The following is a 144,179-nucleotide window of genomic DNA, read 5'->3' as shown; positions in this document are numbered from 1 at the left end:
GTTATGCTGACACGTCGTGATATATCAGGAATACTGTTCAATGCAGCGTTAAAGCCAACGCACTCACTCACTCACTCTTCATTTTCTAACAGACATTTCAAGACGCAGTACAAAGCAGTGGCGTTCAAATACCGAGAATAATAAACATATTCGGTGACCACAGCAGACATTAACCATCACATAAAAAATTTTTTCGTCATTTTTAGACAGACTTGAACAAATACGTTATTCTATTGTTCTAGGCCACGATGACGCACATTGGCGTTACATGAAACCCCGCTCTATGTCTTCGGCTTCGTGACTTAATGGGAATACTGGAAAAATCGGTCAAGAGTATTTCAGTGCCACCTGTGGGGAAAGATACGCTCGCGTTTTCGCGAACCTCTACTATCATTACGGTTTGGTAGTGAATCATAAACACATGCTCATGATATTGTCCGAGTCGTACAGTCGACTCTCCTTTTCGCAGAGATGTCTTATGAATATGGAAAGTGTTTTGATGCTTTTATTTGGATGGACTGCGGAGCTCCTATAATACCATGGACATTCCTGCTTGCATCTGACCTACGTTGAATACAAACGTGGAACAAAGTTACATGTTAAGACTTTGCCTGGCAATATAATTATGGTATTGTCTAAAGAAAAACTTCACAGATAATAAGAAAACTACAGTATGTTGCTAAACGTTTCTGAAAATTTGTCAAATGTAAGAAAAAAATATTCTTTTAAACATCATAAAGTTGACGTCTAAACGAAAGTACACCAATTTGTTTTGTCTCTGTTTCTTAATAAAGTAAAAGTAGAAAATAAAAATGAAATCATGGTGAAATATGTCGCATAAATGCAACCAAATATATTCCATGAAATACAACTTCAGAAAGTGTACATTTTACTGAAAACGTGCATTTTGCAAAAACGTCTTCACTCGAAAAACGAAATGCACGTGCATAACTGGTGTAAAAAGCTGATGACATTACACATTCATTCGTAAACAAAATCGCACAGAAGAGATATCTCATTTAACAGCAATCCAGAGAGTGGGAGCCGTTGATATGGCCAAGGATGGAGTCACGCCTGCCCACATGGCGAGAACACCCGGGTGTGCATTACCTAGGTAGAAGCGACGTTTACAGCAGACAGGTCCGACAACAGACAGGACTGGAAGACCCCTTACATCCGAGGACTTTACTTCAGACACCGCTTCAATTCACGCAACATCAACGGCATCGACGGCACACGGACATGTGTCTGTCGATATACAATGTCCCGGAGAGGCAACATGAGGGATCATGGTGTCCGAGCACGTCGACCCTGTCGTGGAATGACGTTGACGCCACAACATCGACGGGTTGATATGGGACAGGGGGTTTGGCGTGAGCAGGTTCGAGACTGGGGTCTTGTCCAGTTTCGAGCTAATGGTCGACAGCGTGTGTACTGACGTCAAGGTGTAGGCCTTGTGTCGAACTGTGACCAGGATCCGTTGTTTGGAGGCGGTGGGGTCATGGTCTGGGAAGGTATCTGTGGAGGCTTGGTGACGAGGCTACTTATCCTTTAAAGCTTTGTTACACGTGTGTGTTTTCTTCTAATGTGAACGCTCTCATTTTGACTCCCTGCAACTATGTGTCATTGTTACTCGTGAATTTTCTGCTTTTGATTGTTTGTTCACATGATGCTAGAACACCACACTAATTAAATGTCTATATTTCCACCTCCAACATGCTTTCGTTTTGCCTTATTCGCCTCAATGTGTTGGTTTACTTTGTTTGGGGACAACATTTTACCTGAGGGGGGAGTAAAAAGTAGCTCTGAAACGTCATGACAAAGAATAAAAAGAAGTTGCTATCCATAAAAGGTGGAATGTATCCATGTTCTTCCAACTTCTAAATGCCTGTCAAACACTTTTGGACGTCAGTTCAGATGCGAAAAGAATATATCACTTGCGTCAACATTCTGACAGGTGCGCGCGGTGTCATATTTTAAAGAGCTGCAAAGCACATACTTTTGTAAGTTAAGCCTTCAATGTAATAGACACGCAGCTAATATTACAACGTGAATGCATATAGACTGTCTGGTGTGTATTACTTCAACGTCTTCCTTTTAATCGACAGGGGATCGCATGACCAATTTCATATGTATCGAGGTCTGTCTGGCGGCTCTCAATATAATATCAATATACACCAAAGCAGCTCACACGGGCCCTTTTCTTCTGGTAAGGAAAATCGGTGAAGGTTTTGGCACGGGTAGATAAAGTTAATCTCTTTAAGCTGCTAGGCAAGTGGGAATGAATCGTTTGATGACTTTGTAATTGAATAGATGTCAAAAAAGTCAAAAATAGAATTGCGGTACATCTCCAAACCGAAATGAAAACCATCAGACATTTCACGGGACTTGACTTGTGTAAAGAGCACACCAATTACTGGAAACAATGTTTTGTAATTAATTTGACTCGACTGAAATTACAATATAGTATCCAAACGGAAGAGTTTACTTACAATAGATCTCAGCATCTTCATTCATGTATATTGAATTTCGTATTCAACTCGAGTTCAACTGCCCCAAGTTGGGGATTATTTCCACTAATGTCATGAAATATGAAATGGAGGTATCTGTTTTAAAGAACGATTTACGCTGATCGATATTTAATATTTAATAAAAGATATTTTGAGCGAAGCAGACAAATTCACGACGTAATTCAAAGTGAACATATCGCTTTTAGTTTCAACAAAATCAGTAAACGCTCTATCACGTCATTGTATTGTGTGTGATCCAATTTCGCTATCACTGGATTGTCTGGTGCGGCCTTGGTCGTTTGCGGGCCGACGGCGTGTGGCGGGAATCTTGCTGTTTTGTCTGTTTGTTTGTGTATATGTTGGGGTAATAACAGTTAAAGATACATTGTAGAACATTTAGAATTTATAGATTTATAGTTTCCAGTCTCCAGGAAACTTCCAGAACCGTACAGGACTAAACTGTGCAAATTGGGGTTCCAAACAAATTGAGACGATAATAATACCCATGTCATGCCTCTGTCTTGGAATATCTCCCCACAAAATCCACCATGATCATTACTGGTCACCCCAAACGCATTACCTTCGTCTGGATATACTCTCAAGTAATCCACACAATTCCTTTCTTGTTATTTTAACCTCACTTCTTAAGTTGTGTAACATCATTTGCTATTTTATAAACACAGACTTGTTGTATCAATAGTTTGTGTTTGTTATTGACCCATAGTTTTAATATATACTCACCGCAAAAAGAAACGCGAACCATAGAAACATATAGAGAAGTATGTTCGTTTAGAAGAGATGTTTCCAAGGTGTACCACTTAATGACAAAACTAACAATAAGTCAAGTGTTACCACGGTGTCTTTATTCTTATCACGATATGCTGCACGTGAATTCCAAACTTTACACGCTAATCCTGCACGAGACAAATGGTGCATCTCGACTCATGGATCTATGACGTGAGCTTCGGTTCACGCAACAAAACAGTATGTTCGTTTGTGCATGGAACCAGTCTAATATCTCTTGAATATGAGTAAGTCTTCATATATTAACCAAAATATATGGTATTCGTGTCTCTCTTGGCGGTGAGTATATAACCAAACAAATAATTTGTGTGTTGGTTGTTTGGTTTTGCTTTGCTTTCCTACTGTGGAGTTAACCTTCCGGTGTCAACTTTGCGATATATCCCAATACATTCATTGTCTGCGACACAACGGACTCATGTAGCCATAGATTATCGTTGTAGGCAGGATGCGTGTCTTCAAACAAGAAATCGATACCAAATGTGGTGACACTATGCATATATTGGCAATGAGATCTCGCATGTCCAAAACATTTTTGTTTCAGTTTCTTTGTCGTCTCAGAGGAAATCAGAGGAAACAAACGCTCCGTTTCCTGACACCTGCTTCTCTGTCTGAGTCTGGAACACACTGACCCAGTTAACCTCCCGCCCTGGCCTTGACTCCTGATATATAGTTATCACAGTCACTTTCCCCTCAGGCCGCCTCCGTGGTCTGGTGGTAGAGCGTCCGCCCGGAGAGCAGAAGGTTCTGAGTTCGATCCCCGGCCGCGTCATACCAAGAGACGTTAAACGATGGAACTTGTTACCATTCCTGGCGCTCGTCATTAAGTAGATATAACAAGGACTGTTCGGCTCGGAGTCAGTATACTGTGTCTGAGTGGGGTATTCATATTAAAACAGCGGCATGCCATCTCATTGTGCTAGCACAATAAATCGGCATCAGACCGGACTAGTACAAACAGCCACACACGTGCATGCACGTCGCTATAAAAGTGCCCATTTCACCTTACCTCACCTCACCTAACTTTCCCCTCAGCATAACAAAGGCTATATAAACACGAGCCGTGCATAAGACACAGCAGCTGACCCCATTTCAATCAAGACGTGACTCTCTCGATCAATAATGTTTACTAGAAACTACTTGAATTTGTCAATCTAGAAATAAAAAAAACCCCTAACATATTGACCGTGAAACATAATAATTGTTTGTTGATTAACGCCGCACTCAGCAATATTCCAGCTGCTTGTAAATATTCAAGTCTGGGCCAGGAAACCAGTGATTGATATTATGAGCAAAGTCCCGTGCCGTCAGGGTACAGTGGCATGCAATCCACGTGTGTAGCCACCCGATCCACTTTGTCGCCTGGTACATCAAGCCTAGGTTACTGGGAATTAATCCTCATACGGAATCCCCACGGGGCGAAAGATACCAACAGAAGGTGTTCGTTTATCAGTTCTATTTCCTGCGTTCAATTCGAATGCAAATATACATTGAATTTCGTAATTGAATATCCACGCCAAATTACCTGTAAATGATCACCTGCATAATGATTGTGAATGACGGCTGTTTTTTCATGCTTTTCTACTTTTCTCAGAAGCCTCTAACTGAATTCAGAAACGCCAGTAATCTGATCAAATCAGGAATTACATGCCTGTCTAATGAATTAATTCACAGCCGCATCGCAGTACCAGCACACAATACCAGCCTCAGCTAAGGGGTGAAAACGTGTGGGCTTTCTTTTTCAAATTGGCAGTCTACTTGACGGTTATGTCAGACTTGAAGCCATATAGAATTGCAGACATCACAGTTTTAGGGGCATCTGGGAAACGTTTTCGTATTCTATTTATATTTCTTCTATAATGAGTTACATGAATAGGAAAAGGTATAGCCTACAGATGACGTCGGATAAGCATGAATGATACACAGAGTATTTACTTAATCAAAATTATGAAAAATGTATTTTGTGACCTGTTCTTGTCTGTTTATATCTGTTGAGCCTGGTCATGAGGTGAGGTGAAATGGGGGTTTAACGCCGCGTTCAAGATTATTGCACTTATATAGCGACGTACATGCACGTGTGTGTGTGTATGTGTGGCTGCTTGGACTAGTCCGGACTGATTCCGATATTATAGTGCTAGTCCACGGAGATACCACGCTGCAGTTTGAACATGAATACCCCACTCAGACACAGTACAGGTATGCTGACTCCGAGCCGACCAGTCCTTCTTTTAACCCCTCAATGTAAAGCGCCAGACAGGGTAACAACAAATGCCATCATTTAACGTCTTTTGGTATGACGCGGCCGGGATCGAACCCCGAACCTTCCGCTCTCCTGGGATACGCTCTACCCCCAGACCACGGAGGCTGTCTCGCGCCTGGATATGTATAAATATATAAACTAGTTCTATATATACATAATGTCTGCATACTCAGACAGTTATTGTCTTTAAATAGAATTAGGAAAAACAATTAGCATATTGGCGATTGTATATTTGGTGATGAACGGTCTTTTCTTTCCAGTTATCCTACAGCAGGCAACTATGCGGTTTACATGCTCGTACCATCATTGGAACGATAAATCTTTTATTTCCACAGAATGTTCTATTAATATATACTACGTCATACTATGTTTAAAACTGTCGGGCAAAAAAGGTATACACCCTTGGTTGATGGTGACTAAAACTTAAAGAAACAAGAAATGGTTATTCGATGGTGATGTGTTTAATACGGGTATCATAATTACGTTTTGATCCTAAGTTTGCAGTGTTTCGGTGACTATTTTGTCTAGTAACGTTTTGATAACGTTTGTAATTTTTGGGTCAGATCCAATTTTCTAGTGTATTCTTTCTTTTGCACGGCAGTGTAGTTGTTTAACAATCAACAGGCACTACATGCACATGCAGTGTTGTAAGTGGGTGCACATGTAGTAGTTTCTTTTACAGGTGAGTATAATGCACTACCTCACGCCGGTGCCGTTCTTTGAGTGACGTCATCTAATTCAAGTTACCACTTAAAGAACGAGCAGAGGAAATGAGCTTGTTGAGTCGGGAAATAGGACGTGTCCCATGAAATTGACAAATTAGTCTCCGGATAAATCAACCGATGAACGCCACACACTGGATCCCATTTCACCATTTTAACGAAGTAAAATTACCGGTGGCAGTATTATTTCGAGTTGAAAAAGCCTCAACTGAATAATTGATTATCAGAAAGGATTTACTAGCCTACCGACAATAGAAAGTTAAATTTTCTGCAAATCAACGGAAGAACGAGAAAGAATCAACGGAAGGACAACCACAGAAAAAAGGAAGAACAAATAAATGAGTAATTATCCAAACATACGAAATAGACATGGCATAGGTGCAGGTCTGGTAATATAAAACTCTGAACTCCTGTGCAGTGCCGCCAAGGGAGGATTGTGGCGCTTCCTTATCAGAGACGCGAAGATCCGGGTTAGAATAGGTCTTCAGCAACCCATGTTTGTCGTTAGAGGCGACTAACGGGATCGGGTGGTCAGGCTCGCTGATTTGGTTGATGTATGTCATCGTATTTCAAATGCGCGGATCGAGGTTCATGATGTCAATCACCGGATTGACTGGTCCAGATTATTTACAGATCGCCGTCACATAGCTGGAACATGGCTGAGTATGGAGTTAAACCAAAAAACAAACCCAAAACTACCCAAAAGTATAATGATAACTCCCCCGCTTCCCTATTCATACATCAAATAAATAGTGCAATGTGGAGGAAGTTTTTTGTATTCTCAACCTTAAAGCGTCCTGTCTCAGTAGAGCGCTACTATGAAAGGAGGACACGTGGCTCCTGTCTCAGTGCAGCGTTACTATCAAAGGTGGACACGTGGCTCCTGTCTCAGTGCAGCGTTACTATCAAAGGCGGGCACATGGCTTCTGTCCCAATGCAGCGTTACTATCAAAAGTGGACACAGTGGCTCCTGTCTCAGTGCAGCGTTACTATCAAAGGCGAGCACATGGCTTCTGTCCCAATGCAGCGTTACTATCAAAGGCGGGCACGTGGCTCCTGTCTCAATGCAGCGTTACTATCAAAGGTGGACACGTGGGTCCTGTCTCAGTGCAGCGTTACTATCAAAGGTGGACACGTGGGTCCTGTCTCAGTGCAGCGTTACTATCAAAGGTGGACTCGTGGGTCCTGTCCCAGTGCAGCGTTACTGCCAAAGGCGGGCACATGGCTTCTGTCCCAGTGCAGCGTTACAGTCAAAGGCGGATACGTGGCTCCCGTCCCAGTGCAGCGTTACTATCAAAGGTGAACACGTGGCTCCTGTCTCAGTGCAGCGTTACTATCAAAGGCGGACACGTGGCTCCTGTCTCAGTGCAGCGTTACTATCAAAGGTGGACACGTGGCTTCTGTCTCAGTGCAACGTTACTATCAAAAGTGGTCACGTGGCTTCCGACCATGTTGTTGGTACTTCTACTCTATAAAAAATAAAGGTTTCGTGATTACAGGAACACGGTGTATTCCATATATTATTATATTGTTGGTGTTGTGAATACTGAAGCACAGTTGAAGTCGATATGAAATACTCTGGCGACACAGCATTTCTTTACTCGTACAGCTGCCAAACAATTAGAAACATGGCAGTTCCAATGTAAGGACCCACTTGTCCCCATCACCTTGAGTGCAGTATCACTCGGGTTTCAGAGACAGATTACTTACTGGCTCACGGTGGCATCAAGATAACAATAACTCATTATGGCAGCACAGGGTCTGCCTCAGCTTTATTGGGATAGATTGTAGTGCATGTCTCACATGACCTCATACAATAAAACAAATCAGTGTAGAATTAAATTACAATTGTTAACGACATTCGCCAGATGCAATCGAATCAAACTGTCCAACGGAAATTTCCTCGTGCCACAGAGGATTGATTACGTTGATGTAGCTTTCTCCTTGTCGAGTGAGTGACAGAGTGAGTGAGCAAGCGAGTGAGTGAGTGGGTGAGTGAGTGAGTGAGCAAGCGAGTGAGTTTGATTTAAAGCAGATTTCAACAGTTTTCGATAACGCAAGATCGCTTCATTTTCTATGGAGATAGAAAACCGTAAAGCAACGTCGACTAACGCTGCGTCTCGTGTTTGTTGGGTGGACATTTCGTACATTTTCTACCCATACTCTTATTGTCTTAAATGTTAACGTCGCTTTAATCGTAATGGTAACGTCTGAGACCTGTATCACCTGTATCAAGCTGACACGTCGTGATATAACTGAATTACTGTTCAAAGCAGCGTGAACCAAATTACCCGATACGTAGACTACCTTCCTTGTGTTACTTATATGTGTCCTATGAGAATGCATACTGTAATTCGGGGCAAAATAGGTCTTCAGCAACCCATGCTTGCCTTAAAAGGCGACTATGCTTGTCGGAAGAGGCGACTAACGGGATCGGGTGGTCAGGCTCGCTGACTTGGTTGATGCATGCCATCGATCCCAATTGCGTGGGTAGAGGTTCATGATATTAATCACTGGATTATCTGGTCCAGACTGGATTATTTACAGACTGTCGTCATACAGCTGGAATATTGCTGTGTGCGGCGTTAAACAAAAAACAAACAAAGCATACTGTTCCGTTGGGCAGCGTAACTTAAATGTAAATATGTCTTATAGTTAGTCTAACTTCCAGAGCTATGCTGTGTTGCATAGCCGAGGCTGCAGTAGGTGTGTCCCTGGGTAACTGTCGCTATCACAAACAGCTGGTCTTGTAGTACAGCCGTAGATAGAACAGGGCCACAGTGGACGGAGAATCAATAAGCCGTGTTTCCATATAGAACGAATAACGTCACTGTATGTCCTTTGAATCGGAGGATAAAGTATCACATGTAATGTTGACTAAATGGTTATTTAAACACAAATGGTGTAGAGGGTCGGGGCTTTACTTGTCTTAAACCCAACGAGTCGTGCTTTCTTTAATTTGTAAAAAAATAAAATACACCTGCGAATTTCTTAAACCTAAAACTTTAAATTTCAGAATGCAGAAGTGACCCGGATGATCGAAACTAAGGGGCAAGTATGCCATGCTTGTTTTTTATGTAATTGAAAGGTGAAAGAGTGAGTGAGTATGGTTTTACGCCGCTTTTAGCAATATTCCAGCAACATCACGGCGGGGGACACCAGAAATGGGCTTCACACATTGAACCCATGTCGGGAATCGAACCCGAGTCTTCAGCATGACGAGCGAACACTTTAACCACGAGGCTACCCGACCGCCCCTGAAAAGTGAAAGAACTGGTGTTAGATTTGATTATGTCTATTTAACAATCACTCATTCCTGCAACGGTTTGTAAAAAGTAATCTGTGGCTGGGTAGCTTTGTGTAAAACTAAATTGTTTCAACGAAGACTGGGGTATGAAAAGAAATTGCAACCACATGACTCCCTACCATGTTTGACATGTTGTAAATTTGTGCCGAAAAAAGCCAATTATGTTATTGTCAAAGATACGATGTCAAAGCTCCCCATCAGCAGTTATGCGAAAAGATGTTTTTAAAGTTTTAAATCAAGTTATATTTATAAAAATAAAACCATGCAGAAGCATCGTTTGTGTGCTAACTAAGCGCCGGTACAGTTCATATTTGGGATATAATATCAGCACCTTAAGATATTTTCAACTGTGAATCAAATAAATGTTAAAATCAACTGAGCATTTCTTTTGCCCATAAGTTTGTATAACATCGTCAGTGTAATCACCTCTCTCGAATTCAGGGGAACTCAGAGGCGCCAAGGCATCTAATTGTAACTAAGTTATCACTTTGAAAAAGTTTGATTACCTTTTCGGACAATGTATTCTCTGGCATGTACTCATCGCCTGCTATACAATGTCACGTAAAATGTTTGTCAAACAATGCTGTGGTTCCAGAGATGAAATACTGCCGTAGGATAACCTACAAGGCTTTAATCGTCAAGCTTTACAAAGTCCCTGTAAGAGGCGACCTGATGACTGAAGCTGCAGCTTCGACAGAATATCCAATTTATGTTTAAAACCATCAAATTGAATGGAACATGGCAAAAATGTTTTGACGCCTTTATAAGTTTTTAAAGTATCGTTCAGATGTACCCAAGTGTCACATTCACAGCTATAAACGACGGAAATAGGCAAAACTATCTCGTGGTCATTGTGCTATACAATCTATCCATGTGACGAGCGGAATACCCATTCTGGAATATGTAAGAAATGTGCCAATTGTTCAGGGGTCGCTGGAGGCTAGAGTAAGAAAGGAAACTGATAAAAAGTGCGCTTGACACGAAACAGTGCTTCACCGACTTCTCAAGCAAAGTGTTATTTTAGATTTTCGCCTTGACCGGCTTCACATAGGCAGACTTATGTGTCTCAAGAAGATAGATGTGAAACTCATCCATTAGCTCTATTGGGTCTCAGCTATACACGAAAGTACGAAGTAATCTTAAAGTTGGTTCTCTTTGACCAATGATTGATGATGAATATTTGACAGCAGGCCTCGATTATCCACACAAATAAGGAAACAAGTTTGTCACTTTAAAACAAATAGTTTTCCTGTAAATATATACGTTTGCCACGCTTTGCAGGCCACAATCTGATTTTGAATTTTATAAAGTAAGGAATGTATAAGTATAATGTATAGGCGTATTGACTACATACAAAGTTGGGAAATATTATTATTCATACATAAAATTGTTATAGGTTTAGTTGCAGATATATGTTATAAAGGGTGAGTGGGTGAGTGAGTTGGGTTTAACGCAGCTTTTAATACTATTAGTATTCCAGTTATATCGCAGCGTGTGGAAGGAAAGCCCGAAGTGATGCAGGTCTCAGACGTTTACCACTTCGGTGAAACCCATGAGCACGGGTATGGTGTTGACAAACCTAGAAACATAATCGGGGCGAATCGGGATACGAACCCACAACCATGGGTATATATTTACAGGAAAACCAAAAATACTGAGCTGGAGTGACACAGATTCAGGGTGATGATGTTGATTGATTGTGTCAAGGACCGTGGATGTAATTGATTGAAAAGGGAATTAACGCTGATTATTGCATGCATAGAAATACTAGAAATACATGGGTAGAAATACATTGGTTGAATACATGTATGTTTAATGCCAATTCCTTTCAATACCCCACTATCGTCCTAGAGACGTGACCGCGTGCGGCGTTAAACAACAAGCAAACAAGAGAAGCCCAAGGTAGGGCATTCTGAAACTTTTACAACTTTAATGAAGCCAACAAGCGCGAATGGTGCGGACATGGTCGCTAGGATTCGAACCCATGAACAGCGGATCCTGGCACGACACGTTGCACGGATAATTGCGGCGGCTTAGGCCCTCCGTTCCCCCTGCTGTGTAAATGATAGTGATTGGCCTCATAGGATGATGATAATAATGTGTAATAAACCGTTTCACACCGTAACCGTGTTTTGTCAGTAATCCCAAACATTATTTTAGGGGGAAATCCAGGTGAGTTTCAGGGGCGGTCGGGTAGCCTAAGGGTTAAAGCGTTCGCTCGTCACGCCGAAAACCCAGGTTCGATTCCCGATATGGGTACAATGACTGAAGCCCATTTCTGGTGTCCCCCGCCGTGATATTGCTGGAATATTGCTAAAAGCGGCGTAAAACCATACTCACTCACTCAGGTGAGTTTCAGCTCGGGAAGCCCCTTTGTGACCATAAGTGTCGTAACCTTATGTTGGGTTACGAAAAGACACGAGTGATGGCGACGACTGAAGGCAAAAAGCGAGGCCGCGGGACAGATAATGACGTCACGTGTATTATGACGCCATACCATTGTGATGCCTGACTTTGTGACGTCATAGAATTACCACGGACAACTAGCACAGCGCAGAAGGGGGAGTCTTGCATTGCTAGCATGATAAAAAACAAAAAGACACCAAAACCACACAAAACGGGCAAAAGTAAACCCAAAAAGACCAAGAAAGGGAAACGGAAACAGAAACCTGGAATACAAGCCACAGGCGCCTTCAGGTTTGTCAGTACCGCCAGGAGATCGCCCTTCCAGTGTGAGAGGTGGCCAGAGGACTCCCCTACTCCCCACCCCCGGCGTCAGGTGCAACTCATTAGGGAGGCGAAGAAACTCGAGAAAATTGTGCAGGTATAGAAATACAACCTGGTTTGACCGAGTATAAAAACCGTTATGCCTTGACCGTGCTTGCTTGCAGTTGGGCGATACCACATGTACGCCAGCGATTTTACGCCGCTTTTAGAACATTGCATTTATATGGCAACGAGGGTGGTTAAGTTTAGTATACTGTTTTTAACTGCCTGTGATTATTACACTGGTTTACTATGCTTTAGAATGTGGCCCATGTTTACCAGGTCAGCTACATCACGATGACATGTAAGTGAAGGTGACTGAACCAGATCAACCATGGGTGAATAACACTATCATTCAGTCTGCAAGACAACACATTCCAATCACTCCATGCTCATGCATTACCAGGCACGCTTTATTGACGCGGCTCTGCAATCTATAATTGTGTATTCTACAATCTACAATACTGTAATATGTACATGTATGTTTAAACTGTTTCGGTTTGGTGAGATACTAAGCTAGTTAGATTGCTACAATTGAGTCAACTTATATTACCGCGTTTGGCAACCAGGGTTGATTACATCCAGCCTGACTTAACCAGTGTTTATCAAGGGTAACCTTGGGCGGTTCCCGAAATAAAAATGTAACCTTATACTTAATACAACATGGCTGCGAGAAGGAAAAACACAACCACATTTAAGGCTATCACACACAAAGAGATTACAAGCGTTTCATTGCTAAAGAAAGCTGCCGTTGTACCTGTTCTGTTGAATGCATGTTAATCGACAAGAATGTTCAAAATAACGCACAGAACATCAAACAGAGTAGCAAAAGCATCATTATTGATTCTAAAATATTATTATCAACAATTGAAAGTTAAATGTCCGTGAGACGCGTATCAGAATCCTGGTTTCCATTAAAATGCTTTTATACAAGATTAAATAATTAACTTAATAAGCTTTATCGATGGCTTCCCTTTGATGTTTCAAACCAGAGTACCCCATACATTCCAGGGGTCCTGTGGAGATGGTGAACCGACGTATGACGTAAATGAGTTAATATGTGCATAGGTCAATTAAAGGTTAATTGGGTATATCTTGGTCAACGCAGGTTCTCAGAGGTTCGGGGTTGGAAATCGAACGCACTGTATTTTCATGTATACCATATTCCTTACGAATATTTGTTGTTTAACGCCGAATATTCCAGGTGTATGGTGGCGGTCTATAAAAAAATCGAATCTGGACCAGACAATCCAGTAATTGAAATCATGAGCACCAATTTGGAAACGATTATATGCATTATCCAATTCAGCGAGCCGGAACACCCCATCCCGCCCGATGAGTCGCTTCTTACAATCATGGGTTGCTGCAGACCAATTCTAACCTTGATCTGCACGGGTCAAGTTCTGTATAACAAGCGTAACAATATCGACTGACGCCACTAAGACATGTGACAAAGGGGAGAGCCGGCGTATATTTTCAATCGCACATGTTATTCTATATTTTTTTGTCACAGGATTTAAAAAGAAGAATTGAAGCTCTCCCCATGAAGAACCGCAAAGTTCCCGAGTCGGTTGACCCCAAGGTGTTGGGGGTGGAGCTTAAACTGAGACTGGCAGCCAAGTCACCAGTCATCGTAGAGAAAACAGGCAGTGATGGAAAGGTTCAGATAGAGAGAAGGCGATCTGACCAGCGATTCGTTCCACTGTACAATATCAACGACCAATCAGATTGTCGCATTTCCTGTGTCATGAAACTGAATAGAAAAGGTGGTACTTATAGACGAGTTCCTAAACCGATTTGAATATTTCTTTAAATCTAAGGTCCATGTTATAATTACGTAATCATTTAACAGCTAATATTAGCAACAGCTGTACTAGTACATGATAAACTAGTATTATCCGGTTAGTATTCATTGTTAGAAGTTATGTTTTGTAGCCCATATTTTCATTTCGTTAAGTTTGTTATTATTTCGTTTTTAGATGAATCAAGATGGTTAATGAAGGGAGGAAGTACGGCTTGATGTCATGTTATTTTGACATCAATTTCAAACGTATCTTTTATTTTGTTCAATTTTGTTTTTATCAACTGAAAGTTCACTTTTGTGCTATATTTTTCGTTATGTGTTATCATAAACGAACACATGTACCTCCAGAAACTAACTGAACGAGTTATTGTTTTAACATCCAGTGTATGAAACGAACTGAACATGTTGCAAGACATGGATTGTGCAACAATGCCTCCATTGTGAAACCACTTTTCTTTCATGTAGTTTATATTCATTTGAGATTTGAAGATTTTCTATTTTAGTTAAGTCGTTAACCTCTTTATCAGACAAATGTAAGATGTGTCAATAATGACAGAAGCGTGTGTAATACTAATCGATTTTGCACACGGCACTATTGCCAGTCTATTCATGTCCGATGAAACCGATGAAAGTCGCCGTTTGGCCCGAGTGCTTGTTGGTTTCTTAACGGAAACAGTAGTTGGAGCGCGCCAACTCCATATACATTGCTGCTATCCTTTGGCTACATCTTAGAGTTATTGTTGTTGCTTGATAGGCCTGTTCATAGGTATCTGAACAGGAGGTTATCAGGTCATTAAATTATTAAACGTTCGTGTTATTTTGAAAGTATGTTTATCAACAGTTTCAATAAATTTATCGGTTTTAATGCCATTTTTTGTTTGTTTGTGAGACTACTACAACAAACCACCTTTGGTTTTAAAAGATGTGTGTGGGGGCGTGGGTGTGTGGGTGTCATTCAGAAAGCCTCTCCTTGAAAAACTGAAGCTGGGTCGATTTGATATAGCACTTCGCTTGGTTGACACTCATTTCTGTACCGTCCAGCAGTACAGAACCATCAACAAAATCAACACTGACATTGAGATTGTGTCCCACATCCTTGGCTCGTTTAAGAAAACTGTGGAATGCCTTGTTTTCATCATGAGCCTTGACATGCTTCACAAGAGGATCATCAGACAAATTAATTCTATCATGAAGAGCTTCCACGTTAATCAAACCACGCCCCCCCCCCCCCCCCCCATTATGATTGGTTGGTAAATAATATAAGCGATTGAGGGGAGAGCGAGGGTGGTGGGATCTATTGTCTAACATGATTCTTCGTGTGAGGGTGTCAATACCCTGAATTTCTTGTTTCGTCCAATCAACAACACCAAAAGAATATGAAAAAAACGGGTACAGCATAAGTATTTGTGGCTTTAACTTTATTGCGAGCATTAAGCTCTGAACTCCATATATTTCAGCCTACACTCTGCCCGAAGTTTTTCCTTGATATGGGCATTCTGGAGTTTGTCCCTGGAGTTCTGGAGTTCATATTTGGCCCACACGGCTAGGTAAAGCACTGATAGGCAAAGTAGGACATTATGTAACTAAATATAGAAAGTAGCAAATGTGGACTTGAACAAGGTCTTCTCTGATCATCATTGATATTTCGATGAACGCAGCTAAAGAATATATAGGAGTTGGGATTAACACCGCTTTGAAGAGTATTCCCGTTTTATCACAGCGTGTCAGCTTAATGTGGGGGGAAAGCCCGCGGTGATGCATATCTCACATACGAAAATAAGTTTAACGTCTCATAAAAAATTTGGTAAATCATGAAGTGACTTAATTAAAGTGACTGACTAAGTTTGACATGTCTGTATATGGTCACTAAAGCCATCGTGTTCATATCACAGTTCGTTTTTGGAAATATCACTGAAATCTGTCTCCTCCCAAATCTCAAGGAGTTACGTTATTTAAAGTCTTATCATATTTTTCGCTGACACCAGATCAGACAGCATGGTATAGTTAGCCCCAACGCATTATGATCAGTCAGTATGCTAAACATAAATGATTCGCTTCCTGTCACGTGTGACAGGCCTTAGGTACTGCAGAGTTGTGTCCCTTTGCTGACAAGAGCCATTGTCTGTTCCTTGGGCAGTGCGTGGTGTTTGATTTCCCCTGCATTATTTGGACGTTGTGGGGACACGACATGATTATCTCTGATTATCTCGGTCACATAAAAGGATTAATATCATATTTTGTATCATCATTCAAATTTTGTTAATAACCAGGCTAATTCTGGTACTATCATGAAAGGAAAAACCTTTGTAGACAATATACATCCCTTCTTTTAGATCAAAGGATTGAAGATTGTGTATGAAGAGCTAAACACAGAAACCACATCAGTCCTGTAAATGAATTTATTTCATTTCAAGTGGCTTACATATCACCAATCTTCCTCTGATGAAAACAACACAGAGTGAGATAGAATGTAATTCAGGCCACACTTCCTGAATAGTTTGTTTCATGGACTTGCAGACCTGAACTCAAAGATTCACCAAAAACATGGAGTGAGTGAGTGAGTGAATGAGTGAGTTGGGTTTAACACCCATTCTTAATATAATTCTAGTCATATCACACATGTCAGCTTAATGTGGAAGAAAAGCCTGAAGTGATTCAGGTCCCAGACTTTTACCACTTTTGACGAACCCACGAGCACGGGTATGGTGCTGACAAACCTAGAAACATTATTGGGGGCAGTCCGGGATTTGAACCCATGATCATAGGTTCCTGATGTGCCCAAGAGACACAACTGAAAAATGAACATTCTGCTTTCACAAAAAGTACTGGGGTGGTGGGGTAGCCTAGTGGTTAAAGCGTTCGCTCGTCACGCCTCGAAGACCCGGGTTCGATTCCCATTGTGGGTACAATGTGTGAAGCACATTTCTGGTGTACCCTGCTGTCATAAGGCTGCAATACTGCTAAAAGCCTCGTAAAACAATACTCACAAAAAGTACCCACTTTGACACTATACCCACTAAAATTAAGTAAAATGAAGACACATACTCAAGATTATCTCTAAACATACTCTTAAAATACAATCCATACAATTATACATGAGTGGCCTTAGCATGAGTGAGTGTAGTCTTGACAACTGTCCTGATACTGCTACAGTGGGGCCTGTAGTTTTGAGGCTGGGGTCTCTTCAACGTCCTACAGAGGTAATTCTTTTCATGAGTGAGTGAGTGAGCGAGTTGGGTTTAACGCCGCTTTTAACATTATTTCAGTTATATCATGGCATGTCAGCTTAATGTGGGAGGAAAGCCCGAAGTGATGCAGGTCTCAGACGTTTACCACTTCAATGAAACCCACTAGCATGGGTATGGTCCCACAAACCTAGAAATCGGGGCGAACCGGGATTCGAACCCACAATCATCGGTTTGCGGCGTGCCCAAGGGACGCAACTCTGCACAGCAAATCACGGCGCCTTAGACGACGGGGCCCCCCCTGCCCCCTCTTTTCATGAGAGAAACATCTTCATGTCAGGCCATGATTTCCCCTCATTTTACTCAAACCTAACAAACATTTAAAGACTGCCTCCTGCATATCTCAAGGAATTGGTCTAAACAAGGCATATCAGAGAACACATGGACAAGACAGGTTGTACAACAGTGTATCACATGTATGTTTGACAAATCAAATGCTCATCAATGTACTTGGCAGTAGGTAGCAAAGCATAACAATTCAAAAACTTTCAAAATATTTTGGCAGTCATAAAGTGATATAATAACAGGAAGTATGGAATGTGTCAAGACAATATATAAATGAACTGTACACATGATACTGATATGTACAGGATTATCAATAATCAATAAAATTCATGAATCCAGTGAAAAGATAATACTTCCTCTCTGAATAAAACAAAGACATTAACTGTTCCCCTGAATTATTATCTCGAACTAGAAATCTACTGACAGGCTGCGATCTCATAGATTCTGGAGACAAAGTGAGACAAGGGGTGAGATCAGATAAATATGATTCTTGACAGAAATCTGTTGATATGATGAGATCTGACAGATCCTGACTAGACACAGATTTCAAGGTGAGACATGGTTGATTATGGCTGTAAAGTGAGAGACAGGATGAGATGTGACAGATTCTGGCTCGACACTGATTTCAAGATGAGATATGGTTGATTATGGCTGTAAAGTGAGAGACAGGATGAGATGTGACAGATTCTGGCTCGACACTGATTTCAAGGTGAGACATGGTTGATTATGGCTGTAAAGTGAGAGACAGGATGAGATGTGACAGATTCTGGCCAGAAAGTGAGCGATGGATATTGAGTTTCATATCATATATATATATGCATTGGGGTAGAACCTCCTCAGTTCCAACATGCGTTGATGTACATTTCACATCACTTTCAAGCAGCACTTATGTGAATAAATTATAAAATGGAATTTTGTGATGTATTTACAAATTTACATTATGCATAAACAGCATAAAAAGCAACATTCAGAAACCTCTGACAACAGCACACTCCATGAGCTTGTTAAAATCGCTAGTCCCCAGTTCACCCCAAAGTCTTGGTTGACCTTCCTGTTTGTTCTAGCCAAGAGACACACGGAGATGAGGGAAACAAAAACAGGATTTTCATCCATTTGAGAATATTGCACATATTATGTCCTAGCAGGAATAATATACAATTCCCAACCTTGACCTCCAAACTAGGCAGACTAGGAACAAATTATTGTTTGGGTCCAAAATTGGGATATTCTAAAAGTTCATATTTTCCGAAATTGAGGTATTAGTCTGTCATACAGACCCTGATACAAATATATCCAATACAGCCCATGCAAGTCTATAATGTTTGGCAAATCTAGATTACTGCAGTATCAGTGGAAATCAAAAGAATCTCTGGGCTCCTTTTTATGATATTTTTAGTAAGATAATTTAAACAACTGTATTTTGCTTCTGCAAGATATGTTCCATTTCAGAGACTAAATGTTAGTCTACTGAGGTATACAAACACTGCATTAAGAGCAATAATGTACACTAAGCATGACGGCATCTTCCCCAATATTGGTCCTGTGATCAGTGGAAACAGTGAAGTCTCGTTAATCGGACATGGTTTGTTGCATATGATTTTGTCGGATTAACGAGTATGTCGTATAAACAAATTTAAGTTGTATCAGCGTTCATGATCGAAAATCGGACAACTTCACAATAGATAATGATACAAACATGTAACCAAAAAAATCAAAGATGAAATATTCACATTGTTATGTTACATTGTTAGCGGAATATGTTTTCTAATCATGCAAATTCTAAAGCTTAATACAAAACTACGGTTAGGGCTGTATGGCTGATTCAAATATATCAGAAAGCATAGTTTGGAATGGAAGTCACCTGTTCAAAACCATAGCAATAGTTAAAACTATGTTAACATGAAAAGGAAAATTCTTAATTCCTATTGGGGAAAGTTGACTGACATTTCCTGCATATTTGGGGTCGAATATCATCTACTGAGCAGGTTTCGATAAACCCCTGACAAGAGATGTATATGACTACTAATGTACAAGAGGTGAAGAGAGGCAAAATGGCATTTAATGTAAAGATTATTGCACTTACATAGAGACGTGTGTGTGTATGTGTGTGGCTGCTTGTACTAGTTAGGACTAATCCCCATTATATAGTGCTAGCCCACTGAGATACCATGCCACAGTTTAACATGAATACCCCACTCAGATTATGTGCCAACCGGTCTTTGATTTAGCCCCTTAATGCCGAGCAGGCAAGGCAATATCAAGTACCATATTTTAATGTCTTTGGGTATGACACAGCCAGGGATCGAACTACTGACCTACTGGAGATGCTCTATCCACAAGAACACGGAGGCGGTCATGCCACTAGTAATATCACTGTAGCATCAACACCCATGATGATGAGTTGAATTTTATTTCGTAAACTGAAATAAGGTCTAAATATGATTATCCCTGGCTTCCGGCAGAAGTCACAAGCCTTTCAAAGTCACGTGAGAAAAACGAGATCTCGTCCTTGATTCTCTGGCTTCCAAACACGCAAGACGTTGAATTTTTCTTGCTCGTCTTCTGTTTTTCATCGTGAGCAATCTTCACTGGTGTTTCGTCAGTCTAGCTCTTTTTGTGACTTTTCTTCTTGGCGTAACTCTTTTCTTCGTTTTTTTAACCGTCATGAGACCGGATCATTCATCGGGTTCCGATGGCGAGGATGGAATTCCAGTTAGCCAAAAGCCTGGACGGCCAGTGCCTGTCAGCCATGAGGCAACTACGGTGACTGGAACCAGCCATGAGGCAACTACGGTGACTGGAACCAGCCATGATGCAACTACGGTCACTGGAACCAGCCATGAGGCAACCACAGTCACTGGAGCCAGCCATGAGGCAACCACGGCCACTGGAACCAGCCATGAGGCAACACTACGGCCACTGGAACCAGCCATGAGGCAACTACGGTCACTGGAACCAGCCATGAGGCAACACTACGGTCACTGGAACCAGCCATGAGGCAACACTACGGCCACTGGAACCAGCCATGAGGCAACCACAGCCACTGGAACCAGCCATGAGGCAACAACGGCCACTGGAACCAACCATGAGGCAACTACGGTCACTGGAACCAGCCATGAGGCAACTACGGTCACTTGAACCAGCCATGAGGCAACTACGGCCACTGGAACCAGCCATGAGGCAACACTACGGCCACTGGAACCAGCCATGAGGCAAATAATAACCAGAGCCATGAGGCAGTTGGTGACAATGGCAGACCTAATGATGTTGATTTGGAGAATCAAAGCAGGAAACAAAACAGGAAGGACTGGAAAGGCTTCACAATTCCAAAACGGGACCAAGCCAAATTGCGCCATCGTCATCGCAAAAGAAGTGACAGTAGCACTAGTAGTTCTCCTACCGATAGCTCCTCATCCAGCTCAAGTAGTGACAGTAGTTTGTCAGAATTGTCACATTCGAAGATTGTGAAACCAACAATCGTACTATTAGTACTGACAATCACCTGTATAAGAGGTTTAAGCCCACAGATGATAGGGCTGAACAGAAACTGTCTAACGAACTGTTAGATTATGCACATGAGCATTTCAACCTGTACATTAAAGATGAAGTTATCACCAAGAACATACTAGAGGGCTGTCCGACCCCAAAAGGATTTGTGCCACAGGATCTTGATGAAGAATGGTCAGATATGTTGGAAGAAAAAAGATTCACTGCGGCTAAACCTGTCGAATCAGGGTTGGGAAAAATCCAGTCAAGACTACTCAATGTGATGGGACCACTCGGTCAAGTGTGGCAGACCGTGGATAAAATCAGAGATAAAGGTGGTGAAGACATTGATGTGAATGACTTTTTTAATTTAGTTGAAAAGACTGTTTGTTGGGACAAGCTAACGTTGCCACTACTCTTTATAGAAGACTGAACATTCTAACAAAGCTGATGAAAAGTCAGAAGAAAGCCCAGAAATTTCCCTCAAAGAATGAGAAAAAGTTCAGTGACAAGAAGGCCTTGTTTGGCAAAGGTTTTTACAAGAAATTGTTGAAGCTGTCCAAGGACAGAAAGAAGAGATTAGACATTGAGAGACAGTTTTCAGACTACAAAAACAAGAGCCACTATGGCTTCAAGAGCTCTACTAGAGGGTTTAACAGAGGAAACAGCCGACCCTTTCACAGAGGGCCCTCATCAAGTTACCAGGGTTACAGAGGTGGGGGCCGTACAGTACCAACTCATTCCAGAAGGTGCGATTCACAAACTCGACTAGAAAGCGAGACGGTGGTGGCAGAGGCAGAGAGTTTTCCAGAGGAAGGTATGTATGTTTCACTATATCAAACGGGGAACAGACTGCACAGTCAGTTAAGGGACCTAGACTTTCAGGTCATTCAGGCAGATCCCAAACTAGGGGGGAGATTAAAACACTTCATAAAAATTGGCAAAAGTTGACAAAGGATCATTACATTCTAAACATCGTTCGGGGCACAGAATAGAATTCAATCAAATTCCTCAGCAAATATCAGAACCAACAGAACTTAAGATGCAAAAATCAGAAATGGACATAATGTCTGCAGAAGTAACAAAAATGTTAGAGAAAGGGGCAGTACAGTGGGTTTCTCCAGTAAGAAACAAGTTTGTGAGCACAGTGTTTGTGACCCCAAAGAAAACAGGGGGTCACAGACCGGTATTCAATGCAAAGAAACAAACTTTTGTGTTGCTTACCAACATTTCCAAATAGAGGAAAAAGACATTGACAGAACAAGTAAACAAACAGATAAAAATAGATCTCAAAGATGCATATTTTTGTGTCCCAGTGTGCAACGAGCACAAGAAATACCTAAAATTCCGCTGGCAAAACAAACTTTGCGAGTTTCAATGCCTACCCTTCGGACTTGCTTCAGCACAGAGGGTATTCAAGAAGCTGTTGAAATCAGTGATATCTTTCTTATGCAGAATAGGAATCCGAGCCCAAATTTATCTAAACGACTTGATTTTGGCCAATCCCCAGCAAGATGCATTTATGATAGACAGGGATTCCACTCTAGAAATTCTAGAGAAACTAGGTTTTGTAGTGATTTGGAAGAAGTCAGTCCTAGAGCCATGTCAGATAATAGAGTACTTGGGTTTTCTCTGTCAACTCGACAGACGTGATGTTGTCACTTCCATAGGACAAAGTGACTGGCATTCAAAAGTGACATTGACAGTAGAATGCAAACAGGAACTGAGATGGTGGAAACATCATCTCGCCGATTGGAACGGCAAATCTTTTCTCTCGACAGGGTCAGATGTAGTCATAACTTCAGATGCCTCAAAATTGGGGTGGGGAGCAGTGTATGGGAACGTACAGACAGGTGGAGTGTGGAGTCTCTCTGAGAGAAAACACCACATCAATGTTCTGGAGCTTATAGCTGCTTGGTTATCCATTCAGACATTTGCCAAGAGCAGAACAGAGGTGCACATCCATCTAAGGATGGACAACCGATCAGCAGCGGCATACCTCAACAAGAAAGAGGGAACAAAGTCCATGGACTTGTTGACGGTAGCCCAAATGATCTGGGATTACTGCCTCGAGAGAAAGAACATAATATCAGCCAAATATCTTCCCGGGAAGGACAATGTGGAGGCAGATTGGGAGTCGAGACACCACTCAGACTCCAGCAACTGGAAACTGAAAACAGTTTATTTCAATCAAATAAACAAAATTTGGGGACCAATAAATGTGGATCTGTTTGCCAACAGACTGAACAGACAGCTGGACAGGTATGTCAGCTGGCGGCCAGATAAAAAAGGAGAAATCAGAACTCATACTAATAGCTCCCACATGGCAAAGCCAACCGTGGTTCCCTATTCTGATGAGCTTGTAAACAGAGGAGCCAATCCTCCTTCCTCCAGACCCACAGATGTTGTCGTCTCCAGCAGGGGAGACCCACCCCCTGATGGAAAAAGGGTCTCTTACCCTTGCAGCCTGGAGAATCTCAGGAGTTGTAACCAGCCAGAAGGCATTTCTGAATCTATTTCAAAGTTCCTCTCTAAATCCAGGCGCCCAGGCACCAGGAACTCTTACAACAGCTCCTGGCAGAAATGGCGTAGTTGGCGCATGGGGTGGGAAATTGATCCATTTCAAGCCTCTGTGGCAAATGTGATGAACTTTCTCACTCATCTGCATGAATCAGGCTATTCTTACAGCACAATCAATGCAATAAGATCTGCTATTTCAGCTGTTCATCCCCATGTGCAGGGAGAACCGGTAGGTCAAACGAGTGAGTGAGTGAGTGAGTTGGATTTAACGCCGCGTTTAATATTATTCCAGTTATTCCGTGTCAGCTTAATGCTTAATGTGGGAGGAAAGCCCAAAGTGATGCAGGTCTCAGATGTTTACCACTTTGGTGAAACCCACGAGCACGGGTATGGTGCTGACAAACCTAGAAACATAATCGGGGCGAACAGGGATTCGAACCCACAATCATAGGTTTCTGGCGTGTCCAGGGGATCAAACGAAAGAAATTAAGAACACAATGAGAGCAATATTCAATGAAAGGCCTAACCAGCCTAAGTACACCGAGACTTGGGACGTTGACACAGTGACAGAGTACATTAAAAGTTTAGGCCCAAACAGTGACTTACCTGATAAGATCCTTACACAAAAGACAGCTATGTTGTTAGCACTGGCGAATGCGAGTAGGGCTTCTGAGTTGCACAAATTAGATCCTAACAATGTTTCAGATTTTGGAGACCACATTGAATTTGTTATTACTAGATTGACAAAAACACGGAAGGTGGGGGTCTTGTCCAAGCAAAGTGACCGTTTATTCATGTGACATACCCGAACTTGACCCCACATCAGCACTTAGAGCTTACCTACACAGAACTAAGTTCTGGAGAGCATCTTCAGAGCAGGAACATCAATTGTTCTTGGGATGTTCCAAGCCACATAGACCAGTTGTCACATCAACTGTTTCTAATTGGTTGAAACAGCTGATGAAACAGGCAGGGATTGATACCAAGAAATTCCAGGCTCATTCAACTAGATCAGCGGCTACTTCCAAAGCCAGAAAATTGGGGATGTCAGTTGCTGAAATTTTCAAATGTGCAGACTGGTCAAAAGCTAAAACCTTTCATAGATATTATGAAAAAGGCATTAAAAAAACCACCAATGAGAAATTTGTAAACATTGTTCTAAACCCTAATGAATCAGATGATATTACAATGCAAACTGTTCGGATACAGAATTATCAGGGATCAGAACTTTTAAACAATCACATTTAGACCTTATTTCAGTTTACGAAATAAAATTGGGAATTTTTTAAGCGTGCGCAATGAAATTGTAATTTTATGAGTAAACTGAAATAGGGTCTAAATCCCTCCCTCTCCACCCTGGTGGTTACACATAATGTGCTTGAATGGATTCAACTTATATCTTAAGTGAAAGATCTTTTGTTCTAGATCATATTATTAAATGATTAATGGTGGAGTTCTCATTTTATATGTGAAAGAGTTTATTTAGTGAAACCATAAACTGATGAGTGTTTTTTGTTTGCAGTTAGAAGAGTTTGCAGACTGTAGAGGAAGGAGGCTCCACTTCGTGTGTTTGTTGCTGTTCTAGTTGGCTTAGGTTCTATGAAGTGGGATCATGGTACCTGTGAGTATGGGTGGACTGGAAAACAGATGTGTTCAAGACTAGTTTACCATGGTTTACAAGTTGACTTTGTTGTCTTCGAACTCTGGTGCAGGATCTGATACTTGGGCCGGTGTCACAGATATTCAAAGACGTTCGGTTTTGTTGCTGTCACGACATGTACTGTACCAGTATTTGTTATTTTGTTGAGTAAACTGTTATCACACTTAATATACTTGTCTATTCTTCTTCGCTCAGAATATCAAGGACGAGATCTCGTTTTTCTCACGTGACTTTGAAAGGCTTGTGACTTCCGCCGGAAGCCAGGGATAATCATATTTAGACCTTATTTCAGTTTACTCATAAAAGTACAATTTCATTGCGGGTGCTCCGCACGCTTATAAAATTCCCAATTAAGCAGTCATAAGTTATATAATGTTTTTTTCTGAATTCCCATTGTCAATAGAGATGCCACGGTCCTGTCGTCCTTGCCAAACTGCCAATAGTTAAGGTGTCATAGGGATTAGTAGAAATTTGCCATTTTTAGGGTTGTGCTTTATTTTTTTATAAGAACTAGTGGACTAAAAATGTTAGTTTCTCCTGCTGTTAAATTATCGATTAATATTCTAATTCTGTATCAATCTTGGAACTAAAATGCATAAAGTCTGGCAAAAATGACTGTCAATAAACAAAACTGTATCTATAAAACTAGTCTAGCTTTATGTTTACCTTACTACCTAATACAAATTATCATGCTAGATCTATGTATAATGCTACTGGAATATGCGAGCTACCACAAGCTTGTTTCAAGCATCTTCCTACAGCAAGGAACTTTACTGACTAGACTGGAATTTCAGGACTCAATCGTAGTGCCACCAGTGGCTATTATGAGTTATGTCCCTTCTATGTCCCTCCTACTGACCAATCAGATTCTGCCTCTTATATCAGTTGACAAACAGATGTCGATTTCATTACGCAATTTTGATTGGACTATGCATTGACTTGTTAGTCCAGCCAAAATCTTTTGCCTCGGGAAGATGGTTTTAGGCAATAAATGTCCCAGTCATGGCAGAAAGGAACATGGAGAATTTCATGGACAATGATGCAATGGTAGTGTCACACATAATTTCATAAAGTTTGCATATTGTGACTCCCCTACTCAAGAATGTGAACCAGTGAAGGGGGTCGATGTCGTTCCACCCGTCGTAGCCCCAGCTCATCCCTAGGGGCCGTGTTTGCCTCGGCCGACCTCTGCAAGACCAGCGCCCTCTGCCACTCGGACACCAGGGCAAGGATGTCTCCATCTTCACTGTCCTTCCCAGATTTGTCTGTCAAACCCTGGCACAGAAATAACAGTATGTATCAACAGCCCATGTGACATACTCATTTACATATCTGTATCTTGTCATCTTAAAGTTTTGCTTTAAATCGAATTCAGTATTAGGAATCATGACATATTATGATGGCCTCTTAAAAATGGCATCTCGACCAGGCAAACAAGCCAACATATTTGTGGATTTGTTGAAACGAGATTTGACTAGATCAGATTTAAAATTATGAATTCTTAATCAGAACAGTTGCTATGACAACTCACCCTGACTCCGCCCTTTTCCGCCTCCAGGAAGGCCTCATGAACTGCCTTCAGCAGGTTGCTGGCGTTCCTTAGCACGATCTTATCACTCTGATAGGGAGAAGAAAACACTCTTAATCTCACACGGAGTAGATGCTAATTCATAGTGAGTCAGTGCCGCTTTTGAACAGTATTACAGTTGTATCATGACATGCATTAATTCATAACCAATAATATAAAAACTCACAGGAGGTATTGAGTAGGGGTGACTATTGGTCCGGAAATCACTATTGGGATAACTATGGATATTGCAGGCAACTATTGTGATAAATATCGATAGTTTCAGTGTATCATTTTAGATGGATTTTAGAGTTGAATTAAACCTTGGAACTGAAGTGTCCTTTGAATGTGATAACCATAACAACAAATAAAAAGTAAAGTTTGAGATATGACTGATTTGTTTTTTCTGTACCCTAATAATTTAAGAAAAAGAAACTTCCACATTACCATGTGTAAGTTACTACCACTCATGATCAAAAGAAACAAATTTGAACAGCATTGCATGTATTTTATTGATATGGTAAATACAATTGATACTATCAATATTCTTAACTGAAATCGATACTATTGATCGGAAACTGATTTAACAATCGATTTATTGACTTTAAGTGCTTACCAATAGCAATATATCGATATTACGATTTATCGTGACAACCCTAGTATTTGTGTCATTAAGTGAGCATTATTGTGCAACATCAGGGGGCACTTACTCTGGGCCTCACACATTGCACTCTTGTTGGGAGTCAAACCCAGATCTATGGTGACAAGCAAACACCCTGACCACTAGGCTCCCCTACCTGTCCATAATGTCCTTAAACATATTCAATTTATAATGAAATTTAGAACAATTTTACCCTCATTCCAAAACAATGTAAGAAATGGCATTTATGAAAGATCTTGTTCCATGTAGATTCTATTAAAAGAATAAATGTTTTCAGAACCGATATAAATCTCTGAGAATGGTTGAACTGTGAGATCTTATGGGTTCTTCTGAAGATAAAGGTTTATTCAAACTTTCCAAACTGTACAAATGAGATGAAAAGAAAATTGGGATACGATGACATGCATCAACCAAGTCTGACCACCCGATCCCATTCATCGCCTGTTATGACAAGCATAGTCTCCTTTTAAGACAAGCATGGGTTGTTGAAGACCTTTTCTACCTAGGATCTTCATGTGTCATATTCCAATATTCCAGCAATATCATGGTGGGGGACACAAGCAATGAGCTTCACACATCGTACCCATGAATTACAAGGGACCTAAAGTCCCCACGAGGTTTAACTTATCCAGGACATATCATTGGTTCGAAATCGTATAAATCTGTCTTTAGTAATATTCCACAATTACCATGACAGGGGGCACAAGAAGAATATCATCTGTGTTTCTTGCAAATAGAATTTATAAATCAAACATTTCAAAACTGTGCTAATGAGAAACAAGTGAGTGAATGAGCTTTTAGCAATATCACAGCAATATCATGATGGGGAACACCAGAAATCAGCTTCACACATTGAACCCATGTGGGGAATCAAACCCGGGTCTTCATCGAGACAGGGAACGCTTTAACCAATAGGCTACCCCACCATGAGAAAAAGGAGACTGATCTGAAGCAAGGCATGCACGTCTCTCACCTCGGCTGTGGTCGGGGAGTTGTGCAGGACGTTGCAGATGATGTTCAGCTGGGTGGTGAAGGAGCTGATCTTGTCCACACACACTCTCAGGTCTCGAGCATCACTGCAAGCACAGGGCTTTGTGTAGAAATTGAGTGAGTGAGTGAGTGAGTGAGTGGGTGGGTGAGTGAGTGGGTTGGTGGTTGAGTGAGTGAGTGAGTGAGTGAGAGTGCGTGCGTGAGTGAGCGAGTGAGTGAGTGCGTGGGTGGGTGGGTGGGTGGGTGAGTGAGTGAGTGAGTGAGTGAGTGAGTGAGTGAGTGAAAGTATCTCGAGTAACACGTTTCCATCAGGCTAACAACAGGTGTTTGTGTCACAAATGTCTCGACAAATACAGACTACTTTTCTTTTATGGGGTGAATGTGCGAGTTTGGTTGTATGCTTGAACTGTATTTCAGTTATATAAGGCTAAAAAAAGTAATAGTCTCGGTTCTCAGGCACTGCCCACATCATCATAAAGTTCAATTGACATTTCGTTTTTGTTTCCATTTTCATTTTCTTGTGTGCATTGTGTTAAAGTTTTAGAATTTTTATATGTTTTTGAAAATGGAAATATAAACAAAACATTCCGCAGACTTTATGATGATGTGGGTGGTGCCTGAGAACCAAGACTATTAATTTTTTTTAGCCTTAGTGTGTCAGTTTAGAGGAGTTGCAGTCTTTGAAATCCACAACTATGGCAATACCTCTCCTCCACACAGCTGTCGGCCAGTGCCCGGATGTACCGCTGCATCTTCTGTCCATTCTCCACCACACTGGAGGCAGCACGCACCAACCCAGCAGTGTCCTACAACACACGGAGAGAGCTGCATCACTGATGCTTCAACAAAGGCCTTGAAATAACCACTGTTACTGTACCTAGAGGTTCACCAGTAACATTTATCTAATTGGTTGTTGTATAACGCCACTCAGCAATATATGACGGCAAATAACTGAATCTGGACCAGCCAACCAGTGCTTGACATTATGAGCAACAGCCTATGTCATGGGGTAACGATGGCATGCAATCAACCAAGTTGCCAAGTCTCTCCACCTGATCCAATTAGTCACCTCTTATGACCAGTGTATTAAGTGTAGATATCAAAACTGCATGGTATTACTAGTAGACTGCAATTCGCTTCTCAAACAATAAGTATAGCAATATTTTTCCTTTGTTTTCCTTTGTATTGTCTAACAAAATAAATACCAAATATATTCGTATCGTTTAAGCTAAAATCTACACAGAAATTCATTCATAAATCATGTTTTCCTTTCAAAATTGACAAAACGGCCGAAACATAGATATGATTTTTTTCTCACATTGTTATCTCCCCTGTATCTATGACAACAAAATGGCAGCGACTGACCTCCTCAGTAATATTTACCTTAGTTTGTAGAAAATAAGATCTGCATGTACAAAGTGTGTCAATAACTGTCAAACATTTAAGCTCTCAATATATCACATTATGTATTGCAATACAGACGCCTGTATCACAATATATTGCTAACTAGTTGTTGGCCAACACAGCCCCAGTCAATATATGACAAGCCTGTATGAGCAGCTGCAGTTTAACACAGCGCTGATGTTGTTAGTCACAAAGCTTCACTTGATGCTGTTTCAGTTCCTCACTTACCTCCAACTCTCCTCTCCCAAAACAATATTCTGCAATGTTCTTTGTGTGTTTGACGATCTCCATGGCAACCAGAATAACCTGGTTTTCTCCTGTGCTCCATTGGTTTGTAACCTCCTCCAGATACACAGCTGATGACTGCAGCAGACAAGATGGGGATTTTGCTTGAGGTAGTTTAAGGCATACAATTATTTTCGCAAAAAGGAAGAGACCAAACAATTATGTTTCAGGACAGCATATGGATTTTTTGGTCCAGACAAATCCCAGAGATAAAAGTAAAAACAGAAATATTCTAGACTCTTCACTGCATATGAATCTTTTACTTGCCAAGGCTTCAGACATTGAGTGAGCAACTGGTACCAAATGCAAAACGACATACCATTATAGATCGAAGTGGTTTATGGTTGGGTGTGCCAAGCAATGGCGTGTCATGTCTAGACATTCCCAGCATGGGTGTTCCTATAAGAGAGTTATGTCCCCTGTTTCCTGGTGTCCTGAGAGGTGTCTGTGGTCCTCCTTCAGCACCTACTTCGTCCTCAATGTCCTGTTGTTTCAGCTTACCCTCTTCTTTCGAAATATTCTTGGGTAAACCATTTCTGCTAGGCTCCATTGTTAATAGTTTCACAATCTCTGAAAATGTAAATACAACCAATATATATATTAATCATATATTAATTGTATCACCTGGCTGGTCAATAAAAAAGTTACTTACAACCTGTTGAGTAAGTGTGTTGTGGTCATTTATAATGTAAAGTTAAATTTTGACCATATTTTCAAGTGTTCTTTATGTTAACCCATGACAGAGTTATTTCCCTTTGTATTCCACACTGGTGGCAGCGATGTTACTGAGAGTGTCATGCGCTGGGAAGGAGCTTGTCCACACAATGTCACTTCTGGGTGTTTTTTTAGGCTTGAGGTTTTTTTGTATCCTAACTGCCCCTCTAGGCACACAATTACACCACAATTTCATAGAATTTATACACATATACCAGAGACCATATAATAGAGGGACGGCCCTCTAGCCTATGCGCAAAACCATCAGTGCTACGGCTTGTACTGCGCAGCCTGTCCGGAAGCGAGCAGAAACGCGTTCACTGCAGTCATCGTTGTCGCCTTTTTTTCCCATACGAAAGATATATTTTACAATACAAAATTACACTCATGTATTTCTTAACATTGTTAACATTACAACTGAGATTTGTTGATGCCCTAAAGCATGTCGTTGTCACTGTATTTGATGACTGTGATCACGCTTCGTCTTTGTCCGAGAGAACAAAATGGCGCACATGTAAAATCGGCAAAAGTGCAGATTTTGATTTTCAATAACGGCCTCTAATTCGCGATGAAAGTCCTTGGTTACCGAGGTGTATAAAAAGGAAATGTGTTAAAAATTGGCTTAGTGCCATTTACAAATTTAGGGCGGATGCGATATTTCAGATTTTGACTCCAGAAATGGGACTAAATCTGACTTTTCCCGAAATAATTACACCACAACTCTTAATTTTCGCATGCTTTCAGACGAATGTGTTCCTATCATCGGTCCTGAATTAAATAGTTTTACATTCATCACGATTTCCCCTTTGGCTTGGTACCAAAGTTATTTAGGTACGATCGGTAGGTTTTTTTGTATGATGTTTGGCGAAAGGCCATATTTTACGTCACATATTTTAAATTAAGTTACCATATAGCAGACGAAATAACATGCATTTTGTCTGTGATTATCATTCGCATATATCTTTTGCAACATTATACAAAGTGACTTATATTGTATTATATTAGAATTGTTTTTGTAAGACGCGTATTTTTTTTACCATTGCTTTCGCCATTTTTTCGTAAGTTTAACTTTGTTTCAGTTAGGCTTCTATCACATATCGCGCATATACTACATACTACAATACTACATATTTGTTATCTTCTGAAGATTTTGTCTGTATTAATCATGACTACATTTAATCAGTTATTTATTTTATGCCGTGTAAATATTGATTATGAGCAAAATGATCTTGGCCTAAACCCAATCATAATAATGTAAATATGATGAAGGTACTACTTACTTTGTGTATTTACACAACAATGAAAACATCATACAAAAATAAAAATCCGTTACATGAAATATTTGTATTATAAAATTATCATTTGCTTTGTAAATGCCAAGAAAAAAGAAGGATTATATCGGCAGTCGTCGGGATAGAAGTTCCAGACAACAAGGTCGAAGGTGTCAAACTTATCTCGCTCCAGCAAACCCTATTATCACTGCTAGACCCAAACTGGCAGTAACCAATAACATTTGATTCTTTCGAAGACCATTGTCAGACACATCGAAAATTCATTTAACAACGCTCGTAGTTTAATGTGTATTTTTAATTCATTGGAACTATTAGCATTATAAAATAGTAGCGAATTTACATGAAATAAAAACATTAATATGGCGCCATTTTTTTTCTGGCTAATAGTAAAGCATTTACACCAGTCGGTGATCATGCATTTTTGCAAGTAAATCTAGTCTGAACTTATTATAAGATATGAAGTTAATCTGGAGATATATTTTGTGAACATCGGGAATATGGTGATATGTTACAAGTGTCTTCCCTGCTTCTGAATGAGTTTTATTTACACTTCCTGAGTTCCTGTGCAATGTACCGGATCGTAGTTTTCTGTGGCGTTCGTAGTAAATTTGGTATATTTGTTTATTTATAATAGTTAACAATTGCAGCATAAAATGAGATATGTAAATTGAAATAAATGTCCCGGAAGACACACGTGTTCAGCAAATAATTTGCAGCCAACTGACGTGTGCTAATGAGAGATATCATACAAAAATCTGTGTAATCCGCTAAGAGACGTCCTTTTATTGGATTGTCGCTGGTCGTAGTCGGAGAAATCTCGGATAAGGGAATTAACTCTTACTCCGGATATTATGTAATATTGTTTACGTGGTTACCAGAATGGTCAGTTGTGAATGTCTGCGAATCTATTGTGCATCTGCAGCGGTACAGGGAGGTTAACAGCAGGGTGTCGGGGTGTATCAGTTACATGCAAGACCGTAGCGCTGATGGTTAGTGATAAACTGTTGGTGAGGGCCATCCCTCTATTATATGGTCTCTGCATATACAACATAGAATGTTACGAATGCAAGGACACAAACAAAACTCGAGCGTCAAAGTTATATTGTGAGGAAAGATTCCATCACAGGGAGATAACTCCATCATGGGATGACATAAAGACCACTAGAAAATATGCTCAGAATATAACTTTACAATATCCTACTTTGAGATATCTTCACTGGTTAAACTGGTTCCACTGTTTGTACACAAACTGACAGCTTTTAGCCAACAGGTGGCCAACACAGTGGTACAAATCAGTAACAGGTGTGATTGCAAAACATACTTATCCCCAATGCTGAGTTATTCTTTAGTAAACATTCTATTTATTATACAAAATCATTTGTTACAGTAATGACCAGTGTCTTCAGTGTAAATGGTACAGCTAACCAGCCTTCAGTGGCAGAGATGTTACTGATGTCATTTGATTGTGATGTCATGGTAATTGATGTGTCAAAATGGTCTTTAAACAATTGTGATACAATTTATTATTAGCGATATCTCCTTGGAGATATCTGTACTGCCTGATTTCACCCAGACACACATACCGGTGTTGAGTGTGGGTCTAAGGTCAGGCATCTGCTGGAGAGTCAGTGTCAGTTTCTTCATGCGAGCTGCCCACTGGACCTTGAGAGTCTCCTGCTCCGTGTCATCCGTATTACTGTCTGAAACACATAGAGTCATCCGTATTACTGTCTGAAACACATAGAGTCATCCGTATTACTGTCTGAAACACATAGAGTCATCCGTATTACTGTCTTAAACACATAGAGTCATCCGTATTACTGTCTTAAACACATAGAGTCATCCGTATCACTGTCTGAAACACATAGAGTCATCCGTATTATTGTCTGAAACACATAAAGTCATCCGTATTACTGTCTGAAACACATAGAGTCATCCGTATTACTGTCTGAAACACTCCAGTGGTACCTACCCACAACAAAGGGTTGAGATCTTGCACCAAAATGACTTCAGTGTTACCTACCCACAACAAGGGTTGAGATCTTGCACCAAGATGACTTTAGTGTTACGTACCCACAACAAATGGTTGAGATCTTGCACCAAGATGACTTCAGTGTTACCTACCCACAACAAGGGTTGAGATCTTGCACCAAGATGACTTCAGTGTTACCTACCCACAACAAAAGGTTGAGATCTTGCACCAAGATGACTTCAGTGTTACCTACCCACAACAAAGGGTTGAGATCTTGCACCAAGATGACTTCAGTGTTACCTACCCACAACAAAGGGTTGAGATCTTGCACCAAGATGACTTCAGTGTTACCTACCCACAACAAAGAGTTGAGATCTCGCACCAAGATGACTCCAGTGATAACTACCCACAACAAAGGGTTGAGATCTTGCACCAAGATGACTTCAGTGTTATCTACCCACAACAAAGGGTTGAGATAGATGACACCAGTGCTACCTACCCACAACAAAGGGTACAGATCTTGCACCAAGATGACTCCAGCGCTACCTACCCACAACAAAGGGTACAGATCTTGCACCAAGATGACTCCAGCGCTACCTACCCTCAACAAAGGGTTGAGATAGATGACACCAGTGCTACCTACCTACAACAAAGGGTTGAGACCTTGCACCAAGATGGCTCCAGTGATACCTACCCACAACAAAGGGTACAGATCTTGCACCAAGATGACTCCAGCGCTACCTACCCTCAACAAAGGACTTCAGCTTGTCCAGCAGCTGGGGTGTGAGGGCAGCGATATCGTCTAGGCACCGCCTGACAACGCCCCTTTTGGCCAGGTCCGGGGACAGCTGGATGGCGTTGAGTGCCTTCTGTTGCACCATGCTGATGTTGGCCGCCATCTTGCTCACCTCGCACAGGTAGTTGGATCTATGTTCCGCCGAGGATGCTGGATCTGGTGACAGAAGGGGAAACATTGATGAAACAGCGTTGTTGTTTGTTGCAGTCATCAATATTACACCTATGGCACAGATGTCTGTAAACTAATCAGGACCAGATGATTCAGTGATTGATTTCATGAACAAGGTATGTGCTGTCCTGGTACACTGTCCACATCATCCACTGAGTGACATGCAAAGGTCACTGGGACCACGGCCCACTTGTACAAAGCGATCTTAGCACTACGACTATTGTAAACCTATGTTAAAGTAGGGGAGTTACGATCATCTTAGCGCTAAGATCACTTTGTTCAAGTGGGTGCTGGTGTGACCTGGATTCCACAGGGAAGGGAACAGACAGGTGATGCCTGTCTCAGTGACATCTTATAAAGTTGACGAATTTCCAAATGTAAAATGAGAAACAGGTATTACAACATAATCTCACCTGTGAGAGACAGTCATTATGAAATGATTTCACCTGTGAGAAGCAGTCGTTATAAGATGATTTCACCCAGGGCTCCGGAAAATTTAAAATCCCAATCGGACATTTGCATTTAGGCCACGCCCCCTTCAAATAGCGTATTTTAGTACGACTTTTCACACAGTACAAGTTTACATATTCATAATATGATGAATTATGAATTGTTTCAAGTGTACGCGTTGTAACATTTGGATCGAGACTATTATCCCATATTTGGTTATCACTTGTTTTTTTTTATTTTCACCTGTGAGAGAGATACTACACGATGATCTCACTTGTGAGAGAGTCACTGCACAGTGATATCACTTGTCAGAGAGACACTACACAATGATCTCACCTGTGAGAGAGACACTACACAATGATCTCACCTGTGAGACAGACACTACACAATGATCTCACCTGTGAGAGACAGTCTGTGTATGTCCAGTGCCTGTGTATGGAAGGACTCCAGAGGGTGACAGAAGTCTGAGGTCATGTGGTCCACCAGCTGTTGAGCTTCTAATACCTAAAACAGTGACATTCCATTGTGTTGTCTCTGTTCTCTGTGATAGGCTGTACATCATACTACTGTGCCCAGTGACTGTGTCGAGCTTCACGGCACACTTAGAGAATAAGAAAACATACAACTTTATGGATATCAACTTCTGGTTTCCATGTAGATTCTTGCACCACTATCAAGCTGGTGTGAAGCTGTTATCCATGAAGTTGTACGTTTTCTTACTTATCACCAACTTTGAGAATGCCAATCAAACAGTTATTTAGAGAATAACCTCAGCGCTACATGAAATTACGGATTATTTGTCCTGAGTGAATTTATTAGATCTGAGCCATGGTGGGGGACAGACAATCTGTAATTCTGAATTGTGAGGATGTAATTTTTTAAATAACCCATTGTCCTTTTTTTTCAGAGAAAAAGTAGAAAATGATAGTATCCATATTTCAAGTGGAGATACTGGTTCTGTTGTCCTATTATGGGAATGATGTCACACAAAATGGTTAATGACATCATACACAATGGGTGATATACCTTCAATTACACGCGACAATACATGAAGTCATGATGTTATGAGCTTCTTCACAAACAACAAAAACAATTGAACAATTGGAATGAACTAGCCAATCAGTGAGAATAACCCTTATAATGCTCGTTAACAATTACTGAAAAGTTATCGCACCCTTGGATAATATTTAGCAATAGCAGCATCCTATCAGGAGAACTAAAGATAGTCGGTACACTTTGTATCAATGTGAGGAATCGAACCTGGTTTGGGGCAAGATGAGCCAACACCTTCACCACTGTGCTACCCACCACTCGGCAGTATGGGTGTGGTTGTACCTACTGCTAGCAGCATTCCATCAACATCATGGCATTGACACATCGGATTCACACATTGTACCTATTTTGGAAATGACTCCTTCAAAGGTGGAGAGTTTGGTTTCACGCCACTTTGAACAGTATTTCAGTAATACACAGCATTTCAACTTAATTTAGAAGGAAAGCCTGAAGTGATGCAGGTCGTAAAAGGTTACCAATTTTGCAAAATTGGGAGTCTGAACAACACATAAATAAAACTAAATAATATATATATATATGAAATCAGCCAAAGTCATCTATATGTAAGTTCAAAAGGAAACAAAATAATTCCATGGTATTTCAGTTCTTGAAACAACATAATATTCCATCAATATCATGGCAGGTGACACCAGTATTTCCGCGAAAATGTTTTTGCAACAGTATGTCACAAGGACTAAAGGTGCATCAGCATGACAAGGAAAAGTCAGCTTCATCACAAATTGTTTTCGGTGGCCTTCCATCCCACAATATGTGACCAGTGTCACCTTGGCAACTCACTGGGTCGGTACAAGTCATAAGAACTAGAGATACAACAGCATGACGAGGAAAAGTCACAAATTATTGTCCTTCCATAACTCAACATGTGACCAGTGTTACCTTGGCAACCCACTGGGCCAGTACGAGTCTATGGTGTTGACTGATGTAAATGTTGGCCTCCTGTACGCCCCGGAACTCCACCACACTGCCCCCTGGTGTCTGAAGTTTCTCCAAGGAAGAATCCAGAAATTGGCTGATTTCAAATGATTGAGATTTCAAATCTTCATTACTGAAAAGAACATGATTATCACAAAATTTGACATCACAATAACTTGCTGCACATTAAAAATTCCGTTACATCAGGAAAGATGTATGTCTGGTCTCTCCCCTCCTCTAAACGCTTCCTTCATGTTATATGGCTCATTGTCAACTTTTAAGTGATAGAGGTGCTTATTATGGTGAATAAGATAGAGATATTCATCAAATTCGTTTAATCTTTAAAGATTGTGTCTAAATCTTTGCTGAAGTTATCTACAGTTCAACATGTATGCAGTATTTATTTTCAACACAAACTAAATCTCCACACATCATACCCAACAGAAACACTGTCGAGGAGTTCCTTCACGCTTTCGCCCACAGCTCTCATGGTGTCCTTGTCCGCGTTGTCTGGCGTCACCTCACCTAGTCCAGCAATCCTGTCACAGCCCCGAGTCATCACCTGGGAGGTGAGTGTCCGGAGACTGGACAGCACGCATGTGACCAGAACTGCCCACTCACGACACAGCTGACTGAGCTGGCTCCGATAGACGCAGATATCATTTGCATTTCCTGTAAGAAAAGTGGACAAAGATGACTTTATATCAACGTCAATATTATCCACAATATCAACCACTGGCTTGACTGTCTAGACTCACTTATTTACAGGCCATCAACTAAACTGGACTATTGCTGAGTGTGGCATTTTACAACAAACAAATAAACTTATCACACATGATATGCAGATCTTCTTCTGAGCATTGGTGACAGTGTTAGAAACTGTATGCTAGAATGGCCTGCTACTTCATCACAATATCTACTGGGGGCAAGGGTGGCCCAGCTGTTTAAGGTGCTGTAATTCTCTGTGCACCCTTTGATTCTGAGTTCCAAACCACGGTTCGCCCCGATTATGTTTATAGGTTTGTCAGCACCATACCCATGGAATTTCACCAAAGTGGAAAACGTCTGAGACCTGCATTACTTTGGGATTTCCTCCCACATTAAGCTGAACTGGAGTACTGTCCAAAATGGCATTAAACCAAACTCACTCACGCTCTCAGTGGCTACAGATCCAAATGTCATTATGTCTTTTTTGAGTTTCCTACACATTACCCGGGTATGTCGACATGCACTCACTCTTTTCACATGAACAGCTGTTTAACCAAACCAGAAGCTATTTCTAATAAGTGAGAGTTTACATTTCTGAAATCCATTCAGGCTACTGACACACTAGCTTGACCACACTGACAAAGATCACATGGATGAAAGAAGTGTCACATTTTACACATCAACAATTTTACATAAATTGTATTAAAATAAGATATGTAGAGAATGTCCACATATGTACTCATAAATATATAACATAAGAGTGGATGAACAAGCATAAACCTGAGGAGGCATTGATTCAAAGTACAGTGTTTAACTCTCTTGTACCAGAGTGAGTGAGTGAGTGAGTGAGTGAGTATGGTTTTACGCCACTTTTAGCAATATCCCAGCAATGTCACGGCGGGAGACACCAGAAATGGGCTGCACACATTGTACCCATTTGTGGAATCTTATACAGGTCTTCGGTGTGATAAGTGAACGCTTTAACCACTAGGCTACCCCACCGCCCCTCCCTTGTACCAGAAGGGTAAGAGTTAATCTGTTGTGGCAATGATCCTTCATGTTACCACAGCAGGAAAATGTTTGGCTTTACATTTATTCAAATTCCACAGTCTATGACACATATGACATCGGTAATCATAACTCATTTTGCGACAAAAATACATTCAACATTTGAGAGGATCCTGATTACAAGAGCAGCGTTTTGAAAGATACGACCATCATTGTTCTATGATCATCAGGCACTGAACTACAGTACATGAGTTGATGAATGTGAAAATGCAGATGTACAACTAAAAATACACATAGACTTCTGGGGTATTGACCAATGAGAAGAGCAAAAAGGAAAAAAATATGTTTCAAGATGTTATTTTCTCACCTGTCTGCAAAGTGAGGTCAGCTGTGGTCTTCATGGTGATGGTCAAATTTTCAAGGTCATCTCTTTGGTCTTTGAGGAAGGTCAAGGTTGCGTCAGATTCAGGCGTTAAGTCGGCAGTGAATGAGTCGACAGAGGACAGGAGGATTCCCAGGGCTTCCTGGTGACTCTCTAGGGTGGTCATCTGAAAGTGAGTGAGTGAGTGAGTGAGTGAGGTTTTAGGCCGCTTTTAGCAATATTCCAGCAATATCACAGCGGGGGACACCAGAAATGGGCTTCACACATGTCTGGAATCGAACCTTGGTCTATGGCGTGACGATCGAGCGCTTTAACCACTAGGCCATCCGACTTCCCAAGTGACTGAGTGGGTGGGTGGGCGGCTGAGTGAGTGAATGAGGGGCGACTGAGTGTGTGGGTGTTTGAGTGAGTATGAGTGAGTGATTGAGTGAGGTTTAATGCTGGTTTGAATATGATTCCAGAAATATCCCCGCCTGTCACATACTATTCCATGAATACAAGCTGGCTGTTGACATTTACCACAAAGGTGAAACATCCAATAATTAGTCCTATAGTTCTTCCCTTTCACACCTTAACACAAATCTAGTTAAATGTCACTTTGAGGAAACAGTATTTCAGCAACACCACAGCATTTGACATTGATGCGGAGCAAAGCTCGAAGTGATGCAGGTCTTAGATGTTTACCACTTTATTGAAACCCATTAAAAACATAGCCGACAAAGCTAGAAACATCATCAGGGTGTACCAGGAATTCGAACCATGATCATAGGTTACTGGCATCCCCAAGGGAAGCAACTCTGCACAGCAAATTGCAGCAACTTAGACAACTGGGCCACCCACCTTAGAATGACAATAGTCAAGTACTGATTTCTGTATGTCCTACTGCGACTTGCTCTCAATACACATATCTCAACTAAGAGTCCACAACCCACCTCAACCTTGAGCTTGTCCATGCTGCCCTTCTGGATGGCTACCAGGATGCCGTCTGCTACAGTCTTCCATGTATCCACGGCAACGTCCAGGTGGATTCGGACTTTATCCAGCTAGAAACAGGAGTGAGTGAGTGAGTGAGTGTTTTGTTTAATGCCACTATTACTAACTTTCCAACAATATCTAAACAGGGAAACAAGAATGGGCTTCAGGGAACGAACAGGAAACAATATAATCTAAATAATGGATGCCAGAACTTGATGTCCTGAACCAGGTGAGCTAACATAGGTTAGAATCAGTCCAATATTCCTGATGGATCAAAGAGATCAAAATTGTTTTGTACAGAGATGCACAGAGCACCTTCTTCCCCAGGGGAAATAATCCTCTTTTCTATATTTGTCTAATTACTTTCTCATTAATTACCTCTGACTAAAGGTAAGCCGAAAGACGGAAATTAACTACATCACCTGAGGACTCTTGGGGAAGTTTAACTCTAACGTCATAATACGAACAAGTAATTTGCCATTGGTGCTGATGGAATGGCAGTGACTGATAAAGTCATCAGACTTTCAGACCAACTTATCTGCTTCAGCAGCCAAGGGCTGAATCCAGGGGCTGAATCCAGGTGAGTTGACTGGCTCCCCTGGTCGTCTTGATGCAGCTCAAGGTTGTAGCTCACCTTATCATGTAATACACGTGTTGAAGGCAGTTGTTTTAGTGTATGTTAGTCATCATGATGCAGCTCAAAGTTGTAGCTCACCTTACCATGTAATACGCATGTTGAGTGAGTGAGTGAGTTGGGTTTAACGCCGCTTTTAACAGTATTCCAGTTATATCACGGCGTGTCAGCTTAATGTGGGAGGAAAGCCGGAAGTGATGCAGGTCTCAGACGTTTACCAATTCGGTGAAACCGACGAGCACGGGTATGGTGCTGACAAACCTAGAAACATAATCGGGGAGAACCGGGATTCGAACCCACAATCATAGGTTTCTGGCATGTCCAAGGGACGCAACTCTGCACAGCGAATTGCGGCGCCTTAGACGACTGGGCCACCCGTGCCCCCCGCATGTTGAAGGCAGTTGTTTTAGTGAATGTTAGTCATCATGATGCAGCTCTTCTTTCATATCATAATTTTGCTTTAATACAGTTCTAGTTGTAGCTCACCTTATCATATAATATGCATGTTGAAGGCTGTTTTGTTTGTTTGTTGTTTAACGCTGCATTCAGCAATATTCCAGCTCTATGACAGTGGCCTGTAAATAATCAAGTCTGGAAAAGACAATCAAGTGATTGACATCATGAGCACCGATCCAAGCAATTGGGATACAATTACATGCATCAACCAGGTCAGCAAGACCGATCCCGTTAGTCACCTCTCACATGTTGAAGGCAGTTGTCTGTGTATGTTTGCGTTGAAAAGAACAAGTACTAATTACACAAGTAATCAGTCAGTCATAACGGACCAAAATACCCTTGGCCACTCCTGCCAACAATACTGAGCTACAACAGTAGAACAGAGGAACCAAGCATAGGCTGCTTAAACAAAGTTACTGCTGTAACCTATTTTACACAGCCTTACACCAGTCCTACTATCACTGTGTGTATCAAGCTAAGAAACATAGTACATAGCTCACCTTATCAGCCCAGGCATCATCAGGGTGTATCAGGGCTATGGAACCTAGTATATAGCTCACCTTAACAGGCTTGGTATCAGCTGGGGGTAACAGGGCTATGGAACCTAGTATATAGCTCACCTTATCAGCCCAGGCATCATCAGGGTGTATCAGGGCTATGGAACCTAGTATATAGCTCACCTTAACAGGCTTGGTATCAGCTGGGGGTAACCGGGCTATGGAACCTAGTATATAGCTCACCTTATCAGCCCAGGCATCATCAGGGTGTATCAGGGCTATGGAACCTAGTATATAGCTCACCTTAACAGGCTTGGTATCAGCTGGGGGTAACAGGGCTATGGAACCTAGTATATAGCTCACCTTATCAGCCCAGGCATCAGCTTTGTGACTAGGTCAAAGGAGCCAAGTACATAGCTCACCTTATCAGGCTAGGCATCAGCTGTGTGTATCATGGCTAAGGAGTCAAGTAAATAGCTCACCTTATCAGCCCAGGCATCAGCTGTGTGCTGCAGATTGGCCACCTCGCTGATGTCCCCCACCACGACGTACTTGGCCTTGTTGATAGTCTCTGGTGTGAGCTGATCAAGCTCTCTACACAGGCTCTGCATCTCTCTGTGGACACCAGATCACGATGTTTTAATGTATATCAACAAAACCTCCACAACACGATGGACTGAGAATGTGGCAACAAGCAAAGACAAACCCATTATTAAGGTAACAACACACAATCAAGGCTTCATGCAATGGTATCAGGGCAACAGCTAAGGTCACAAATTCAAATTTCAAATTTTGGGAACCCTTTTTTTAACCCCTTTTTTTCAATACTTAGGCCGCACTTTCTATTTCCTGGTTAATAATTGTGAGGGGAAAAAGAAGACATTTCAGATTTCTTGTCTGTCATACCAAAAGGTATCTGTATATATATATATGGATATACAATGTCAGGATGTTAGATTGCACTATGACTTCATACTATGTTTATAGCTCACCTTATCAACACAGGCATCATATGGGTGTATCAAGGATATGCACTGTGATGTCAAAACAGCGGAACAACTTTTGTATTCTCTCTCTCTCTCTCCTTGGGCTAAGTATGTGAAAAATGTTTGGAAAGGTTTTTTTTAGGAGGTTTGTGTCTTTTCTTTAAGTAAAAAACCTGAAAGGACTAATTTTAGCTCTATTTTGACCACTGTCAATGTTTAAACATGTCATCAGTGTAACCAAGGTAATTAACACTCACTCTTTGTGTTCAAGCTCTGTGCAATGATTGGTCAGGCTTTGTGAGGCATCTAAAATGTGATTGGTCCAGGCAAGGAGGTCAGAGGTCAGCACATTGACCCGCTGCTTATCTCCGGCCACAGCAGCAGACACAAACTGCTTCGCTACCAGGCGAATGTCAGACATCTTTACTCCAAGGCTACCTGCAAACCACAGCAGGTTTCACTGATAATATCAGAAACACAAGTCTTGAAGACTTACTGACCACCTAAACAAGCAGACAGGCGGTGGGCGACTTCTTGTAAGATGCAAGTATAGCATTCACTGGTCGTCTGTATCGGATACTCCAAGGCTACATGCAACACACAGCAGGTTCCACTGATAACATCAGAAACACAAGTCATGAAGACTTACTGAGTGGTCAGTCACTGGATTGTCTGGTCCAGATTTGATGACTTACAGACCGCTGTCATATAGCTGGAATATTGCTTAGTGTGGCGTTAAACAACAAAGAAAATACTTGTTATCATCCAAGAAATCCAGACATGTCTCTATGTTTATTTACATTGTAATTAAGGATGTTATTGTGTACCAATAACTTGATATCATACAGGTTTGTACTGTCGCCTTTTTGCTATACTAGTGCAAGGTAGAAAAATTTAGTCTTAACAATCTAATCAAAATATATTTCAGTACATGGACACAATAATGCTATGCAATCTCCCATACAGCTTCCATACCACTTTGTACAGTCACACACTGCTGAGTCGAACTTTGATGTGTCAAACTGACGCTTGTCTTGCAGTAAAAGCTTGGTCCCTGTGTATTCCTCCTTTATTCATCATTATCGGTTGTTTTGAATCTAGGATAACTGGAAGCACTAGGTCCCTTAACTTCGACACAATGGCATTTGACTGTATATATATGACACACAGTGTTCAGTAAATGAGTGAGTTGGGTTTAACACGTTTTTTAACAGTATATCAGCTTTGTCTGTGTCAGTTGGAAGTTAAGTATATCTTAAACATTTACCACTTTTGTAAATTTGACAACCACAGGAATGGTGCTGACAGACCAAGGATCACAATCCGTTTAAATTTGGGATCTGAACCCATGACTGGCAGATCCTTCCAGCTAAGGGTCACAGCTTGGCTTATTGAAATATAGCACCTTAGACAACAGGGCTACCCAAGGCATTTACTCCATCTAAAAATTGTACTCGTTACACATTCATCCAAGCAACATCCATAGGAACTTGCCATTGTGTCCAACTGTTCCACTAATGGAGGATGGCTTGTTACCTGAAGCAGGTGTCTCGTCAGAAGATACTGCTGGTTTTTGTTGACGGTCTTTGCCAGGTGAGACATCAAGTTTTGTTGTTTTTGATGCCTGCTTCTGATTGGTTGACCTAGAGGCAAGGTCAAGGCCAGACTTTGAGGATGGACGGTAACTAGTTGGTTGTTGGTGTGAATGACTGTGCCTTTTGCTGGGGGGCTTGTTGATTTTGGAGCCTGAAACAAATATGAAAATTATCTTAATTCAGTTACCATGACATCCTTGATGATTTTTTTGGTTTTGTTTGACGCTGTACTCAGCAGTGTTCCAGCTAAATGACAGCAGTCGGCACAATCCAGTGCGTGTGAGTGTGAGTGAGTGTGAGTGTGAGTGTGTGTGCGTGTGTGTGCGTGCGTGTGTGTTTGTGTGGTAGAGTTAGCTATAGCATGACATTTATTTCAGGTCATAAGCCTGCATTGATTAAGGCAATCATAAATGATCTTCTTGTGCACATGTGGGAATCAAACATGGACTATCCCCATAGAAGGCTGACACTGAACTACTCAACCAACTTCTAGAAATCCTCAGCTGGGTTTTGTCCATGTCAGCCTCTTATTGTCAGCTGACCAACATAATGTTGTGGGTGTATATATTTGTGTGACATAGTAACATCTCTATGATGACTTTTCACACAGACACTATACATCTAACACGAACAATCAGAAAGAAGTAATAATACCATCTTTGGAATACAGCATTACGTTGTATTGTTGTATTGTTTTAATGTTGTATTGTTTAAGCACTATTGTGAACCAAGTTGACAAAAGCAGAAATTCTGCAAGGTGATCTGTCCACACACATACATACAAGCACTCTAAAAGGCCATGATTGATTGATTGATTGAACACACACTCTAAAAGACTGTGATTGATTGACTGATTGATTTAACAAACACTCAAAAAGGCCATGATTGATTGAACACACACTCTAAAAGACTGATTGATTGATTGATTGAGTAATCACCATAAAATGTCAGGAATGACTGATTGATTGATTGACTATGTGTGTGACTAGTATCATGATACGAACACTGCTCTCGACAATGTAACATAGGTTTTGGGTAGTTGCAGCAATAACCTTTGTGCCTTGATTTAGACTTACAGCAGTACTTGACAATTCCATGGAATATGTCCAAGACACACAAATCAATGCCACACCGTAAGTGCTTACTGTACCATGCATAATACTGAGTTAAACCCTGTGGTGCTGCAACACTGATTGCATGTCAGTCAATAACTGGGCAGGTTGCGTACCAGTGGCAATTTAAAACCTGCAGCAACAATGAAGGCTTATGACTCATGGATTCCAACTTCTTATTTTTCTCATATTCTTTCCATGCGATGTTTCAGTACAGATGCCAGAACCTTTATCAAGCAAGTCATCAACAACAGTGATGGCATAACAGTAAGAAAAAGTTAAGTCAATCTTGTCTTCGACACCTGGAAGCATTATCAGTTTGTGGAACTTCTACTTGCTGGGACTTCTACTTGCTGGGACTTCTACCTGCTGGGACTTCTACTTGCTGGGTCTTCTACTTGCTGGGACTTCTACTTGCTGGGACTTCTACCTGCTGGGACTTCTACTTGCTGGGACTTCTACCTGCTGGGACTTCTACTTGCTGGGACTTCTACCTGCTGGGACTTCTACTTGCTGGGACTTCTACTTGCTGGGACTTCTACCTGCTGGGACTTCTACTTGCTGGGTCTTCTACTTGCTGGGTCTTCTACTTGCTGGGACTTCTACTTGCTGGGACTTCTACTTGCTGGGACTTCTACCTGCTGGGACTTCAAAAGTCCATTTCTGGATTTTGTTACTTTTTCAGGTGAGGTGAAATGGGGTTTAACGTTTTTGTTTTCCCACCTTAATGCCGAGCGCCAGACAGGGCAACACCAAGTACCATCTTTTCACTTCTTTTGGTATAACGCGGCCAGGGATTGAACCCTGGACCTTCCACTCTCCGGGCGGATGCTCTACCTCTTAACTGATGCTCAGACTTGTCTCACACTATTGCTATTGTCAGTAGTTAATTTAACACACTGTCCTAATGTTCAACTGAGTTTGGAACAATGTCACTGGTGCTGGGAAGGAGTTCAAACTTAAGATTTGTAATTTCAAAAAGCCATATTATGTCAGTGCAGGGTCTCTTAACTCACATACTTCATCACTGGCCAGAGACAGTCACAGCGCTTAAATCTGTTTTTTTCAAATAGGGCTCTGTTTTTGTCCTAACCAGTGCATGACACTAAAACACATGATACTAGAACAATGAGTAGTCATCAACTGTGACCATGTAACCATGACAATTCAATACCCATGACAACTCAGTAACCATGACAAATCAATATTCATGACAATCCAAGAACATGATCACTCAATAACCACGACCAATGCCCGGTGAACCATAACAGTTCAAACACCATGCCTACTCCATCACCATGCCAACTCCATTACCATGACAACTCCATTACTATGACAACTCCATCACCATGACAACACTATCACCATGCCAACTCCATCACCATGACAACACCATTACCATGACAACTCCATCACCATGACAACACGATTCCCCTCCACCCGCTCCTACCTGACAGCCTGAGCCTCTTCTTCTTGTACACCTTCATCCGGTCGGGACTGGTTATGTCTGGGTGGTTGTCGGCTGACAGGCCCTCCTTCACCTGCCCCACAAACCCCTTCAGCAGGAGCAGGTGCTTCACGAAGGTCTCCTGCAGACGCTCGTTGTGGACGTCTCGCTGCAGGTACCTCAGGGCCTCTTTGGTGATGGACTCAGCTGATTGGACCAAAACATTTGCCATGACAGATGAACTATAGTAATTAATTTGAAAGAATCAGGTTTCCGTAATCTTTTTTACTAGTACACATGAGGCACATTTTAGTCTCACCTATACCTTTAGTGTTATTAAAGTCTTAAACAAGCATGACTACTCATATCCTCCGCCAATATGACATGTCTAGTTGTGTGTAAGGCAACAAATATTGTACGGTTTTCAAGATCTGCTTTGGAAACGAGCATTACCGCCATTTTCAGTGTAAGTCAAAGTCATTGCTATGAAAACTCGAAAAATAAATTTAAGATTAAATTTAAATTTAAATTAAGATATCTCTCATATTTTTTTAATTCCGAAAATGAATCATGATGGATGGACAGCACCCATTCCTACATCCCCTTCCACTTTGGGGCAGGGGATAATAAATATAATCTGTTTTACTTTCATATTTCCAACACATCTGACAGTCGACTTCAGCAGTCAGTGTATCAAGACAAAGGACTGACCAAGATTTACTGTGAACAAAATCAGTTATGACTGATCAATCTGGCGAAACATGAACATCATATTGAGTTTCCAACCCTCATGTTGATCCACTTGTGGATCTTTTCACTGAGTAATCACAAAACATTTTTGGGTGTGTGATGTGTCTGTGATCCAAGAAATAAAATACAACAAGTACAACTGTTTTGGGGGGTCCTGGCCATTTGCTGTATACATGCTGCATATGAGCTTATAACAAACTACAGTTATAACGGACTAAAATCAGTGGTTCCTTTGAGTTTGTTATAACCGTAGTCTTCTGTTTGGCCATAGCCAAGTTGCCCAAAACATACCCACCTTGTTGAAGCTTTCTGACAAAGACGAGCAGGCCGTTCCTGTAGATGGCGTCCGTGCTGTGGTCCACCACCGCCTGGGCTATCTGTATGACACGCCTGGTGCGGCGGAACACGCAGGATATGCCCACGGTGCTGCCCTCATGGTCCGCCTGGAGGAGAAACCCGCGCACGGCAGATATGTCCTCACCTATCTTCAACTCTTGATTGGCAGAAAAGACATCAGCGTGTGAGGTTACCATTCTTTGATTTGTTTGATTTAAGTGGAAATATTTGACAAAGATGTGAGTTGAGTGAAGTTCACTTGAATAAGCTGCAAATCTCCATTTATTCAAGGTTGGTTGGTTTGTTGTTTAACGCTGCACTCAGCAATATACCAGCTATATCACGGCGGTCTGTAAATAATCGAGTCTGGACCAGACAATTCAGTGAATGACATCATGAGTATCAATCCACGCAATTGGGATACGGAGACATGCCTCAACCAAGTCAGCAAGCCTGACCATCTGATCCCGTTAGTCGCCTCTTCTGACAAGCATAGTCGCCTTTTACGACAAGCATGGGTTGCTGAAGACCTATTCTACACCGGATCTTCAGGGGTCCCATTTATTCATGGACGATGTACATCAGAAGCTGCTCACAATGGTACAGTAAAGTTAAGATCCATCTTAAAAAAGTCTGTATGTGTCATAATGATCCATGGAAATACCTGAAACTTCTATAAACAACTCCGGGTCGACCATTTCATCCAGAACCTCTACAAGAGCAGATAACTCTTCCTTCCAGCCCTTCACCAATAACTTTAAGTTTCTCAGGGCGGCCATGTTTGTTGGATGCCTGGCAACTGCCTTGATTGATGGTACAATGTTGGGGTCAACTTTCTCAAGATGGTACACGCAGGCACGGATCACCCTCACACCTGTAGCCGAGAAAAACAATCAATATGCGATACGCATATTTACATCAAATGAAACTTCTTACTCTAAATATTTCAAAGCAGGTTCAAAAGGAAAAGCTAGCTGTAGACACATGTTCGTAGCGGCTATTTTCAGTAGTGAACGTGACCCTAATTTCAACACATTTTGTGATATTTGACTCACAAAAATACTGAGGTCATGAAACTAGTAGTGAGTAATTGGTTTTAGCAAGGGTTTTGTCTTTTATCGATACAAAAAAACAAACATTGTGTACAGCATCGTCACATGAAAACTAGGGATGCACCGGTAACCGATGTATCATTTCACCCCCTCCCCCCCTGTAACTCACAGCCACTGAAGAAAAGTTGTCAGAATTAAAGGGGCACTGATCTAACGCAATTCCCCGGGACTGGTTGTTGCCTTTGTTATTGTTTTTTCCCAGTGAGTACCCGGATGTATAGCAGAAATCTAGACTTGTTCGCAACCTCTGCTGCGCCTTTCGTAAGCGCATTAGTCACGTTTATGGATACCGGTAGTAATAAGGGCGTATGGTCACATTGATCAACAAAATGAAATACAGTTTTCGAGATAATAAGGAAATGTAGGTATCTTTGGGGGTAGCATCGGTAATGGTGACGAAGTTTTGATAAGTCACTTGCTTAGTAATTTTGCGATTTTCGTTTACACTATTTTTACTTGCAACACGAAGTAAATATTTCACCTAAGCATTGCTTTTTTATAGTGTGTATATTTTTTTACAGTCAAAATGTGTAACATATTTATTAAACGTCTAAATATTTTACAAAGTGACTGAAAAACATTTCGTTGAAAAGTACATGTTTATGTTGTTTGGCTTCTAATCCTACATAATAATCTGTTGTGATGTTTGTAGGCCCTTTTGTTCGTCTTAATCAATCCGGATAGATTTCTTAGTCAAAATGGCTGAAATATTTACACATTTTATAAATTGCCTGAGAGAATCAAATTTGACGGTAATATATACACGCTTACAAAGGAAAAGACCGGAGAAAACAACGTCTATCGCGCATTGAAGAATTTCCCAACCAAGACATAGAGAAACAAGAACGAATCGGTTCAAATGAAGGAAAACAAAATGCAAATACAGTACCATAATTACAACCCACCAAATTTATGTGTATAAATTTTAGGCAGCTTCCTTGTTCAAGGAATGTATCCGTGAATATCCACACAAAGGAACAATATCCCACTCGTCTGCAGCTGTACAAAGAAACTTATTCGATGTCACGTGTCTCTGTAACAATCAAATATTTTAAAAAATATATATCGTTTCGGGATATTATAACCGTGTTCGTTTCTCAACTGATCACTTGGATTGTTTCAGGTGTTTCTCATAGGTGTCAAGTCTTCAAGGGTCGGCTGAGAAAGCCCACGTGACAACTATTTTCATAACGTCCACGGTTCCATTGAGTGACAGATAACAATGATCAATCAATCAACGTATTATCAGTTATCCCTTTGAACAAAGTATGTTGTTTTAACATCGGCACTTCACGCCATGATATGAGTGTATTCCCTTTGTTTTAGTAAACCTAGACATGTAAACACTCACTTTTGACATATCCACTGTGCAAGATAACAGTGATTAATCAATCAACGTATTTTCTGTTAATCCTATGATGACCAGGAACGATCCGTTGATATACAAAAAAAGTAAATGAACTGATCATTCATCTCTTGCTTGGCTGCCACGTGCATATTACATAACACACATTTCACCTCACTTCCAACCTGGATTTAGATTGAATAATTACCCCAGACACAATAAATGCCAAATGGGAACCTTTGTCAGGTAATCTAAGTGGTGCTACCACTAATTGTACCTGTAATAAATTCATTAACTGAGCATCAAGTGAATGACGACAAATACACAAGTGTAGGGTTATACGAGAAAACGTGGATGACAACAAGGGAGTAGTAATCGTATTATCGACGCAATCCAAAACCAGAAAATTCTTTCACTGCATGGATACTTTTTTTAGTATTAAACTATAACCATCTGGGGTATTTCCAAATGACGACATCCGATGAGCTGGGCCGTTCTTTTTGTCTCTTTGTTTAGGCCGAAGAAATGAATTAACATGCGCCCTTTGTCGAAATCTTTATAGATCACAGTTAACCAATCACTGTTTATGCAAAAATGCGTAAAACAAATATTGCCTCCAGCCTCCAAGTTCATTTAGCTGTCCTTGCAGACGGTAGCCCAGTCTCTGGTCACGCTCAGTTGCGTTGCGTATCATCCGGGTACTCACGGGGGAAAAAACAATAACAAAGGCAGCAACCAGTCCGGGGAATTGCGTTAGATCAGTGCCCCTTTAATATTCAAATTTTTTCTGTATGAATATGAAAAATCTCACTAAATATGATGTCATCATAAGGAGACGTAACAGACGCAAATATCCATTTTGAGAGAATTCAAGAGCACATGATCAACAAGATCAAACACAATTGCAATGCAAAAATCATTGTTTTTGAGTGAGTGAATATTGTTTTCCGACGCATTTAGCAATATTCCGGGAATATCACGGCAGGGGACCCCAGAAATGGGATTCCCACATTGTACTCATATGGAGAATTGAACCGCGTGACCGATATCGGAACATAGACACCATGACACAGATGCCGACCTGGGTAACATCAGTTGACCTTCGTCCAGATATTGAACTCCTATCAAGATAATGTCATCCATGTCAGCACATGGGAGTATTCGGTCAGTAGGTCACCGCTGTATTGAAGGACTGATGACCTTTCTGTACACATTATGGATAACAACTTATGTATTTACTGTAAAGGCGACATTTGGGTATAGAGCCTTATACCGTTGTCAAGCAATAATGAACATGGTACAGAATATATAGGGTAGGTGGAGGATCGACAGTAACAGTGAGTGAATACGGTTTTACGCCGCTTTTAGCAATATTCGAGCAATATCACGGCGGGGGACACCAGAAATGGACTTCACACATTGTATCCATGTCGGGAATCGAACCTTGGTCTTTGGCATGACGAGCGAACGCTTTAACCACTAGGCTACCTGACCGCCCCATTAACAGTAACAACAATTGCATACAAGAGAGAGTAACATGACTAGGTTAAGTAATGACAACAGAAGGATAACACTGTAACAACCTGATGGACAGAGAACACATGATGAGGAAACAAATATGACACGAAGCCATTTAAACAGGATTAAGTATACATATATGGGGTGATTATTGCTTAATGAGTTCACAGCAGGTGGATAGTATGAAATAGCCTTGCTTGACAACAGTATAAGGATCTATACCGAAAAGTCACCTTAACAGTAATAAGAAGTTATTATTCATAAATTGTGTCTACTTTGTCATCCGCCAACTTCTAAGTAATGCCTATCAAACAATTCACCATTGACCTATGAAGCTGACTGATATATCTGAGCCACAAATATACAAGCATTTAACAGTTTTCCAGTTATATGGCGGCATGTCAGCTTGATGTGGGAGGAAAGCCCGAAGTGATGCAGGTCTCCAACGTTTACCACTTCGGTGAAACCCATGAGCAAGGGTATGGTGCTGACACACCTAGAAACATAGTCGGGGCGAACCGGGATTCGAACCCACAATCATTGGTTTCTGGCGTGCCCAAGGGACGCAACTCTGCACAGCGAATCGCGGCGCCTTAGACAACTGGGCCACCCGTGCCCAAGACTCCTGATCAGAGAGCGTTCAGGTTTTAAGTCACGAACATTATTGCATTTTTATCTCAGTGTGTCATCTTGATATCGGAGGAAAGCTGAAAGTTATATTTCTTAATACATTTACCACTTCAGTGAAACCCATGAACAAGTGTATGGTCCTGGCAACACAAGGATTCTAATCCTGCTGAATCTGTAATTTGAACCAACGATAAGTGAATCCTAGGATGTAACTCTACAAGTGAATATTGGAACCTTTGCCCACTGGGCCACCATGCCCCCTCAAACACTCTAATATTACTCGCCCATGGAGTAGCATGAAATACTTATATTCCTTTCCAATATGACAAGTCTGGCTGTGTGGAGCACTACCGCCATTTTCAGTCTATGTCAAAGTCGTTGCCATGGAAATTTAAAAAATAAATTTAAAACAAACCCCTCAAACTATCAAAAGGCTCCAGTTCACCTCTAGACTTATCTATGTGCAAAGTTTGGTTAAGATATCTCTCATGGTTTTTGACTTCTGCTCTGGAAACGAAACATGATGGAAAGATGGACGGAGAGCACCCGATAATAAGCTGGTATTACACAGTGAGTAATACGAAAGCACATGCTTATGTACAGGGGGAACTAGTTTCACTAACAAATATTTAAAACTCCCAACATCGCTAGGCTCATTCAACAACTTTGCCTGTAGAGATGATAGTTCTCTGAAAGGAATATGCACACTCGATGACCCTAGCAAACCTGTTGCATGGTTGACGTCACATGGCATTGTTTTGCCAGTGTATCTTAAGTCATAGAGTACTGTGACATGTTTGTAAACTTTGTGGTGCTGGGCTCCTTTCCGCAAGACGATCGTATCACACAGTTGTAAGTTTATGTTAAAGTTTGGGAGTTATGATCACCTTGCGCTACCATAACTTTGTGGAATGGTCCCCTGAATTCTAAAGGTGGGCTGTTGTATGGTTATTAGAGCAATAAGTATCATCTTTTAATGTGTTTGAAGTTGTATTATTCTGATAAACTCAATTGGATTATGCTGTGGATCTCTGCCTATTTACACACGACAGAGAAACTGAAAAAAATGAAAAACAGCAAGTCATAAATACCAAATACTTAACTCGCTCCCATGTAATGCCAATTTTATGAAACTTGCTTTTCGCTCGTCAGATACAAGAACTATTCATGCGTTTCATAAAACTGGTATTACCAGTTGGCTTGTTTAGTATTATATATATATTCCACGGATACTGGCATGCAACTATAACCTACAAATCTCTTCTGTAGCCTACATGTGTTATCTATACATCTGGACATGATGTCTGATCTGTGACAGTGATATTATCTGATTGTGACACTGAACATGAATGAAGGCACGCTGTGACCTGGCCAAACAGGTCAACATAATCTGATTTGGATCACTTGCAAAATCAAACGGCACTTGACAAATTTATGGGCATTTTATATAATTTATTTACAGTAGAAATTGAAAAAACATGAATTATATATACATTTTTTTAAATAAACAATGATTTTCAAAAACATCTTTAAAAAAAAAGGAACCAACAGTGAACATTTATGTAAATGTTTGATATCAATGAACTGATATTAAAATTATGCCAAAACTTTCAAAAATCTTTTCCGCTGTCAGATTATTGTGGGAGTTAATCATAAGCCCAAAGTAAAAATGCATGGTGCTGACAGGATCATAATCATTAGGTATCCAAGATTCAAACCGAGGATCATCAAATCCTGGCACAGTCAAGGGATGAAACTGCACAGATATCTGCATAGATGTGGCTTATCTACGATAGCTGATCAACGTTGCCCTGATCTGAATGACAGCTGCCGGTATGATAGATGTGGCCTACTTACGTTTACTGTCGGAGGAGCTGGCTGCAGCGAGGCTGGCCACCTGGTAGATGCTGTCTGCGTGGTCGCTGAAGTCTGCCACCAGGTCCTTCACACTTGGACTCGCATTGTTCTGAAATAAACAAGTTACTCGTCTGATGATTATTTGTGTCAAACTAGTGGATTGTTTGTTGTTAAAAGATTCATTCAGCAATATTCCAGTTACATGATAGCAGCGTGTAAATAATCACACCCATGAAGATCTGAGGTAGAATAGGTCTTCAGCAACCCATGCTTGCTGTAAAAGGTGACTATGCTTGTTGTAAGAGGCGACTAACGGGATCGGGTGGTCAGGCTCGCTGACTTGGTTGATGCATGTCATCGGATTCCATTTGCATGGATTGATTCTCATGATGTCAATCACTGGATTGTCTGATCGAGACTTGATTATTTACAGACTGCCATCATATATCTGGAATACTGCTTAGTGCAGCCTTTAACAACAAGTCTGGACCAGACAAATCAGTGATCATGACTCCACTCGATTAACACCAATCTCATAATATGCATATTTTCAAAATAGATTTTATTCCCTCAACGGAAACATCCTGAACAAGATCTGTAATTAACAATGATTAAATTCAAACACAGAATGAGCAAAGAAGTATACTTTTAGCAAACTACATATCAGGGGACAAGAAGACTTAGCTTCACATACATCACTCTTGTGGGGAATCAAACCCAAGTCTGACGTGGTATAAGCATTGATTTCACCACAAGTTAGCTACACAATGACTCCTAAATGCAACATACAGTGTACACCATGTCTACTGGGTGCTGTAACTATAAATATGATAGCTACGCGATAAATTGCAAAGAAAAATGAACAACGAAGTGTGGTTTATTTCACGGTAAAACATTGTTCTACCATGATGTCATTTCTGGAGATTCGAATATGTGCTCGCAACGTAATGACATCATATGTTGGACGACGTTATTTTTGAGTGTGAAATGTCTGGTATGTTGTTCCTCATAGCTGTAGCTGGGCTGTGCAGATAAACGCAGTGGACGAACGATTGTTTCCAAAAGTGGGAGAGATATGACAATCGGTATGAGGAGAAAAGGTACAGGTTATCGACATGAGGATTGTGAGGATTGTGAGAAAATGCCGGAAATACCAAACTTAACCCACCTGTTCATAAAATGGACTTGTCCGATATGTCCATGGTCAGATTCTATTCAGGGAGTCATCATTATTAAAATTTGGGTAAATATTTCTAAACCTTGTACATTTTATCGAAATCCTTAAATGGGCTGTACATGTTGATATTTCACATAAGAAATAAACAACTCGTGGTTGTTATTTATCGTACAATAAATGCCCCTCATGGTTTATTCTCCCTGCAGTGTTTTATTGTACCATAAACAACTCCCACTCATCATGTATTTCTAAAATTAAACAAATAATTATTTAATTGAAAAATTAAAACCTGTAAAATGGATACAAAGTTTAACTGGTACAATAAGATAGGATGCTAGTTTATCCTGTCTCGTATGTCTGGTATTACTGTTTAAATCATGTAAATGTCTTTGCAGATAAAACCAGTATCTATTTTGTGAATCAATTTTTCACAAAAAACTATTATTATCAACAATCTCAATACTATGAATCTGTGAAAATATATCAATCATTGTAGTTTTGCGTAAAACTACCAACCTCACTATACCAGAATCACTGAAAAACAATGTACTACATTTCAAGCCACAGTGGGGTTTTTAATGGAATAAATATGATACAAAGTACAGCAACAAAACTTCACGTGAAATGGATCAAGATAAGTTTGACCATTACTGTTTCTTTCCAAAGCATATACTACCTTTAATGGAAATCAACTCAAGGGTGAGTGAGTTGGGTTTAACACTGTTTTAATCATTATTTCATAGTTAGAACCTAAACAGTATTTCAGTTATACAACAGCTTCACTGGCAGAGACGGCCAAAATGTTTGTAATATTCCAGCTGTATGATGGTGATCTGTAAATACCAGACAATCCAGTGATTGACATCATGAGCATCAATCCACGCAATTGGGATACGATGACATGCATCAACCAAGTCAGTGAGCCTGACCACCCAATCCCGGTAGTCACCTCTTACCCTCAGCATGGGTAGCTGAAGACCAAATCTAACCCTGATCTTGATTGGGGAAGTCCATGGTGATGGAGAAAATTTACAACCAAATTAACCTCATTAGCCTTAATCAACAACCTGACAGTATATTCTGAGAATGATGATTTGTTTCATATTAAATTGTGATGAAAACAGGCATTGTGCCATACTTTCATATGGCAAACCGTATTCATCGTATTAAGCACCAAGCTCAAATAACTGCCCCAGAACTTATAGACCAATATGTAAGTAATCTTTATAAACAGAACAGAACAGAACAGAACAGAACAGAATTTATTTCGTATAGTCTGGCTATGAGGCCAATAGTACAGATGGTTGGATAATATTTGACATATTATGACAGAGCGCTAATCTTGGCTAATCTTTATAAACTACCCCTACATTTGCATATTACAGATTTGCACAGAAAATACACAGGCAATATAATTCTCTTGTAACTATTATTATCGAAAACATTTAAGTCTCATCTTAGAAAGTTCACTACAAACTGATCTCTGAAATCAAATTTAATTCGTGTATGGTTTTGATAAGTGCTCACCCCCACCCCGTCCCAATTTTTTTTACATCTTGGAGTATTTATTTCAGTAAATACGGTACATTTAGGGAAAATTAATCAAATGTCATTAACTGATCAAAATAACCAATTAAATTGTTGGAGTAAGTAGATTCTAATTGATAATTAAGATCCATCTGATTTCCTATACTATGTGCAGGATGTGTAGTTAGTTATCCAGCTTGTCGGCCAGCCAGTTATGTGCCATCTGGTTTCCCCTGGAAACAGATCTACCTGTACAGGTATTATTAACTTGTAATTAATGTCATCCAGGTAAACAAAAAAGTGCCTATATACTTGTGCTCTCTCCCTCTATATTTATTTTAGTTTACAAAAATTCATGTAAATTTCCTTTGTGGCAGTATTTCAGAACTTGCAAAAAGATAAAAAATGGTATTTCTGTAAGAAATGTCTCTTTGAGATGAATTTCATTCTGTTCAAATAAATCGGTCTTGAACAGAATTTCCACAAAAAGACAACATTCAGTTTCCATGACAAATGGCAACTTTGTTTTCCCTGAAAGCGATGCGTGCACATTTTACCTGGAGTGAGGTATTACATCTGAAAGTTGAGCCAGGTGTAACCCTCTTATCTCATTATCCTCTTAGGGATGACAAGAGCTGGAAGATGATAGGGCACGCTAACCATCATACACAGCAACAATAGGTCAAAAGTGAGAAGAGAATGGCCAGATTCTTCAGAAGTATATCATGAACGGTACCAGGGCCACCCTAACAGGACCAGCCCATCTCTGTGGAACTTGTGAATCTGTGATCTTGTTTCATCACATGGTATGTGTGTCATGAAGCATGTCTGTTGAAATTGTGGATATTTCTCACATAGTGTTAGAAATGTACTGAGACTGGTAACACCTCAACAGGACTGGTTACCAGGGTTACCCTTTTCGGAAACTTTACATTCTTTTATTGATACAGCATGAAAGTATATCTTGGTTGGCTGCAAATGTTGAGTTTCTGACGTGTATGGTCATATTTCTGGAAAGGGAAGTTAGACTAATCTGTCTTATAACGATGGATATGGTGAAAAAAAGGGGATTTCTTGGCGTGATCATTGTGCCACAGAGTGATGAAGAAAACGAGACAAATGAATGAAGTTTGATGAATCATCAATTAATTTCACGGAACACGTGTGCTTTTGGTAGTTTCAATTAGCACCAAGGACATATGGATCCTAGAAGTCATACCTCATCAACTCTGATATCAATTTTTCCTGTTTCAAGGATGATTATTGCATGAATAAGAATACCACACGCTAACAAAAATGATAACTCTAATGGTCATGGTTTTGAGGAAAATAAAAGAATTATGATAGTGAAAGGCAAGAGTTACAAAATTGTTGCAAAACGGAGATATGAAGTTAAAGCAACTTATAGTAGTTGGCAGAAAGAGACCCACAGCACTAGAGACAGAAATGATATGGAGAAAACAGGTGCTTGTTCTGGACACTTCCTATGGTATTGATCAGAGACATGCCAGCACACAATGTCTACTGACACGCAAGAAGCTGACTCCCGCTGTCAGGACGTCATAATCATCTTATCCACAATTAACGAGGTGAGTGGAAGCCGATAGCACTGAAAGTTACCTGTGAGTGAGTGAGTGAGTGAGTGAGTGAGTGAGTGAGTGAGTGAGTGAGTTAAAACTTATCGTCACATCAGCTGTATTTCAGCCATATCGTGATGAGAAGTTAGCATTTTATATAATACACATGTTTTAGACTCAATAAAACGTGTCATCGATGGACAGTGAAATAACTAGAATATCACAGATTTGATTTAAAACTAGTTGAGAACACCTAGCATAATACACCATCCCCAAACAACACCATACAAAAACGGGCTGTAGATCGCAGGACCTTTTCTACTTGCATGGACCCCGGCAGGATATACATCATCCCTTCAGGTGGTGGGGATTATTGATGCATTTAGCCAAAAGTTAAAAGAACACACATTCTATGATTAAAAATCTGGTAGAAATATAACTACTTCAAATGATGTGGTCTTACATATGATAACTTCTCCAGCCTACATCACCCTGGGGCTATCAGGGCTGACTAGGTCCCCTTACCATGCTTAGGGAACCAGACTCCGTTACATGGCCGATTGTGTGTCATCGTACCCTGTGCTCCTTTCACAAAACTGTTGTAGTGCTACGAGTATCGTAAGTCAATGGTAAAGTGTACTCAATGAAATAGTCGTAACACTACTGCCACTTTGTGAAACAGGGCCCCGATGAGGGCGAACATGGCTCACGCTATCAACCATTGGTTTGTCTGGCTCAGGTTTATTTGGGTACCTTAGCTGTGATGTTGCTTGTTTGTTTGTTGTTAAACTGTTTGTTTGTTGCTTAACGCTGCACTCAGCAATATTCCAGCTATGTGACGGCAGTTTGTAAATAATGAAGTCTGGACCAGACAATCAAGTGATTGACATCATGAGCATTGATCCACGCAATTAGGATACAATGATATCCAACAACCAAGTCAGCAAGCCTGACCACCCGATCCCGTTAGTCGCCTCTTACAACAAGCATGGGTTGCTGAATATCTATTCAAACCCAGATCTTCATGGGTCCCAAGATGAAGTTGGAGTATTGCTGACTGTGAGATGTCATATTACTCATTCATTCACTCATTTTACATAGGTGGTAAACATATAGATGATATGATGACTACTTAATGAAATCTTGTGTGATATGATGACATACTCTGATTGGTTGAAAGTATTCAAGACAAATTATTAATGTAACAAATACCTTCAAGTTAAATGTTTGTGGAAGTGTTTCATAGGTCATCACAAAAGTATCACAAAAATTCAGTTACCATTGTAACTCTGACAAATCATATTAATATTTCCCACATTATGATTTCCTTTAAAAAAATACAGAGGGTCAGTGATCAAAATAAAATAAACTTCTTTTTTTTAAATGTTATCTCTTAAAATAATCTGGAGCGTCATGATAAAACCTCAAGGTTTTCATTATCGTCATTAACTTCACAATACATATATAGATCTCTCTGGACACCAATATTATATAATTTCTTAAGAATTCTCAAGTGGGAAACACACAGGTGTGCACGTTATCATGTTAATTACAGGTAAACTGATGATCTTCACTTACTATTGTAGCTCCATCACACACCTGTTTCTTTTACATCAAAAGAAAATACAAGTCAACAAAGAGTGAAGTCAGGAGCCATATTCATAAACAATCAAAATTTCACTAAAAGTCCTCTTGATCACTCTCAACAACTATTAGCACTAAAAGTTTTTAGGATTTTTGCCTGAAGAAAATTCGTAGATTTAAGAAATTAAGGGTAACTTTTAAGGGAAATTTCTTAGAATATTTTCGAGGCTACCATTTTTAGGTTCATGGAAAATATACCCAAAATTTTTTATTGGTTAGCCTATCAAATGCAATAGAATCATTTGCAAGTTATTCATATATTTGTAGACACCCAAAAACAATTTCTGCAAGTGAGATTGTTCTCCACATTAAATGTAAATTTACCGACAAGAGAGAATATTCTGTGGGATTGCGGAGTCCTGTTATATCAACTAATCCTGAAGGGTTTATATAAAGATGTTAAGCATTCACACCCCCTAATCATTTTCAGTGATGCAGAATACATATACATTCATCACATGAAAACTAATCAAAGTTGACTTCAAACAATGAGGCATTCAATGATAACGATAACAATCCAATGAAGGATGTAGATAATGTTTCTTAGTAGGAGAATAAACAGAAACAGGATACAAAAATATAATGCCATGTCAGTTGATTTTTTCTAAAAGTAGTGTTCCTTGGAATTGAATTTATACATGTATAAGTAGGTATAAGTGAGTATTGTTTTACGCCGCTTTTAGCAATATTCCAGCAATATCACGGCGGATGACACATTGTACCCAGTCGGGAATCGAACCTGGGTCTTTGGCGTAACAAGCGAACGCTTTAACCACTAGGCTACCCGACCGCCCCATTTATACATGCATTGAACAATTATTATAACTGGGTAACCCATATTCATCCCAAGAATAAAGATACTGAAATACCTCACATAGCTCCTGATATCTAAAGTAAACCATTGTCATGTAATATTTACAGAAGTATATATGGCTGAAAGTCCTGATAGTGATTAAACGTGGGTGAAACAGAGAGGTGGAGTTATAACTTATATGCTGTGAGTATACATGGAATACAGCAGTTATATCCTGGCAGAGTGTAACAGAGTGTGGAGCGAACAAATATACTTCTACAGAGGTGTTGAAGAACCCTAGATTGGAGTTACTACAGTTAATATGTCATTTGATTAACTCTTGTAATATGAAAGAATTGGGGGTTCTTCAACTTCTTTTGAGTAGTCTGTTTTAGTGAGTGAGTGAGTGAGTGAGTGAGTGAGTGAGAGAGTGAGTGAGTGAGTGAGTACGCCACTTTTAGCAATATTCCAGCTATATCACGGCAGGGAACACCAGAAATGAGCTTCACACATTGTACCCATATGGGGAATTGAACCTGGGTCTTTGGCGTGACAAGCCGATGCTTTAACCACAAGGCTGACCCACCTACCCTATATTCACATAAACACGCCAAATAATATAACAACAAACCAAATAACTAATAGGCAATTTGTTTTACTAAGTAAGAACCAAAATACCCAATATCTCAATCATAATGTCTACCAACCAAATATACTCACTGTCAAAAGAAATGCAAATACCATACATGTTGGTTTGTATATGAAGAATTACTCATATTCAAGAGATTGGTTCGATGCACAAACGAACATACTGGTTTTTAGTGTGCACCGACGCTTATGAACGCATCACATGTGATGTCATAGATCCATGACTCGAGATGCACCATTTGTCTCGTGCAGGATTGGCGTTTAAAGTTTGGAAATCAGGTGCAGCATATTGTGATAAAAGAATACAGACACCGCGTTAACACTTGACTGTTAGTTTTGTCATTATTTGTGGTACACATTGGAAACATCTCTTAACGTACATACATTTCTATGTTTCTATGGTTTGCATTTCTTTTGGTGGTGAGTATATAACAGCATATCATCTTTATCTCTTCAATATCCTGACATTGTATTTTCTACTCCAGAGGATGAGAGCCGCGTGAGATATGTCTGCCACAAACACATCCAATGACTCCGACCTTGTTCTCCCTGATCCCGACAACCCCGACATCAAGAGCCTCCACACACCCACAGCCAGGATAGTCACCATCTCATACCTGGCCCTCATGGCCGTGCTGGGAACTGTGGGTAATATGCTGGTCATCCTCAGCGTGGTCAAGACAAGCAAACTTCAGCGCCTCACATATCTGCTCATCGCCAACCTCAGCGTGGTGGGACTCCTCGTCTGCCTCGTCATCATCCCCTTCCATATATTCAACATAGTCAACGTTGGAAAAGTCAACTCAAATACCACACTGTGCGAATTTGAAGGATATATGAACTTTATGCTGACTCTAGCAATGCTTGTAAATTCAGATGCAATTGCTCTGAATCGATACCTTGTGGTAAATCGTCAACAAGTTTCCTCTCCCCAACCAGAACGAACTCGCAATGTTGTTATAATTATTGCCTTATTGTGGACAATTCCGGTTATGATCTCATTCAGCAGTTTGCCGTATGTCGGATACCATGAATTCATTCTTGATTGCTTTTTTCTGGCATCTGACAACGCCTACTGGTACGTCGTCATAGCGATTAGTGCTCCTGCCATACTAACAACTGCCTTCATTTCTGTATCTTATTCGTTGATTTTACGGAAAGTACGACAGAGTCGTCTCAAGGTCATGGCCACCATGGCCAAAACTGGTGAAGAGCACACGTCAAGCTGCAGCGACATTCCCTCGGAACTAATCAACTTCCCACAGCCCTCTACAAGTACTGGCGTTTGTTGTACGACATCCACCACCATTGCTGATGTCACCCAGAGTATAGCAGAGACAATGTCAAAAAAAAAGAAACAGTACAAACGAACAGATTCGAGAAAAGGAGAGCAACAAAGAGTGAATCAACTTCAAATCTCAACAACCGAGGCGAGCCGGACTGTCGGGGCTAATCTCACAGGGCAAGCCCAGGTTGTCATAACCGTCGTGTCCAAGCCAGCGAAGAGTCGACTCGCTGCCGCCAAGTTTAAACAGGAAGTGAGACTAACGCTGCACCTGTTCCTGGTGTTCACGCTGTTCTGTGTGTTGTATCTGCCGATGTGCATGGTGCATATCCTTCATGTGGTCATCCCTGTGTCTCCCGATGTCTGGCTGACGTTCTTCACATTGGCGCTCTCCTTCTCCACAATCACATGGATGCTGTACGGTGTGCTCAACAGAGATTTCAGACAGGCGTACGTCAAACTGATATTTTGTAAAAAGTGAGATACTAAAAGATATGAATGAGCCTTCAGAGAGACATATGAAATGTTGATATATTTGCAATGTGTGAAATACTTTGACCGGCAACATTATAACCGACACTCTGTGAGAAGTGAGATACTTTAGACAGACATATGTCAAAGCTATATTTTGTAAGAAATGTGACAATTCTAGGTGTGACAGCAAAATCAGTATTTCAAAAGTTACGAGATGCTTCAGCTGGCTGAAGTCAAACATATAGTTATAAAAGAAATGACTTTCACTTTGTGTGAGTTCAATGGAGAATCAACCTTCATAGACTGAGGGCCAAAACTGTAAGGATATTTTTTACCTAAAAAAATGTAGTCCCAGATCTACATACAATTGTTTTGAGTATGTGTGACTTCATGTTTACACTGACAGCCATACAACAACCAGCTGTATCGCGGAATAAAATAGTTCTTCATAAAGAGACTGTCTGACTGACTGAGTATGGTTTTACGCTGTTTTAGCAATATTCTAGCAATATCACGGCAGGGGACACCAGAAGTGGGCTTCACACATTGTACCCTTGTCAGGAATCGAACCCGGGTCTTCGGCGTAACGAGCGAATGCTTTAACCACTAGGCCACCCGACCGCCCCCTTCATAAAGAGAGGTGACATGAGTGTATGTATGCACAACATGCTCTTCAGGAACATCTGTATCACAACACGTGTATTCGAATAATACCATCATTAGATGAGGAAGGTAAGTTTAGAACTACCTCAGTAAGTCAGTCACAATGACAATTCTGCATCGTAATACATTTACATCAAGTACAAGATATCAAAATGGCCGACACGATAAACGTCATGGGAGAGATTTCTGAAGTTGTTAATGAACCTGTGGTAGTTGCATGTGTTGGTCGTCATGGATCAACTGGCTGATCATTGAAAGGTGATTGTATAGATGTGTCAAATACATACTAAGGTAAATTCATAGATTGCTGTAGACTATCACTGTCAGCCTAGGCAGGGATCAAGTCGATCTTACGATAGTTTGGATGTGCATGTGCTGAGTTCAAGATTAAAGTGTCTAAATGATCAGAAACAAAGCTTCTGTATGTATTCATGCAAGGGAATTCCCAGGGGTTTCCCCAGAATTGTGGGAGTAGTCTGTCAGTGTTTATATCATTTCAAGAATATGAACGTCAATTTTGCGGTCTTGTGACCAACCAGTTGTCCAATGGAAAAGCTGTATGTTGCGTAAACTTTAAATTAAAATCATATAAGATTATGAAATGATGCATACACTGTAAAAACAATTATGATGATATGAACAAAGAGTGAGTGAGTGAGTGAGTTGGGTTTATTACCTTTTTGAACATTATTCCAGTTATATGACAGTGTGTCAGGTTAATGTGGTAGGAAACCCACGAGCACAGATATGGTGCTGACAAACCTAGAAACATAATCAGGTGAAACCGGGATTCAAACCCACAGAGGTTTCTGGCATGCCCAAGGGACGCAACTCTGCACAGCGATTTGCTGCATCTTAGACCACTGGGCCACCTGTGCCCCCAGTGAACAAAGAATATGACACATTATTAAGGTACCTAGGAGAATGCATAGTAGACAAGTGACAGTACTCTGTGGAGATATGTCACAGTTGTGAGAACAAAGGGTGAGACAAAGCCCTATTGTTCTCACCATTGTTCCTGGTCATGCAGATATAGTGCTGTCAAAAGTCCTCTGTCTTACAGCACAGCCAAGTTGCCGAGTCAACTGAACTGCACATACATGCACGAAGCCATCAGTTCATGCAGACGACACTTTCCACTTCCTATTCAAGGCCCATGAACCCACATGCAAGGATATGTTAATCTCGAAATACACACTACAGGAGCAGGACTGTTGTTTCAAGTGTATTGGTTGCAGGACGTTCTCAGGATATCATTATACTACACATGACCCAAATGACAAACACCCATTGGACAAGAGACTTTAGCTGTGCTCATACTCAATTTCATCATAAACATACACAGTGGTCTTCACAGCAGATGATCTGAGGAAGGCCCTGTTAAACAGGTTTGTGTCTTATATATATTTTATAAGTTATTACTTTATTTCTTCCAATAACACCTCACATAATAAACAGACTGTGTTTGTGTTTGTGTTTGTTGTTTAACGCGGCACTCAGCAATATTCAAGATTTCAGTAAATAATCGAGTCTGGACCAGACAATCCTGTGATTGACATCCTGAGCATCGATATACACAATTGGGATACGATGACATGCATCAACCAAGTCAGCAAGCCTGACCACCTGATCCTGTTAGTCGCCTCTCACGACAAGCATAGTTTCCTTTTAGGGCAAGCATGGGTTGCTAAAGACCAATCTAACCAGGATCTTTAAGAGTCATTATTGATTGTGAAAACCTTGGCATGCTATTAGGAATATCCTACTGAACACTCGTTGTTTATTAACAAAAGACTCTTTACTGTGTTTACTTGTATTACATAGTTGAACAAGGAATTAATTTGTTTGCTTGCTGATTGTCATATTATTGATGAGGACAAACAGTCATGCTTTGTGCACAAAGCTTCCTGACTGCAATCTGTCTACATTTTGGAATAACCTGGTGTAAATCTATTTTTTGTCTAAATATACAAACAAGTCCACTAGTAAAAAACAGAAATCTTCAAACCTGATTTGTTGTGTCTGATATTCACATGCTGTCATAGAGTAACAGTTTAAAACAATAAGCCACTCCCTGCGATTTCCACTTAAGCATAATAACTGATCCCTTAGCAGGGAATTCTGGGAACCTCAGGTCTGTCTGCTTCCGCCATGAATGTATGTCGAAACACTCAAGAAGAGTAAATGTGCATCTTGACTATCCCTCTAATACAGGGTTGTCTTGTTTATGATATGTTTGTATGAAGTCTGGGGTTACCACACATGCACAATAAGAAAAGTTCAACTTTAGATCTACTTCCTACAACCATAACTCAGGGTGTAGAACAGTTGTTGTGATATATCCTTATATCAGATTTTGTTATTTGAGACCGATGAAGAAGTGCTAGTTTCTTTGTTTCTTCTTCGTTTGTTGTTTGTTTAACACCACACTCAGCAATATCCCAGCTATATGATGGCAGACTGCAAATAATCAAGTGACTGACATCATGTGCATCGATCCACGGAATTGGGATACAATGACATGCATCAACCAAGTCACCGAGTCTGACCAACCGATCCCATTAGTTGCCTCTTACGATTAACTTTTACGGCAAGCATGGGTTGCTGAAGACCAATTCTACCGCGGATTTTGACTGGTCAGAAGTGCTAGTAGCCCCATGAGAAGTCTCGGCTAGAATCCTTCCCCAGCAACCAGTTGAAAGAGACTTGACTAATTGCATGTTATTGCATCCCTTGATGCTGATCGCTGCTCACAATTTCTATCCCCATATCGGTCCAGACTCGATTATTTACAAGACGCCGCCATATAGTTCGAGTATTGCTAACTATAATAAACAAACAAGCAAACAGAGCAAGTGTGGGGAGGAGGATGTTCCACTTTCGGGAGTATCCTAGCAACAGGGGAAGCCATTACTGATCTTTACAAATATGGAAATCAAAACTGCATGTTCTATGAGAAATTGTGCCTTCAGCAGAATCTGTTCACAAGGCGCCAAAAGGACACGATAATTACAGAGGAAGCTAACATAAAACGAGCAGTCCAGACTTTACTGCATTCTATATTGAAGCCAAAACAGAAGCCTGGTAGCCATGGAAAAGCATCATCGAGAATTAACAGGTTTGGTTACTCTATGTTCCTCCATCGACCAGGATGGGGTCTATGTGCGGTGCAGTGGCGTGTTTCCATGTCTTCAGCTAATGAGTGAGGGAGTGAGTGAGTGAGTTGGGTTTAACGCCGCTTTTAACAGAATTCCAGTTATATCACAGCGTTCTTCAGATAATGACATAAGGCTGTGAAGAATTCATGGAAGTCAAGTGTCCTACTCTGGGCGAGATCTTTGAGCAAAGCCTTCCGTTGCCGGACATTGAAGCAGTGTGTAGAGTAGATACCACAAGGCCATGGCAAATGTTGCACATGATGTCAAGCAAGAAATATCGCAGTTTAAGTGACGTAAACTGAGTGGACATTGGTCTAAGTACTTGCTAGATTCCCTCTCACTTGATTCCCTCATCAACAACAGACATCAACAATGGTGACTACTCCACAAAGTGCCTGAGAAACTTCATGTACACAAAAACGTATTCACGGGGATGGAATAGACACAAAATGGAACAGACCTTGTGTGTCTACGCACCCAACATGTACACATCATAGTGAAGGGCAAGTAAAGTCAACGCATCAACTTTGCAGATTTTAATACTTAAGGGCATTCTTAATCACAAATACTTGACCAAGATTAAGTTCTAGAAATGGAAATAGCTTAAAACTGAAGAGAAAAAACACCACTGGGGTTAGAACGGGTTCTCGGCCACTTGGGCTAAAACTGGTTATCCGTCCCTGGGCTGAAACTGGTTCTCCGCCACTGGGGTTAAACCATTTCCCTGCCACAGGGGTTCAAACTGGTTACAAAAGGTTCTCTGCCACTGGGGATAAAATGGGTTCTCTGCCACTGGGGTTAAAATGGCTTCTCCACCACTGGGGTTAAAATGGGTTCTCTGCCACTGGGGATAAAATGGGTTCTCTGCCACTGGGGTTCAAACTGGTTCTCCACCACTGGGGTTACAACAGGTTCTCTTCCACTAGGGTTAAAATGGGTTCTCTGCCAGTGGGGTTAAAATGGGTTTTCTGCCACTGGGGTTAAAATGGGTTTTCTGCCACTGGGGTTAAAATGGCTTCTCCACCACTGGGGTTAAAATGGGTTCTCTGCCACTGGGGATAAAATGGGTTCTCTGCCACTGGGGTTCAAACTGGTTCTCCACCACTGGGGTTACAACAGGTTCTCTTCCACTAGGGTTACAATTGGTTCTCTGCCACTGGGGTTAAAATGGGTTTTCTGCCACTGGGGTTAAAATGGGTTCTCTGCCACTGGGGTTAAAATGGGTTCTCTGCCACTGGGGTTAAAATGGGTTTCTGCCACTGGGGTTAAAATGGGTTTTCTGCCACTGGGGTTAAAATGGGTTTTCTGCCACTGGGGTTAAAATGGCTTCTCCACCACTGGGGTTAAAATGGGTTCTCTGCCACTGGGGATAAAATGGGTTCTCTGCCACTGGGGTTCAAACTGGTTCTCCACCACTGGGGTTACAACAGGTTCTCTTCCACTAGGGTTACAATTGGTTCTCTGCCACTGGGGTTAAAATGGGTTTTCTGCCACTGGGGTTAAAATGGGTTCTCTGCCACTGGGGTTAAAATGGGTTCTCTGCCACTGGGGTTAAAATGGGTTTTCTGCCACTGGGGTTAAAATGGGTTTTCTGCCACTGGGGTTAAAATGGGTTTTCTGCCACTGGGGTTAAAATGGGTTTTCTGCCACTGGGTTTAAAATGGGTTCTCCACCACTGGGGTTAAAATGGGTTTTCTGCCACTGGGGTTAAAATGGGTTCTCTGCCACTAGTGATAAAATGGGTTCTTTTCCACTGGGGTTACAAGTGGTTCTCTTCCACTGGGGTTACAATTGGTTCTCTTCCACTGGGGTTACAATTGGTTCTCTTCCTCTGGGGTTAAAATGGGTTCTCTGCCACTGGGGTAAAAATTGGTTCTCTGCCACCTGGGCTACAATGGGTTCTCTGCCACTGGGGTTAAAATGGGTTCTCTGCCACTGGGGTTACAATTGGTTCTCTGCCACTGGGGTTAAAATGGGTTCTCTGCCACTGGGGTTAAAATTGGTTCTCTGCCACTGGGGCTACAATGGGTTCTCTGCCACTGGGGTTAAAATGGGTTCTCCACCACTGGGGTTAAAATGGGTTCTCCACCACTGGGGTTAAAATTGGTTCTCTGCCACTGGGGCTACAATGGGTTCTCTGCCACTGGGGTTAAAATGGGTTCTCCACCACTGGGGTTAAAACAAGTTCTCTGCCAATGTATGTGATGCCCTTTTTGTAGGATTAACAGAAATAGACACACTTTTAGATTTGCTCTTGATTGACTGCGACCTGACGTATCCATTTCACTGCTAAGCCAAATAAGACGGATAATATAGTTGATAGATTCTGCAACCAAGTCTACCCATCAGCCAATGAAAACATTTTTCCTGCAACAGTTGCTTCAAGAAACATCCCCAAATAGCTTTGTTTTGGAGGCTGATTACAGATTTCAAAATCTGCCCATTAGATAGATAGATAGATAGATAGATAGATAGATAGATAGATTGGGTTTTACTCTGCTTTTAGGAAATATTCCAGCAATATCATGGTGGGGGACACCAGTAATGGGCTTCACACATTGTACCCACATAGGAAATCAACTTGGGTCTTCAGCGTGATGAGAGAATGCTAAAACAACTTGGCTAGCCCACTGCCCTAAAATTGACAATTGACAATTGAAAGGTGACATCTGTTCAACAACAATTAAACTTTTATATCTGCATTCTGTATATTGCATCAAAATAACTGAAAAGTCACATATGGCTTTTTGGAATGTGATCTTACTCAAGAATGTGTCTGCATCATATGTGTTGTGTGGGTTTTGATTGAACAAACATTAACAGACCCAAAACACAGAAGTAGGACATCAGTTTTGCAGTGAACAGTATATAGTTATATCTGAGTATGTCAGAATAATGTGGAAGAAAGTCAAAAGATCGACTGACCTGTTTGGGACTAAGCACAATAACACAGTGCAGACTGACAGACCTGTTTGGGACTAAGCACAATATCACACTGCAGACTGACTGACATGTTTGGGACTAAGCACAATATGACACTGCAGACTGATTGACCTGTTTGGGACTAAGCACAATATCACACTGCAGACTGACTGAGCTGTTTGGGACTAAGCACAATATCACACTGCAGACTGACTGACCTGTTTGGGACTAAGCACAATATCACACTGTAGACTGACCGACCTGTTTGGAGCTAAGCACAATATCACACTGCAGACTGACCGACCTGTTCGGAGCTAAGCACAATATCACAATGCAGACTGATTGACCTGTTTGGGACTAAGCACAATATCACATTGCAGACTGACTGACCTGTTTGGGACTAAGAACGCTATCACACTGCAGACTGACTGACCTGTTTGGGACTAAGCAAAATATCACACTGCAGACTGACTGAGCTGTTTGGGACTAAGCACAATATCAGTACTGCAGTCTGACTGACCTGTTTGGGACTAAGCACAATATCACACTGCAGACTGACTGAGCTGTTTGGGACTAAGCACAATATCACACTGCAGACTGACTGACCTGTTTGGGACTAAGCACAATATCACAATGCAGACTGACTGAGCTGTTTGGGACTAAGCACAATATCACACAGCAGACTGACTGACCTGTTTGGGACTAAGCAAAATATCACACTGCAGACTGACTGAGCTGTTTGGGACTAAGCACAATATCATACTGCAGACTGACTGACCTGTTTGGGACTAAGCACAATATCACACTGCAGACTGACTGAGCTGTTTGGGACTAAGCACAATATCACACTGCAGAGTGACTGACCTGTTTGGGACTAAGCACACAATCACACAGCAGACTGACTGACCTGTTTTGGACTAAGCACAATAACTCACCGCAGAGTGACTGACCTGTTTGGGACTAAGCACAATATGACACTGCAGACTGATTGACCTGTTTGGGACTAAGCACAATATGACAATGCAGACTGACTGACCTGTTTGTGACTAAGCACAATATCACACTGCAGACTGACTGAGCTGTTTGGGACTAAGCACAATATGACACTGCAGACTGATTGACCTGTTTGGGACTAAGCACAATAACACAGTGCAGACTGACTGACCTGTTTGGGACTAAGCACAATATGACACTGCAGACTGATTGACCTGTTTGGGACTAAGCACAATAACACAGTGCAGACTGACTGACCTGTTTGGGACTAAGCACAATATGACACTGCAGACTGACTGACCTGTTTGGGACTAAGCACAATATGACACTGCAGACTGATTGACCTGTTTGGGACTAAGCACAATATGACAATGCAGACTGACTGACCTGTTTGTGACTAAGCACAATATCACACTGCAGACTGACTGACCTGTTTGGGACTATGTACAATATCAGTACTGCAGTCTGACTGACATGTTTGGGACTAAGCACAATATCACACTGCAGACTGACTGACATGTTTGGGACTAAACACTATATCAGTACTGCAGTCTGACTGACCTGTTTGGGACTAAACACAATATCACACTGCAGACTGACTGACCTGTTTGGGACTAAGTACAATATCAGTACTGCAGTCTGACTGACATGTTTGGGACTAAGCACAATATCACACTGCAGACTGACTGACATGTTTGGGACTAAACACTATATCAGTACTGCAGTCTGACTGACCTGTTTGGGACTAAACACAATATCACAATGCAAACTGACTGACCTGTTTGGGACTAAGCACAGCCTTGAGGAGTCTCTCCAGAGGTTCTGTGGTGTCCTTGAAGACGTCCACCATGAGATGCAGCAGCGCCATGTTTACATGCTGCTCCAGGTGACAGAACTCGTCCAGCATCGTCTCACAGACCTCCCCGTGTTCCCTCCTGTAACCACGGCAACGAAGAGTTGACAATCACATGAAGTGCATTAATCAGATTGTTTCATACTCTAGGACACTGTATCCTTGATAATCCAGAAGAACACCTGGACCCATTCACTACCAAGGCCACACTTTTTTAATTTTATGTTTCACGGATTTATTCAAATATTTATTTATTTATTTATATGCAAGTCATTCTGCCGTGGAGTTAAAACTGCATCTGCCTTCTTGAATCACTGATGGTGATGTAGACATGGAATTTATATAAAATATTTGTATTAATGTATAAGAAGGTCTATATTTCAAGTGGGAGAATAAATATGTTAATGTTTAATTTATTTCTGTTCCAGATGCTTTTCAGTAGGGGCGGTGGGTCAGTGAAATGAAAAATAAAAAATATGTGACCTTAGCAACCAAGGTTAGCTGTGGGTACACATCTTGGTCTCTCTCACCTGCAGTGAGTTAATTAAAAGAATAAATAAACGGCTTGTGTTTCCATGGCATTTGATTTGGTAAGGAGGCAAATGTTTTTGTTTTATTTTTTCTAAGCAGATTTACACAGATGCACAATTGTTTTACATTTATACCTTCATAAATGCAAAATAATTGAAGCCAATTCTTAATTATACATTAACAACCTGTGTGGGCCTTCACATCAACCTGCCATGGCAAACTAACTGAAATACAGCTCAGGTGACACAAATATACGTCAGAAAGTTTTACCCCAGATCAACCAGCAAAAACTTATTTTTCCCTTATATAAAAGGCAGTTATAAACTAAGCTTACAAGACCAAAACATTGAATAGTAGAATTAATAGCTTACTCATTCGTCAGAATAATGAGTAAAATCACATTGAATCATGATTTCCAACAAAAGCAGGCCCCCTCTACATGTATCTGACTGCCAGTCTCTGAAAGGTTTCTTGTCCACATAGAGGTCTCACCTGTGGTGACTGCCAGGTGGGGTCTGCGGCAGGGACCGGGACAGCTCCAGCATCCGCCCTTTGATCTGCAACACCTTCAACACACACCACACATGAGAGTAACAACCTTATGCTGGGTCAGTGGAATTGGTCTAAATCAAGCATGAAATACTCATATTCCCCCACCAATATGACATGTCGGTTGTGTGCAAGGCATTAGCTCTCCGGAAACGAGATCTACCGCTATTCTTCAGTCTGAGTCAAATTCGTTGCAATGGAAACTTGAAAAACAAAATTTTCACAAATCCCAAGCTATCAAAAAGCACTAGTTTACCACTACTCCTATCTATGTGCCAAGTTTGGTGACGAAGCACTACCACCATTTTCAGTCTAAGTCAAAGTTGTTGCAATGGAAACTTGAAAAAATAAATTTGTCACAAACCCCAAACCATCAAAAGGCACCAGTTCACCACTAGCCCTATCTAAGTTTGGTTAAGATATCTCTTATGGTTTCTGAGTTGTGCTCTGGAAATGAAAGGTGAACAGACAGATGGACAGACAGCACCCTTTCTTATATCCCCCTTCCACTTTGAGGCGATAATAAGACCTATCATTACATTATAGTGCTACTACTGGATCCAGGTTGTACTGGAGTTACTGGAGTTAGATTTACATATGGTGCTGCTTAGAAACGTGTTTCAGTCTTATCACAGCCTGACATCTACACACAGAAGGGAAGCCTGAACTGATACAGGTCTTAGATGGTAACCACTTTGGGTTGGTGTTGACAAATCTTGAAACATGGACTCTGTGAAATGGGACTAAATCATACGATCATACATCTTCCCGAGGCAAGGTTGTTAACTGACTTTAAAAGTCCAGTTTCCACCCTTGCCGAACTTGGCTGGAATTCCTGGGCTCGATAGTAGCACCACCAGTGGCTGTTACAAATTAAGTCCCTTCTATGTCTCTCCTATGGGCCAATCAGATTCCACCTCTCGTATCACTTGCATTTGCTTCAAACAAAATGGCAGCGCCCAGTCAAGACGATGTGATCGATAATCAAGATCTAAATTGTGAGAAAACGGGTCTTACATCGTGAAGTACATCAAATCACGTGAACACCTTGATTAAAAACTTGAAAAGATACCGAAAATATCTGTTGAAAACGAGTTGGTAGTGCACATGCTGTGCAAATCCTGCAATCGACCGAAATCTGCACGACAGTTTACGAACCGGATTTCGATTTCGGTGCGCGATATTGATTGGACTATGCATAGACTCGTTAGTACAGCCAAAATGTAACTCCATAATACCAGCCAAATACGGCAAGGGTGAACACCAGACTTTAATAGTCAGTTAACTCTCTTGCCTCGGGAAGATGACGATCATAGGGCCCTCAGGGATGCAATTCTGCACAGTGCCTTAAATAATGAACAATCATCCCCAATTTGCCAATACTGAACAGGTTTTAATCTCAGACAAATACAAAATTGATGCAAAAAATATTCTCTATCCATCTCAATTACTGGATAGTTGATACACTCACTCTCTGACAGTTTTGAATGATGAGATCACGGTAGTCGTCTCTGCACAGGTGAGCGACAGCCATACTGTGCCTCACCACGCCAGCAATCCAAGTCTCAAAGTCAGGGTGAATTACCTCCCTTGATTCCTCTGCCAGAGATTCCAGAATCTGTAACATAAACGTAGTAGTCGGATACTTTGTGGGTTTGAGTTAAGCAGAGCATGTGTAGTAGGATAAACCTCATTCGTCATGTGCACAAAGCGTCAAACTCTGATCAGGTCAGTGGTTTGAACCCAGTATGACATGGGATTCTTGGGAATATTTTGGTCACTGTATCAATTATAACAAAGTTAGAATAAATATAGTGTGTAACACTGCAGTCTGCAATATTCCAGCAATATCACAGGAGGAGTGAGTGAGTGAGTGAGTTGGGTTTAACGCCGCTTTTAACAGTATTCCAGTTATATCGCGGCGTGTCAGCTTAATGTGGGAGGAAAGCCCGAAGTGATGCAGGTCTTAGACGTTTACCACTTCGGTGAAACCCACGAGCACGGGTATGGTGCTGACAAACCTAGAAACATAATCGGGGCGAACCGGGATTCGAACCCACAATCATAGGTTTCTGGCGTGCCCAAGGGACGCAACTCTGCACAGCGAATCGCGGCGCCTTAGACGACTGGGCCACCCGTGCCCCCTATCATAGGAGGACAAACTGGTGGTTAATATTGTAAGCAATGTTCAATATTGTCTCGCATCATGATACGCAATAAACCAAATCACCAAGACTGACCTTCCGAACCAATTACTCGCCTGGAGACCTATTCGGGTAATGGTGTCAACTCCAGGTAGCATCACCATAAAGTTGACCATCTGATATTTGATAAGTCTGCAGTAACTGTCAGTTAATATTCCCAAACAGGAATTACCTAGTTCCTATTTCACATAACTATAGTTACAAATAATGTGATGCATGGTTGAGGAGACATGTATTCCACTGATAACAGGACAAACAAAGAGCAAAAGGCTACATTTTACATTAGTGTATTGAATGCAATGCTACAACATAATGCCAAAAAAACTAATAATAAATTCACGGAATTTTTCGTAGATAAATTGCTGGTATCTTGTTTACTTGTGTTTGTAGAAAGTGAATACTTACAAAGTCCACCCTGGAAATAAAATACCCAGGTTCTTCAATGTTCAGAGTTGTCTCCCTTGTCTGTTTACTCTCTAGTGCCTCTTGAATGTCTGACAGAGTTGACAGGATCTGACCAATCATGGCCTCCTTCCCTGTCTGGAAACAACAAATTACCGTTGTGGAAGTGAATGACGTATAATAATGCAGTCTGTTTATATGGAAGCTGTAGCAGTATGGCAGTGAGCCTGGGCAGAGCCCTTGTATCTCCATTAGTGTGTTACTGAGGAGCTCAGATACAATATACTCATATTCAGAAACTCCTGAGTCTCACTCACTCACTTGTCACTCACTAACCTAGTCACTCACTCACTCACATAGTCACTCACTCACCTTAGTCACCCAATCACTCACTCACCTAGTCACTGACTTACTCACACATCTAGTCACTCACTCACTCACTCACAAAGTAAATCACTCATCTATCACTGACCTATACACTCATCTAGTCACTCACTCACTCAGCTGTTACTGGCTTACTCATCCAGTCACTCCCTCACTCACCTAGTCACTAACTTATTCACTCATCTAGTCACTCGCTCACTCATTCACATAGTCACTCACTCACTCATTCACATAGTCACTCACTCACATAGTCACTCACTCACCCACCTATTCACTGACTTATTAACTCATCCAGTCACTTGCTCACCCACTTGTCTAGTCACTGACTTATTCACTCATCTAGTCACTCACATAGTCACTCACTCACTCACATAGTCACTCACTCACTCACATAGTCACTCACTCACGTAGTCACTCACTCACTCACGTAGTCACTCACTCACTCACCTAGTCACTCACTCATCCAGTCACTCACTCACTTGTCCAGCCACCCCCTCCCCCCTGACTCTACTCCCACTACCTACCTGTGCCTGTGGGTTGTCGGGGTACTTGAGGTATGTCTGTATGGTAGTGTTGAGTCCAGACAGAGACTTGCGAAGGACGGTCATGCTTGTTATGAGCTGTTCTCGATGCTGGGAGTTGATGACCTCCTTCTGTCTCCGCCTCGTCAGAGCAATCAACGACATCACAGATTCTGTTAGGCTCTTTAAAACAATATCATTATTAAAACAAAAACTCAGCAGTTACCATGCACAGTTACGAAATGTATACGTATCTACACAACCTGCTAGCTCTTTACCAATTTTCCTCTACAATTTTTTAGGTAAACTTTATCATTTTTATTTAAATAAACATTTGCAACAAGAGGCCAATCACAAACCTTGAATGCTGATACAAGTTCTTTGACACTGGTGACTTTTCCAACAAGTTTGACCTTGACCTTGGTTTCACCAACAGCTGCCACCATTTTCTTGACCTCCGCATTGTCAGAAACAAGGAGAACCTAGAAGGCATTAGACATTACATCATCACATCATTTATCCATTGCAATAAGCTTATATAATTAATGGTGTAACGATGCAACAATACAGTATTATCTCGCGATATGGGGCTCACAATGTAACACATCGATTTACGAACCCTGTATTCTGAAACTTACGATACATTACAAGTTTTATTTGGTAAAAACACATGAATAATAACAGAAATTGTTCAACAACCAGTTTATACAGATTGTCCAGTACTTCCCATTTGGCTATGAATAGCATAACACTTCACAGTGCCCTCTGGTCTACATGTTTCTGCCCTACAACATCCCATTTTGATCTCTGAAATTCTAAAACATATGATTCAGGGTTGTGCTTCACCTGCAAAAAGACAGAATATCAACTTATGAAATAAAAGTGCTGATACCTATCGTACTGCAACCCTAGTATCAGGATACGTATCGTATTGCATCCATAGAATCAGGATATGTATCGTATCTCACCCATAGTATCAGGATATTATCGTATCGCAACTTTAGTATCAGGATATGCATTGTATCGCAAATAGGCAAATGTCTAAATTCCAGGCCTTTTCAAGGCCTGTGCGAGCCATGTACAAGAGGGAGTGGACCTAAGAGAAGATGTCACTGTTAAAGCATCCAAGGATTCCCACCTTGAGTATCCCCTGCAGAACCTCCTTTGACCTCTGGACTAGAGTGACCCGGGTCTGTCTGCTTGATGAATCGGCTGTGAATTTCTGAGCTGCCACATAAAAACCAGACTGGGCCACGTCCAGAGTTTCACACGCTGAAGCCATATCTAGCTGAAACTCCTGTTATAAACAATATCAGAGAACTGAATGAGTCATATGTATGCCACTTCAAACAGCATTTCAATATCTTGTGGAAGAAAGTCCAAAACATGTAAAGTGATGGGATTTGTGGTCAAAGACGTTTGCTTTGGTGAGCAAGAACGGGCATGGTGCTGACAAACCAAGAATCATAATTGGAGCTATTCAGAATGACAGTAATAGAACTACTGCATTTCAAGTCATTTTATAATCAATTTCAGGTTCTATATTTCAATATGACTATGTCAGTTTGTAAGCAAAAATAAAAGTTTCATTTAATAATGCGTTTAATAATACAGAAAAAATATTAATACAAGATACAATTTCTAAAAAGGCTTATTATCTGTGGATATACATAGTAAGAGGTACTAAACTTATTTCCAAGTGTATATATAAACAAATAAATGATTTTTCATTTTCTTACAGCTTCTTGTGCATTTTGAGCCTGTTGCTTGGCAACGCCAATGAAACTTTCAACTGCTGCACTGACACATTTTGCACAAGTCGAGATATCTCCTGGAGTTGTCTCCCTTCCATCAAGGTGAGTGTCGGATGCCTCGTTAAGTATGATAAGGAGAGATACCTGCAATAGGTGTAAGAACATAAGAGACTCTGGTAATAAAACCAGTGAGTACATCATGTTGTGCAACAATGAATAGATCTGTTACACATTCTGAACAGTTAAAATGACTACTAGTTGTTTGTTTTGTTTGGTTGTCATTTAACACTGCACTAAGTAATATTCCACCTGATATGGGGGCTGTCCGTAATTAATCGAGTCTGGTCCAGACAATCCAGTGATCGACATCATGAGCATCGATCCACCAATTGGGATACGAGGACATATGATAAACCAAGTCACGGAGTCTGACCACCCAATCCATTTCGTAACGTCTTACGACAAACATAGGTTGCTGGAGACCTAATATAACCCAGAATCCTCAGTAGCAGTAGAAAATGTTTATCATGTTTATTGCAATTATAAAAAAGAAACTCAAAAACAACTTTTGTATAGTATCCTTTTTGTCTTACTTATATTTCATAAAAACATGCCCAAAAGACTATTACAACAGTTAATTATTTTAGTGATGGAGTGAACACTGAGTGGTAGTATCAGTGTGCAACATAGGCAGCAGGCCTGAAGCTAAGGGTCATGTAAATTTAAAGGTTGCATAGTTTTTAATAAAAGAGAATTTGATACAGAAACATGTGTTTATCAATGTTCATGACAGCTATCAACATGCTCCATGCATGGGGGATTGTTAATAAGGTTTTCATAATTTGGAAATATTTGTATTGATATATTGACTCAAAATAAATTATAAAATTAATGATTCTGTATCTGTATATACATATGTAGATCTGCAATTAATCACCAGAGCTTGAGATAAATCTCAGGTTCAGGATACAATATATGGATTTATGACCCCCATATTGCGATACATTTGACACATTTCATTACCACTTTTATTGGTGTAAAATATAATGATAACAGAAACTGTTCAACTGCCAGCTTACGCAGATTTCTTGTATTTGATGCTAGGACATATTTAGCATAACATTCACACATAGTGCCCTCTAACCAATACCATTTGGCCCTTAGATATCCCATCATTGATCTGAAAGTTAATCACAAATGATTCAGGGTTACGATGCACCAGTAAAAAGAAAGAATATCAACTTGGGAAATAAAAGTACTGAATAAGGATACGAATTGTATTGCACAGGGTCTATAACATGTATAATATTGGGATACGTACTGTATCCGAGTTGGAATAGGTCTTCAGCAACCCATGCTTGCCGTGAAAGGGGACTATGCTTGTTGTAAGAGGCAACTAACGGGATCGGGTGTTCAGGCTTGCTAACTTGGTTGATGCATATCATTGTACATGTTGTATCCCAATTGCGTGGATCAATGCTCATGATGGCAATCATTAGATTGTCTAATCCAGACTCGATTATTTACAGACCGCTGTCATATATTGCTGAAATATTGCTGGGTGCGGTGTTAAACAAACAAACAAAAACATGTTTTAGAACTGCATGGCATAACAGAAAATTCAACTGAAGTTATATATTTTAGACAACGATGTTTATGTTTCAATACGTTGCAGATACTGCTCACTGATTTTTATGTAATTTGCTATAAATCCATATGCGACATCCATTATATTTTTCATACGTAGTCCTACTCGACAACTACGCTCGATAATTATTCTCTTGAAATCAAAATGTTTCACTTCAGTATATTTTTGAAGGTAATGTTTTGATCGTGAGTAAATCAACTGCGTTTCACAATTGTTACTCTGATATATCATGCACTGCTCGGGCTGTGGTTGATGTCTGCTGTAAGAATGAGTTGTATGTTGAATCAATATTATCAATGAATGATTAATACAGAGAAAGGTAGGGCAGTCGCGTCCTAATTTACAATGACGATCCTCGCAGTGTTTACTTACCTGGGATGCAATCGGGGCCAGCACTCTTTCAACTGACTTGGTTCTTACGAGATTCGATATCAATCCGTACGTGACATCCATTATTTTATCATGTGTACATTATTTTGGATCAACAGGTGTCCGTCGCATCTGAAGACACCGCGTAAATAACATCAGTTTATAAAAACAATGAAACGGGAGTTCTTAAACGAAATGAGTTACGTCGGAGAAGATTTGTGTAAAGTATTCGAGTCATTATTATGAGAGAAATGATACACATACTAGTATAGAATTATTTATGCGATGAATAATTGATCAGATGTCACATGAGTCCTGAAATAAACAAATTAGGAAATACATACTCTGTTTTCGTTTTAGAGATTTTCGCCACGACGGACGGTAACTCTGCGGGAACATAACATAACAAATTTAGAGTTATCGACATATTCACCAAGCTCCTTCCCAGCGCGTGACATCACTGATGTAAGGAGCTTGGATCATTCACATGACTTGAAAATGGCGTTTTCCTCTGCTTGTCACTGAGTAATACTTCGTGTTTTATCAATGTATTTGCAGAGGAAACTTACTAAAAGATTGCATCGAAAGCATGTTTGTATTGATACGTGAAAGAACAACAACATGAATTCAAAATGGTTGCTCGTCGTTTATACGGGTAAGTAGATAGGCAGTCATTGATTAGGCCCAGACTTCGATCGGATGGGAGGCAAAAGTTTACCCTTTTTACATTTTACAGAAAAAGGCTTGAAAACTACCACTGTTTGCTATCCCAGTGGTTATTTACCATAATTATACTTACAACTTGTCCAATATTGCTGAAAACGCCAGACACATACAGCTGAACATATTGAAAGTTATCGGATGTACAACTACCATATTACGAGGACGGTGAATTTAGAATCTAGGCAAGGATTTCCGATTAGGTTATGAACATGATGACAGTGTCATATTTATCTTCGTTTCACCCGGACTCTACAAGTTTAGGAAGAAATTTGCAATGGGTGTTGTCCCTAGGACTTTGACTGTTTGAGGATTCATAATTATGTTTGCAGCTGATTGACGGTTTCGTTTTCTAAATGACAAACGTTCTAAATATATTCCATATACATATATGCAATCATAGTTATGCATATGTCCAAGGTTATTGTAGGTATTAGCCTGATATAGCCCAGGATGACAGAAAAACACTCAATGATTGTGATAATAAATAATCCACTGATGATTCTGCCCTACATGTTTTGGGACTCCCCTTTTGTAGGGTAAGAGAGGCTGATATCTTCATGCAATGCCAAATTCCCCCGAAAAGTTAAGATCAGATGGAGACTGTACTTGTGATATGTATCTCAGTGAAAAATGTATATCTTAAATCTGTAATGAGAAAATTATGAAACCTACAAATGACAAACACATAAATAGTGAAGAAAAAACATCTTTTTTTAATATAAAATGATTATCATGATTGACAATGTTGATATGTATATGGCATGCTCAGGGCTAGCCTTGATTATTAGAAGGAATAACAATCGTGTCATCCAGAGATTCCAAGTCAACATCAACATGATCAAATATTAATTAAACTTCCCAAATTGGAATTGGAAATTCCCACAAACAGGTTAATATTTTAAGGCTATTGTTTTGGGCCGATAACAGGGCTAATAAAAAGGAAAAGACTTTGATATTATGATACTGGTAGTTTTACATTATTGTATTTTTAACATGTTTAATGTGATGTTTTAATACCTCTGAATTTGAGATAATAAGAACTTTAGAAAACTCACAATCAATGATTTTATTCCCAGTTTGCCTGTCAATCACAGATAAATCTCACTAATCATTATGTCATGTGTTGACAGCTATCGTGGACATGACCTACCTTTCACTTGAATTGGTTATATTTGTTGCTTACATTTGCAGTGGCCAACATCACTGAGGTTGTTATTAAGTTGCTTTACTCTGAAATTTCCTGTTAACATGCTTGCTAATATTACAAAATGAAACAGCTGTAACACATAGTAGCAACAGAATGTCTAAGCTTGATGTCAGAATAACTTATTTTTTTTCACAGGTTGGCATTTCCCTCGAAACATCTTATATCAGAGTTTTCAGTTTAAAGCTTTACTTGTTGTTGGTATGACATGGATAATAACATTGCATACATTGTAGAATGTGTAAAATGACCTTTGATCTTGACATTGTGAATAATTACAAGACAATTAATGCTTTTTATGACCAACATCCTGTCCTATTCCACACAATAATCAGATGATGAATTCCCTGAGTAGACAACTGAAGACATCTTCAATGTGGTATCTAATAAGGCATTAGTTGACTAATAAGGCATAAGTTGACTAAAAAGGCATAAGTTGACTAATAAGGCATAAGGTGACTAATAAGTCATAAGTTGACTTATAAGGCATAAGGTGACTAATAAGGCATAAGTTGACTAATAAGGCATAAGTTGACTAATAAGTCATAAGGTGACTAATAATGCATAAGTTGACTAATAAGGCATAAGGTGACTAATAGGACATAAGGTGACTAATAAGGCGTAAGTTGACAATACGGCGTAAGTTGACTAATAAGGCGTAAGTTGACTAATAAGGCATAAGATGACTAATAAGACATAAGGTGACTAATAAGACAAGGTGACTAATAAGGCATAAGGTGACTAATAAGGCATAAGGTGACTAATAAGGCATAAGTTGACTAATAAGGCATAAGATAACTAATAAGACATAAGGTGACTAATAAGACAAGGTGACTAATAAGGCATAAGGTGACTAATAAGGCATAAGGTGACTAATAAGGCATAAGGTGACTAATAGGACATAAGGTGACTAATAAGGCATAAGTTGACTATACGGCGTAAGTTGACTAATAAGGCGTAAGTTGACTAATAAGGCATAAGATGACTAATAAGACATAAGGTGACTAATAGGACATGAGGTGACTAATAAGGCATAAGATGACTAATAAGACAAGGTGACTAATAGGACATAAGGTGACTAATAAGGCATAAGTTGACTATACGGTGTAAGTTGACTAATAAGGCATAAGATGACTAATAAGACATAAGGTGACTAATAGGACATAAGGTGACTAATAAGGCATAAGTTGACTATACGGTGTAAGTTGACTAATAAGGCATAAGATGACTAATAAGACATAAGGTGACTAATAAGACAAGGTGACTACTAAGGCATAAGGTGATTATTAAGGCATAAGGTGATTAATAAGGCATAAGTTGACTAATAAGACATAGGGTGACTTATAAGGCGTAAGTTGACTAATAAGGCATAAGTTGACTAATAAGGCATAAGATGACTAATAAGACATAAGGTGATTAATAAGACATAAGGTGACTAATAAGGCATAAGTTGACTAATTAGACGTAAGATGACTAATAAGGCATAAGTTGACATAAAATGTGGACATGGTAATCAAACGTATGAGCAGACACAAAAAGCTGTGTATAGTGGTAACCAAATCCAGCTTGAAGCAGGCAGATTGGGCGCCAAGTGGATTGTCAAAATTACACAGTGCATCAAACACTGGGTGCCTGTTTTAACTCCAGTCATAGATCTTTTTGTGAGGGGAAGATGTCGCCTGTCATTTTTTATTGTCTCTTTTATGTTATTTTAATTTTTTCACGATTGAATTTTGGTCAAGCATTTGTGATTAAGTCTGCCCTAAAGTATTAAAATCTGTATAGTTGCTATGTTAAGTTTACTTGACACGAAACATGGGCAACCGACTGTGACCACAAACAGAGGGCAGTTTTTCTGTGCAATCAAGCATGAAATTTTGGAGGACATCTCCAACAGACACCATATGTGGTCTGACCAAACCTCACATGTATTCTTCTGAAAATTTAAAATATAGAATAAAAGAATGCTATGATTATTTTAGATTTACATTTAGCAGGAGCAGTTGCTATTATCATGATTATTTGTTCCAGGAACACTGTTACTGTGTGCCCACGTGTGTGTGAGTGTGGTGTTCCCTGGCCTGACCTTCACGGACCAGGTCAACTGTACAGGCTACATCGTTCCAAACTGCACCCAGTGTCCAGCCGGACAGTTTGCCAACCAAGGTAGGGAAAGTGTTGTTGTCATATGTGTAGTAATTTACTAATCATTTCGCCCTGTCATAGAATTCAGTTCATTCAGTGACTATGCAATTGTTTCACTATGAGGTTTCCCAATGGGTTTTTTTGGTCTGGGATTCTTTAGTGTTATAGGAGTGACTTTTGGCTCACCCAGTCATTATAACTGTTCAATGGCTATATTATGTTCACAATTCCTTAATGATGTAACGATACAGTATTGCTTCGTAATACGAGGCCAAAATACATCAATTTACGAGCTCCGTATCTCAATACGTATGATAAATTTCCCTCCAAGTTATGATGGCGTAAACACATGTGAATCATAAGAGAAACTGTTCAGCAACCAGCTTACGCAGATTCTCTAGTATTTCATGGTTGGACATAAACAGCATGACATTCACAGTGCCCTCTTGCATGTCTAGCCAATATGTTCCTGCCCTTCAATATCCCATCCTTGAACTCTGAAATGTAATAACAAAATGATTTACATGCAAAAAGAAAGAATATCAACTTCACTCTCCTACCCAGGGTTCCATGCCACCAGCATAGTAGCTCTGCCACAGCCACCGCCATGTGACGATTCGTCACATCTTAGTATTCTTACACAGTCCATTCAAGATATTGCATATTTTTTTTGTCTGTTTCATTTGGACAAGTCTACATATCTAGATAAATATATGTCATAGAATGATTAACTTTCATTGAGAAAATATCCTAAATCGTGAAAAAACTGTTTTCATTTGTGTAGCTAGTCTATGTTGACATTGGTTGTATGGCTCCACTCCGTTCTATTCTGATGTCTGAAAAAGTGTGTTTGTTTACAAACAAGAGAAATGTCCGGCCCCATGATATGTAAAATTAAAATTAGTCTGTGGCAGTGGTGTTATGCCAAGTCACCACTGCGCCGGAATGTGTATCAACTTGTGAAATAAAGGTACTGTATCGGCATACAAATCATATTGCACCCATTGTATCGGGATATGTATCGTATCATGACCCCACTGTATCGTTACACCTCTACATTTCTGCCAACAAAACTCACATCAATCCTCACTTTTGTCGGAAATAGGAATGCAGACATTGTTCTTCTTTATCATGTTTATAGTAGATAGATCCATATAGCCAATTCAGAAAACAAGCAAGACTGAAGACTTTAAGTTTATATCAAAGTTCAGTTTGAAGCCTCACTTGTGTCAGATTGACTGCAATAAATAAGAAAATAGGGAAAATATAGCATAGCATAATGCTATTTTACATTGCAATACTATTACAATATTATGTATAAACTTCACCAATAAAGATATATTTTTACAAAGTCTACATATTTGAAATACAACAGAACCGAAACATGTCAGTCAGGTTATATAACCAAGATTTCTATAGATAAGCTTTTATTGTTACATAATAAGTTTGAAAAGCCCTCGCAAAACAACCTGTTGGGAAATCTATTTTTAACACCTTTTGCAAAGCGAACATGTTTGGAATGCAGCAAACAGCTTCAAAAGCCATGTGAAAATACAGACTAAATAACATGACTGAATACTATAGAAACTGCTGCTGATAAGTTAATTGTGTTAACACAAAATGCTTCCAACCAAAGACTGCTAATAAAGTGATTCATACCGTTTGTAGACCATCTGTTCTTCCTAAAGAATAACAACCCACATAGCCATGGTGGCAGGCAGGCAGGGGACATACATGTTTAAATGCGGGTTAGCAGACAATTTATTAAATCTAATTTAATGCTTTTACAAATCTTTTTTAGTTTTGGTGTTTTGTGTTGTCTAATATTGGAAACACCGCGTGAATCATATTTTATTTGGGTTATTGAAAACGCTTTATATTGTAAATGACAAGTTTGTATGACAGAAATTTGTTTGTCCAAAAAGATTAATGAACATAATGAATGTGAAAAAGTAGTTCCGGCTATGCATGATTAACCAATGAATTTAGAGGTGAGTTATAATACAACCCCGCATCTTCCTTCCCATATAGGTAATAAATAGCTTTTACAATGGGGTCAGTGTAGTACGCCAATCAGTCATGTTCAGATGGAAGTAGTCATGGCTATGAGATATTGGTCTGTAGGTTGTTCATGACACTGGATCGAGGGTTGAATCACAGAGTCGCCCCGATTATATTTCTGGGTTTGTCAGCACCATAATTGTAATTGTCTGAGACTTGCATCACTTCAGGATTTCCTCCAACATATAACTGACTATTGTTCAAAGCATCATCAGACTCAAATAACCACCTCCACTGTCATGTCCCTAGTTCCAGATACTGGTCAATAGCACCATAATGACATGCTTAAGATATCTTCCTTTTTTCATACGTATAAAACAACTAATGTAGATCAAATTGTATTCCCATATTTCCTAGAAATATGATAATGGCTCCAGGTGATGAGACACAATGTTTGAAATAATTTTAAACCCAACAAGACAATCTGGCAACTGACCCATAGATGTTGCCTGCTCATCTTTAAAGTTACCTGCCCACATTCAGACATTATGAATATTGAAAAATCGCAAAAAAAATAAGAGACAAATCTTGTCTTGATTCAGTTGAAATAATTCTAACAGTTACTTGAGAATCTACGAGGAGTTATTATAAAACTGAATATGTAAGTTGGCTTAAAATTATCTGCCAGACAGCCAGGCAAGTAGAGGAAAATATCATACAGCCCGACAGGCAGATATTTCGGACACTGGTGGGTTATATAAATATTTGATTTCATGTCGGTACTGCGGCCAATTTTGTTGTATCAAGACAAGCACCCTGATGGGTAGGTGAGGTAACTATCATGACTATGGTAACAGACTGGAGGTAACTATGGTAACAGACTGGAGGTAACTATGGTAACAGACAGTATGTTGTTGTTGCAGGTGTTTGGGAGTGTAAGTGTTGCCGGGAAGGCAATGGCAACTGTTTCGGTTCGTCCTGTAGCAAGTGTTCAGCAGGGGAGTTCCAGAACAACTCAGGGCAGATCAGCTGCAACAAGTGCCATGAAGGATTCCATCAAAAGTGAGCCTACTCATAGTCTATATGTACATGAAAAAACCAAGGATGCAACTTGGACGTAGCCTGCTAGCCAGAGTCATTTTGTCTAATGTCAGAGGCATCCAAATGCTATTAGAATTTTAGATCCGGGTAAGAATAGGTCTTCAGCAACCCATTCTTGCCGGCGACTATGCTTGTCGTAATAGGCGACTAATAGGATCAGGTGGTCAGACTTGCTGACTTGGTTGATGCATGTCATCGTATCCCAATTACATAGACCAATGCTTATGATGTCAATCACTTGATTGTCTGGTTCACATTCAATTATTTACCGACCGCCATCATATTGCTAGAATGGATTGTGGCGTTAAACAACAAACAGAGTAAGGGTTTTTCAATAATTCCAAGCTGTTGTGACAGATTTATGATTGTGACTGTTGTTTTCAGCCAGGAAGGCCAAACAAAGTGTGAGGCGTGTACCCCCGGGACATTCAGCAATGAGACGGGGCTGTCAGACTGCTTCAACTGCCCTGAGGGTAGGAGTGGAATGCATTTGTGTGAATTACTGTACCAAAATGCTGAAACAATTCGCATGTGCATTGCTATATTAAACTGAACATTGTGTTACATGCACCACTCTTTATCAGCATGGTGAGTGCTCATTGTTATAGCAGTTCAACAGATGGTGTGCCAACTGCATAAGACATGCCAGTGTGATGTGGTTACATCCTGTCCAATATGCAATCTGATCTTGTATTGGTGTTGTAACGAACACCATCAACAAATATATTGTGATCTAATTATGCAATGTCAAACATGTCAAAAAGGGAGACATTCAGCTTTTTTTTTTATCAATTGTCATATGAAGGAACAGTATGCTGTATGGTAATTTGTACAAATTATAAAGCTGATGTTTGTGTATCAGTTTAACACTAGGAACCTACCGGTATTCAGTGATTGTACCCCCTGGTGTAATTTGGGAGATATCACAATAAATGAAATTATAACAGCTTTGCCTGATTTTTTGACATTATTGAATTATGTTCTTCATTCTCTAATTTTAATGTTAGATTACCATAGTTACTAGAATGGTGCTAATTTTGCTAATCTGGTTGTATTGGTGTAAATGTGCACCCACTGGATACATTGTCCGTGTGGCTGCAGTGAGAGACCTGTTTGAGCGTGTGTGTGTGTTGTTTGTTTGCCTTGTCCACTGTCAGGATGACCTAATATTTCTAGAATATTTCATGAAAAAGAGCTTCAAATAAAAAATGTGGTTGAATAGCTTTTTTGTTCCCAGATCAGCATGTCTGTCCGTCAGTAATCATTTATGATTATGAATATTTTATCGTGAGGTCTGATGTACCTACCAAAATTGATATGAAACATAAGTGTACTACTTATATCTTCTTCTGTTAATGGATGATGTTTTTGTCAATGGTGTCCAGGCACTGCTAACAACCAGACAAAGATGACAGGCTGTCCCTCGTGTACTCCAGGATACTACCAGGGCCAGACAGGCCAGACACAGTGTCTGCCGTGTGATGAGGGGACCTACTGTGGGTATGTAGCTGACATTGTACTCGTAGTCTTGACTTCAGAGTGAGTGTGTGAGTATGGTTTAGTGCCACTGTCAATATTCCGGCAATATTATTGAATGACAATTTACACTTGTCAGAGGGGTACTCAAAGTACGTGATCTAGACTACCAGTTGTCGGACTTTCATTTTGTGGAAGCCTCAGTGGCTGAGTGGGTTAGATCACTGGCGATCACTGGCGATTAGGTGCCTCACTCTGGCAAGTGTGGGTTCGAATCCCGGACGGGACTCAACCCCCAAAAAGTACGAGAATCTGTACTTTACTAAGAAAGTGTTATCCCAAATATAACATTTGTTACAATATTATGGGACACCAGAAATGGGCTTCACACAATTTACCTGTGTTGGAATCGAACCCAAGTGAACCCTTTAACCACAAGGCTACCACGCCACCTCTTGTCTATTGAGATTACCCTGTCTGGCGCTAGGCATTAAGGGGCTAAAACAAGGACTGGTCGGCTCAGAGTCAGTATACCGTGACTGAGTGGGGTATTCATGTTAAACCATGTAAACTGCGGCATGGTATCTCAGTGAGCTAGCACTATAAATTGGCATCAGTCCGGCCTAGTACAAGCAGCTACACACACACACACACGTGTATGCACGTTTCTGTATAAGTGCAATGATCTTGGATGGACGTTACACCCCATTTCACCTCACCTTGTCTACTGAGACACCTAATGACTATTATGAGGATCTGCTGGTGTACATTGTGTGACTCAACTTATTGAATGTCATGCCCCTTCAGCTTCTAATTGGCTTGTGCTGTCAAGCTGGTTTGGCCCAGACTTCTTTATAAATATGTTTATGTGTGCCCAGTATGTTGACAGTGACACAAAACAACATTCATTCACGTCCATTCAGAGGCAATCAAATAGTCTAGTGATTGAAGTGTTCATATATGACTCTGAACTGAATACCTGGGCTCGATTCCCAATAAGGGTTCAGAGTGTGTCGCCATTCTTGGTGGCCCCTCTCATGGGTGGAATAATGCTACAGGTGGCTTTAAACATAATCACTTCCATCTAGATGGGCCTGAGTTTGAGGGAGAACTTCACAATCAGAATGTTTTTGCAAACACTCAGTGGAGTCTTTGCTCAGTGATGTGCCCTGCTATAATGAGTGAGTGAGTATGGTTTTATGCCACTTTTAGCAATATTCCAGCAATATCACAGGGTTTCACCAGAAATTGGCTTCACACTTTGTACCCATGTGGGGAAGTGAACCTGTGTATTTTGCATGACAAGCGAACACTTTAACCCCAAGACTACCCCAACATGTCCCATTAGCAGCCAACAAGCTGGAGATGATTCTTCTCTTGAGGAATTCCACTCCGTCCCATAGACTGGATGTGTTCAGTCGACATGGGGTGATTAGGTGGCCTTGTTGTTAAAGTGTTCACCTATGATGCTGAAGGTTTGATTCCCAATTTTTGTCTTGTCCTGATTTTGCTGGCATATAACTACACACATTCACTTCAGCCAGTCAAAACTTGTTAAGGGTATAAAGTTGTGTCAATGTATCCGGTTTACATTTGTGTTAACATGACTGATATTTTTTTATAGAAATATGACCATGATAGCAATGTAAAAGATGAAATCAGAAAGAAGTGGAATGTCACTTTTAATGTCATTGCACGGACAAAACCCTTTTACTACATTCTTCAGATGAAAATAATTCTCTCGTCTTCCCCTCCCTTTATCGGCTTGTCGACCAGTCACTTGTACGCGAGACGGTTCGCGCAGTTTCGAAGAAAGTAAACATGTTTCAACGCGATGGCAAATGGGTGTGCGTGAAATAATTCATATATTTGTAACTCTACGATGAATAAGCTTTTAGAACATACTACATGTTGGTTTCTGAAAGATATGTAAATAGGAGAAAATCGCTGTCAAAAACAGAACATTTTGCTAAAATTTTGCACATTTTTGTTATATTATTTTCACAAATAACACTTGTAGAGACATTTTTGTCCAACATGCAGAAATCCATGGTCCACTGACAGAACGTCACGCATACGAGTGACCCCTCTCAGGTGGTCACTTGTACGCGAGAGGGGAGACCTGTCTTGCGTACACGTTACATCCTCTACTGTTCACCATATAGCCTTACATGTCCATTTATGATCTGCAATCACCTTGTTTCAGATCCCCCAGCTGTACAAATTGCAGTGAGTGTGAGGCAGGTGAGAAATGTTGTCACTCAGTTGCATGTAATTAATTAAAAAAGTCCAAAATGTGTATTAAGACCTCTTGGGAAAGTTGGTTCCCAGATCCCATTGAAATGTAGATCAGGTGGTCATAATGCAACTCTCGACTGGGATCTGTATGAATAGTAGACATGTGTGACCTCCATGGGAGACAACTCTCCACTGGGATCTCTATGGATTGTAGAAGCACATGTGTGACCTCCATGGGAGACAACTCTCCACTGGGATCTCTATGCATTGTAGATGCACATGTGTGACCTCCATGGGAGACAACTCTCCACTGGGATCTCTATGGATTGTAGATGCACATGTTTGACCTCCATGGGAGACAACTCTCCACTATGGATTGTAGATGTACATGTGTGACCACTATGGGAGACAACTCTCCACAGGGATCTCTATGGATTGTAGATGTACATGTGTGACCTCCATGGGAGACAACTCTCCACAGGGATCTCTATGGATTGTAGATGTACATGTGTGACCTCCATGGGAGACAACTCTCCACTGGGATCTCTATGCATTGTAGATGCACATGTGTGACCTCCATGGGAGACAACTCTCCACTATGGATTGTAGATGTACATGTGTGACCACTATGGGAGACAACTCTCCACAGGGTCTCTATGGATTGTAGATGTACATGTGTGACCTCCATGGGAGACAACTCTCCACAGGGATCTCTATGGATTGTAGATGTACATGTGTGACCTCCATGGGAGACAACTCTCCACTGGGATCTCTATGTATGGTACCTGTACATGTGTGACCTCCATGGGAGACAACTCTCCACTGTGACCTCTTTGGATTGTAGATGTACATTTGTGACCTCCATGGGAGACAACTCTCCACAGGGATCTCTATGGATTGTAGATGTACATGTGTGACCTCCATGGGAGACAACTCTCCACTGGGATCTCTATGGATTTTACTTGTACATGTATGACCTCCATGGGAGACAACTCTCCACTGGGATCTCTATGGATTGTACATGTACATGTGTGACCTCCATGGGAGACAACTCTCCACTGGGATCTCTATGTGTGGTACCTGTACATGAGTGATCTCAATGGGAGACAACTCTCCACTGGGATCTCTATGTGTGGTACCTGTACATGAGTGATCTCAATGGGAGACAACTCTCCACTGGGATCTCTATGTATGGTACCTGTACATGAGTGATCTCAATGGGAGACAACTTTCCTGGGATCTCTATTTTATGTTACCACTTTTTGTGAAACCCACAAGAACAGGTATGGTGCTGACAAACTTAGAAACATAATCGGGGCAAACCGGGATTCAAACCCATGATTAGTATGAACAGTACATGTAAGTGTGACCTGTCTCAATTACTTACTGACTGTCATGATATAACTGGTATATTGCTGACTGACTAAAAACAACACTCACGCTCTCTCTCCATTGCAGGCTCCCATGCTGACAAACTCGGCAGCACTAACTGCACCCTGTGTATGAACGGGAGATTCCAGAACATGACAGGCCAGCTGGACTGTGACGATTGCTCGCCAGGATCTCACTGCAAGTAAGGAACAAACCCTAGCTCTGGATGGGCATACTGTACAAGGGAGAATTCACTCTGTAAATTATATATATGGTACTACTGGAACTGGGGTGGTCCGGTAGCCTAGTGGTTAAAGCGTCCGCTTGTCACGCTGAAGATCTGGGTTTGATTCTCGACATGGGTATAATGTGTGAAGCCCATTTCTGGTGTTCCCTGCCGTGATATTGCTGGTATATTGCTAAAAGCGGCATAAGACCATACTCACTCACTCACTACTGGAAGTGTATCAGGTGTGGCATCGTCCCACAGCCTGCTGCTGGAGTTACCATCTTGGAGTTACCATCATGTGGACAAGGCATCCAACCTCGGACCGTACGGTTCAAATCCCTTAAAGGATCTTATAAATTTCATGGCTACTAGACAGTTTATTCTTTGTTTGGGTGTTGTTTAACTCCACACTCCGCAGTATTCCAGCTTTTTGACAGCTGTCTGTAAATAATTGAGTCTGGACCAGACAATCCTGTGATTGACATCATCATCATCTGTCTATGACATTGGGATACGATGACATGCATCAACCAAGTCAGTGAGTCTGACCACTCGGTCCTGTTTGTCACTTCTTCGGACAAGCATACCCGTAGAAGCCTCTCAGGACATGCAGTGGTTGCTGATAACCTATTCTAACCTGGGTCTTGACGGGTCGGCTTGGTACTGATGATATGTCTTACCATAACATTGATATTTATTCCAGTAAAACAGGCTGCACCCAGTGTGACGTGTGCCAGGCAGGTACATATGCCAACGCTACAAGGACGATCAACTGTGTCAAGTGTCCCCAAGGTATATTGTCTTTTACCATCAACCAATTTCCTTGTAGGGCTGGGACAATACACCAACTGTGCAATCTGATACGCATCTTTTTTGCATCATGTGCTCTTTATCTTATCTGTGGTGCGTAAGCCATGGTTTTCTTACACAGGGTGGCCAAATACATAGCACTCTAACGCTTCACAGCTGGCAGTGTCAAGTATGGCGCAGTGGATGAAAAGAATGACGTTTTCACTACTCCTTTTCTCCAGTAATTAGTGCTTGGTGTAACATTTATTATAGGATTTTTTCAAGTTAAGAATAAAGTGTTTTTGCTGAGTGCGCTTGTGATTGATACTTGTATCGAGAAGTAAAAAATGGCGATCCACCTGTGCATCGTCCCACAACTATATCCTTGTAGAGTTGATTTGTATGTACCTGTGGCTGATGGTCAGCTTAAGCATGTGTATGCTACACAGTAGCATGCAGTGTATTACTAGCATACTTGTAGAGTTGATTTGTATGTACCTGTGGCTGATGGTCAGCTTAAGCATGTGTATGCTACACTGTAGCATGCAGTGTATTACAAGCATACTTGTACATGTTGTAGAGCTGATTTGTATGTACCTTTTTAAGATTAAAAAAAGACATCTCATTAAAATCAGATCTTTCAATCTGATACGATACCTCTCTGCGTGAAGACTTGAGGACACCTCCCCAGAAGTTGTGTCCGGTGAACTATCTCCTCAGCCAATCTGTGTCAAGGCTTCAGTTTCTTGGTATGGGTTACCAAAGCCTCAGACAAGGATATCCAAATTCTGTATCTTAAAAATTAAGAAAATCATTGACAGGCCTTTGAAAGGCATTTAGAAGTGATTCACATCAGGAAGAGAATATATGGAAGTCAACTTCTTTATTATGAGGAACACAACGATTCGGAGTATATGCTCCTGATGAAGGAGTAAGCATATATATACTCCGAAAGGTTTCTTAAATCATTGATGTCTGAATGCCAAAAAAGCCACACTATAATAGTGTTTCGGATATGTTATACATTCTGTTGTTACTGAGCATGTTGGCATCTACACCCACAAGGGTGTACTATGGAGGGGATATTTGTGTTCTGTGGTTGTTGTCCCCCGCCGCGTCGGATATAGTATTCACGACCGTCCGTACGTATGTCCGTACGTCCCACCTGTTTGTTGCCGCGATATCTCAAGAACTAAACACTGGATTGTCTTCATATTTGGAACTATGGTGTATATACAGACTCCGCAGACACCAGTCGGTTTTGGTGACCTTGACCCCATTTTCAAGGTCACAGCAGGCAAATCTGCTTTTGGAGTTGGAAAACGGTGTTGCCGCGATATCTCAAGAACTAAACACTGGATTGTTTTCATATTTGGAACTATGGTGTATATACAGACACCACCGACACAAGTCGGTTTTGGTGACCTTGACCCCATTTTCTAGGTCACAGCAGGCAAATCTGCTTTTGGAGTTGGAAAACGGTGTTGCCGCGATATCTCAAGAACTAAACACTGGATTGTTTTCATATTTGGAACTATGGTGTATATACAGACACCACCGACACAAGTCGGTTTTGGTGACCTTGACCCCATTTTCTAGGTCACAGCAGGCAAATCTGCTTTTGGAGTTGGAAAACGGTGTTGCCGCGATATCTCAAGAACTAATCGCAGGATTGTCTTCATATTTGGTACTCTGGTGTATATACAGGCGGGGGACATTTCGTCACTTTGTGACAAATACTTGTTTTCTCTAAGATTGAAATTTCCGAAAATCAAGGTGGTCGAGAAATAAAGCCAAAAGCTGTCATTTGATTGCAAAGAACCCAGGCATCCCAAATGTTGTTTGGGTGTTCACAGTTCTCTCAGGGTTCCCCTTGATGGAAGTGTTGTCAGATTTTCAAACAGACAGGCATTGTATTGTGTGGGTGGAAACTTTGTTTAGGCACGTTTCCACTTAGGATCAAAAGAAGAATGACAAATGCATAGTGAGATAGGATAAGTTTAAAAATCTAATTTTAATTAGATTACTATAAATAAAACTTTTATATGGGTCACCACCATATAGCAACTCTCAGTTTTCCTCTGAGTGTCGTCGTACTTAACTGCAAGGAAGAAATGGCACTATCATTAGATGGTCCACTAGCCTGATAACATCGTATGTCACAGGTTCCTTTCACACCAGTTTGTGCCAGCGTGTTTCTCGGTAAAGCTTTAAACAACACAAAAAAAATGTATTAATGAAGCTGGCCTCGAATTGGCCGGTTCCCTGACAGCTTTGCCAGGTTAGCAGTAGGTCATTTTGTGGATTTGTTTTCAAATTAAAAATATATCTGATCCTGCACCTGTATTTCCCATAGAAGAAATCTGTTTAGCTTATACTCGTTTAAAAATGTCTGGAGTTGACGATTACTGGTGCTAAATTCTTTATATACTTACCTGCTTGTTGTATGGAAGGACTGAGTAGACGATGTGTTGGAGACGTGTAGGTGATGATATGGAAACACTATGTCTGTTTTAGGATCCTTTCAGGCTGAGACAGGATCGTCCTCATGCAATCCTTGTATCGCAGGATTCGAAGCAAGGTAAGTTCGTTAAATAGCAGTACGAACTGCAGAGAGGGATTATCACAATCTTGCGTGAGTTCACAGTAACCTGTCTGTTGATAAGTGCTATTGTGCCACACAGCCTGAAACAATATGTTGGAATGTATGCATAGATTGGGGAAAATCATTGGCATTTATTTCTATTATTCTGTGAACATTTAAAAGAAACATATTCCATGAGCTTCCACAAGTTATTCTCTCTGACCTCATATATAAACATATACATATTTGAACATAAGAGAGTGCTGTATTGACACTGTGCCTTAATATGTATGGTATGACGTATGTATTGCCAACTGAACTTTACAGGAACAAAGGCAGAAGCAACTGCACTGGCTGTCGACCCGGATCCTACAAGAACGACACTGGCTTTGACCTGTGTCAGCTCTGTCCTGAAGGTGAGATTCAGTATTGAGTAGTCAATCCTACAAGAACGACACTGGCTTTGACCTCTGTCAGCTCTGTGGCGAAGGTGAGATTCTGTATTGAGTAGTCAATCCTACAAGGACAACACTGGCTTTGACCTCTGTCAGCTCTGTGGCGAAGGTGAGATTCTGTATTGAGTAGTCAATCCTACAAGGACAACACTGGCCTTGACCTCTGTCAGCTCTGTGGCGAAGGTGAGATTCAGTATTGAGTAGTCAATCATACAAGAACGACACTGGCCTTGATCTCTGTAAGCTCTACCGAAGGTGAGATTCAGTATTGATTAGTCGAGCGGCGTAAATCCATACTCTCTCACCATAAAAAGCAGAAACTGCAGCTTAGGAGCAGTAGGAAGTGAAAAGGTGGTTTTTTCACAAAATTTCAAGGCTGCTGGCAGATTTGATGTCAAGGGGTCAAGAGTTCCACAGTTTCCAGCATTCAAGCCAAAGCTCTCTCTCATCATTCAGTTCAAACATCAACTTACTTTGCCACTGATAACAACATCAACTTCAGACGGCGCCCTAGCTATCAGGCGAGACGGCCAACACGCTTATGCATTTCCACCTACAGCCATAAGTTCTGCAGAAATTGGTATCTACATGAGCTTACAGCTTCTTTCGGTAGCACCTTAAGGCCCATTCAGACATGGTTTTCCCATCTGCTCTGACTCACTGGAGCTCCAAACTAAGAATGGATGCATGCCCAGAATCGTTGGCCATGCACGTGTGGTCTATCTACAAGAGGCGCTGATATCCAGAGGCGGCAACTCTTGCTGTTAATCAAGACACACTGCTCCTCAACAAACACACACTGTCGATGCCACTCAGATCAAGTTCGGACATAGTTCATGTGCAGATGTGACTGCCCACCCGTCCATCCCCTCAACGTTTGGATCAGCTTGTCACATGTCAACAGTCCATTGTATGAAAAGAGTTACACTTGGAGCATGCTGGGAGTGAGGTGGTCAGAGGGTGTGTTCGGGTGAATGTTTCTAGAATGTCATACTCTGTTATATGATCAAAGCAAGAAGGAATATTGCATGCTGCAGTGTCAGGATAAGTATATAAATAAGGGGAATACTCTGATTCCCTATATTTGTGTGAATATTCATTTCCTAATTGCTTTGTAATACCTACAAAACAAATGCTCAGTATTCAGGGTATTTTATGATGTCTTTGGTAGGATTTGATCCAATATCTTTACACCAGTATGATGATACACGTGTCACGCTATTGTTGCTGCAGGTAATTCTGAGCCAGGAATTCACTGGCCATTATGAATCTGCATTTAAACAGGAAGAACTAATGCAACTGGTGATCATTATGCAAAATTAATGAGAAATTAATACTTGAACTTTAACATAGTTTAACTGAAGAAATCAGACAAATCTGTTGATTTCGAAAGTAGAACAACTCGCCCCTTCGGAGCTCGTTGATTCAGCCTCTGTGATAAACATATTTTCCGTATTTGTCCGTTACGTAATACATTAGCACTTTCTCGCTCATGCAAAATGTGACACACAAGTTTTCGCCCCACACTGTGTAATGTGTTGTAGGCAGTTTCACCAGTGTCCGCAATGCCACGGAGTGTGAGCTCTGTGATCCAGGAACGTTCCAGGAGGTAATAGGGGCCAAGAAGTGTGAGGACTGCCCCAAAGGCTACCACTGCAAGTGAGTTGAACCACTGACCTGAAGCAAGCCACACAACAGATCCCCTAAAGCATTCGTGACCAACTCGTGTTATTCCGGGACAAACCAAATAGCGACTCGTGCCCCACTAGTGGCCATATTTTGTGACTGAGTTCTGTCCAAGTGTCAACTTGTTGCCTAATGATTAACATTCATTTCTCCCAATATGTCATAAGTATTCCAGATGCTATTTAAACACATGGGGACTTACAGAATTATACGGTAATATTGAACACATATAACTGTATCTTGGATATGTTTTTAGATGCAAGACATATGTAAAATCATAAATTATTCCTTAGGGATTCTTTAAATGAAGTACTTTAAGTCATTTAGGAGATAAACATACTGTGTTTTCAATGTAGAGCAAGGTTACCTGTAGATTTAACCCCGCTAAATTGAATTTGGAACCGAACGCGTAGCGTGAGGTTTCAAATGTTAAATTTAGCACGGTATGTTTATCTCCATTCTACCATGACTAAATAAAGCGCGAACTCTTTGGTGTTAGCAAATATACTGAGTGAGGCGGCATGGGTTGAGTTCAGTGTTTTGAGTGGGTTGTCGATCTGAATTACGGAATGACCGAACAAAATATGGTGCTGTATATACTCAATCAGTTTGTTTACGCTGTTATGCTTCACTCGTACACCTGACAGGCATTGAAAGCATATAAGCACGGCAACTTGGTAAGCTAACATGAGGTGGGCATCCCTAAAGAAAACAAAGCAAGATTTGCAAGGCTTTCACTCTACATCGCACGTCACCATTATGATGTCATATCGCTCATTGTGACGCAAAAAATATGACGTCAGTCGTATATAGAAAAGCGCCAAATTCCAAAACGTAAATACATTCCCTTTGTTGATTTCTGTTGTGTTTTTCTGCACGAAATATATTGCCACACATCCTTTGAATTTTGTAGTAACCGCATCTGTGCATTTTGTAACCTGTAATTGTAGATATAATTATTTAAATATGCCTACCGACAATGACTGAAAATAGTACTATTCTATGAATATTAGCTTCTGCGGTGATGCGGCCGTCAAACCAGCTGTTTCAATCAGAGGGGGTTTATTGTGATTTAATAGCCTCTGATTGACCAATCAGAATCGAGTAAATTCCAAATTCATGGTAGAATTGTGCATTTAACGTTTGTCGTATTTTCGCCCATGACATTCATCGATAGTGGGACAAGTCTTCTTGCAGATTACAGAAAGGGGCGAGTGGTGACGAATGCCCCTGAAGCAGCTCAGGCTTGTGTAGAGGCGACTGAATAGAGATTGGGTTGCTATGATGGCATCTCTGTATGCATTGTGTGAAGGATCAACTATTTGATATTCTACGAAGCGCTGGGAGTAATTGTAAAAACATGTTAACCTTGTTCCAGAAAATACTGGAAAAACATACTTTGCCTTAAAGTTAACAAACAAACAAAAATTGTTCATTGGACATTTTGAAAAAAAAAATGTGTCATAAAAAAAAAGGATTTCGGCAAAGAATTGTAAATCTTGAAGCAGTGATTGAAAAAATATTGTCTCAACAACGTCCCAGCCTCCTCCCAACAACAAGTAATGGTTGGTCCCTGAGTACATGGGTGTCATCAAATTAAAAAAAATATGGGCATATTACTTGTTTGCCTTGATCATGGCTGATTATAGCATGTTGCGTTTTCAGCATCAGCGGCTGCCATGTGTGTTTTGAATGCCCCAGTGGCTATGAGGCCACGATGGAGAGAGCTATCAACTGTACACCTTGTCAACCTGGTAGGTTAATCAACATGCTTTTCTATAATCTTGGCTCAAACTGTGAACAGGTGAAGTGCTCTATTTTTGGTAGGTGCTGTAATTCGCTGTTCAGAAACCTATTTTCATGGGTTTGAATACCGGTTCGCTCTGATAATGTTTCTAGGTTTGTTAGCACTGTACCGGTGCCCTTGGTGCCCAAAGAGAATCTCACTCAGCCTCTGGTACCAGTGGGGTAAAATGATAATTAATGTGAAGGCATAGCTTCCAGCCTAAGGGGCTGACCATTTGATACTTGGGGGTGGTTGTGCTGGGGTTTTATCGAAAAAATTAATTGTCCTTGAAATTTCTTTAAAAATAATTATGCTTCATAATGTTGGGAAAAGATAGAAATTGTCTGCCACAAAAATTACATCTTTTCTATAAATTTTTTATTCCATTTTCCATCATATTTTACATTTCAATATCGTACACAGTGTGCATGGATTTATTGTGACATTATTGGCATATTTGTAGCATGGACAGATCATATAACATAGTTATACAGAGATTCTAAATAATACATGTAGAGAAGACCAGAAGGCATGGAAACTTGCATAATTACAATTTGAATATGCAATACATTTTGTAATTTCATAATATCGAAGTATTTCTTTTTGAATTCCTAAAAAGATTGGTTTGACTTTTTTTCTATTAAATGTGAAAAAATGACATTTTTTTTTAAAGAAATATTTTGGCTCATAGTTTTAATTGAAAAAATATCAGATCTCAATACAAAATCAAAGATTTCAGTGATCCATACTTGTTCCCCGTGAAAAACCTCCGCTAGAATTGGTCTTCTGAATTTCAGGCTCAACTCCCCCTGTGTAGATTCAGGCTAGTATAAGTCTTCAGCAACCCATGCTTGTTGAAGGAGGATACTAACTGGGGCTAATGCGATCAAGTTACAGGACAGTTAGTTGAAATGTGTCTTCATTTCAGGTTCATTCAAACCTTTTGAGGATGGCGACATCTGTCGTGACTGCCCGGATGGGTGGTACAACACCTCCAGTGGAGCAGCAATGTGTACCGAGTGTCCAAAGGAGTACTTCTGCCCAGTAAGTTCATCACAGATGGATATGTGTAAAATGGGGCACCCAGGTGGTTTGGGAGGTCATACACTAGCCTTTAGCCTCCTGTCCCATTCTTGTTGGGCAGGACGCATCTTGGATATTGGGAGGCCTTGGCAAGATGCTCCTTGGATATTGGGAGGTCTTGGCAGGATGCCCCTTGGATTTTGGGTAGTCTTGGCAGGATGCCCCTTTGATATTGGGTGGTCTTGGCAGGATGCGCCTTTGATATTGGGTGATCTTGCAGGATGCGCCTTTGATATTGGGTGGTCTTGGCAGGATGCCTATTGGATATTGGGTGGTCTTGGCAGGATGCCTATTGGATATTGTTTGGTCTTGGCAGGATGCCTATTGGATATTGGGTGGTCTTGGCAGGATGCCCCTTGGATATTTGGTGGTCTTGGCAGCATGCGCCTTGGATATTGGGAAGGAATGCCCCTCTGATATTAGGCGGTCTTGGGAAGGAATGACCTTGGATATTGGGTGATCTTGGCAGGATGCCCCTTGGATATTGGGAAATGTTGTCCATTAAAACATTGTTTATCTCTTTCAGCAAAATGACCGTTTGCCAGTCCTTTGCCCCCAAAACACCTACTGTCCCCCGGGGAGCACCTCTCCACACAGCTGCAACCCCCCACTCTATGTGATAGATGGCAATGGTACAAGCTGTAAACCAACAGGGGAGTTGCTAGCCATAATAGGTGGCTGTAGTGCAGGTAGGCATTGAAGGAAATAGGAATTTCACAGGTATGCATTGTGGTAAAAAGGAATTCCACAGGTAGGCATTGAAGTAAAAAGGAATTCCACAGGTAGACATTGAAATAGGAGATTGTACCATATATATCCGCAGATAAGCCGAATTTTGAGGACCACGAAAAAGATTCTGTAGAAAGGGGTCGTCTTATCCACGGTATACACTTTCTCAATAGTAAGGAAGAGAATATATGGATGTCAACTTCTTTATTGTGAGGAACACAACAATTCGGAGTATTATGCTTACTCCTTCATCAGGTGAATGAATGCCATGAGGCAGAGAGCATATATATGTTCATGTAAGGACAACAAAATTAATAAGATAACAAAAGGTGGAAAATAGCAAAGGGTAGAAACATCACAATGGAAGCCAACAGATGATTGGCGCTGATAGGTAATTAGCAATAGACAATGGAAGCCAACACTTTACAGTATTTAGCGCTGAAAGTGTGGAAGCCAGTACTTCAGTTATCATAGATAAGTAATAGGTAATGGACACAGGGCCAATGGGAGACTGGGGGTAATCAGCACTGGTAGGTATTTTCCAGATCGTGATCTGTCAGAAACATCGCCTGAATGACGCACCAAAAGATTACAACTTTCTGAAAGTTTGGAAGTTGCAACGACTACATCTAATTATTGTTATAAATTATCAATAAAGTTATTATTTTACACCAATTTTGTCATTATTTATAAAATTTATGCATGTTACTATTTCCGATCATAAGTTTTCAATTGAATGTTCAAGATTTATGTATGTATGTATGTATAAAACTCAATTATTAATAAATGTAAAAAGTAGTTTTTTTTATTTTTGTATAGTCCATGATTGGCTCAAGAAAACATCTGGTCTTGTATATTTATGAATGTCTGATGATATCAGTACTGGTGATGTGTTGGTTGTGTTCCAGCTGGTGTTGTGGTGGTTCTCATCGTGAGTGTGCAGTGCTACAGGCAGAAGAGACGGATGACCCTGACACCGACAGGAGAAAGTGAACCCCTAACAAAGTCCCCCCAACCAGTGTATCAGGGATTGTAGCAGGACAGGGGAGATAATTCACCAAACCCTTCACAAACTCTGTGCAACCAGTGTAACGGCATGTGGCAGGACAAGGGAGATAATTCTGCGTCCCCGATAACCTCCGTGCAAGCAGTGTATCAGGGCTTGTAGCAGGACAAGGGAGATAATTCTGCAAACCCCGATAACCTCCGTGCAAGCAGTGTTTCTGGGCTTGTAGCAGGACAAGGGGAGATAATTCCCTGAACCTTTGACAAACTCTGTGCAACGAGTGTTATGGCGTGTAGCAGGACAGGGGAGATAATTCTGCAAACCCCAATAACCTCCGTGCAAGCAGTGTATCAAGGCTTGTAGCAGGACAGGGGAGATAATTCTATGACATACTCACAGACTCTTCATAGGCTTTACAGTTTACAGACAAGTGATGATGGCAAACTGTTGATCAGTGATAGGGACAGTAATTGTCCCTTCATAACTTGCTGCTAGTTCAGCATGACAGGATTGAGATTAGGGCTGGGATGAGTCCAAATTAACTACCTGGGAACCCGACCCCCTATTCTCCAACCCTACCCGGATACACGCTATGGGTCTCAAGAGTTGGGTACAAAATGTCTGTTTGGGAATTGTTTAACCACAACCCTGGCAAAACATTTTCATATATATGTAATAAGGCGATCTGGTCATGCATGCACTGAAGTTGACTGAAGCTTTATCTTAACATATGAAAAGGTCAGGATGCGTGCTTAGTTAGAAAGAGGGAAAAGCAAACATTAGTGACTCGTAGTGTAACCATGGAGTGTTCGTGAACTCTTGTCATTGAGCACTATACCATTGCGCACTAACCATGGGTCCGAGTAGTCCTGTGGGTACCTAGGTCCTACTCAGTACCCACCCGACCCGAGTACCCAAGCTACCCATCCCAGCCCTAGTACCAGGTAGTCCTGTGGGTACCCAGGTCCTACTCAGTACCCACCTGACCCGAGTACCCAAGCTACCCATCCCAGCCCTAGTACCAGGTAGTCCTGTGGGTACCCAGGTCCTACTCAGTACCCACCTGACCCGAGTACCCAAGCTACCCATCCCAGCCCTAGTACCAGGTAGTCCTGTGGGTACCCAGGTCCTACTCAGTACCCACCCGACCCGAGTACCCAAGCTACCCATCCCAGCCCTAGTACCAGGTAGTCCTGTGGGTACCCAGGTCCTACTCAGTACCCACCTGAACTGAGTACCCAAGCTACCCATCCCAGCCCTAGTACCAGGTAGTCCTGTGGGTACCCAGGTCCTACTCAGTACCCACCTGACCCGAGTACCCAAGCTACCCATCCCAGCCCTAGTACCAGGTAGTCCTGTGGGTACCCAGGTCCTACTCAGTACCCACCCGACCCGAGTACCCAAGCTACCCATCCCAGCCCTAGTACCAGGTAGTCCTGTGGGTACCCAGGTCCTACTCAGTACCCACCTGAACTGAGTACCCAAGCTACCCATCCCAGCCCTAGTACCAGGTAGTCCTGTGGGTACCCAGGTCCTACTCAGTACCCACCTGACCCGAGTACCCAAGCTACCCATCCCAGCCCTAGTACCAGGTAGTCCTGTGGGTACCCAGGTCCTACTCAGTACCCACCTGACCCGAGTACCCAAGCTACCCATCCCAGCCCTAGTACCAGGTAGTCCTGTGGGTACCCAGGTCCTACTCAGTTACCACCTGACCCGAGTACCCAAGCTACCCATCCCAGCCCTAGTACCAGGTAGTCCTGTGGGTACCCAGGTCCTACTCAGTACCCACCTGACCTGAGTTCCCAAGCTACCCATCCTAGCCCTAATTGAGAGACATGAAGTGGATGAATATGTGGAGACATTCCAGAATGAAGTCGTGATTCAGTGCTTTGCCTCTGTTAATTGTTGAATTATACTTCTTATTAAAGCCTTGACAAGAGTATCATTGCCACAATGGATCAGTAGATTTCTAAATGAATATTGTGCAATTTTCATGTCATGTATATCACTTTTAGTGTTATATCATCTCAAATACATTGTATCTACCGATCTGATATATGATATGGGGTTAGACTGTTAAGATTCATGTGTATTTATAGCTGTGATTGTTGAGAGTTTTCTAGATGTTGTAAAAACCAACATTCCTTATTAATCCAAACCACCGTGTCACATATCACTGGCGCCAGATGTTCATGCTATCTTACACTCTTGATGATGAGATCGATGGTAATAACCATCATCAGTGCTGCATGGTTTCTCCATGTTCTTTCATCACCAGTCAATGTATACAACCGCTTTGCTGTGTGTTTGCTGTAATGGCAACTGAAGCGGCAACTGAAGCCATGGCCTGGATCCATTAAGGGGAAACCAGCAAATGCCCAGACCAATGGGCATTCCGATAACAGGGCGGTGGGGTAGCCTAGTGGTTAAAGCATTGGCTCGCCACCCTGAACACCCGGGTTTGATTCCCCAGACGTGATTTCCGTTGTCCCTCACTGTGTTTGTTTGTTTGTTTGTTTGTTTAAAGCCGCACTCAGCAATATTCGAGCTATATGACGGCGGTCTGTAAATAATGTCTGGACCAGATAATTCAGTGATTGATATCATGAGCATTGATCCATGCATTTGGGGTTGATGACATGCATCAACCAAGTCGGCAAGTCTGTCCACCCGATCCTGTTAGTCGCCCCTCGCCCTGATATTGCTGAAATATTGCTAAAAGTGGCGTAAAACCATACTCTCTCTCACTCACTCACTCACTCACTCACTCACTCACTCACTCACTCACTCACTCACTCAGATAACATCACACAAGTTGCTGTACTTCTTGTTCAACATTTGCTACAGCCTTGCATGCACTACCCTCACTTCCATGAGATACACATGGCCCCAATTCACTGATAATGCCAGTGCTAATAATAATGCACCAAATTCTATTCACTTTGTGAATGATCTTATTCTTATTACCTTACTCAATGGATCAGTGTACACTCGATATTCATTCTCAGCTCCTTGGGGAGTATACAACCCAAGCTGCCTGTAAGGTGCCGGAAGGTTAAGGGTCATCTCATTCTACGGGGTACCCTTTCACTGCTGGGTGAACAGAGGCATATTACCAATGAGGTCACATGCTTAAGGAGACACCACCTGCTCCAGGCACTTCATGTATTGGCTGCATATATTCACAGGTGATGGAGGAATGGAGTATGCACAAAATCGTGAAGTACTGACGATGGATGATAACAATTATGACTTGTTTTGAACAAAACACCTATTATACTACTGTTTCTGTTTGCAAGTGAGTGAGTATGGTTTTACGCCGCTTTTAGCAATATTCCAGCAATATCACGGCGGGGGACACCAGAAAAGGGGCTTCACACATCGTACCCATGTCGGGAATCAAACCCGGGTCTTCGGCGTGACGAGCGAATGCTTTAACCACAAGGCTACCTGACCTCCCTGTTTTTGTTTGTGCATGTTTGAGATGTAAACCTCAGCTTATAGCTTCATCGTCACAAAGAAATAAAATGGAATTGCAAGTGGATTTATCAAAGTGATATTACTGCTGACAGTGGACCAAGATCACACCTCACTGGTCACTGGGTTTATTTGCAAAATGGGACGTTTGTGATGTTGCAGAATTAGGGGTTACTCATTTCTCAAAGATCAGCCCATTATAACAAGATTGTGAATGACTATTGTGCTTAACAATAATTTAAGCAGATTTTACACTGAAAATTTAGATGATGTTGATTTTTTAAGATTTGAAATATTGATGGTGGCTATATATTTTCTTTGAGAAAAATTGTGCTACTCTGAGATGAGAATATGTACTTTATGTGATTACAAAAACAGATCACATGGAAACATTGTTTACATAATATGCTACTCAAAAGAAGTGAAAGAACATCTGTTGTTTTTTTATGGCTGCAGCTGTCACATATTAACTACAGTCAAATGAAAAAGAACAAAATGGGTTGTCTCTAAATTCTTTTGTGAAGTATGTATATTGTTGCTTGTCTCCAGGTTGAAAAGCTCGCCTTCATTTTTGATGTTTGAAAATCAAGAATATTCTGTTTGCCTTGAATTAATATAAAATATGATTTTATGCTATTGGCATAATATTTGGTGTTAGATTTGACCTTTTATTCCACTGTAGTGCTACTTATAAATATGTCTGATCTCGGTGGTGCTGGTGGCTTCTTGTTGTGATCAGCATCACTATTATCTCAGGGAATGCCCTGACCATCAAAACATTTTTATCAAAATGTTAGGTAGAGGACAACTGTCAAATAATCTTTCTTGTTTGGTTCATAAGAGTGTTGAGTTCACCCACTATCAAAACCTTTGATGAAAAGCTTGGTCAAAGAAAGCTTTTACCAAGAATCCACAGTAGGGCTGGGACGAGTCCAAATTTACTACCCGGGTACCCACCACCCTATTACCCGACCATACCCAGGTACCTGTTGAAGATATTTAGAGACAGGTACAAACTGTCCAATTTGGAAACGTTTGACTGTAGCCCTGGCAAAATGTATTTAGATACACATGTAAAACGACAGAACGATCTGGTCATGCATACACTGAAGTTTACTGCATGAAGTTTTATCTTTATTCAAACACACAAAAGTCAGAAGGAATGGGTGCATTGTCAGAAAGAACTGGGTACATTAGTGACTTGTAGTGTAACCATAGAGTTTTTGATAATTTTTGTCAATTAACAATATATATCATGTGACTAACCACGGGTCTGGGTAGTCCTGTGGGTACCCGAGTCCAACTCCGGATCCACCCGACTTGAGTACCCGAGTTACCCGTCCTAGCCCTCATCCAAAGGCTTCATCTAACTCTTCCATTCCACAGCTTTCCATGATGATAAACGACTGATCCTCATGTCAGAGAATTGTAATCCCTTTCACAGGACGATTGAGTGATGACAAGGGACATAACTCCTATCAGACAGCTTGCACAAACAGTCACTCTTCAGTCTGTGTTTGCATTTCTGGTGTCCCCCGCCGTGATATTGCTGGAATATTGCTAAAAGCGGCGTCAAACCATACTCACTCACTCACTCACCAGTCTGTGTTTGTGTTCAAGTTAACTTTATGGTTTGGGCTAAATGATGATGTCATGATCCAGGGTACTCAAGTTCACACAGTCCTTACAATATTAAGAATGCGAATATTTTTTGCTGTCATTTTGTGTCTTAATAATGATGTTGATTGTTGAGACAGTTTACCCAGTTATGATGAATGTATGCTACTCAAAACAAGTAAAGGACCTCCTGATTCTTTCATATTTCTGTCATGCCATGAGAGTAATATGAAAGAATCACTTGGTCCTTAACTTCTTTTGAGTAGTATTAGACAAACATGATGAAGCTTTCATTAAAGTCCAGTTGGTAGAACATGTTCGCCATCTACACTCGGTAAAAAGCAACCTGTTTCAATAATCCCAGAAATGTATTTTTGTGGTGTGTATTTTGCACACAGATTGCCCTTGAGTTTTTGCATCAAATAATTGGTATTAATTCTGTGATTAATCATGCCATAAACAGATAATGTAACATTTACTTGCACTTTTGTAAATGAGGTTTGAGGTGTTTAATCGTGGTAGAGGGTGAATAATTAAAAAAGACTCTTTGTGTATTGGCACACCTCGGCTGTGGACATTGAATATTTGACCAGGTGAGCTTCAATGATGATGTATATTTTGTGATTAATGCTTAGTGCTTACAGCCTGATTGAAGTATTTTCTTTGATATGTTTGAAGGCATGCTTTTGCTTTGTAGAGGAAATGATGAATCATGAAACCCATTTTTGGTCCTTGGTACATTCTAGTCATCTAATTCAATGTGCAGAGTTGTGGCCCTTAGATGAGTTAGGATTTGCTGACCATAGATGAGGTGTCAAATCAGTAGAAATGATAAGTCTTTTCATGTTGATGTGTTTTACAGACACCCATCATGCGTATAAACAAAACCTTTATAATCCGGATGTCCCAAGATAGTCAAACATTTACCTGGACACTTTGATAATTTAACCAGGATATTGGTTTAGGTTCTGGAACATTACATTGTTGTTAAAAAATGAGAGATTTCTTATGAGATATTTGATTTTACCAGCCAGTTTATTCAATAAAGCCTTACTACCCTTGACCCTGGAATTCTGGAAAGCCATTTTTGAGGATGATTTCTGCTACAGACATAAAAAACATTATACAAAGGACATTAGACTGTACCCATGACTCATTTATCTGCATATTTGTTGATCTGGTGAATTTGTTTTACTGTACATTGTATTATTATGATGATTTAAAATTGACATCAATATCTTTTGCTTTTATGGTATGCACACTGTTTTTATTTTCATGCCTCCAAAAACGCAAAAAACATTGGAAGTATATACGCAAAAAAAATTGCTTGGTTAGCCAATCAAATGCCACAGAATCATTAGCAGTTTTTTTTCGGAGTTTCTCTGTATCCTGTACATAGTTTAACTTATGTAGAGGCTCAGCAAGGCCATGACATGCCGTATTTGACGTAATAAGCACCCAGGGCGCTCTGGAAATTAGAAATAGGTGGCTCTTATTAGAATATTATTTTGGTGAAAAAAACAGTTGAAAGATAAATTTCGTCGTTTATGCTGACAGCCTGAAGTGTTTATGTACGACAGATATATTTTTCCAGAATTTAATTGCCCATAATAAAGGGTGCATATAACACACGAGTGCGTATTTTACGCGAATAAATAAGTCTTGTGTACATTGATCAATCGGAAGGGGTGCTAATTGGGATTGTTCACTAGCCAATATATTAGCAAATGTCGCCGTGGGCGCTTATTAGAGCGGAGCGCTTATTACGTCGAATACGGTTACCGGGAAGGAAACGGAATATGATATAATGAGGACAGTAGACAATGATATATTGAGAAACAAGCTTCACTATTACAATTTTTAGGAAGATATAGCTGGGATATTGGCCCATGATTTAAGTAGACTGCCTATTGCAACATCATTATAAAAAGTGTTATGTTTGGTTATAATGGTTAGTATGGAAATTGGTTAGCATGAGTTGTATTCTGAAGCAATAACTGCGTTGTGTCTTAGTCAGTCATGGTGCATATTTTTGGAGCTAGTGGTAAATCTTGTTACCTTAAGCCCTACATTTACCTCTGCTCTGTTTCACATGTCACAAACGTGTTTGGAAGAACACAGACCCCATATTTTCAAATGACTCCTTTATCATTACAAAGCATGGTTAAAGCAAATGATGCGTTTATTCAGTTTCCAACACAAAAAGTACAATTGTTTTACTGACAAGTTGTGCGATTATACAAGAGATACAAGCCATATGCCTTGATACATGTATATTCATGGTCCATTTGGGACGTAGCTTTGTGTTCTGTCAAGTTGATCAGTTCCAGGTGAAGCTCTGCATTGTGTAGCATTGGGCTGGAGTAAATGCTGAGTAAGCATGTTAATCCCATGGCTATCTGCCATTACAAGCTGCTGGTATGGGCTTGGAATGAAATACTAAGTGTAACAGCTACAGTTACATTTGTAGGAAATCTATGAAATGGTAACTGGTTCCTTGCAATGTCTTTTGAATATGTATCTTGTGTTAAGAAGTGTGTCATCTGGGTTTTAGAAATATATGTTGATTATTAGCTGAATATTTTTCCGAAAAATATTTAGAGTGAGTAGGTGTAGTGTGAAAAAAGCATTCAATGTTATCAATAGCAGTTTGCTCTTTATTTCGGTTACCAAATTTGATATAGATTTATTTGAAACATAATTTAGGAACTGGCCTGGTATGTAGGAGAATATTTTGTTTTCACTTGGCAATGCGTGGCAGGAGTGCTGCTGTGCGGCGTTGGGCAACACATAAACACTTAAGTTTTTGTGTAAATTGTGTCTGTGACACATGCTGCAGGACATGCTGCCCCTTTTCGTGACACCTGGGCCCACATGTACAAAGAGATCTTAGCGCTATGACTATCTTAGACCTATGTAAGAATATGGGAGTTACAATCATCGTAGCGCTAAGATCCTTTTGTGCAAGTAGGCCCTGGTGTCACCACTGATCTTCAGTGATCCATACATATAATTTTCACCGCTTTTTGCCTCTTTGCACCCAATGGAATCTGTTTTTTTTTATGGATAATCAAGACTGATTATTCCACCAGTTAGTTTATATATTCACTGACATTGCTTGAGTACCTGGGCCCACTTGCACAAGCAATCTTAGCGCTAAGATGATCCCATACTTTATCATAGGCTTACAATAGTCTTAGCGCTAAGTTTGCTTTGTGGGCCCACATATTGTTATGTTGTAGATGTAGATATGGAACAGAACTGCTGCTATAAAAGAACAAATGTAAATTTAACATTTTTGCACAGTTATCCTTTCTGCTGGTGTTCTGTCAGAGATTCATTAGCTCACTGAAGGCACAGGATCATATCAAATTGTGCATGAAATGCATGTGCAGCACAGAGCTGACTATCAGTAATACCTGTAGGGGCTGTGGATATAGTCCATGTGAAACAAGGGTCGTTCATTTGAATCCTGGGGCGGTCGCATAGCCCAGTGGTAAAAGCGTTTCGCTTGTCACGCCGAAGACCTAGGTTCGAAACCCGACTTGGGTACAATGTGTGAAGCCCATTTCTGGTGTCCCCCCACAGTGATAGTGCTGAAATTTTGCTAAAAGCTGACGCACCGTGATAAACTAGAATACTGTTCAAAGCAGGGTTAAAATCACATTCTCAAAGACAATCTGCAATAATAACATTCCTCTCCCATAACAAAGCCACATCTGTGAAATATATCTGTATTCTCATGTGTACATTGTGTATATTATGTAGATGTTCATGTAAATATGTAAATAGTGACAATAGCTACATGAGGGACTGTGTTGATACGGCAGTTATTCATTCTTGATGTGTCCTGATTGGATAGCACAAGTTTTTCCAGCTGACACTCCTAATGTGTTCGCTAACTCCAGCTTCAACATTGCTAATACGGCTTAAAACAACTTTTTTTGCACCCACACCGTTTTCTCATACTCAGAATAAGATGCTTCTAGGTGAAATGACATTTGGTGAAGTGGGAGCCCTTAATGTGACTCCCTGAGGGTCAGAATTTTTATCTTTTGTTTAAAAGCATAAATAATGCTTCTTTTTTGTGTCATGCCCAATTTTGATTTTAATGGTGCTGAAGAGAATGGGGACATTTGTAACAATCTCACCAGTTCAAAAAATGAAATATTGCAATATTCCTGTCTGCGTGTGCACCCTCACAGTTGTGAGATGTAGTCTTGAGTAGTGCTTGGGACACTATGTGAATACCACGTGAGATTATTGTAAATAGTGGGATATGTCTAACTGTGATTAATTAAGTTTTTATATTATCCTTTAGTTATTTGTAAAAGTTAAGAGTTGTGATTTGTTTTGTGATTATATGTCACTGTGATCAGCTTTAAGTTATGTTTTAGACCATTTGATACTCATGACGGCCTCAAGATGTTTCTTGACCATTTGATCATCCTGGTGGTCTTAGGGTATTTATGGGCCATTTGATCATCTTAGCGGCACTCAAAAGTGACTTGGACTTTGGTCTTGAAAAACAGAAATGATTATTTGCCTCTCTTTTGGATAAAATAAAATAAATAACCAGATGTAAGTTACAGGTGCAAATATCAGTACTCTTAATTACATGTCTGGACAAATTACAACAAAATAATTCCGTCATGTTAGTACCTTGAGAATAGAATGGCAGCATCCTGGACTAACAGTTGGTTGCCTTTCATGTTTACTCACATGATCCTGAGGCAGTGGATAATGTTTGTGTTTGCCCAAAAGGCGACTATGCTTGTCGTAAAAGGCGTCTAACTGGATCGGGTGGTCAGGCTCGCTGACTTGGTTGATGCATGCCATCATGTCCCAATTGCGCAGATCGATGCTCACGATTGTCTGGTTCAGACTTAATTATTTACAAACCGCTGTCATTTCGCTGGAATATTGCTGATTGCGGTGTTTAACAAGAAATATACACAAACATACAGATAATATGACGTTAATGTTTATTCTATACAGATGAGTTGAACTGTTTATGTTCAAATTTTACGTTTTCAAAATAGGGTTTAATCGGAGTCTTTTTTTCATATTCGTGGCTATGTGTATATGGTTTTGGTGACACACAGAGTTGTCTCCCTGTCTTCCTGCAAGTTGTCATAGTCTTCATTGCCTGTCTTTTCTTACACCGAGCTGAAAGAGTTCCGCTGTGGCTTACTGTGATGCTGTTTCAGCAGTAATTCAAATTACAACAAAGGCATTAATCGCCACATCCTCAATTTGTTTGAAAATCGTAAAATTTTAATTTTTGTTAGAGTCAAGTCTTTAAAAGGCATTTAGAAGTGATACACTTAGAAGACTTTGAAGCATTTAGAAGGAAGAGACTTTATGATGTCAACTTCTATATTATGAGGAACTTAACGCTTTGGAGTATTATACTGCTTCATCAGGTGAATAAGTGCTATGAGGCAGAAAGCATATATATATATATGTACCTGTAAGAACAACAAAAGTAATGAGATAACAAAGGTGGAAACTTAACAAGGGAAGCCAACAGATAATTGGTGCTGATAGGTGATTATCAATGGATAAAGTTAAAGTCATTCCCAAATTAGATATTCACTTGGTATATACACAATCTTGCTTGTCGCTTTGGTTCCTTGTAGTTACATTCCGATTGTTTTAGTCATGTTTAGACAAACATGTTAACTGTGTCAGAGCCATTCAATAAACATTCATATTTATATAGAAAATTGCCTTTGTGTTATGTATATATCACCCAGACAGAATGATTGAAGATGGGTGATATCTGTCTGTCCTTCAGACCACACACAGCAGGATGAAGACAGGAGATATAGCAATGGGCGATGTATGTCAGTCTGTCCTTCAGACCACACATGACAGGATGAAGACAGGAGATATAGCAATGGGTGATGTATGTCAGTCTGTCCTTCAGATCACACACAGCAGGATGAAGACAGGAGATATAGCAATGGGTGATGTATGTCAGTCTGTCCTTCAGATCACACACAACAGAATGAAGACAGGAGATATAGCAATGGGTGATGTATGTCAGTCTGTCCTTCAGACCACACACAGCAGGATGAAGACAGGAGATATAGCAATGGGTGATGTATGTCAGTCTGTCCTTCAGATCACACACAGCAGGATGAAGACAGGAGATATAGCAATGGGTGATGTATGTCAGTCTGTCCTTCAGATCACACACAGCAGGATGAAGACAGGAGATATAGCAATGGGTGATGTATGTCAGTCTGTCCTTCAGACCACACACAGCAGGATGAAGACAGGAGATATAGCAATGGGTGATGTATGTCAGTCTGTCCTTCAGATCACACACAGCAGGATGAAGACAGGAGATATAGCAATGGGTGATGTATGTCAGTCTGTCCTTCAGATCACACACAGCAGGATGAAGACAGGAGATATAGCAATGGGTGATGTATGTCAGTCTGTCCTTCAGATCACACACAGCAGGATGAAGACAGGAGATATAGCAATGGGTGATGTATGTCAGTCTGTCCTTCAGATCACACACAGCAGGATGAAGACAGGAGATATAGCAATGGGTGATGTATGTCAGTCTGTCCTTCAGACCACACACAGCAGGATGAAGACAGGAGATATAGCAATGGGTGATGTATGTCAGTCTGTCCTTCAGACCACACATGACAGGATGAAGACAGGAGATATAGCAATGGGTGATGTATGTCTGTCTGTCCTTCAGACCAAACACAGCAGGATGAAGACAGGAGATATAGCAATGGGTGATGTATGTCAGTCTGTCCTTCAGATCACACACAGCAGGATGAAGACAGGAGATGTAGCAATGGGTAATGTATGTCTGTCTGTCCTTCAGACCACACATGACAGGATGAAGACAGGAGATATAGCAATGGGTGATGTATGTCAGTCTGTCCTTCAGATCACACACAGCAGGATGAAGACAGGAGATATAGCAATGGGTGATGTATGTCAGTCTGTCCTTCAGACCACACACAGCAGGATGAAGACAGGAGATATAGCAATGGGTGATGTATGTCAGTCTGTCCTTCAGACCACACATGACAGGATGAAGACAGGAGATATAGCAATGGGTGATGTATGGCAGTCTGTCCTTCAGACCACACATGACAGGATGAAGACAGGAGATATAGCAATGGGTGATGTATGTCAGTCTGTCCTTCAGACCACACATGACAGGATGAAGACAGGAGATGTAGCAATGGGTGATGTATGTCAGTCTGTCCTTCAGACCACACAGCAGGATGAAGACAGGAGATATAGCAATGGGTGATGTATGTCAGTCTGTCCTTCAGACCACACACAGCAGGATGAAGACAGGAGATATAGCAATGGGTGATGTATGTCAGTCTGTCCTTCAGACCACACAGCAGGATGAAGACAGGAGATATAGCAATGGGTGATGTATGGCAGTCTGTCCTTCAGACCACACATGACAGGATGAAGACAGGAGATATAGCAATGGGTGATGTATGTCAGTCTGTCCTTCAGACCACACATGACAGGATGAAGACAGGAGATATAGCAATGGGTGATGTATGTCAGTCTGTCCTTCAGACCACACAGCAGGATGAAGACAGGAGATATAGCAATGGGTGATGTATGTCAGTCTGTCCTTCAGATCACACAGCAGGATGAAGACAGGAGATATAGCAATGGGTGATGTATGTCAGTCTGTCCTTCAGATCACACACAGCAGGATGAAGACAGGAGATATAGCAATGGGTGATGTATGTCAGTCTGTCCTTCAGATCACACACAGCAGGATGAAGACAGGAGATATAGCAATGGGTGATGTATGTCAGTCTGTCCTTCAGACCGCACACAGCAGGATGAAGACAGGAGATATAGCAATGGGTGATGTATGTCAGTCTGTCCTTCAGATCACACACAGCAGGATGAAGACAGGAGATATAGCAATGGGTGATGTATGTCAGTCTGTCCTTCAGATCACACACAGCAGGATGAAGACAGGAGATATAGCAATGGGTGATGTATGTCAGTCTGTCCTTCAGACCGCACACAGCAGGATGAAGACAGGAGATATAGCAATGGGTGATTTATGTCAGTCTGTCCTTCAGATCACACACAGCAGGATGAAGACAGGAGATATAGCAATGGGTGATGCATGTCTGTCCTTCACAGCAGGAGGCTTTCTGTTTGCTGCTCAAGACCAGTCGTCTCCCACTCACAACCGTCAATGTGTGATTTTGTATCAAGATGTAAATATGAAATGTAGATTATGTAATGAATTTAATGAGACTGGCCTACACATTGTCAGTGGATGCCCTGCTTTTGCACAAACACAGTATCTTAAGCGACATGATGGAGTGGCTCGATCATTTTATTACCTTCTTTGCCATGCTTCTGGTTTTGGCACAGAAGTCCATCCATGATACGACCCAGAATATGTAGAGGGCGTCATGGAAAATGATGAATACAAAATTCTTTGGAATAGGCCCATATACAGCCTCAGACCTATCCAGGTCAACAAACCTGATCTTGTCCTTTCAGATAAATCCAAGGAAATCATTTATATACTGAACAACAAAAGTTCCTGTGACATTGAATAAGAATTCATGCAAAGTTATGTTTTTTACCAAACCTGAAACAATTTCGGTTTTCAACAGATAAAAGACTCGATCGATTTCAAAGGTGTGTTGTTCGAATCCAGATGTCTTGTCGATTATTGGTTATGCGTGGCCTGCCACTCCGAGGATCGTCTCTGACTGCATTCGTCCGTTACCAACGTTGCCATAAACACCAAATGTTGTTTCTGTGGACGTTAAATTGTCTTGCAACATCACGTTGACTCGATCCTGCTTCAAGCATACCAGGGTCGCTCGGGTAGCCTAGTGGTTAAAGCGTTCGCTCGTCACGCCGAAGACCCGGGTTCGATTCCCGACATGGGTACAATGTGTGAAGCCCATTTCTGGAGTCCCCCGCCGTGATATTGATGGAATATTGCTAAAAGCGGCGTAAAACCAAACTCACTCACTCACTCAATCATACCAATGGCTCGCAGACGAATAATCATGTTGAATAATTGCGTAATTTTGTTGTTTTTATGGGTGGTTGTCCCGTTAACGCACATGTTTTTATACCCATTCTTGGGTAGTGAAATGCATGGGTCTTGCATAAAAGTCAACTTCTGCATGGAACTTTTCTGTAGCAGTTGCGTTTTTGTGACTTGATTCCATACATGTACTACAATATTGAAAACCAAGCTTTACTTGTTTGAAAAATACACTAAAATATTGGTGTCACAGGAACTTTTGTTGTTGAGTATATATCATTGAATTTTCTGTTCCTTTTGACACTAATGTTATTGACAAGATTCAGGAAAAATATGGGAAATATGCAGACCTCGCTTTCGAAATGTATCCTAAGTACCAAGTTGTCCGACTCCCCATTGTTCTCGACGCCTTAGGTTTGGTACCTCTAAATCTGTTGACTGACATTGGAAGAATACCGGGAATACAGCCCTTCTGACAATCTGGGTAATACAGAAGGCTGCAGTATTTGGGAGTCTTCACATTCTCCGAAAAGTTCTGGGTGGGTTCGACTAGGCAGCGCTTACTGGGAGAAGTTCCCTTCACTGTCTGTTCTGCGTGTAGAGGGGGCAAGGGCCCTGAGCTGATGATGAGTGTGACCAGCCTGACTGTGCCAGGATCAATCAAACCCTCTTTGCTGCATTTTTATATTTTAATGTGTAAATAATAACTACCTAAAAAGGGCTTAACTTCGCACACAATTTATTAATATACTCCAAGCCATCAAGGTCAATGTCAATTATATAGGCTTGATTTGTTACAATTTCTTAAAAACAAATATGGAATATTATCTTTTATAAACATTTAACAATTATGATTATGATTTGCTGGTATTTTTTACCTATATACTCAGACCTTATACAATAACAGCTTTAGTGTTCCACAATGAAAAGTGTTGCTCATTCTATGGGATAACGCGCTTCTCGGGATGGGCCAAGTTGCCTGCGTAATCCTCGGACTGGTCAGTGCGGTAAAGTACGTGTCGTGCACATTATGATATTGGCGTTAACATCAACAATGTGACACCATGCCAATATAAAATGCAATGTTGATTGATGTAATGACAAAACACAGTCTCGTTTCTCAAAGCAGCCATAGCGGTATCACCTCCCACAGTCTTCAGCAACTGCATGCGCCATCACTTCGGGCTTTCCTCCCACATTAAACTGACACGCCGCGATATAACTGGGATACTGTTAACAGCGGCATTAAACCCAACTCACTCACTCACCCATTGCTCTGTACTGAAGCAGTCCAACATAATTCTACTGTTGAATCAAATTCATACACACAAATATCCTTTTCCGATAAAAGCATCGTCAGTTGTAAGTTAATTGTCATTCTAACGGCAGGTATGAACATTTTCCCGGCAAAATCGGCACTTTATTGATTTCATGACAAAAAGCATATTCTATTTCGAAATTTACCGTTCTGTATTCCTTAGGTGACAAATCACACCGTGTTTTATTTACATGAGAGATAGTTTGACGCACTGAGACATGAATGTGTCCACGCCTCTGACAAACCTTGTCCTTTGGGGACTTTATATTGGATGGAAATGTTACTGAAATTTAAAAATATTTAGTTTACTACTGGTTTAACAAGTAAACATAGAGGCCGCCTGTTATCCAAGTTTAATCACGCATATTTAATGGATAATGTTTAACCGTCAGCAAACAAAACCGATACGCAAAGTCCCAAAGGGATTTGAATTGTTTGCTCGGCACTATGAAAATTTCATGGCACAATTTTGTGTTTGCGTGCCGCTTACAAAACCATCCAACTTTTTCGATAGAGCATGTTGCGTATTTGCCCTGGGACGTGGAAGCCAACACACGTTATGACACACGTTAAAGTGTCCGCGCTACCGCAGCATCGTTGTAGGAAACTTTTCACCACTTTGGGATCCGTCCAATCTCTTTACAATGCCATCGTTTATTCTGTCCATGTTGCGTACTTAGTCTGTCTTGTTTTGACATTATACAGGCAGTACTTAATGCGCCCCAGACATATTTAACTAGCAGCCTGTTATTTACGTTTGTGACCGTGTGTTATACAAGTATGGCATTACTGGAACGTCTGTACCTGCTCAATACGTGCGCGTACATCAATCCACAGGGGAGAGGGGCACTGGAGTAGGCACGTGGTTAAAGCGTTCGCTCGTCACGCCGAAGGCCCGGGTTCAATTCCCAAAAGGGTAAAGTGTGAAGCCCATTTTACCATACTCACTCACTCACTCACTCCAGAGAACAGGGGGTAAAGCAGTCCATGACGTCTCATCGTCCTGTGTAGAGTTGCGTCCCTTAGCAGTCATGTTCACCCGGTCTGGGGTTCTGAGCCCACACTTGCCCTTTGCTTTGTCAGTTGTGCTGTTTTGGCTACGCGTTAAACGCCATTCCTACCTATACATTGCACTTGTACAAGGCTTGATACCAGCCAACACAGCCATATCATGCTAGCATCCAGAACCATCCAACATCTGACTATTTGATAAAGCGTACAGTATGTTAATCTCTGAACATCTGTGTCAGATGACACTAGAAACAAAAAAACATGCTGGTTAAGATTACTGATGATTCGTGAACACCTGTGTTATCACAGTGACTTGATTATTCGTGAACACCTGTGTTATCACTGTGACTTGATGATTCGTGAACACCTGTGTTATCACTTCGACTCGATGATTCGTGAACACCTGGTGTCATCACTGTGACTAGATGATTCGTGAACACCTGTGTTATCACTGTGACTAGATAATTCGTGAACACCTGTGTTATTGTGACTTGATGATTCGTGAACACCTGTGTTATCACTGTGACTTGATGATTCGTGAACACTTGTGTTATTGTGACTTGATGATTCGTGAACACCTGTGTTATTGTGACTTGATGATTCGTGAACACCTGTGTTATCACTGTGACTTGATGATTTGTAAACACCTGTGTTTTCACTGTGGCTTGATGATTCGTGAACACCTGTGTTATAACTGTGGCTTGATGATTCGTGAACACCTGTGTTATTGTGACTTGATGATTCGTTAACACCTGTGTTTTCACTGTGACTTGATGATTCGTGAACACATGTGTTATCACTGTGACTTGATGATTCGTGAACACCTGTGTTATTGTGACTTGATGCTTCGTTAACACCTGTGTTATCACTGTGACTTGATGATTCGTGAATGCCTGTGTTATCACTGTCACCTGAACATTCGTGAACACCTGTGTTATTACTGTGACTCGATGATTGGTGAACACCTGTGTTATCACTGTGACCTGATGATTCGTAAACACCTGGTGTCATCAATGTGGTTTGACGGTGAAACATTCACTACTGTGACTTGATAGTTGTTCACAAGACATGGAGTCATAAAAATGAACTGACAGTGATTCGTGAACACTCGCTGTCATTTGACAGTATTCCTGAACACCCTGTGACATCAATGTAAACTGAAAGATACACAAACGGCCAACTAGAAGACAATAACGTTTGTTTTGACTTCATCTTCTTCCGGATGGAGAACAGCGAAGAGCTGACAGTGTATGTCAATTTTTACATCTACCCGTCGCCGTTCAAAATTGGGATTATTGGTTTTTTTGTGTTTGTTGATTAACGCCGCACTCAGCAATATATATGACGACGGTCTGTAAATAATCGTGTCCGAACCAGACAATCCAGTGAGTGACATCATGAGCATCTTTCTACGCAACTGGGATACGATGACATGCATCAACCAAGTCAGCGGGTCTGACCACCCGATCCCGTTAGTCACCCCTTCCAACACACAGGAGCCTGTTACAGTGAACATGGATTTACTGAAGACCAAGTCTAACCCGGATCTTCACAAGTCTCAAAGACTTGAGAGATGTTGGCTGGCTTCATTTCTCAAAGCAGGAGGTGGCAGTTTCTTCTCCACTTTGTCTCCATATCTGTGTCAAGCCCGGTTGATGGTCCCTGGGGGTCTGGTTATCGCTGTAGGATATGTGCTAATTAGATTTGGACCCCGCCTGGCTTCCTAGTTTTTTCCTAGCAGTCCGGAAATTATTACGAAGGACGAAAGTATTGATTATGTCGGATTTTCTTGCGAATAATAATTATTGTAAATCGATTTTGAGACACAGTGAATTATCAGGATCCTTTTCAAGTCATATTTCTGATTATTAATCAGTCCTACAGCCTTGTACTATCAGTTCGTATCAGCCCAGTCGTCTCAGGTGCCGCAATTCGCTTTGCAAAAATGAAATATGCCGAATATTCCAGTTATTCATAATCATAAATGACTGTATCTGAAATGCCTTGTCTTTATGTAAATCAACCTTATACTCTTTACCACTGGTTCTTTAGGAACACGTCTACTCTTTCTTCGCGGACACAGCCGGGTAAGAACTGATCCCCAATGACCTATGCTTGGCGTAAGAGTCGACTTAAATTGGTCGAGTGGTCAAACTCGGCGATGAGCTAATTGCATGTCATCGTGTCGTTGTCGTTGGTCATTGCTCATGCTTTTAGTCAATGGTTCGCCAGACTTGACTTTCTCCAGGCATGTAGCTTGACTATTTCTGACTGCGGCGTTAAGCATCATTCTTTCACGCACTTCTACATGTACACCTCTCAATTTATATGAATGCCTTTGTTCATGATTTTAATATAGTGACCCCTGGTTTGAGCCATAACATAGGAATAAGTTGACATAATAATAAGACAATTGGGCGTCTATTGTTACATACCATGCTCATGACACAAGCATTGATGATATGAACAAAACATATGTCATGCGTTCGACAATAATACAGACTCACCACATCTTGCTGTGCAGAGTTGCGCCCCTTTGCCATGTCAGGATAAACGTTTTGAGGGTTTGAATACAGGAATATCCTTTGTTATGACCTTTGGTCTGTCAGCACCATGCCCGTACTCGTGACAAACGACATCGTTTGTTTGTTTGTTTGTTGTTTAACGCCTCACTCAGCAATATTCCTGCTACGTGATGGCGGTCTGTAAATAATCGAGTTTGGACAAGACAATCGACTGACTGACATCATGAGAATCGATCTACGCAATTTGGATACGATGACATGCATCAACCACGTGGGCGAGCCTGATCACCCGATACCGTTAGTCGCCTTTTTACGACAAGCATAGCCCCTCTTATGGCAAGCATGTGTTGCTGAAGACCTATTCTTACCCGGATCTTCACGGGTCGACAAACGACATCCAGTTTCTGCACCAAGTGATACAACACTGGCCAATGCAGCGTTAAACCATCACACTCATCCGCTTTCAACACCCGCTTTCAACACACACTCCGCCACAACACTTTCAACAACATTCAAACGATGAGTCTAACCTACAAGACGGACTCGCGCAACTGGGTACTTCGGAGACACGACCAGGCATGTGTTTCTGTAGCTTATTCGAACCCGGAATCACGGGTCTCTTGTTAAAATCTGAACATGTGCAGCATGTGATTTTCTAGGCAAGTGTATATAGGATCCCGACAGGTCCAAGGGACGTAACTCTACAAACTGCGGCTCTTAAGACTGCCGGAAATAGCTTTGTATCATCAAAAGGATCGTAAAAGATGTGCCCGATCGTACATAACATTTTCAACTAATAGAGATATATGTTATATGAACTAACATCTTTAATAGTGAATATATTATATGTATTAATATATTCGATATGAAGTAATACATATGAATTAATAGATTACATCACATGAACAAAACATATTATTCCTAAACTGACACATTAGAATATAGACTACCGGGCAAAAGAAAATATACACTTGATATATGGATTGAACGAACATAATTATAAACGTTATAAAAACGTAATTAGGTTGAAAGCAGTCGCCGAAACACTGTAAACGCCGCACACGCTCGCCCGCCGACACCGTGCCTTCCCACGCTTGACCCCCACCCCTCCTACCCAAGCCCAAACCTTCCATATCATTGAATATTCTTTTATCCCCCTCTCCCGCCCAGCCAACCCTCCATCCCCCCTTAGCTTTATTAGATAAGGTCCGCATAGTTTATATTTTTGGGGGTTGCACTTCTTTATTTATTCATTACGCTTTTTTTACCCACATAGTATAGTGCAACCCCGTGTGCGAGATACGCTATAGTGTAATTATTACACGCAGAAAGCGCACGTTAAATCTCCGACCACTACTACTACCACTACCACTACTACTACTACTACTACTACTACTACTACCACTACTACCACTACTACTACTACTACTACTACTACTACTACTACTACTACTACTACTACTACTACCACTACTACCACTACTACTACTACTACTACTACTACTACTACTACTACTACTACTACTACTACCACTACTACTACTACTACTACTACTACTACCACTACTACTACTACTACTACTACTACTACTACTACTACTACTACTACTACTACCACTACTACTACCACTACTACTACTACTACTACTACTACTACTACTACAACTACTACTACCACTACTACTACTACTACTACTACTACTACTACTACTACCACTACTACTACTACTACTACTACTACTACTACCACTACTACTACTACTACTACTACTACTACTACTACTACCACTACTACTACTACTACTACTACTACTACCACTACTACTACTACTACTACTACTACCACTACCACTACTACTACTACCACTACTACTACTACTACTACTACTACTACTACTACTACTACTACTAATACTACTACTACTACTACCACTACTACTACTACCACTACTACCACTACTACTACTACTACTACTACTACTACTACTACTACTACTACTACTACTACTACTACCACTACTACCACTACTACTACTACTACTACTACTACTACTACTACTACCACTACCACTACTACTACTACTACCACTACCACTACTACTACTACTACTACTACTACTACTACTACTACTACTACTACTGTAACCTTAAGGCCCGTATCAAATACATCACTATGGAATTCCGTTTCTTGTTTGTATATTTTGGTATCCACCATCAAACATGGGTGAATATTTTTTGGCCTTGCAGTTTATTTATGAATATCACGGAATAATATTACAGTCATCAAATACAGTATCGTATAATACTTGAAGGCGTCCAAATGTGAAATTTGCTTCCAAGTAAATTTAACTGGGCTCTGAAGCGTATCAATGCTAAACCCATATCTCGTGCACACAGACCCATAATAGTTAAAAGACGTAAATGATTACGGGTGTGAAAAGTTGATAGTAAATTATTGGAAAACTGCTTTTGTAAACTATTTTGATTTGGGAACATTTTATGTATTTCTCGTTCCAGTTCAATGAATTTGAAATTTAGAATTTCACGAAGTATTATTATAACGTGAGAAGACACAGCAAACACCAGTAGCAATGTGACGTGAGGCACGCAACACTGATCGTAAACTATGCTGAAGTCACAGCTTCCATTATGTGAATTACAATTAATATTTAACCCGGCTTTGCGATGTCTCACCCACATCACAACACCTTTAAAATGAACGAAATAGTCATTCTGCCTTAACTGTGATATCTTCAAGAAGATACTTGATAACTGCTGAGTGATTATGTGACAGGTCTTGATTAAACATGACATGGCTATATTTATATAAACACAAACACGTTTTCTTGCCTCTACTATCATCCCTTAACATGTCTTACCGTAGATAATGTAATGTCAGTCCGCTTCTGAAACAAAGACTGGTAGGTGTAAGTTAAACGTAATTTTAACGGCAAGTGTAGACATCTTAACGAGCAAAATCCACTCGAAATATCGATTCTCCAGGAAAGAAAAAATGATATTCTCTTTCAAAATTTGACGAGCTGTATTTGCTGAGGTGACAATTCCAGCCCCTGGGCTGTTCGCACTAAACAAATGTGGTGCACTGAGACGTAAGGGTACCCACGCAGTAGCAACCCCGGTCCCCTGGGTGTTCTCTCTCAGATGGAGACGTTGCTAATGTTTGTAGAGCTTCTGTTCACTGTAGGGCTTAAGAAGTTAACTTATGCCCTTAAACCGATCATCAGAAACAGCTATCTAAGTTTAACCACGCATGTCTAATGTCCAACGTACAGCAAGTACCATCATCCCTTGGAGACTTTGAATGCCCTCTCACCGTTATCAAATGTTCACGTTTTTCCGCTTGTTTGCCTTCACAAAGTTAATACGTTTTTTTTTAACAGAGCATCTATCTTTTTTAAGCTCACCTGGTTAAAGCATCAGTGTGAAGATGATAGCTCCTGTTACTTCGCTTGACTTAAGCTGCCACCACGTACTGACCCCCTGGGATGTGGAACTCCGGCCAGCACCCTCAAATGACGTCATCCTTAAAGGGGCACTAATCTCTGGCTTCTTCTCGGCTGTCTGACACTAGCAGCTAGGGATCACTAGCTGCCGTGAGTCGATTTGCTCGTGAACACAACTGAGCGTGACAAGAGGCTGGTCTACCGTCTGCTAGGACAGCTAAATATACTTGGAGGCAATATTTGTTTTACGCATTTTGAACACGTTCGTTACCCGTGATCTATCAAGATTTCGACAAACGGCGCATGTTAATTAATTTCTTCAGCCTAAACAAACAGACAAAAAGAACGGTGGAAGCTTATCGGATGCCGTTATTTGGAAATACCCCTGATGGTTATAGTTTCATAATTAAAAAGTATCCCTGCAGTGAAAGCATTTCCGGATTTCGGATTGCGTGGATAATACGATCACTACTCCCTTGTTGTCATCCATGTTTGCTGGTATAACCCTACACTTGTGTATTTGTCGTCATTCACTTGATGCTCAGTTAATGACATTTTTACAGGTACAATTAGTGATAGCACCACTCAGAATACCCGACAAAGGTTCCCATTCGGCATTTCTTGTGTCTGGGGTAATTGTTCAATCTAATTATAGGTTTAAAGTGAGGTGAAATGTGTATTATGTAATATGCACGTGGCAGCCCAGCAAGAGATGAATGATCAGTTGATTTACTTTTTTTGTAAATTCCTAGCCATGAAAGGATCAACAGAAAATTCGTTGATTGATTAATCACTGTTATCTTGCACAGTCGATATGTCAAAAGTAAGTGTTTACATGCCTAGGTTTACTAAAGCAAGGGGAATACAGTCATATCACGGCGTGAAGTGCCCATGTAAAAACATCTTACTTTGTTTAAAGGGTTAACCGATGATACGTTGATTGATTGCTCATTGTTATCTAACTCAATGGATTTTTTTAAGAACCGTGGACATTATGAAAAAAGTTGTCACGTGGGCTTTCTCAGCTGACCTTTTAGACTTGACACCTATGTGAAACAACTGAAACAAACTAAGTGACCAGTTAAGCAAGGAACACGGCTTATAATACCCCGAAACGATATGTGTAAGTTTCTTTGTACAGCTGCAGACGTATGGGATATTGTTCCTTTATGTGGATATTAACGGATACATTCATCGAACAAGGAAGCTGCCTAAAATTATGTATGAACTTTGGTAGGTTGTAGGTAGGTTATGATATTTGCATTTTGTTTTCATTCATTTGCTGTAGCATTTAACCGAATCACTCTTGTTCCTCTTCGTCTTGGTTGGGAAGTTCTTCGATGCAAGTTAGACGTTGTTTTCACAAGTCTTTTCCTTTGTAAGCGTGTATATGTTACAGTCAATGTGTAAAATGTGATTCACTCAGGCTTTAGGAAATTTATTAAAAAGATATTCAGTTATTTTACAAACTGACTGAAAAATGTGTCCATTTACTTATCAAATTGACTAAAAATTATTAAGACGTCAAAAAAATCACAATAGATTAATTATGCTAGGATTAGAACCCAAACAATGTACAAATGTACTTTTAATCCTACCATTTTCAGTCACTTGGTGATGATATTGAACATAAAAATGTTTGAAATTCGTTATCATTATAATACAGATGGACATATTTGAACATTTTGCACATTTTGACTGTAAAACTATAAACACGATAAAATAAGCAATGCTCAGGTGAAATATTTACTTTGTGTTTCAAATCAAAATAGTGTAAACGAAAATCGCACAATTACCAAGCAAGTGACTTACCAAAACCATTCGTGACCAACTCGTGTTATTCCGGGACAAGCCGAATAGCGAGGTTACGGAAAGGGGCGAGTGGTGACGAATGTTATTAAAACGTCGTCACCATTACCGATGCTACCCACAAAACCTACATTTCCTAATTATTTCCAAAATTGTATTTTTATTTTGTTGATCAATTTGACCATACGTCCTAAGTTGCGTCAGCGAGCAAATCGACTCACGGCAGCTCGTGAGCCCTTGCAGTGTCAGACAGCCGAGAAGAAGCCAGAGATTAATGCCCCTTTAAATGCATAGAATAGAAAAGGTACACTGGTAGGTTTATCGAGCAATGAAACACTTGTAATCCTCTCATAGTTGTGTGTTATAGCAATGGCTGTTGTGTTCCTTCTTGTCCTGGGCCCTGTTCATCAAAGCGATTTTAGCGCTAAGGTGATCGTAAGTCCCATACTTTAACATAGGCTCACGATCATCGTAGCGCTAAGATCGCTTAAGGAACGGGGCCCTGGCAACCATCATTATAACCAAGGTTGCCTTATATGCTTTGTACTTTGGGTACTGCGCATGCCCTAAGTTACCCTTGATTAACCCTGGTTGACTAAGGTTGAATCTAGTCAACCCTGGCTGTCACAAAAGTGGTAACCTCGGTTGTCTCAGGTCACCCAAATGTTATTACTCGGACACACGTTTTGTGTTTTCTTGGCACAGAGATGCAGTGGAACTCAGAGGCGGAGTCAAGAATTGTTTAAAAGAGGACGGTGTTAAAATTATGAATTCTAAACATTGGGGTTGCACTAACACAGTCTGACAAGATGGCGAGGGTCCTGCCTCAGTGACTGACCTGTCCCCGATGTAACCGACCGTTTCACGGGGTGCGTCCCACAAAGTACATGTGAGCTACGTAGCCATATAAAGTGCTAAGGGCGCTCTGTGGAACGTCCCCTAAATGGTCTCTTAAGGACAAAGTTTCCGTAACATCTACCTTTCAAGTCAATACAACATCTCCCTGGACGAGTCCGATGGCTCATTATCATACATAAGAAGAAATGTGTTTCTCTAGGCAAAGTGATACAGATCCGTTTCTTCGAAGAAGAGAAAAAGAACCCCTAACAAAATGTAATTTGATACCATCTTCAGTCGCATCTTGAAAGAAGATATTTTCAGTTGGTGATTTGTGTGACGCGGCGACAAGGCCAGGGAAATTAAACCGTTACACAAGCAGGGATGTGAACAGTGCAGATACGTGGAAAGACACGAGAGAATGGGTGTGGGTTTACGTCTCATCTAGCAATATTCCAGCAATACCACACTAGAAATGGGTTTCACCATGTCGGGGAATTGAACCTGGGCCGTTAGCGTAGAGAGCGATCACTTTAACCACGAGCCTACTCCACCGCCCCGGAAAGACATTATATATATTGTCTTACTGTTCTGTTTTCACCTGAAAGAACTTTTTGATGTATACTCTAAGCCATATATTAAGGTTTCAGTTCCGTCAATGATATAGGTTTGATTTGCTACATGTGTTTGGAATAAATATGAGATATTATCTTTTTAAACATTTTTTGGTTTTGTTTTCACTTTACGAATTTAACATTAGTGCTTAAACTTGTAATTCTAACGTCATTGTGGTTCAGTCAGTTTTATGTTAAAAACAAAATCTGAACCAGCAACAGGTAATATTCAAACAATTAACCTGGTTCTCTGCAAAAAGTTTTAATATAACATTCAGTTATTCATTCATATAATATTCCTCGCCATTTTGACTTCTACGCCGAATGGAATCTGTTTCGGCAGATAGTCGACGCTGAAGATGCTCTGGTGTTGACATTTTATATTTGCAAGTGTAAATGACAGATTTGGGATTTAAGGCGGCTAGAATGTCTGGCGTTAGAGTATTTAAGTTATGTGAATATTCCTGGCAGCTCAGAAACACATATGAGAACACAGGACAGCTGGGTCAACTTGGAGGCAAGGAAAGAACACCCTATATTGGCATGTACGTCGATGTAACTATACTCTATAGCCCAGTCTATAGTCGTGTATCGAATGCCAGCCTATTGATTTCAAAGTCCACACAGAATTTTCTCTGAGAGCAATAACCTTTCACAGTATATCGGACGAAATTACATATTTAAAAACATATTTTGAAATCGAAATAATTATCTAGGCGAGTGAGTATTCATTACGCCGTTTAGCAATATTCCGTCAATATCCCGTCAGGTGACATCAAGTATGGGTTGTATCCTTGTCGGGAATCGAACCCAGCTCTTCGACATGAAAAGCCAAGACTTTAACCACAAGGCTACCCAACCATCCCATCTTTAACCTCACGACTACCCAACCATCCCAGCTTTAACCACAAGACTACATCACCATCCCAGCTTTAACCACAAGACTACACCACCATCCCATCTTTAGCCACAAGACTACCCAACCATCCCAGCTTTAACCACAAGACTACACCACCATCCCATCTCTAGCCACAAGACTACACCACCATCCCAGGTTTAACTACAAGACTACCCAGCCATCCCAGCTTTAACTACAAGACTACCCCACCATCCCAGCTTTAACCACAAGGCTACACCACCATCCCATCTTTAACCACAAGACTACAACACTATCCCATCTTTAACCACAAGACTACAACACCATCCCATCTTTAGCCACAAGACTACACCTCCATCCCAGCTTTAACCACAAGACTACACCACCATCCCAGCTTTAGCCACAAGACTACCCAACCATCCAAGCTTTAACCACAAGACTACACCACCATCCCAGCTTTAACTACAAGACTACACCACCATCCCAGCTTTAACCACAAGGCTACACCACCATCCCATCTTTAACCACAAGACTACACCACCATCCCATCTTTAACTACAAGACTACACCACCATCCCATCTTTAACCACAAGACTACACCTCCATCCCAGCTTTAACCACAAGACTTCACCACCATCCCAGCTTTAACCACAAGACTACACCTCCATCCCAGCTTTAACCACAAGACTACACCACCATCCCAGCTTTAGCCACAAGACTACCCAACCATCCCAGCTTTAACCACAAGACTACACCACCATCCCAGCTTTAACTACAAGGCTACCACACCATCCCAGCTTTAACCACAAGACTACCCAACCATCCCAGCTTTAACCACAAGACTACACCACCATCCCAGCTTTAACCACAAGACTACCCCACCATCCCAGCTTTAACCACACGAGTACCCCACCATCCCATCTTTAACTACAAGACTACACCACCATCCCATCTTTAGCCACAAGACTACACCACCATCCCATCTTTAGCCACAGGACTACACCACCATCCCATCTTTAGCCACAAGACTACCCAACCATCCCAGCTTTACCACAAGACTACACCACCATCCCAGCTTTAACCACAAGACTACACCACCATCACAGCTTTAACCACACGAGTACGGTAAAAGCCTACGTTACACTGATGTTTATACCCCACCACCCCAGCTTTACCACAAGACTACACCACCATCCCAGCTTTAACCACAAGACTACACCACCATCCCAGCTTTAACCACACGAGTACGGTAAAACCCTACGTTACACTGATGTTTATACCCCACCACCCCAGCTAAAAGTACGGTAACCACTACGTTACAGTGATGTAGAGTCAGCAGTCGCAGCGTGAGCGTGTCGTGTACAGATACTGGAACACAAGCATATGAAGCTGCTGCCATGTTTATCCGTGATATTTCGTCAACTGTTTGTTTCGGATTCACATTTCAGCAGGTATAGCCAGAAAAACAAATTAATGTAATTGTCCATACCCTGGCTCAAGAACAGGTCGCCACCAGGGAATATCGATAGCTGTCTGATATTGCTTGTTAGATCTCCTGAGATTGCTTCTTGCCACTATCGTTAGAAATATTGCATAGGCTAAATACCATCATGTAGGTTTTGTAATCAGATACAAACCAAAGGCCCTTAAAGCCAGTCATCATGGCCAAATAAATATTTTTGGAAGCATGGAAATCCCAAAAGATTTTTTTATAATGAACGGGACAATACATTTGAAAGCAATGAGAAACGTGGGCATTAAAGTGATTAAAGGTCACATGAACACGCTAGAGTAAGATGCATGTCATAAAGAGTTTGTGCAACTCAGGGAAGTAATGACATTAGGCTAATGATATCTATAATAGCAACACGCTGTCATTAAACGACGGTCAAGGGAGTGCAAGGCACACCGTTATCTCGGAATGAATCGGTAAAACTCGGTCTGTTCCGTGACTGCGTGCGTGTGCCACGTTTTTGTGAATGACACAACATATTTCCTGAAATGTCATAAACGCATATTATGCTGACCTTTTCAATATGTGTTCGTTCGATTTCTATTTCTTGAAGGGAAACAAAACACTACCGGAAGCATGTGAGCAGGTCCGAATGAAAGAGGACTTCACTTCTCAGCTGTATTCTCGATAACTATAACATCCATTCACCTGTGACAACTAGGCTTAAATGTACCCAGGACGCCATTGTGGAAGACATCCTTCACAGACGACCATACAACTAACATATGACAGACTGAGTGTAAGTTATACACTGATCAGTTTATTTATGAGGAGTGTAAACTGCCTCTTTGACATTTAACAATGGAATAGTTTAACGTTGACATTTCTACATTAGAGTATATTCTTGTTAGTAACATTTACTGATGCTCAGAAAAACTCGTAGGCTGCGAACAGTCTTTATCATATATACTAGTATCTAATAATTATGGCAGTTATAATTTGAGAAATTCATCAGTGTTAACGTCAGAGGATGTACATTTTATTTTCTATTTCAATTTTGCTTACACTTTTAAATCAGGCTTAAGTCTGGTTAAGTCATTCCGGAATTATTATGGTAGACTTTCAGAGGAATTTACACAATATGATACGTTCTTGTCCATAATGCGCAATGCTATCCCATGATATGAGTTTTAAATGGATTTTTCACACATCCTTACTCAGTGGCACTTATTTTACGAATTGGGGGCACGGGTGGCCCAGTCGTCTTAGGCGCCGCGATTCGTTGTGCAGAGTTGCGTCCCTTGGGCACGCCAGAAACCTATGATTGTGGGTTCGAATCCTGGTTGGCCCCGATTATGTTTCTAGGTTTGTCAGCACCATACCCGTGCTCGTGGGTTTCACCGAAGTGGTAAATGTTTGAGACCTGCATCACTTCGGGCTTTCCTCCAACATTAAGCTGGCACGCCGTGATATAACTGGAATAATGTTAAAAGCGGCGTTAAACCCAACTCACTCACTCACTATTTTACAAATTAAAAATGTATCAATGGCTGATGCTACCCGTAGAATAGGACCGCTATCCCTTTTCGCGAATACCTGGGCCCACTTGCACAAAGCGATCTTAGCGCTAAAACTACTGTAAGCCTATGTTAAAGTATGGGAGTTACGATCATCTTAGCGCTAAGATCGCTTTGTGCAAGCGGGCCCTGGTGTCAGGACTGATTTTCAGGGATCCATTCACGATTCTGTGTTCATTCCTGTTTTACCAATAACATCCTTTGGAGACTGAGTTTTTGTTGTTGACATTTTGAATTTAGAATACGATGCATCACTCAGCACCCATTCAGCACTAAACATTCTGGGCTGTATATTGTCCTGTGTACATTTTGCCAACATGGACATGAAGAAATGTTGAGCTTAAGACCCAAACTTTATGATTCCAGAACCAATGTAAGGACCACAGCTTTCCAGAGCTTCCATGATAACAGGTTCCTGAGAATCAGAGCAGAGAAATGTTTGGTACAGCGTTAGATTTTCAGGTTTAAGGAATCACATTGGTGCTGTCAGCATCTTGCGGAGGCAAGGGAGTTAACTGACTATAAAGTTCAACAATAAGATCTATCTATGCACTGCCTAGCCATTGATAGAAGTGCTCGTATTGCAAGTTTCCTACTTTTCTACATTGAGCGTAACATGGAAGCATCCAAATGTGGCAAGTAAAATCACGTAAGCGCCCTTGTTTGAAATGTAAATGTCCAATAATTCATATCATTGGAAAGTACATATCCTAAAGGTGATAGACATATGGCATTTATGTTTTGTCTGTTTGTTTGGTGTTTAACGCCACACTCAGCAATATTCCACTCAGCAGCTATATGACGACGGTCTGTAAATAATCGAGTCTGGACCAGACAATCATGTGATCGACATCATGAGCATCGATCCACGCAATTGGGATCGATGACATGCTTCAACCAAGTCAGCAAGCCTGACCACCCGATCCCAATAGTCGCCTCTTACGACAAGCATAGTCGCCTTTTACGGCAGGCATGGGTTGCTGAAGACTTATTCTTCCCCGTATTTTCACGGGTCTGACATTTATGTTGAAGTACACATTCATTTCATTTCTTCCCACGTCACGCATACATGGAATGCTTTACCTTAACCACTTCTGAAAGCGGCATTAAACACAACTTAATGTCTGAGAATAACTACACAAGCCTATTAAGCCAGTTGTTTAAACCTTTGCCTTTAATTCACGAACATCTAATATTTGAAGTTAGAAACAAAAAAGTAAAATATATCCGCCTCACATCTGTAGTGGTCGATAGGTATCAGTGGGTCTGGAATATGCTTACAAGTGGCTCGCACGTTGAAAACCCGTTCTTCAATTATTAAGGCGATAAAGGAAGATATTTTGCCAACAAGCCCGTCTAAAGCCATTTCCGTAAAGGAGCTTAAGTGTATAAAGTGTTCGACTCAATTATTGGGAGACTACTTTTGCGTTTCGTATGTACTCTACATGCATTACAAGTTTTTCTTGTTTAAATCCACAAGATGGGTATTCTAAACCCCAGGATTATTAGTTTCCGATAGTTCTGAGCACTTGTGGTTCCAACGCTTTATTTGATATGGAAGACAGCTGAAAAATCCGGCGACATTACATTAGAATGTCACAACATGTGAGAATGATTCCTTACATACGCTCGCGGTTTACTGTGCTCGTGAGTGGAGGTTTTTCAAAATATCTAAACTTTTTATGACAGAGTGAAAGGACACATCTTGACATTGATGTAATTTACGAATTCTTGTGCATGTTTTATGAATGTCTGTTGTTTAACGCCGCACTCAGCAATATGCATATATAGCGTCGGTCTGTAAATAATAGAGGCTGGACCAGACAATCCAGTGACCTATATTATATATTAACAACGATCCACTCAATTGGGTTTTTCAAACTTGAAAACAGTTGGTAGTCATTTGGGTCCACATCTGGTGAAAAGATTGATGATTGTACTCTGTTTTGTCGACCCCCTGAAGATTCCGGGTAGAATAGGTCTTCAGCAGCTCATGCTTGCCGTAAAAGGCGAGTATGCTTGTCGTAAATGGCGACTAACGGGATCGGGTGGTCAGGCTCGCTGACTTGGTTGATGCATGTCATCGATCCAAATTGCGTGGATCGATGATCAAGATATTAATCACAGGATTGTCTGGTCCAGACGCGATTATTTACAGACCGCTGTCATATAGCTGGAATGTTGCAGACTGCGGCGTTAACCAACCAACCAACCAACCAACCAACTCTGTTTTGTCGATGACAATGCTAAAGCGTAGGTGTCGAATTCAAGTCACTGGACCAAAGCACAGCAGCGATGACTCAACAAACCCACCTCAACGCTTACATACGTCACATGTAAGCTTCATAATAATCTAGATATGCTGTAGATATACGTTCCAAACTTCAACCTGTATCTAACACTTTACGTTGCATAGACGCGCTTGACAATGACTTCGAAATGATTTTGTTGAAACACTTTAAAAAAATAACATGTACAGTTTACATTGATATATCGTAGCGTTGATAGAAAAAAAAAACAAAAAAAAAAAAACATAAAAAAAATGACATTAACTGCCACAAAAAGCATGACGTCTGTTTGTATACCGTAAACCTACCATGCCCCGACGGGGCCTCCTCGTCAGCGTGTGCTAGGAAGCCCTTCAATACCCCGAGCAGTGGGAGAGTCCACTTTACTGTTGAGATAATCGATTGTTTGGGAAAGTCAATACTATCTCTCAGGGGGGAACACTACCTGCATCATAGGCCCATGTTAATGTATGGGAGGGCCTCACACCACTCTACGGTTGACAATGGTTGAATGAGATGAGTTTGCAATATTCCAACCAGAAATTGACTTCGCCGTGGCATAGGAATGCAAACGTTTGCTTACTGATAAGATATGCCGCTATAAGCAACCACCTGTTGGTTGGTTACCAGGAACGGCCTGCTTTGGTGTGTGCAACCATCTGTTGGTTGGTTACCATGAATGGCCTGCTTTGGTGTGTGCAACCAACTGTTGGTTCGTTACCAGGAATGGCCTGCTTTGGTGTGTGCAACCACCTGTTGGTTGGTTACCAGGAATGGCCTGCTTTGGTGTGTGCAACCATCTATTGGTTGTTTACCAGGAATGGCCTTCTTTGACGTGTGCAACCACCTGTTGGTTGTTTACCAGGAATGGCCTTCTTTGACGTGTGCAACCATCTATTGGTTGTTTACCAGGAATGGCCTTCTTTGACGTGTGCAACCATCTATTGGTTTGTTTACCAGGAATGGCCTTCTTTGGTGTGTGCAACCACCTACAGTGTTAAGCGATGATGATTTTATCAACCACTTAGGCGTCAAATAATATTCCCTCACTCACGCATTGCTGCGTAGCCGATATCGACATGAAAATAATAAGGTATATTTTTAGGAATGTCATCAACCCAAGAATTCGCGTTTGGTGTTTGGGATACGAAACGATCACAGGCAAATCCTGGCAAGGCAAGGTCGACAACTCTAGAAAGCGAGTAAAGGCGTATCAGGGCACTGGCTCACCCCAGAAAACTCAACCTTCAGTAAGTTTTAAAAACGAATGAAGGATTACTCAATCTCTCCAAATAGGATCATGATGTTTTTGTTTCGAGCTGAGGCTTCGGGAAAGTCGACATCATCGATATTGCGTGCGTGTAGAGTTTTCTCCAGAAATGATGGACTTTAACTTATTTACGATGAACCCCGTGGGAACATGTTTCATCCAGAACACCGCTGTGACAGGTTAGGAGCAATGTGTAATTTTCACTGTTAATCCTATTGTATTAAGAACTATCCATTCCATCACTGAATGGAGTTCATCGCGTCTGTTCCCTCACATCTCGCCTTCTCTGATTCCCCCTGGCCCTCACCCCACTCGCCGCGCACACTTAGAAATTGCTGATACAGCGTTATTACTCATTTGTTCTTTTCTCTTTTTAATACCCCCCCCCAAACACACCTCCGCCCTCTCTCTCCTCGTTCTATCTCTCTCTCTCCATCTCTGTCTGTCTGTCATTCTCTCTCTCTCTCTCTCTCTCTTGTCCTGTCTCTCTCTCGTTCTATCTCTCTGTCTCTCTCGTTCCATCTGTCTCTCGTTCTATCTCTCTCTGTCTCTCTTGTCGTTCTATCTCTCACCTCTGTCTGTCATTCTATCATCTCTCTCTCTCGTTCTATATATTTCTCTCGTTCTCGTCTCTTTTTCTATCTTTGTCTCTCGTTCTATCTCTCTCTGTCTCTCTTCTCGTTCTATCTCTCACCTCTGTATGTCATTCTATCACCTCTCTCTCGTTCTATATATTTCTCTCGTTCTCGTCTCTTTTTCTATCTTTGTCTCTCGTTCTATCTGTATGTCTCTCTCTCGTTCTATCTCTCTGTTTATCTCTGTCTGCCTCTCTCTGGTGCTATATATATCCCTCTCTCGTTCTATCTGTCTCTCTCGTTCTATCTCTCTCTCGTTGTATCTCTCTGTTTATCTCTTTCGCTCTACCTCTCTCTCGTTCTACCTCTCTCTCTCTCCCACAGATGAAAACTGATACAGTTCGGTTCTATCTCTCTCTCTCACCTCTCTCTCTATCTCTCTTTCCCTATCTTTGTATCTTTGTCTGTGGTTCTATCTCTCTCCGTCCCTCTCTCTCTCTATATATATATCGTTCTATCTATCTCTCTCGTTCTAACTCTCTCCCTCTCTCTCTCTCTCTTCCGCAGATGGAACCTGATACAGATTGACCATCAACATCTGCCAGACCTCTACATGAAACCAAGCCCGATATCTGTATACATAAATATATCTGCCCACTACATGCCTGTTTCCACGAGCACATACCCGACATTATTCATACAGCAGGCGTTCGGCAGGTCATTATATCAATTAAGATAATTCGAATTTCAACTGAAATAGGATGTCTTCTCCGTAATGGCGGTGTTCCCGCATAGTTATTACACGTAATCGCTTAAACTGACTCCGAAACTAGCATCATGTATCATTTTAATACCACGACTGACGCTTATTTAAATGTTGGGGACAGTTGCAGGACCTTCATCACTCCTACATCAACGACCCTTGGTGACTTAAGCAGCTCTAACGACCTGACTCCACTCAATAGGATCTCATCGCATATGAAATGCAAGGAGATATTAAACTGTAACAAGACAGATTTGTGAATCCACACGATCAAGACACTGGTTCTGATGTCTCCAGAGAGAGAATGAACTGTGGCGTCACTGAATGACTGTCTTTTGCCATGTCAGCCGCAGGTCTGTATGTATAGCGGCCATGACGGGATATTGCTTTCCTGCGAGAGCGATAACAGGAGACAAGAAAGCGATATATCGTCTCTTGTTATCGCTTTCTCGAGGCCGAAATGGAAGGCGAGAAAGCGATGTCCCCTCTCGGCCACCACAGGTCTGGATGTTGCTGATCAAACATACCGGTCCGCGCATTAGGACTGTACACATACCATTGTTGCTGTGAATTAATTATTCTAAATATTCTTGTATTTAAAAGGGTGGACAATGGTCCTTTCTCTTTATCCGTCATTCTCTATATCTCATCCTTTATCTGTCTCTATCTCCTCCCTCACCCTCCCTCTTTCTCATCCTGTCTCTCTCTCTCTCTCTCTCTCTCTCTCTCTCTCTTGTCGTCTGTCACTCTATATCTCATCCTCTGTCTCTTTCTCCTCTCTCATTCTCTCACCCTGTCTCTCTTGTCGCCTGTCACTCTATATCTCATCCTTTATCTGTCTCTATCTCCTCTCTCACCCTCCCTCTTTCTCATCCTGTCTGTCTCTCTCTCTCTCTCTCTCTCTCTCTCTCTCTCTCTCTCTCTCTCTCTCTCCCTCTCTCTCTCTCTCTCTCTCTCTCTCTTGTCGCCTGTCACTCTGTATCTCCTCTCTTCTCTCTTAATCCGTCTCTCTCATCCATCCACTCAAGACGGAGGCCGAAACCATGGGCGTAACGTGAGTCATAGTGAACCGTTATTGTGTTTCCAGGTTCGTCAGTACCATACCCGTGCTAATGGGTTTCACCAAGGTGGTAAACGTCTGAGACCTGCATCACTTCGGGCTTCCTCCCACATCAAGCTGACACGCAGTAACTGAAATAATGTTCAATGCGACCTAATGCACCTACTGACTTCGTTGATGCCTGTCATCGTATCCCATTTACGTACATCGATGCTCATAATGTCAATCACTGGATTGTGTGGTCCAGACCCTATTATTACTTTTAACCGCCGTCATATAACTGGAATTTGGCTGAGTGCGGCGTTAAACAACAAACAATAACAGGATAAAAAGAGAGATAACATCAGTTTGTAGAACGCGCTTCTCGAACAACAAGGATATCAGTTACCGTGAATTAGCATTTGGCTCCATGGAAGTGACAATTGATACTGTTTTTGTTGTGATATACATATATGGTATGCGCAGACTTAAAGGGAAGAACACGAGGGTATCAGGAGACTGACCATAGTTTGTACTGTCTGTAGGACCAGCTGCATCAGGGACAGACATCTTCCCAAGGCAAGGGGGAAGGGGGTTAACTGTCCAGTTCCCTCTCTCCCCCCCCCCCCCCCCCCACACACACCTTGCCAAACTAGGCTACCGTCAACAAGTCATCAGTAAAAAAAAATTCAAATTCTTTACACATTTTTAAACAACGCGCTCTTCTGATTTGATGCACTTCGCTAATTCAGACTCGTTTTATTACAATATAGATGTTGATTAAAGATCAGATCGTCTTCACTGGGCGCTGCTGTTTTGTTTGAAGCAAATGCAAGTAATATGAGAAGTGGAATCTGATTGGTCAATAGGAGAGACTTAGAAGGGACATAACTCGTAATAGCCACCGGTGGCTCTACGATCGAGCCCAGAAATTTCAGCCTAGTTCGGCAAGTGTGGAAGCTGGACTTTTACAGTCAGTTAACTCCCTTGTCTCGGGAAGATGGGGACAGAAGATTCCAGTGTCCTTCATGCATGCAGTGTGGCTAAAATGTGGGTAGAACTGAAAGTTTAAATATTATGAACACAGTGCTGTGACATGAAATATGTTTCATTATCACTCATCACTAAATGCAAGTAACAGCTCCAGCAATAAGGGCTGTACATTGGAACACTACCTCATGCAGAGCTTGCATTACGGATGTTGAACTGTATATCATGAAGAAATAACGTGTCACACACCTCCACAACTGTATGGTTAATCAGCAATTCTTCTATAAGGGACAACATAGTAATCTGGGGTTGCGCGGGGCGGTGGGGTAGCCTGGTGGTTTAAGCGTTCGCTAGTCACGCCGAAGACCCGGGTTCGATTCCCAATACGGGTACAATGTGTGAAGACCATTTCTGGTGTCCGCCGCTGTGATATTGCTGGAATAGTGCTAAAAGCGGCGTAAAACCATACTCGATCTCTCTCTGGAGTTTCGGTGTCAACCAGACTTTTTACGGGGAGCAGTAATAATGCGCTGGCAACATCACGTTATCGCTATCTCAATCTGTATGTCATTTCGGACAAAGAATCACATCTGATGCCGGGAACATGGTCTCTCTCCATCATTCATTCCTTCGTGGTACACTGTACAGAATGAAAAAGTCGAACTTTGTGACCCTTTTCTCCCAACAGTTTCAGAAACAACAGGATTTCTGGATCACTGTCAGAAGGACGTCGAGCGTAATTATGATGTTGACGTCACACAGACAAAGAGCATTATAAGTGTGGCGTTTTGTTCAGACTTATTAATATCTGTAATCATGGACAAACAAATGTAGCATTTCTAGACGAGATGACCTGACGAACAGAAATGTCATTGTCAACAAAAGGATAAAACACATTTAAATTCTAAATCATGAAACGAATCCTTGTCATTTAACAAGGGTGCACGGTCTGATTCCTGAATTGTTTGGTGGATGTTACACTTCGGAATCCATTTCGCTCCTTCTTTTGTGTTAACCCTCGACCTCTCTTGTCTGACAGTCCTTCTCTTGTGACGGAAGAAGCCTGCTTATACTACTACTACTACTACTACTACTACTACTACTACTACTACTACTACTACTACTACCACTACTACCACTACTACTACTACTACTACTACTACTACTACTACTACTACTACCACTACTACTACTACTACTACTACTACTACTACTACTACCACTACCACTACTACCACTACTACTACCACTACTACTACTACTACTACTACTACTACTACTACTACTACTACCACTACTACTACCACTACTACCACTACCAATACCAATACCAATACCACTACCACTACCACTACTGCTACTGCTACTACTACTACCACTACCACTACTGCCACTACTACCACTACCACTACCACTACCACTACCACTACTACTACTACCACTACCACCACTACTACTACTACTACTACTACTACTACTACTACTACCACTACCACTACCACTACCACTACCACTACCACTACCACCACTACCACTACCACTACCACTACCACAACTACTACTACTACCACTACCACTACTACTACTACTACTACTACTACTACTACTACTACTACTACCACTACCACTACTACTACTACTACTGCTACTGTTGCTGCTGCTGCTGCTGCTACTACTACTACTACCACTACTACCACTACTACCACTACTACTACTACTACTACTACTACTACTACTACTACAACTTCTGCTGCTGCTACTACTACTACCGGCTTGTAGTGCTGTATTTCAGGTAGAATATTAATCATTGTAAACAAATATACATATTCTACCACAATTCCAGCCAGGTCCTACAGTCAGGTCTGACGGCCAGGTCCTACAGCCAGGTCCTACAGCCAGGTTCTACAGTCAGGTCCTACAGCCAGGTACTACAGTCAGGTCCTACAGCCAGGTACTACAGCCAGGTCCTACAGTCAGGTCCTACAGTCAGGTCCTACAGCCAGGTCCTACAGTCAGGTACTACAGCCAGGTCCTACAGTCAGGTCCTACAGCCAGGTCATACAGCCAGGTACTACAGCCAGGTCCTACAGCCAGGTACTACTGCCAGGTCCTACAGTCAGGTCCTACAGTCAGGTCCCACCCGGTCTTCAGGTCAGCAGTACAACAAGCTTCAGGTCTTGTGACCTGTTCTACCTTGGATTACCACGTGTGCAATTGGATAGATGATATTAACTTTATACTCATATTTACAGGTAATACTTTTGAACAGAATGTGTTGTGGTGTGTGTTGCGGACATTCGCTTTGCAGAGGTGTGTCCCTTGGGTTTGCCAGAGTCTTACGATCGTGGATACAAATCCAAAATTCACTCAATTGATGATGATTCTTGGTTGGAGCACCACATCCGTGCTCGTGGGTTTACAACATTTTGTTACCATCTACACCAGGCGGGTATCCCTAACATACCAACGTGTTATAACTGAAATATTGTTCAAGGCAGCGTTAACCCGACTCACTCCTACTTTCCTTACCCAAAGCGTACGAGGTGAACGCATTGTTTACACATGTGGGAAATCGAACTAAGATCTCCTGCGTGACAAGCGAAGCTCTATCAACTGGGCTACCCTTGACCCCGAGACAAGGCGAAGTGACGGATGGGCTGTGGGACTCCTTGTCATTAGTAGATTGACATGCGATCACGGGGTCCACGCGAGGATGCTTTCTACTTCGTGATGTTAATTCTTTTATGCAGTCAAAAAACCCGGGAATAAGGATGACTTTACCCAGTTCACTGCAAAGACCCGTGTGCTGCCTCGGGTCACGTGTTTCATCTTCTCCTGCATAATTTGTCCCATCACGCAATTACAGGATTTACCTTGAAATTCCAGCATTTCCTACAATATAACTTCTTCATGGAAGCTGTAACGGATCAAAGTGTCGTTAACCACTCGTGTGTGTGCTTGCGTGCGTGCGTGAGTGTGTGCGCGCGGGCGTGAGTGTGTGTGTGTGTTTATGTATGTATGTGTTTTTGTGTGTATGTATGTGTGATGAGTATGTGTGTTTGTGTGATGTGTTTGTGTGTTTGTGTGATGGGTCTGAGTGAGTGAGTGAGTGTGTGTGCGTGTGTGCATGCTCGCGCGTTTGTGTGATGAGTGTGTGTGTGATGAGTGTGTGTGCGTGAGTGTGTGTGTGTGATATGAGTGTGTGTGCGTGAGTGTGTGTGCGTGAGTGTGTGTGTGTGTGTGATATGAGTGTGTGTGCGTGAGTGTGTGTGTGTCCGCGCGCGCGGTGAGGATGGGAGCATGTTTGTCAGAGGACGAGTGCCATTTCTTTAACGACTTTATGAACGTCCTTTCGCGAGAACAAAGGGCGAGAGCGAGCGAGGGAGGGAGGGAGGGAGGGCGTCGTACCCCGACGGCATGGGTTGTTGATGAAGGGTTGTGGAACTATTTACAGACCATGCATACCGTGCCAGAAGGAGGGGCGGCGTAAAACAACATAACATTGAAACAAACATGAGATAGAGAACTTTTACAACAAAAACGATTACACTCCCTTGTGCAACACATTTCACCATTCTGTAACAATTAACTTCGTTTGTGCAACAATTAATTCGGTTTGTGTAATAATTATTTCCTTGTTTGTGACTATTAATTTTCCGTGTGTAATGATTGCTTCCGTTGTGTAATTATTTATATGCAACAATTTATTCCGTTTGTGCAAAACTTAACTTCGTTGTGCAACTATCAATTCCGTTTCGGCAAACATTGTTGCGTTTGTGTTACAATTAATTTTGCGGTTCTGCAACAATTAATTGTCTTTATCCAACAATAGATCTTTTTGCAACATTTACAGAGGCTAAATCTCCCAGTGAAAAGTCCTCCGCTGCCTTTGGCACAGGATCCATTTCAAACAGACGCTGCCATTTTAATAAACATTGTCATTGCTAATAA

The 144,179-nt window shown here is 41.0% G+C and overlaps 4 protein-coding genes across 4 annotated transcripts; 3 read left to right on the top strand and 1 right to left on the bottom strand.

Annotated features, from left to right (window-relative positions):
• The first annotated feature begins 12,181 nt into the window (after positions 1–12,181).
• On the top strand, positions 12,182–14,167 carry LOC139452334 (uncharacterized). Its single transcript, XM_071233772.1, has 2 exons — positions 12,182–12,424; positions 13,880–14,167. Exons 1-2 carry the CDS (start codon positions 12,182–12,184, stop codon positions 14,165–14,167), a joined length of 531 nt encoding a protein of 176 aa, XP_071089873.1.
• A 10,017-nt stretch (positions 14,168–24,184) lies between these two features.
• LOC139452327 (alpha-catenin-like protein hmp-1) lies at positions 24,185–81,204 on the bottom strand. The gene is made up of 29 exons (XM_071233763.1): positions 81,082–81,204; positions 79,047–79,205; positions 78,446–78,604; positions 77,667–77,789; positions 77,311–77,490; positions 76,406–76,540; positions 75,268–75,414; positions 73,740–73,813; positions 72,642–72,798; positions 55,003–55,111; positions 49,205–49,414; positions 48,500–48,697; positions 47,458–47,661; positions 44,837–45,046; positions 43,558–43,738; positions 42,797–42,929; positions 40,685–40,795; positions 39,738–39,918; positions 38,092–38,326; positions 37,619–37,787; positions 36,067–36,172; positions 34,997–35,203; positions 33,863–33,979; positions 30,593–30,843; positions 30,217–30,351; positions 29,290–29,390; positions 28,568–28,670; positions 26,898–26,984; positions 24,185–26,641 (listed from the first exon to the last, which is right to left on the bottom strand). Exons 1-29 carry the CDS (start codon positions 81,160–81,162, stop codon positions 26,459–26,461), a joined length of 4,446 nt encoding a protein of 1,481 aa, XP_071089864.1. The 5' UTR covers positions 81,163–81,204; the 3' UTR covers positions 24,185–26,458.
• LOC139452091 (alpha-2 adrenergic receptor-like) lies at positions 61,911–64,134 on the top strand. The gene is made up of 2 exons (XM_071233405.1): positions 61,911–61,924; positions 62,854–64,134. The coding sequence occupies exon 2, from the start codon at positions 62,875–62,877 to the stop codon at positions 64,132–64,134; it is 1,260 nt and encodes a 419-aa protein (XP_071089506.1). The 5' UTR covers positions 61,911–61,924; positions 62,854–62,874.
• A 353-nt stretch (positions 81,205–81,557) lies between the features above and the next one.
• On the top strand, positions 81,558–108,240 carry LOC139453349 (proprotein convertase subtilisin/kexin type 5-like). Its single transcript, XM_071235021.1, has 15 exons — positions 81,558–81,733; positions 85,037–85,171; positions 88,075–88,213; positions 88,637–88,725; positions 89,638–89,752; positions 91,935–91,972; positions 93,425–93,539; positions 94,270–94,358; positions 96,873–96,936; positions 97,267–97,355; positions 98,939–99,053; positions 100,746–100,834; positions 101,795–101,910; positions 102,476–102,638; positions 103,587–108,240. The coding sequence occupies exons 1-15, from the start codon at positions 81,700–81,702 to the stop codon at positions 103,712–103,714; spliced, it is 1,518 nt and encodes a 505-aa protein (XP_071091122.1). The 5' UTR covers positions 81,558–81,699; the 3' UTR covers positions 103,715–108,240.
• Positions 108,241–144,179: the final 35,939 nt, after the last annotated feature.

This window comes from Haliotis cracherodii, unplaced genomic scaffold, assembly GCF_022045235.1.
Source record: "Haliotis cracherodii isolate W230 unplaced genomic scaffold, xgHalCrac1.p SCAF_9, whole genome shotgun sequence".
NCBI lineage: Eukaryota > Metazoa > Mollusca > Gastropoda > Lepetellida > Haliotidae > Haliotis > Haliotis cracherodii.
This window is presented reverse-complemented; position numbering and strand designations above follow the sequence as displayed.

What these genes read in the sequence shown, in the direction of transcription:
- LOC139453349 (XM_071235021.1), top strand. Translation starts at nt 81,700, where the DNA reads ATGAATTCAAAATGGTTGCTCGTCGTTTATACGG. An exon ending in CTGTGTCAAGTGTCCCCAAG is followed by an intron (nt 94,359 to 96,872) that starts GTATATTGTCTT and finishes TGTCTGTTTTAG; the next exon opens with GATCCTTTCAGGCTGAGACA. An exon ending in CAAAGGAGTACTTCTGCCCA is followed by an intron (nt 101,911 to 102,475) that starts GTAAGTTCATCA and finishes TATCTCTTTCAG; the next exon opens with CAAAATGACCGTTTGCCAGT.
- LOC139452091 (XM_071233405.1), top strand. Translation starts at nt 62,875, where the DNA reads ATGTCTGCCACAAACACATCCAATGACTCCGACCTTGTTCTCCCTGAT.
- LOC139452327 (XM_071233763.1), bottom strand. Translation starts at nt 81,162, where the DNA reads ATGGATGTCACGTACGGATTGATATCGAATCTCGTAAGAACCAAGTCA. An exon ending in TGACGAGACACCTGCTTCAG is followed by an intron (nt 43,739 to 44,836) that starts GTAACAAGCCAT and finishes TGTGGTTTGCAG; the next exon opens with GTAGCCTTGGAGTAAAGATG. An exon ending in ACAGAGCTTGAACACAAAGA is followed by an intron (nt 42,930 to 43,557) that starts GTGAGTGTTAAT and finishes TGGTGTCCACAG; the next exon opens with AGAGATGCAGAGCCTGTGTA.
- LOC139452334 (XM_071233772.1), top strand. Translation starts at nt 12,182, where the DNA reads ATGATAAAAAACAAAAAGACACCAAAACCACACAAAACGGGCAAAAGT. An exon ending in AACTCGAGAAAATTGTGCAG is followed by an intron (nt 12,425 to 13,879) that starts GTATAGAAATAC and finishes TTTTTGTCACAG; the next exon opens with GATTTAAAAAGAAGAATTGA.